The sequence below is a fragment of the Pseudophryne corroboree genome, chromosome 5 (genome assembly GCF_028390025.1).
Source record: "Pseudophryne corroboree isolate aPseCor3 chromosome 5, aPseCor3.hap2, whole genome shotgun sequence".
Lineage (NCBI taxonomy): Eukaryota > Metazoa > Chordata > Amphibia > Anura > Myobatrachidae > Pseudophryne > Pseudophryne corroboree.
Genome location: NC_086448.1, coordinates 312,064,532 through 312,208,710, shown reverse-complemented (window position 1 = coordinate 312,208,710; position 144,179 = coordinate 312,064,532).

Here is a 144,179-nt window from a genome sequence, read left to right as displayed (position 1 = left end):
GAACAGGTTGATTATCTTCAAAATAGATCAAGGAGATTGAATCTTAGAGTGCTGGGTCTCCCTGAGTCACTAAAGGCCCTGACTTGTTTTTCTTCCTGCAATCGTCTTTACTTGATTTATTACATATACAGGATGAATGCTCTGGCTAGGTCATTGAGAGGGCCCATAGACTCGCCCCCCCCCACGCTCTTCACCTATCAGCAGACCTCGTGTAGTCATATTCAAGTGTTTGAATTTTGTCCACAAAGAGGCGATTTGGACGGCATCCAGAAAGCACAGAAATTTGCAATGGGAGGGTAACCGTTTGGCCGTTTTCCAGGATTACTCCACGGAGGTCTCCCGTTCACGACGTGAATTCACCCCCCTCTGCTCGCACCTGGTCAAGGCGAATAAGAAATTTGCTTTGCTTTTTCCTGCCAGATTGCGTCTCTTTGAAGGTACATCTTTTAAGGATTTTACTAATTTGGCTCACGCGGAGGCTTACGTCTTGGAGGCTGGCGAGGCCGGTGATGACTCTTCTCTGGTTAATGACACTCCAGACCGGGATGGCTGAGTATACCTCTGAGACTCTTACTTACCTCATGCGTTGATTACAAGGCTGCTTGGTGGATTGTGGGTCATTGCGGGTGTTCGTTTTGTCAGTTGGCTACCGACCCCATGCAGCTGTTTGTTCTGCTCGATTTTTGCTGGACATTCCTTATCCCTTTTGTTATTTTTCTGATAAAATGTTATTTTCCTTACACCGCTCCTTTCTATATTGCAGGGATCATTTTCGTTGTGTTATTCTCAGAATGCTCTGTGTGCTCTGTTGTTTTCTCATTTTACTATAGTCATGTTTATATTCTTCTTCATAAGTTGCCGAGGGTGGGTACGGTCACCAGACCCCCCCCCCCCCATTCTTTTTTTTCAGAATTTCACTTTTCTTGCTGGCGCTTCAGCTGTCTAGTGAAGCTTCGGTGCTTTCTGGAACTTGTTGTTCTGATTGCTCTGAAGGTATGATTGTCCTCCGCAGGACTTTCTTCCATTGTGTTATTGTTATGTTCTCTGTCTTCTATGTGTTTTTGTTCCCCCTTTTTCTCTTTCTTCTTTCCCTCCCCCTTCTTAAGCCTGTGTGCTGACCCCCGTTTGTTCAATGGCTCTCTATACGCAGCTATGGGTGATAATGCTATTTCATATGCTCGGCGCATGTTTATACAGCAGCATATTTTCACTTACCTGGGGATTGATGTCTCCCATGTTACTATGATGTATGGCTAGTCTGTACATTGGCACGTGGAATGTGGGAGGCGACAACTCTCCTGCTAAACGCAGAAAGATTTTACTTTATCTTCAAAAACTGTGGGTTGACGTCATCTTCCTTCAAGAGTCTCACCTTATGCCTACTGAGGCGGTTAAACTAAACGCAATGGGCTGGTCTGTGGTGGTCTCTTCCTCCTTTTCTTCTAAAGCTTGGGGAGTGATTATTTTGGCTAGGCACACTGTCCCTCTTTTTGTTAACGCTGTTTTGGATGATGCCCAGGGTTGCTATGTAATTGTTGATGTCACACTGGATACTACTAGATTGTTAATGTGCAATATTTATGCTCCTAATCATTATTCCAGGTTACTCACATGTTATTACTAAATTGCTTAGCCACACTGAGATTCCTATACTTCTCGGAGATTTTAACATATTTTCTTCCACTACTATGGATAAGTCCCCTCCCCCTTGCTCTCCCCCCTTGATGCCAAGGGTTGTTATTTCCTGTATTTGTTCCCAACTTTCCTTGGTGGATGTGTGGCGCGCTTGCTACCCGTTGGAGAGGGGATTTACGCGTCTCTCAGCAGCGCATCACACATTATCAAGGATCGATTATCTGTTGCTTTCTGAATCTTTTTTCTCTGACGTCCTAGTGGATGCTGGGAACTCCGTAAGGACCATGGGGAATAGCGGCTCCGCAGGAGACTGGGCACAAAAGTAAAGCTTTAGGACTACCTGGTGTGCACTGGCTCCTCCCCCTATGACCCTCCTCCAAGCCTCAGTTAGATTTTTGTGCCCGGCCGAGAAGGGTGCATTCTAGGAGGCTCTCCTGTGTTTCTTAGTAAAAGTTTAGTTTTAGGTTTTTTATTTTCAGTGAGACCTGCTGGCAACAGGCTCACTGCATCGAGGGACTAAGGGGAGAAGAAGCGAACCTGCCTGCTTGCAGCCAGCTTGGGCTTCTTGGCTACTGGACACCATTAGCTCCAGAGGGACCGAACACAGGCCCAGCCTCGGAGTCCGGTCGCAGAGCCGCGCCGCCGGCCCCTTTACAGAGCCAGAAGCAAGAAGAGGTCCGGAAAATCGGCGGCAGAAGACATCAGTCTTCACCAAGGTAGCGCACAGCACTGCAGCTGTGCGCCATTGCTCCTCAGGCACACTTCACACTCCGGTCACTGAGGGTGCAGGGCGCTGGGGGGGGCGCCCTGAGCAGCAATAGAAACACCTTGGCTGGCGAAAATACATCACATATAACCCCCAGGGCTATATGGATGTATTTTAACCCCTGCCAGAATACAGCAAAAAGCGGGAGAAAAGTCCGCTGAGAAGGGGGCGGAGCCTATCTCCTCAGCACACAGGCGCCATTTTCCCTCACAGCTTCGCTGGAAGGACGTCTCCCTGACTCTCCCCTGCAGTCCTGCACTACAGAAAAGGGTAAAACAAGAGAGGGGGGCACTAATTAGGCGCAGTATAAATAAAACAGCAGCTATAAGGGGAAAAACACTTCTATAAGGTTATCCCTGTATATATATAGCGCTCTGGTGTGTGCTGGCATACTCTCCCTCTGTCTCCCCAAAGGGCTAGTGGGGTCCTGTCCTCTATCAGAGCATTCCCTGTGTGTGCTGTGTGTCGGTACGATTGTGTCGACATGTATGAGGAGGAAAATGGTGTGGAGGCGGAGCAATTGCCTGTAATGGAGATGTCACCCCCTAGGGAGTCGACACCTGAGTGGCTGAGCTTATGGAAGGAATTACGTGACAGTGTCAGCTCTTTACAAAAGACGGTTGATGACATGAGACAGCCGGCTACTGAGCTCGTGCCTGTCTAGGCGTCTCAAAAGCCATCAGGGGCTCTAAAACGCCCGTTACCTCAGATGGCAGATTCAGATGAAGAGACGAATGTGACTTCCAGTAGGGCCACACGTTACATGATAATATGCTATGAAAAATGTTTTACATATTTCTGATAATACAAGTACCACTAAAAAGGGTATTATGTTTGGTGAGAAAAAACTGCCTGTAGTTTTTCCTGCATCTGAGGAATTAAATGAAGTGTGTGATGAAGCGTGGGTTTCCCCCGATAAAAAACTGATAATTCCTAAAAGGTTATTAGCATCATACCCCTTCCCGCCAGAGGATAGGGCACGTTGGGAAACACCCCCTAAGGTGGATAAAGCGCTCACACGTTTGTCAAAACAGGTGGCACTACCGTCTCCTGATACGGCCGCCCTTAAGGAACCTGCTGACAGAAAGCAGGAGAATATCCTAAAATGTATATACACTCACACGGGTGTTATACTGCGACCAGCAATCGCCTCAGCCTGGATGTGCAGTGCTGGGGTGGCTTGGTCGGATTCCCTGACTGACAATATTGATACCCTAGATAGGGACAGTATATTACTGACTATAGAGCATTTGAAAGATGCATTTCTATATATGCGTGATGCACAGAGGGATATTTGCCGACTGGCATCAAGAGTAAGTGCGCTGTCCATTTCTGCCAGAAGAGGGTTATGGACGAGGCAGTGGTCAGGTGATGCTGATTCCAAAAGGCATATGGAAGTATTGCCTTACAAAGGGGAGGCGTTATTTGGGGTAGGTCTATCAGACCTGGTGGCCACGGCAACTGCTGGGAAATCCACATTTTTACCCCAGGTAGCCTCTCAACATAAGAAGACGCCGTATTATCAGGCGCAGTCCTTTCGGCCCCATAAGGGCAAGCGGGAAAAAGGCTCCTCATTTCTGCCCCGTGGCAGAGGGAGAGGAAAAAGGCTGCAGCAAACAGCCAGTTCCCAGGAACAGAAGCATTCTCCCGTTTTCTGCCAAGTCCTCAGCATGACGCTGGGGCTTTACAAGCGGATTCAGGCACTCCCCTAAAGTCTGCTTTACCGACGTCTCCCTCCGACAGGGAGGCGGTATTGGAAGCCATTCACAAGCTGTATTCCCAGCAGGTGATAATCAAGATACCCCTCCTGCAACAGGGACAGGGGTATTATTCCACGCTGTTTGTGGTACCGAAGCCGGACGGTTCGGTGAGACCTATTTTAAATCTGAAATCCTTGAACACTTACATACACAGGTTCAAATTCAAGATGGAGTCACTCAGAGCGGTGATTGCGAACTTGGAAGAAGGGGATTATATGGTGTCTTTGGACATCAAGGAGGCTTACCTCCATGTCCCAATTTACCCTTCTCACCAAGGATACCTCAGGTTTGTGGTACAGAACTGTCACTATCAGTTTCAGACGCTGCCGTTTGGTTTGTCCACGGCACCCCGGGTCTTTACCAAGGTAATGGCCGAAATGATGATACTCCTTCGAAGGAAGGGAGTTTTAGTTATCCCATACTTGGACGATCTCCTGATAAGGGCAAGATCCAGGGAACAATTGGTAGTCGGGGTAGCACTATCTCAAGTAGTGTTGCGGCAGCACGGTTGGATTCTCAATATTCCAAAATCGCAGCTGATCCCGACGACACGTCTTCTATTCCTAGGGATGATCCTGGACACAGTCCAGAAAAAGGTGTTTCTCCCGGAGGAGAAAGCCAGGGAGTTATCCGAACTAGTCAGAAACCTCCTAAAACCAGGCCAAGTGTCAGTGCATCAATGCACAAGGGTCCTGGGAAAAAAGGTGGCTTCCTACGAAGCAATCCCTTTCGGCAGATTCCACGCAAGAACTTTCCAGTGGGACCTGCTGGACAAATGGTCCGGATCGCATCTTCAGATGCATCAGCGGATAACCCTGTCACCAAAGACAAGGGTGTATCTCCTGTGGTGGTTGCAGAGTGCTCATCTTCTAGAGGGCCGCAGATTCGGCATTCAGGACTGGGTCCTGGTGACCACGGATGCCAGCCTGCAAGGCTGGAGAGCAGTCACACAGGGAAGAAATTTCCAGGGCTTGTGGTCAAGCCTGGAGACATCACTTCACATAAATATCCTGGAGCTCAGGGCCATTTACAATGCCCTAAGCCAAGCAAGACCTCTGCTTCAAGGTCAGCCGGTGCTGATCCAGTCGGACAACATCGCGGCAGTCGCCCACGTGAACAGACAGGGCGGCACAAGAAGCAGGAGGGCAATGGCAGAAGCTGCAAGGATTCTTCGCTGGGCGGAAAATCATGTGATAGCACTGTCAGCAGTGTTCATTCCGGGAGTGGACAACTGGGAAGCAGACTTCCTCAGCAGGCACGACCTCCACCCGGGAGAGTGGGGACTTCACCCAGAAGTCTTCCACATGATTGTAAACCGTTGGAAAAAACCAAAGGTGGACATGATGGCGTCCCGCCTCAACAAAAAATTGGACAGGTATTGCGCCAGGTCAAGGGACCCTCAGGCAATAGCTGTGGACGTTCTGGTAACACCATGGGTGTACCAGTCAGTGTATGTGTTTCCCTCCTCTGCCTCTCATACCCAAGGTACTGAGAATTATAAGACGGAGAGGAGTAAGAACTATACTCGTGGCTCCGGATTGGCCAAGAAGGACTTGGTACCCGGAACTTCAAGAGATGCTCACAGAGGACCCGTGGCCTCTACCTCTAAGAAGGGACCTGCTCCAGCAAGGACCCTGTCTGTTCCAAGACTTACCGCGGCTGCGTTTGACGGCATGGCGGTTGAACGCCGGATCCTGAAGGAAAAAGGCATTCCGGAAGAAGTCATTCCTACCCTGATCAAAGCCAGGAAGGATGTGACCACAAAGCATTATCACCGCATTTGGCGGAAATATGTTGCGTGGTGCGAGGCCAGGAAGGCCCCAACGGAGGAATTTCAACTGGGTCGATTCCTGCATTTCCTGCAAACAGGAGTGTCTATGGGCCTAAAATTAGGATCCATAAAGGTTCAGATTTCGGCCCTGTCGATTTTCTTCTAGAAAGAACTGGCTTCAGTTCCTGAAGTTCAGACGTTTGTCAAGGGGGTGCTGCATATACAGCCTCCTTTTGTGCCTCCAGTGGCACCTTGGGATCTCAATGTAGTTTTGGGGTTCCTAAAATCACATTGGTTTGAACCGCTTAAATCTGTGAATTTGAAATATCTCACATGGAAAGTGGTCATGCTGTTGGCCCTGGCTTCGGCCAGGCGCGTGTCAGAATTGGCGGCTTTATCTTATAAAAGCCCTTACCTGATTTTTCATACGGACAGGGCAGAATTGAGGACTCGTCCACAATTTCTCCCTAAGGTGGTTTCAGCGTTTCACCTGAACCAGCCTATTGTGGTACCTGCGGCTACTAGGGACTTGGAGGACTCCAAGTTGCTGGACGTTGTCAGGGCCCTGAAAATATATGTTTCCAGGACGGCTGGAGTCAGAAAATCTGACTCCCTGTTTGTCCTGTATGCACCCAACAAGCTGGGTGCTCCTGCTTCTAAGCAGACTATTGCTCGTTGGATTTGTAGTACAATTCAGCTTGCACATTCTGTGGCAGGCCTGCCACAGCCAAAATCTGTAAAAGCCCATTCCACAAGGAAGGTGGGCTCATCTTGGGCGGCTGCCCGAGGGGTCTCGGCTTTACAACTTTGCCGAGCAGCTACTTGGTCAGGGGCAAACACGTTTGCTAAATTCTACAAAATTGATACCCTGGCTGAGGAGGACCTGGAGTTCTCTCATTCGGTGCTGCAGAGTCATCCGCACTCTCCCGCCCGTTTGGGAGCTTTGGTATAATCCCCATGGTCCTTACGGAGTTCCCAGCATCCACTAGGACGTCAGAGAAAATAAGAATTTACTTACCGATAATTCTATTTCTCGTAGTCCATAGTGGATGCTGGGCGCCCATCCCAAGTGCGGATTGTCTGCAATACTTGCACATAGTTATTGTTAACTAAATCGGGTTATTGTTGTTGTGAGCCATCTTTCCAGAGGCTCCTCTGTTATCATGCTGTTAACTGGGTTCAGATCACAAGTTGTACGGTGTGATTGGTGTGGCTGGTATGAGTCTTACCCGGGATTCAAAATCCTTCCTTATTGTGTACGCTCGTCCGGGCACAGTATCCTAACTGAGGCTTGGAGGAGGGTCATAGGGGGAGGAGCCAGTGCACACCAGGTAGTCATAAAGCTTTACTTTTGTGCCCAGTCTCCTGCGGAGCCGCTATTCCCCATGGTCCTTACGGAGTTCCCAGCATCCACTACGGACTACGAGAAATAGAATTATCGGTAAGTAAATTCTTATTTTTTTCTAAAGTGGCTGATTCCAAGATTGAAGATATTTGTATCTCTGACCACACCTTATGCTGGATGACACTAGTACTTAAGTCTGAGAGGGCCCTTTTTTGCTCCTGGCCCTTCCCTTCCCATTTAAGTGACTCTTTGAAGTTTTGCTCCTCATTGGAAGCAGCGTGACTAGATTATCAAACCCATAATGGGGAAGCTTTACATGATAACCCCGCTTTATATTGGCAGGCATCTAAATCGGTTATCAGAGGACATGTCATGTCTTATAGTGAAAAAAGGGACTTTGACTTGAATTCACAATATTTATAAGGCCCAGTCGGCTTTTACACATTCATTTCAGGAATTTAAATCCACCCCCTCCCCTTCCTCTAGGGACCGTTACTTTACACAAAAAACATTGTTTGATACTCTAATCTCTCAGATGGAGGCCAAATATTCATTTTCAAGGGATTGTGGTATCTACAGATATGGCAATAAGTCTGGCAAACTCTTATCTCATTTGTTAAAAGGCAGACACCCTAAAGTGGTCATTCATTCTCTACTCAACCAGGATGACGACAGAGTACGCACCTCGGCTGAGATTGCTGAGGTACTACAATCCTTTTATACTGATCTTTACTCACGCCCTGCTATTAATCAAGTACATAAGTCCAATTTTTGGGTTACTACTGACCTGCCCCAAATGTTAAAGACACACTGCGCTTCATTACTCGCGCCAATAACAGTTGAGGTTTCAGCGGCGATGGCAGGGCTTAAGACTGGAAAGACTCCGGGCCCGGACGGTTTCGCCAATGATTATTATAGAATTCTATCCTCTCGACTGTGTGAGCCCCTTTCTGTGCTATTTAATTCCTTCCTGCAGGGTGACCCCTTGCCACAATATTTTAACCCTGCAGTTATAAAAGTCATCCCGAAGCCTGGACGGGACCCTGAACTTCCTAGTTCTTACCGTCCAATTTCCCTCTTGAACACTGATTATAAATTGTTCACGAAAATCCTCTCATAGGCTCAAATTTGTTGTTCCAGATATTGGGGGTAATTCCAAGTTGATCACAGCAGGACATTTTTTAGCAGATGGGCAAAACCATGTGCACTGCAGGGGGGGGGGGGGGCAGATATAACATTTGCAGAGAGAGTTAGATTTGGGTGGGTTATTTTGTTTCTGTGCAGCGTAAATACTGGCTGCTTTATTTTTACACTGCAATTTAGATTGCAGATTGAACTCACCACACCCAAATCTATCTCTCTCTGCACGTTTTATCTGCCTCCCCTGCAGTGCACATGGTTTTGCCCAACTGCTAACAAAGTTCCTGCTGCGATCAACTCAGAATTACCCCCATAGTCCATACTGATCAGACCGGATTTGTATGGGGTAGACAATCAATTAGTAATGGGGGTGATTCCGAGTTGTTCGTTCGCTAGCTGCTTTTAGCAGCATTGCACACGCTAAGCCGCCGCCCTCTGGGAGTGTATTTTAGCTTAGCAGAATTGCGAACGAAAGATTAGCAGAATTGCGAATAGAAATTTCTTAGCAGTTTCTGAGTAGCTCCAGACTTACTCAGCCATTGCGACCAGCTCAGTCCTTTTCGTTCCTGGTTTGACGTCACAAACACACCCAGCATTTGCCCAACCACTCCCCCGTTTCTCCAGCCACTCTGCGTTTTGCAACTCGAACGCCTGCGTTTTTCCGCACACTCCCATAAAACGTCCAGTTTCCTCCCAGAAACACCGACTTCCTGTCAATCACACTACGATCAGCACAGCGATGAAAAAGCTTCGTTATGCCGTGAGTAAAATACCTAACTTTTGTGTAAAATAACTAAGTGCATGCGCTCTGCGAACCTTGCGCATGCGCAGTAAGCGACTAATCGCAGTATAGCGAAAATTGGCAACGAGCGAAAAACTCGGAATGACCCCCAATATACGGAAGGTTTTGGGTGTTATGCAGGGCCTTCAGTCCTCCGGAGTCACCGACACCAATTGTTATCCCTTGATGCCGAAAAGGCATTTGACCTGGTCACATGGGACCACCTGTATGAAACACTACGGCGGTTTGGTGCCCCTGACGACTTTGTCTTGTTAATTTCCCATTTATATGAGTCCCCGTCTACTCAGGTTTTGGGGAATGGTGTCCTCTCTCCCCATTTTCTTATTCAGAGCGGTATACGGCAGGGATGTCCCTTATCGCCTCTGCTCTTTGCTTTAGCCTTGGAACCCCTTGCTGTGTTACTGAGAAACTCTGCCAGTTTTACAGGTATTCAGATTAGAGATGCTATGGTCAAATTGACGTTATACGCTGACGATGTGCTCCTCTTTATTTCACGGCCTCTCACCTCTATCCCTGAAATTGTCTCTTTAATTGAGATATTTGGTTCATTTGCGGGGTATAAAATTAATATTTCTAAATCCGAGCTTCTTCTTCTTTCAGGTGACTCCTCCCTTTTCTCTTCACACTCTGTCTTGTCCCGATTTCCGGCAGTCCAGAATATCCTTCGATATCTCAGTGTTCATATCCCCACTTCCCTTTCGGATTTGTATATGGCTAATTTGGGTACTATATTATCTCAGGTGGCTAAAATTCTCGCGGATTGGACGTCCCTGCCCTTGTCTCTAATGGGTTGTGCAGAAGTCATTAAAAGTGTAGTATTTCCCAAGACCTCTTATTTCCTCCTTATGCTCCCCATTGTCCTCCTTAGTAAAGATGTCCTTTTTCTTTGACAGTGCTTCACTAAATTTTTGTGGGCGGGTAAAAGACCAAGAGTCCCCTATGCCAGGTTGCAATTATTACGTGAGGAAGGCGGTTTGGGAATCCCGGACCCTGTTATAATAAGATTTTACTTACCGGTAAATCTATTTCTCGTAGTCCGTAGAGGATGCTGGGACTCCGTAAGGACCATGGGGAATAGACGGGCTCCGCAGGAGATAGGGCACTTTAAGAAAGCTTTGGACTCTGGGTGTGCACTGGCTCCTCCCTCTATGCCCCTCCTCCAGACCTCAGTTAGGGAAACTGTGCCCAGGGGAGATGGACAGTACGAGGAAGGATTTTTGTAAATCTAAGGGGCGAGATCCATACCAGCCACACCAATCACACCGTATAACTTGTGATAAACTTACCCAGTTAAAAGTATGAACAACAACATAGCCACGGTTCCACCGAAAAACTATAACATAACCCTTATGTAAGCAATAACTATATACAAGTCTTGCAGAAGAAGTCCGCACTTGGGACGGGCGCCCAGCATCCTCTACGGACTACGATAAATAGATTTACCGGTAAGTAAAATCTTATTTTCTCTAACGTCCTTGAGGATGCTGGGACTCCATAAGGACCATGGGGATTATACCAAAGCTCCCAAACGGGCGGGAGAGTGCGGATGACTCTGCAGCACCGATTGAGCAAACAGGATGTCCTCCTCAGCCAGGGTATCAAACTTATAGAACTTTGCAAAGGTGTTTGTCCCCGACCAAGTAGCTGCTCGGCACAACTGTAATGCCGAGACCCCTCGGGCAGCCGCCCAATAAGAGCCCACTTTCCTAGTGGAGTGGACCTTAACCGATTTCGGTAACGGCAATCCTGCCGTAGCATGCGCCTGCTGAATCGTGTTACAGATCCAGCGAGCAATAGTCTGCTTTGAAGCAGGAGCGCCAACCTTGTTGGCCGCATACAGAACGAACAAAGCTTCAGTCTTCCTGATTCTAGCCGTTCTGGTCACATAAATCTTCAAAGCCCTGACTACATCCAGGGACTCGGAATCCTCAGGCACAACAATAGGTTGGTTCACATGAAAAGATGAGACCACTTTTGGCAGAAAGTGAGGGCGAGTCCTCAACTCTGCCCTATCCACGTGAAAAACCAAGTATGGGCTTTTATGTGATAAAGCCGCCAATTCGGAAACACGCCTTGCCGAAGCTAACGCCAACAACATGACCACTTTCCACGTGAGGTATTTCAACTCTACAGTTTTGAGTGGTTCAAACCAAGGTGACTTGAGGAAACGTAACACCACGTTAAGATCCCAAGGCGCCACCGGAGGCACAAAGGGAGGCTGAATATGCAGCACTCCCTTCACAAAGGTCTGTACTTCAGGAATAGAGGCCAATTCTCTTTGAAAGAAAATGGATAAGGCCGAAATCTGGACCTTTATGGACCCTAATTTTAGGCCCAAAGTCACTCCTGTTTCAAGGAAGTGAAGTAGACGGCCCAAATGGTACTCCTCCGTAGGAGCAGCTCTGGCCTCACACCAAGAAACATATTTCCGCCATATACGGTGATAATGTTTTAACGTCACGTCTTTCCTAGCCTTGATCAGGGTAGGAATGACTTCCTCCGGAATCCCTTTTTCCGCTAGGATCCGGCATTCAACCGCCATGCCGTCAAACGCAGCCGCGGTAAGTCTTGGAACAGACAGGGCCCCTGCCGCAGCAGGTCCTGCCTTAGAGGAAGAGGCCACGGATCCCCTGCGAGCAACTCTTGCAGCTCCGGATACCAAGTCCTCCGTGGCCAATCCGGAACAATGAGTATTGTTCTGACCCTACTTCTTCGTATTATTCTTAACACCTTGGGTATGAGAGGAAGAGGAGGAAACACATAGACCGATCTGAACACCCAAGGTGTCACCAGAGCGTCTACCGCTACCGCCTGAGGGTCCCTTGACCTGGCGCAATACCGCTTTAGCTTTTTGTTGAGACGGGATGCCATCATGTCGATTTGAGGCAGTCCCCAACGATCCGTGATATGTGCGAAGACTTCTTGATGAAGTCCCCACTCTCCCGGATGCATGTCGTGCCTGCTGAGGAAGTCCGCCTCCCAGTTGTCCACCCCCGGGATGAACACCGCTGACAGCGCGCTTACATGGCCTTCCGCCCAGCGTAGAATCCTGGTCGCTTCTGCCATGGCCATTCTGCTCCTTGTTCCGCCTTGGCGGTTTATATGAGCCACTGCCGTGACATTGTCTGACTGAATCAGAACTGGTTTTCTCCGAAGCAATTCCTCCGCTTGACGCAGGGCGTTGTATATGGCCCTCAACTCCAGGACGTTGATGTGGAGACAAGACTCTAGGCTTGACCAGAGACCTTGGAAATTTGTTCCCAGTGTCACTGCTCCCCAGCCTCGGAGGCTTGCGTCTGTGGTCACCAGGACCCAGTCCTGAATGCCGAACCTGCGACCTTCTAGTAGGTGAGCACTGTTCAGCCACCACAGGAGAGATACCCTGGTCCTGGGAGACAGGGTGATCCTTTGATGCATTTGTAAATGGGACCCGGACCACTTGTCCAAGAGGTCCCATTGAAAAGTCCTCGCATGGAACCTGCCGAAAGGTATGGCCTCGTAGGAAGCCACCATCTTCCCCAGGACCCGCGTGCAATGATGCACTGAAACCTTTTTTTGTTTTAATAGGTTCCTGACTATGGCTATGAGTTCCTGAACCTTTTCGATCGGAAGAAAAACCTTTTTCTGGTCTGTGTCTAGAATCAGCCCCAAAAAGGTCAGATGCGTTGTAGGGACTAGCTGGGACTTCGGTATATTGAGAATCCAGCCGTGTATCTGCAACGTCTTCATGGACAGAGACACGCTGTCCAGCAACCTCTCCCGAGATCTCGCCTTTATGAGGAGATCGTCCAAGTATGGGATAATTGTGACCCCTTGCCTGCGCAGGAGCACCATCATTTCCGCCATTACCTTGGTGAAAATTCTCGGGGCCGTGGAAAGCCCAAACGGCAACGTCTGAAATTGGTAGTGACAGTCCTGCACTGCAAATCTCAGGAACGCCTGATGCAGGGGGAAAATCGGAACATGAAGGTAAGCATCCTTTATGTCCAGGGACACCATCCAATCCCCCCCCCTCCAGGCTGGCGATGACCGCCCTGAGTGATTCCATTTTGAACTTGAACCTCTTCAAGTACAGGTTCAGAGATTTCAGGTTTAAAATGGGTCTGACCGAACCGTCCGGTTTCGGGACCACAAACAGGGTTGAGTAATATCCCTCTCCTTGCTGGAGATGAGGAACTGTGACAATCACCTGTTGAATATACAATTTGTGGATTGCTGCCAACACTAGCTCCCTCTCTGACGGGGAAGCCGGCAGAGCCGATTTGAAAAATCGGCGAGGAGGCAAGTCTTCGAATTCCAGCCTGTATCCCTGAGAAACAATCTCTAATGCCCAGGGATCCACCTGCGAGTGAACCCAGACGTGGCTGAAAAACCGATGACGAGCCCCCACCAGATCTGCCTCCCCTTGGAAAGCCCCAGCGTCATGCGGTGGACTTTGCAGACGCAGGGGAGGACTTCTGCTCTTGGGAACTAGCTGTGTGCAGCTTTTTTCCCCTGCCTTTCCCTCTGGCAACAAAGGATGATCCACGTACCTTCTTGTTTTTATTGGAACGAAAGAACTGCATTTGATAATGAGGTGCCTTTTTTGTATGCTGCGGGGGGACATAAGGTAAGAAATTTGACTTACCAGCCGTAGCCGTAGAGACAAGATCAGAGAGGCCGTCTCCAAACAACTCCACCCCTTTGTAAGGCAAGGACTCCATATGCCGCTTTGAATCGGCATCTCCCGTCCACTGTCGGGTCCACAAGAGCCGCCTAGCAGAAATAGACATAGCATTTATTCTGGAGCTTAATAAACAAATGTCTCTCTGAGCATCCCTCATATACAAGGCAGCATCTCTGATATGCTCTATGGTCATTTGAATGGCTTCCCTATCTAAGGTGTCAATTTCCGTAGATAAGGAATCTGCCCATGCCACAACCGCACTACAAACCCAGGCCGACGCCATAGCCGGTCGAGCAATAGTACTGGAATGATTGTAAATGTGCTTTAAGGTTATTTCCTGCCTGCGATCAGCAGGTTCCTTGAGGGAAGCCGTATCCTGAGAACAGAGCCGGCCATAGGCATAGGCAAATTAGGCAATTGCCTAGGGCATTTGATATGCCTAGGGGCATCAGCAGCTTCTGCTGATTAAAATGATATGTGGCATGCCTATATTCTGTGTGTAGCATTTCATATGCAGATACAGCCACAGTCTCACACAGTATATAGGCATGCTGCATATCATTTTAATCAGCAGAAGCTGCTTGTGCATCCTAGCCACATAGCAATGCAAATAAGATGCATCTTCATTAAAATAAATGTGCCCAACGTTAGCATTGAGGCAAGATTTATGAGGACACATCTGTATCCAAGCAGAGGCAGAGGTCACAGTGTTAGTGGCAGTGTGAGTGCTGTGTGCATGTGAGTGGGTTGGTTGTTCAGTAGTGTTCGGAATATGTGTAAGGAGCATTATGTGTGTCATGTAAAAATGCATTAATAATGTGCAACATATGTGTAAAGGGCACTATGTGTTTCATTATGTGTATAAGGGCATTAATAATGTGCGGCATATGTGTAACAGGGTACTACTGTATGTGTGTCATTATGTCTATAGGGGCACTAATAATGTGCAGCAAATGTGTAGGGGGCACTATGTGTGTCATTATGTGTATAAGGGCATTAATAATGTGCAGCATATGGGACATTATGTGTAAAAGGGCATTAATAAAGGTTGTCATAATGTGTAAGGCGCATTATGTTTATAAGGACATTAATAATGTGTCTTATAGGTGTAAGGGGCATTACTGTGTTGCATTATGTGTATAAGGTGCTCTACTATGTGGCGTTGCGAATAGAAAGGGCACTACTGTGTTGTCTAATGTGAATAAAGAGCAATAGGGTGTGGTGTAATGTGAATAAGGAGCAATTCAGTGTGATGTAATGTGAATAAGGGGCTCTACTGTGAGGAGTAAAGTATATAAGGTAAAATGGTACTACTGTGTGATGTAATGTGAATAAGGGGCTCTACTGTGAGGAGTACCGTTTATAAGGTAAAGTGATACTACTGTGGGATGTAATATGAATTATGGACACTATCGCATGATCAAATGTGAATAAAGTTGCAGTGCTGTGTGGCGTAATTGGAATTGGGGTTACTATTGTGTGGCCATGCCCCTTGCCAGCAAAAACACACCCCTTTTTGGGCTGTGCGCCAAATGTGCGAACTGTTCCTATTTAAAATATAGGGGGTACAAACACCAAACTAAGGACTGCTATGGATGAGGGGTGATGGTGCTGGGAAAGAGGTCCAAGGTCAGAGGCGGAACCAGCGGCGGTGCTAGGGGGCACCAGCCAAAATCTTGCCTAGGGCATCATATTGGTTAGGGCCGGCTCTGCCTGAGAAGGCAGTGCCACCTTTTTGGACAAACGTGTCAGCGCCTTGTCAACTTTTGGCGAAGATTCCCAGCGTATCCTATCAGTTTGTGGAAAAGGATACACCATGAGAATCCTTTTGGGAATTTGTGGTCTCCTATCCGGAGATTCCCAAGCCTTTTCGCACAAGTCACTTAATTCAAATGAGGATGGAAAAGTGACTTCAGGCTTTTTCCCTTTATACATGTGTACCCTCGTGTCAGGGACAGGGGGTTCCTCAGTAATATGCAAAACCTCTTTAATGGCAATAATCATGTACCGTATACCCTTAGCCACCTTCGGCTGTAATTTTGCATCTTCATAGTCGACACTAGAGTCAGTATCTGTGTCGGTATCTGTGTCATCGATCTGGGATATGGTGCGCTTCTGAGACCCCGAAGGACCTGGCGCCCCAGGGACAGGCATGGACTGGCTACCTGACTGATCCCTAGCCTCTGCCTTGTCTAATCTTTTATGCAATAGATTGACATTTGCATTCAAGACATTCAGCATATCCACCCATTCCGGTGTCGGCGTTGCCGACGGCAACCTGACATTCAAGTACTCCCCCTCCACATTAAGCGAGCCTTCCTCGTCAAACATGTCGACACACGCGTACCGACACACTTCACACACACACAGGGATCCCCTTTCCCGAAGACAGTATCCCTGTCAAGGCCCTTTGGAGAGACAGAGAGAGAGTATGCCAGCACACACCCCAGCGCAATAACCCTGGAGACCAACACAAAATGTTTTTCCCCAGCAGCGCTGTATAATATGTAAACCGCCAATTATGTGCCCCCCCCCCCTCTCTTTTAAGCACCCTTTCACCGTATGTAAGCAGGGGAGAGTCCGGGGAGCTTCCTCTCAGCAGTGCTGTGGAGAGAAAATGGCGCTGGTGAGTGCTGAGGGAGAAGCCCCGCCCCCTCGGTGGCGGGCTTCTGTCCCGCTCAAACTTAGTAAAATATGGCGGGGGCTCTTTTATATACATGTACAGAGCCCACCTGTACATGTATTAGTGATGAGCGGGTTCGGTTCCTCGGAATCCGAACCCCCCCGAACTTCAGCCTTTTTACACAGGTCCGAGGCAGGTTCGAACCTTCCCGCCTTGCTCGGCTAACCCGAGCGCGCCCGAACGTCATCATCCCGCTGTCGGATTCTCGCGAGGCTTGAATTCTATCGCGAGACTCGGATTCTATATAAGGAGCCGCGCGTCGCCGCCATTTTCACACGTGTATTGAGATTGATAGGGAGAGGACGTGGCTGGCGTCCTCTCCGTTTATAGAGAAGAGAGTAGAGAGTTAGAGACTGCAAGGAACGGCTGAGGCCCTGGCCTATGAGGCCCTGGCCTATGTTCATGGCTAGTGGTTCAGCTTCACATGAGGATGGAAGCACTCAGCCTCTCGCTAGAAAAATGAAAAGACTCAAGCTGGCAAAAGCACAGCAAAGAACTGTGCGTTCTTCGAAATCCCAAATCCACAAGGAGAGTCCAATTGTGTCGGTTGCGATGCCTGACCTTCCCAACACTGGACGTGAAGAGCATGCGCCTTCCACCATTTGCACGCCCCCTGCAAGTGCTGGAAGGAGCACCCGCAGTCCAGTTCCTGATAGTCAGATTGAAGATGTCAGTGTTGTAGTACACCAGGATGAGGAGGATATGGGTGTTGCTGGCGCTGGGGAGGAAATTGACAAGGAGGATTCTGATGGTGAGGTGGTTTGTTTAAGTCAGGCACCCGGGGAGACACCTGTTGTCCGTGGGAGGAATAGGGCCATTGACATGCCTGGTGAAAATACCAAAAAAATCAGCTCTTCGGTGTGGAAGTATTTCAACAGAAATGCGGACAACATTTGTCAAGCCGTGTGTTGCCTTTGTCAAGCTGTAATAAGTAGGGGTAAGGATGTTAACCACCTCGGAACATCCTCCCTTATACGTCACCTGCAGCGCATTCATAATAAGTCAGTGACAAGTTCAAAAACTTTGGGCGACAGCGGAAGCAGTCCACTGACCAGTAAATCCCTTCCTCTTGTAACCAAGCTCACGCAAACCACCCCACCAACTCCCTCAGTGTCAATTTCCTCCTTCCCCAGGAATGCCAATAGTCCTGCAGGCCATGTCACTGGCAATTCTGACGAGTCCTCTCCTGCCTGGGATTCCTCCGATGCATCCTTGCGTGTAACGCCTACTGCTGCTGGCGCTGCTGTTGTTGCTGCTGGTAGTCGATGGTCATCCCAGAGGGGAAGTCGTAAGACCACTTTTACTACTTCCACCAAGCAATTGACTGTCCAACAGTCCTTTGCGAGGAAGATGAAATATCACAGCAGTCATCCTGCTGCAAAGCGGATAACTGAGGCCTTGGCATCCTGGGTGGTGAGAAACGTGGTTCCGGTATCCATCATTACTGCAGAGCCAACTAGAGACTTGTTGGAGGTACTGTGTCCCCGGTACCAAATACCATCTAGGTTCCATTTCTCTAGGCAGGCGATACCGAAAATGTACACAGACCTCAGAAAAAGACTCACCAGTGTCCTAAAAAATGCAGCTGTACCCAATGTCCACTTAACCACGGACATGTGGACAAGTGGAGCAGGGCAGGGTCAGGACTATATGACTGTGACAGCCCACTGGGTAGATGTATGGACTCCCGCCGCAAGAACAGCAGCGGCGGCACCAGTAGCAGCATCTCGCAAACGCCAACTCTTTCCTAGGCAGGCTACGCTTTGCATCACCGGTTTCCAGAATACGCACACAGCTGAAAACCTCTTACGGCAACTGAGGAAGATCATCGCGGAATGGCTTACCCCAATTGGACTCTCCTGTGGATTTGTGGCATCGGACAACGCCAGCAATATTGTGTGTGCATTAAATATGGGCAAATTCCAGCACGTCCCATGTTTTGCACATACCTTGAATTTGGTGGTGCAGAATTATTTAAAAAATGAGAGGGGCGTGCAAGAGATGCTGTCGGTGGCCAGAAGAATTGCGGGACACTTTCGGCGTACAGGCACCACGTACAGAAGACTGGAGCACCACCAAAAACGCCTGAACCTGCCCTGCCATCATCTGAAGCAAGAAGTGGTAACGAGGTGGAATTCAACCCTATATATGCTTCAGAGGTTGGAGGAGCAGCAAAAGGCCATTCAAGCCTATACAATTGAGCACGATATAGGAGGTGGAATGCACCTGTCTCAAGCGCAGTGGAGAATAATTTCAACGTTGTGCAAGGTTCTGCTGCCCTTTGAACTTGCCACACGTGAAGTCAGTTCAGACACTGCCAGCCTGAGTCAGGTCATTCCCCTAATCAGGCTTTTGCAGAAGAAGCTGGAGATATTGAAGGAGGAGCTAACACAGAGCGATTCCGCTAGGCATGTGGGACTTGTGGATGGAGCCCTTAATTCGCTTAACAAGGATTCACGGGTGGTCAATCTGTTGAAATCAGAGCACTACATTTTGGCCACCGTGCTCGATCCTAGATTTAAAACCTACCTTGGATCTCTCTTTCCGGCAGACACAAGTCTGCTGGGGTTCAAAGACCTGCTGGTGAGAAAATTGTCAAGTCAAGCGGAACGCGACCTGTCAACATCTCCTCCTTCACATTCTCCCGCAACTTGGGGTGCGAGGAAAAGGCTCAGAATTCCGAGCCCACCCGCTGGCGGTGATGCAGGGCAGTCTGGAGCGACTGCTGATGCTGACATCTGGTCCGGACTGAAGGACCTGCCAACGATTACAGACATGTCGTCTACTGGCACTGCATATGATTCTCTCCCCATTGAAAGAATGGTGGAGGATTATATGAGTGAACGCATCCAAGTAGGCACGTCAGACAGTCCGTACTTATACTGGCAGGAAAAAGAGGCAATTTGGAGGCCCTTGCACAAACTGGCTTTATTCTACCTAAGTTGCCCTCCCACAAGTGTGTACTCCGAAAGAGTGTTTAGTGCCGCCGCTCACCTTGTCAGCAATCGGCGTACGAGGTTACTTCCAGAAAATGTGGAGAAGATGATGTTCATTAAAATGAATTATAATCAATTCCTCCGTGGAGACATTGACCAGCAGCAATTGCCTCCACAAAGTACACAGGGAGCTGAGATGGTGGATTCCAGTGGGGACGAATTGATAATCTGTGAGGAGGGGGATGTACACGGTGATATATCGGAGGATGATGATGAGGTGGACATCTTGCCTCTGTAGAGCCAGTTTGTGCAAGGAGAGATTAATTGCTTCTTTTTTGGTGGGGGTCCAAACCAACCCGTCATTTCAGTCACAGTCGTGTGGCAGACCCTGTCACTGAAATGATGGGTTGGTTAAAGTGTGCATGTCCTGTTTATACAACATAAGGGTGGGTGGGAGGGCCCAAGGACAATTCCATCTTGCACCTCTTTTTTCTTTCATTTTTCTTTGCGTCATGTGCTGTTTGGGGAGTGTTTTTTGGAAGCGCCATCCTGCGTGACACTGCAGTGCCACTCCTAGATGGGCCAGGTGTTTGTGTCGGCCACTAGGGTCGCTTAGCTTACTCACACAGCTACCTCATTGCGCCTCTTTTTTTCTTTGCGTCATGTGCTGTTTGGGGAGTGTTTTTTGGAAGGGCCATCCTGCGTGACACTGCAGTGCCACTCCTAGATGGGCCAGGTGTTTGTGTCGGCCACTAGGGTCGCTTAGCTTACTCACACAGTTACCTCATTGCGCCTCTTTTTTTCTTTGCGTCATGTGCTGTTTGGGGAGTGTTTTTTGGAAGGGCCATCCTGCGTGACACTGCAGTGCCACTCCTAGATGGGCCAGGTGTTTGTGTCGGCCACTTGGGTCGCTTAGCTTAGTCATCCAGCGACCTCGGTGCAAATTTTAGGACTAAAAATAATATTGTGAGGTGTGAGGTGTTCAGAATAGACTGAAAATGAGTGGAAATTATGGTTTTTGAGGTTAATAATACTTTGGGATCAAAATGACCCCCAAATTCTATGATTTAAGCTGTTTTTTAGGGTTTTTTGAAAAAAAACACCCGAATCCAAAACACACCCGAAGCCGACAAAAAAAATTCGGTGAGGTTTTGCCAAAACGCGGTCGAACCCAAAACACGGCCGCGGAACCGAACCCAAAACCAAAACACAAAACCCGAAAAATTTCAAGTGCACATCTCTAACATGTATATAGTCTTTTTGCCATGCAGAGGTTTATATTGCTGCCCAGGGCGCCCCCCCCCCCCTGCGCCCTGCACCCTTACAGTGACCGGTGTATGTGAGGTGTATGGGAGCAATGACGCACAGCTGCAGTGCTGTGCGTTACCTCAGTGAAGCTGAAGGCTTCTGCCGCCTGACAACTTCTGTCTTCTGTACTTCTAGCTCTGTGAGGAGAACGGCGGCGCGGCTCCGGGGGTGGACGCCCAGTAAGAACCTGCGTTCACCCCCTCTGGTGCTAATGGTGTCCAGTAGCCGAGGAAGCAGAGCCTATCTTTGACAAGAAGGTCTGCTCCTCTCTCCTCAGTCCCTCGATGCAGGGAGCCTGTTGCCAGCAGTGCTCCCTGTGAAAAAGTAGTAAAAGGTAGAGAGAAAAAAAAAATCCAAACAAAAATGCTTCTAGGCAGAGAACTATGCAGAGCTCTCTGCAGTGCACCCATCTTGCTCTGGGCACAGTGTAAAACTGAGGTCTGGAGGAGGGGCATAGAGGGAGGAGCCGGTGCACACCCAGAGTCCAAAGCTTTCTTAAAGTGCCCTATCTCCTGCGGAGCCCATCTATTCCCCATGGTCCTTACGGAGTCCCAGCATCCTCAAGGATGTTAGAGAAATTTAGTAGGGCCGCGATGTACCGTTATATTACGGATTGGCTCTGGGGCAGGTCAGTGTTTATCAACTTGTCACTTGAATTTGCTATCTTCCATCCCTTCTTCCCTGCAGCACTTCTTCACACACCTAAACCCCAACTTCCAACTGAGATTAAACATAACGTCTTATTTTGGCATACATATCAAACATGGCAGGCTACCCATATTAAAGCTGGTAGGCGACCTGACACTTCTCACACTACATTTTGGGGAAACCCCTGCTTCCTCCCTGGCCTTGATAATGCACATTTTCTGATTTGGATAGAGAGGGGGATTGCTGCTATCAGAGATATCTATGACCCAGGAGGTACTTCTTTGTTGTCTTTTTCTGAGACATTTTGCTCGATCCCAGCCCTCCTCTATGCCCCCTGAGGCCACAGCAGACCCGCCAAGTACATTAATGGTGCTCACCAAAGATTGCCCTTACCGTCTAATTTACTTCAGGTCCACTTTTAGGCTCTGGGAGACGGCATTGTCTTCCTGGTCCAGGGATATCCCCAATATGGGATCTGGTGCTGACCTGCTGGATAATATTATGCCCGCTTTCAGATTTTTGTACTCAGCCTCTTTACAGGAGGTCCATTTAAAAACCCTTCAAAGAGCATATATAGCACCCAACCAGAGAGCGCACATGGTCCCAGATGACGACGGCAGTTGCATCAAATGTACTGTGCGTAGCGCCACTTTGTATTACAACTTATGGTCCTGTCAGAAAATATCTCGATTTTGGCACAATGTGGTTGCTTATCTTAACTGTAGCTTTCAACTCCAGCTAGTTAAAAATCCGATGGCTTGTTTATTTCTAGACTTTAGAGAATGGTCCTTAGGGCCCGAGGAAAGGAATATTGTTCCGGTGCTATCTGTCATTCTGACGATAACGAAGAAACAAATTCTTAATCATTGGATTAACCGTGTACCCCCTCTCTAATGGCAATTAAACATATGACCCTTAGGATTCTCTACTTCGAGAGGCGTGCCTCTCTTCCTGATATAGAATCAGGGGTTAGACGGTTTGCCAAAAAATGGGAAAGGTATATTGATACTCTGGACCCTGCAGTCCAAGAATATATTTATAAACTTAGGTGGTACCTGTATAGACAACTTGATGGTGTTTCTTAAATTACCTGTGCCTATTTATTACTATCTCTCCTGAGTCTGCTGATGCTCTTTGAGCCTTAACAATATATTATGCTCTGATCTTATAAGTATAACGAGTTTGCTCTCTTCCTGATGCCGCTTAGTATGCTCATGTACCGTCTCTAGTCAGTTGATTTTCTGGATGTCTCTAGTTGCTGCTCATTCCTGTTAGAGTTATACTGTATTTGTCTTGTCTTTCCCCTCACGTTTCCCCGCCCCCCTTGTTTCTCCCCTTCTCTGACCTTTCATGTATATTTGTATTTTCTCTGATTCTGCCGACTGATAGACCATTGTAAATGTATTGTAAATGCATTCTTTTTTTATTTGAACTGATGTTAGCAATCTGTATGACCTATCCAGGTCATCCACTTGGCTCGAGATTGATTTTTCTTGTCATAGTTACTATCAGGATATTATATTATACATTTGCTGTTTCTTTCAATGTTTCCTGACACAGCCATATATTGCCTTTTATAGATTGTACAAGTCTTTTATCAGTCGTGTATTCCTGTATCTTGAAGGTCCTTTATGTTTTTGTATTTTTCAAAAACCCAAATAAAATTGTTAATCTAAAAAGAGTAAATTATTAAATTATTGTCACACAAAGAGCAGGCAGAAAAAGGAGACAGTATAAAGGGCCTAATTCAGAGTTATATTTGGGTGGGTTATTTTGTTTCTGTGCAGAGTAAATACTGGCTGCTTTATTTTTGCAGATTGAACACATCCCACCCAAATCTAACTCTCTCTGCACATGTTATATCTGCCTCCCCTGCAGTGCACATGGTTTTGCCAACTGCTAACAAATTTGCAGCAGCGATCAGGTCTGAATTAGGCCCAAAAAACAGTATTAAAAAAAAGGTATTTTTTTCGCACAATAGAAAGATCAGAATCTTTAGAATGAGGTACATTAAGTTATATCCAGAGATTCCCCTATGCATTTTGTCCTGTGGACTTCATCACGTGGAACTTGATGAAGTACACAGGACGAAATGCGTTGGTGAATGTCTGAATTATTATTTGTTTATTACCAGTTATTTATATAGCGCACACATATTCCGCTGCACTTAACAGAGAATATTTGGCCATTCACATCAGTCCCTGCCCCAGTGGAGCTTACAATCTATATTCCCTACCACACGCGCACACATTCATACTAGGGTTAATTTTGTTGGGCTCCAATTAACCTACCAGCATATTTTTGGATTGTGCGAGGAAACCGGAGTACCCGGAGGAAACCCACGCAAGTATGGGGAGAATATACAAACTCCCTTATCTGGTTTCTAACTTACGCAGGTTCAGACAGTACTTGTTTCACTTATAGAGGTGCCTAAATAAATACAAAATAATAAATAAAAATATGTACATTGTGTATTCTAAAAAAAAAACAACCTTAATTGCAAACAAACATTATGTATTAAGGTGGGTACACACTAGTAGATATTTCTGCAGATCAATTGATCTGCAGATATATCTATGTACGGATCGGGCAGTGTGCTGTGCATACACACTGCCCGATCCGTCGGGGGACTGACGTCATGAACTGGGCGGGCGGGCGCCCTCCCAGTTCGCCTGTCAATCACCGCCGGCCGCCACAGCATGTGTACGGGCGGTCGGACGACCGCCCCGTACACACACAGCGACGCGCCAATATATCGTTAGATATATTGGCCGTCGGCTGTGCTGCACAGCCGACGCGATACGTCTGTGAACGACGGAGTTCACAGACGTATCGCCCGTACACACTGGCCGACGGTCCCGCGATGTATCGGCCGTTCAAGAGAACGGCCGATATATCGACCAGTGTGTACGGGCCTTTACATATAAAACAATTCAAGTCAAGTTATGAGTCACACTGCTGTCTCCTCAGCACAGAGCAAACACACTGACTTTATCCTGCAGCACAATAGTCCTTCTCTCTCTAAAGGTGTGTACACACGGTGAGATCTTTGCTTTGTCCAATTTTGACTATGCGATTTCCCTTGAACTCACCTAGAGCCCAGATAGCACAGATAGTACAGATTTTTACTACTGTATCTGTACTTTCTATTTTGTCTATGTATGATTTTGACTATACTTTGTACTAGATAGTACACTAGATAGTCAAGATTGACTTGCCTGCACAGTCTATCTAGCCTTGCCATACCGACCCCACGGGAGCGCGCATCGGGATCGAATCTGTATCGCAAGCTGCCTGACACCTTGAGATATGCATTAACTTTCCTTAAGATTTTGACTATATAATCAAAATCTTAAAGATTTATCTCACCGTGTGTACACACCTTCATCGGTTCTCTCTGGCCTTCCTCAGCTCGATCCCCAACTGCCTCTTTTAGTTTAACTTTCATTCTTTGGCTGTGCACATGTTGCTTACATTTGCCAGCTTCTGGTGTCCTAAATTCCTCCCATTTAGTGGCTCTATGAAAGTCATTCCAAATAATCGAGAAAAATCAGTCTCAGATAAAGAGGTTTGACAGCTTCACAAACAGAGGATTTTAGGTGCAAAAATGCTGGGACCTCACAATTAGTCCCAGTAATAGAGGTTTCCCACTAATCCAGGTCCCACATATCTGGGTTTGACTGTATATATATATATATATATATATATATACATACACAAAGAATACCCCTGAAGATGTTTATAAAATTGTGTTCCCCACCACTCTTTCTGTATATTCACCCTAGAGCTAACACCTTTAAGGTGAGGGTGATATATAATTTGGCAACTAGCGTGCGATGTGTGTACATAATTAAATCATTGTCAATTTTTAATATTTCTGTACATTTATGTTTTTAGAGGATTCTTGCTATGTCCAACATCTCTGGAACAATCAATTAAATTCTTTTACTTAATCGATCCAATCTCTGTTGGGTGATATTTTTCTTGGAGAGAGGGTATATTTTCAGGCTCAAACTGGGGAGACCCCAAAAGCTAAAGAACTTATGAAGGCTTCTGAATGAGGAATCTGAATTGGGTATTTCACAATCAGCAAACATCCATTAAGCGTATGGATATATATATATATATATTTATATATATATATATATATATACTGGAAAAACGGCTGCGGCACTCAGGGTCTTGTGAAGAAGTCAAACTGTATTGTTACATCACAAAATAGAACACCAACGTTTCGGGGTGTCTAGCCCTGTTGTCAAGATATGAGAGTATGTGTGTGAAGAAAAAGGAACTTACCTATATAGAGACAGAGCCCGCCAAACCAGGAGAGGAGTGCCGGGCTAGTCTTTTGATATATATATATATATATATATATATATATATATATACACACATTGTTAAAGTGAAAAAAAACTTTTGTGGTGTAACAACGTTTCGGGGAATTTCACCAAATCATCAGGTTAACCAGTGAACAGTGCAGAACAAACATTTATACTCACCAGGTAATCGATTCCCGCTCCTCGCCAGCCGCAGTCCCGGGACTCTGACTACCACTTCCAGATTTCGGTTGCTGACGTCACCGGAAGTGACAGTATCACAGGAGCAGCGTGGAAGGGGAAGCTGGGAATACAATGAGGACACTGAGCATTACCAAATTAACGCACAACAATACCAAATACAAAATGACAATAATGTGCAACTACAGCATGTCAGAAGATGTGAGGCATATCAGAATCAGCTTTATTGGCCAGGTATACTTGCGTATATTAGGAATTTGTCTTCGGTTTGCTATACAACAGCCAAGAAGGTAAAAGATAAGCAGGTGGGGGAGGGGGGGTCAAGAAAAGTCATACAGATAGGAATATTGCAGGGACACAAGTGAGGTACATGTACGTCTAGTCAGTCAATGTTCAGGAGTTCAGCAGGCGGACCGCCTGGGGAAACAAACTTCTGAGGCTTCTGGTGGACCTGGCGGGGACGGCCTTGTAATGCCTGCCTGAAGGAAGCAAGTTAAACATGCTGTGGCCGGGGTGTAGCTGTTCCTTTACTATTTTCGTTACCCGCTTTTTGGGAAGGTTGGCCCCGATGATCTTCTCTGCGGTTCTGGCCACCTTTTTGGATCCTGCATCTGTCCCTCACGCTGGCGGAGCTATACCATACCAGTATCGAGAAGCACAGTACCGACTCCACAATCGCGGAGTAGAAGAGGAGCAGAAGCTTCTGTGGGATGTTGAACTTCCTTAGTTGCCTGAGGAATTACAACCTCTGCTGCGTTTTCAACAGTGGCGTCAGCGTTGGAACCCCATTTAAGGTCCCGGGAGATTGTGGTCCCTAGAAACTTGAAGGAGTCCACTAGAAATACCACACTGTCAGCAATCGTTAGTGGAGGTGCACTACCTAAGTCCACTATCATCTCAACAGTTTTCTTCACAAATAGTGATATAACCACACATCTAAGTAACAAAAAACATCTTATTGCAAACAATAAAAATAAAAATAAAGTCAATAACATTGATAATAGCAGCATTATATCTTAATATAAACAGCTTAGAACTAAGGAAAAGCAAACTGACAGCAGCCAATGTAACACTGGCAATGCTGCCACCTAACTGCAAACGTATGTCTTCATGCACACTATTAGCATAGTGACAAACCTTGCACTAGTGTGTAAACTGTTTTGTCCCACTATGCTATAGCTAGTGCACATCCAAGGCTACTGCGCAACATATTTATAAATATTAAATATGTGTTTTTATATTTAACTGACATGATCCCTAATTACAGGAAAGGCTGAGGGATTAATTCAATTCTCTAGGGATCACAGTGTCAATGGTAAATATCCATCTAGCCTCAAGTTGTAAAAGTTTTTTAGAATGGTGCTCACCCTTTAGGGACTTTGGAACTTGAGTGATCATTCTGTACCACAAGGCAGACATACATCCTGGCTGTTGCAAAATGTTGCGCCACTGCCTGATCACTGGTGCCTACACTGAGTGCGGCCCGAATGGCCGTTCAAAGCTGTGCAATTCACTCCTTGAATTGTCTCTGTCTTGCCCACATAGTGTAAGTCACATGGGCAAGACAGGAGATATACCACAAACCTAGATGTGCAGGTAAGGGGAACTTTGATAACAAATTCTTTCCCTTATAAGGATGCCTGAATTTGTTGCCCGTAATAAGGGAACTGCATGTTGTGCATCCCGTACAGCGGTAACATCCCCCTTTCCTACTCAAGAAGTGTTGCTTGACAGGATCAATACCACTGATGTCAGTTTTTACTAATAGGTACCTGATATTTGAACCTCTCGTGTAACTGTGAAACAGCCGAGTGTTTCTCAATGAAGGTAATTCCGGTTAATTTTTAATAATGGACCACATCTGTTTGGCTCTTTTACTGGTCACCCTGCTCTTGACAGTAAACCTATTGACCCAAGGCAACATCTTTGTACAAGACGCAGGTGCCTTAACTTTTTCCTGGATCAAATCCTGCCTGTCAAATGTTAGCACCTTAGATTTAGCTTGTGAGAGCAAAGGACCAGGATACCCTCTCAGGAAGAATTTCTGGCTCTCTGTATATATATGTACAGTATATATAAGTGAAAATAGATTCCTACATGGCTTGATGGATCTGAACCAAACTTGGTATCCAACTTAAACTTCACTGGTGGAAACATCATTAGATCCCAGAAGACATACCAGTCGGATCTCTGGATGGTGTATGCTGGCCAAAACTTTGACCCGGGGAGCCTGTTCTGGGCCTTCCACTGGATGGATTTGAAAGAAAACTTCCCCGTATGGAAACATTGCATTACAGAAGACATCCTAGGGGGTTGGGGTTGGTCAGACCTCACAGTGGAATGCGCCAGGCAAAACCGTGACCCAAGGAGCCTGTTCTGAGCCTTCCACTGGAAGGATTTGGAAGAAATTTGCACAAAGTGGTAACACTTCACCCCAGATGGCATACTAGGGGGAAGCGGTCCTAGTCGAACCTCCCTTTGGTGTACGTAGGTCGGAACTGTGACATGGGGAGCCTGTTCTGGGGCTTCCACTGGATGGATTTGAGGAAAACTTCACAGAATATTAACATTGGATACCAGAAGACATACTAGGGCATTGTGGTCCCAGTTGGACCTCCTGCTGGTGTATGCTGGGCAGAACTTTGACACAGGGAGCCTGTTCAGGGCTTTTTACTGGATGGATTATGAAGAAAATATCACAGAATGATAATATTGGATCCCAGAAGACATTCTAGAGGGTTGGTGTCCCGGTTGGACCTCCTATTTGTGTATGCTGGGCCAGAACTTTGACCCAGGGAGCCTGTTCTGGGCCTTCCACTGGATGGATTTTGAGGAAAACTTCACAGAGTCATAACATTGGATCCCAGAAGACATACTAGAGGGTTACAATGAAATAACCATAAATTAATTAATTAAAATAACTGACAGAAATGTAGGTGGGAAGACAGAAAATGTTGTGTAATCAAAACTCTTGTAATAGCAACATTGATAACAAAAGGAAAACTTTAAACCCATCTTATAATGGAAAACTGATTATGAAATGAAACAGAAAGAAAAGCTGGGGATTAAGGCTACAGGGGACATCTTAAAAACAAAAATGACACTGAGCAGCCACCCCATGGGAGTGTTGAAAGAGCTTCTAAGCAACTAATTATCTTTAATCTGTTGACAGTTACATCCAACTCAATGATAACTTTAAAATGTAAGCAGACCCGGCCTGCGTGATTACTTGCTCATGGTGCCCTCTTCAGAGGCTTGTGACCCACGATACATGCGGCGCTCAGAGACTTTCTCGATGAAAAAACAGAGTGATTTATTGCATCTACGTTTCGGAGCTGTAACCCCATCGTCAGGATAACATTCAGTGAGAAACATACAGTTTAAGTACCTTAAGTGCATTTTAAAGACTCCCGCCGCCGCCATCCACGCTGCCCGGCTTCCTTGGGATGTTAACTGTCAAATCTAAGGATTCCTTCAATGAGGATACTACATGGAGATATTAAGCTCTTCTCGCAATAAGGCTATTAGAAATACACGTGAGGAACTACTTGTTCAGAAGCCTAGGAAAACATTAAATGGCAGGTTTCCTTGGGTTACTCAATTTAATTGTAGTATGTCAAAGTCGAAAAATATTGTAATGCATATACCCTGTACTAACCCCATGCACATGCGCGCTGCGCGTGCACTCAGTGCGCCGTGCATGCACATATCCGCAATTTGCGTAGGATCGCTCCTGCGATCATGCGCGTGGTGTGGGTATTTACGGCGGAGTTTGTGAGCGCGTAGAGGGTTATTAGAAAATTACATATTTAACCCAAATAGTGCACTTTATACACATAGCTCCCCTGCACCACATCAGCAAGTATCAACAGTTTAAACAGTTCCAGGACTAAGGGATTCGCCTTTGCATGATAGGAAGGGTCAGACAAAGGTTAGAAGGTGATGTCTAGTATCCAGCTGTAGGGTATTTTAAGGGTAACATTCCGGTGTTGGTTAGAGAAAGATTGCATGTTCCAGCGTATAGTTATGTGCAAAAGTAGAATATAGATATTAACTGTATTTACTGTATATTATATATGCGGCGGGAATCCAGAGGATACCACCCACAAGAGCAGTTGAGAAAGACATCGCCCACCTTTTCAAATCAACCTATGACCTCTCCTGTAATGCAAAGACACATCTCTGTGTCCAATGGACAATGAGATTACAGTGACCATTGTATTGTGTATGTAAGTTGTGTATAAAAAGCCCATTGTTGCCTGGCCGGTCAGAAGACTCTGAACGCTTTCTACCTGACAAGCGGAGGACCGGCCGGGTTGCGCTTGCGAACATTCTCACGTATGTACATTCTCTGTAGCCATTATTCTGTTGTAGATTTATCTTGTTAGGTCTGTAGTGTATAACTTGTACTGTTATCCCCTTTCAAATAATCCACTGTGGCCTTAGAACCCAGTGTTCAACTACATATCGGTGTTGTGTCCTCATTTCCCTGCTAGGGTTTAAAGTGTTTAACTAAATAAGGTTTAAGAGTGTATTGATAAGGTGTACGCACTGCGGGTAGTTTATACCATCAGCACTGTGTTAGGTTTAAGGTATAACATCATTGCAGTGCTTTGCTGCATAAAGGTTTAAAGTGCAACCATATCATTGCATTTATCACTAACAAGGTTTAAAGTTTATCAACTGATTGTGTGCGCGCTGTGTGTACTTTGTACCCCCGGCGCAGCGTTTTGTACGCTAAGTACGTATGCGGTACGGGACTCTGTATGCAAATAGCGTACAAAGTGCGTAGCGTGTGTATTCAGATTAAAGTGTATCTAGAGGTATAGCTTTATGGTTTAAGATAATATCGACATTATCAATTGGGGGCATCGTCCTGTTTTTCCTTATACCCACAGCCTAGCAGGGTATAGCAGACTTTATCTATCATCAAAGGGCGGACAGGTATCCATGTAAGCCTTCTCCTGGTTGGTGGATACTCTGGTAAACTCTTTCTCAAGTGCTGATAAGATAAGCGTCTCCTCTGCATGGTTTGTAGGGATGCTGGAGGGATCCGTAAGGTAAGAACGCAAAGCTATTTTTTTAAATCTATGAAATTTCTGTTTTGGCGCCAAATGCGCACACAACACACACATACACCTGTATTTTGTACTTTGCATATCTACCCGCATTATTGCCATAAGTAGCGATTATTAGATTAATTTTGACCTGTACTGAGAAAATTGTTGCTATTTAGTTAAAATATAGAGTTAATATTTAAGGAAGTAAGTGTAAGACGCACACGCAGCCTGGCCTAGTTGTAAAGGTTTATACAGAAGAAACTGTGTGTTGTGTTAAGTGAGCGATTATAGTTAAATATCGCTTACATTTATAGAAGTGTGGGATTTGTAGTACTGCGGACGTATGGCCTTTGTACACGTGTCTCGGACAAAGTACGGGACTGTGTACGCAACGTAAAGGCATACACACGTGGCATGTTTACGCAACGTGCGTAAAAGTACGACCGCTAAATACAAATCACACAATTGCATTGTTTTAGTTTAGGCGCGAGACGGTAGCCACGCGATAATAGCACAAATTGATCAGTTTCCAATATTTAGTTTAAAAACCTTTTTTACTGCATTACCTCTGGTACTAAGGCTGTTCACCTGAATGAAAGTAAATTTTCTGTACAGAAAAACCAAAGTGTATATGAGTGAACAAGCGTGAGTGTGCAAACAATAAAGGTTTTGTGGACCCAGGGAATTCGGGATCCCGTAGGAGACCACACCAGGTGAGTGGACACTTGGTGGCGTGAGAGTGGCTTGCTCACGTTAACATTGATTAAAGTACAAAGGAGCAAAGTAGTAGATATCGCAGACCAAAGGTCAGCAAAGGTATAGAGTACCGCAGACCAAAGGTCAGCAAGGTTTTTGTTTAGAGAGCGCAGCCCAGGTGGTTGGCGTAGAACCCATATAGGCCCGTTCAGATACGCTCCGGCTGAGGTTTCGCAGCCTGAAAAACGATTCCATTGGTCATACGGCGGATAAGTAACAGTTACCTATACGCTGTGCGATTGGACCGCGCGTTCGTGGGTGCAATACTTAGCTCAACGAGATACCCTTTTTACGAGCTTTGCGTAAAATCGCGGAATCATTAGCGCTGGGTGTAGCATACGCAAGCGTGATTTGTGTAAAAAAATGTTTTTGTTTTAAGGGAGTTTCGCTGGTCACTCAGGAAATCTCCAACAACCAATATTTACTGGGAAGGGTAAGTCACTCCCATATACTTTCAGTAAATAGAGGTTACACAGGGGCCCGAGGTTGGGTACATTGCCTGTGCTATCAACAGTGTATGGTAGTATTGGCCAATGGTGGCGTGAGTGGGTGAAAGCACTCGTTGAACTTTCACCGTTGCCTTATATTGAGTATTTTGTTTTTTTGTAGGAATTAGCTGAGAAGGCAATACCTGCAAAATATGGGGGCCAGTTGCTCAAGTAAGGGACGTTCAACCAGGTTTCAGGTTGATGTTCCGCGGCCCATAGAGTCAGCGAGGTACATAATGTGTGAGAAGTACGGATCACACACAGAGGTTTTATGCAATGAATGGGAACGTATGACTGCGGAAGATAGGGAACCATTCCCTAGGGTAGGCAGTTTTGAACCAGAGGTGTTGCAAAATTTAAGGGTTAGGATATGTCTGATAAAGTCCCAAAAGAAAAGGGTCAGACACACAAACTGTTTAAATTTATGGCAGCAAGAGGGCGATATGCAAGGGAAATTAACATATGCACTATGCAGCCGGTTCCAAACCTAGTGGGAATGAGAACACAAACACACCATTGTCGACACAGGTCGAAGGGGAACAGAAGGCTACAGTCAATGATACATCCGTAAATGATAGTAATATGAAAGAGCAATGTATTAACCCTAACTTTTGCTAAATGTATCCTGTTTTGAAGTCTCTCCAAGGTTTTAGGTCACAGGAAGATGAAGGATTCAGCCAAATCGCAGCTCTCCTCCAAGCAGTCATGTTGCAGGAAACTCAGGTGGGACCTGTCCAACCAGGTAGTGCAGTAACAATATTCCCCAATGAAAGAACGGGTGAGGTCACAGCTACCGGTAAGTATGAGACAGTTCATTGCACAGAAACAACAACACCACACAGTAAACAGATTAGGAACGGAATGGTAGGATTACACCCTGTCTTGGAAATAGTAACTCCCAATGGGGGAACCGATAGACAGGAAGTAGTCCTCACCAGGAATAATGCAATGTATTGCCCGTGGCCCAGAGATGAGCTGCAATCAATAATTTCAGAATTCCCCGACCCTCAGAAGCATTTAGCCAGATGTCAGAAATTTATCAGAGATCTGGGTAATGTGTATGAACCGACAAACCAACATTGGCGGACATTTTTGAAAGCCTGCCTACCCCCTAATATTGACACCCTAAAATTAATCACTGATTGTAGATTAGAATTGGATAGTCCTATGACTGACAGAAACAATCAGGAAAATATAGAACAAATTAACAGACAACTAGAGTTGTATTTCCCCACAACTGCTAAATGGAGGAAAATGTTCTCCTTAAAGCAGAGGGAAAATGAAATGGCATCTGAATATTTCCATCGGGCCCTACACATAATGGATAGATACATAGGGGTATCGGATGCAGGGAATGATGAAAATTACAGAGAGGTGGTTGTCTCTGCGCTGATGGACGGACTCGATAAAACAGTGAGGGACAGAGTACAAACATCTTTGCCTAATTGGAGAGGGTCACAGTAGCTTGCCTTAGAGAGTGCGCAACTGAACACCATAGGAATATTGCTAGGCGTAGAAAACTGCGAGAGGAGAGGTTGAGGATTGAAAGTATGCAGGCTCTTACACCAAAGTCTCATCGGCCCAAACCCCAAAACCCTAGTAGTAACAAAAGACCGATAATATGTTACATTTGTAAAAATGAAGGACATTTTGCTTGAAATTGTATTAGTAGTAGAGCACATAGCCAATATAGACCCCTAGACAGAATAAATAAGCCACGTTATTAAACACATAGACGGGATCAAGGGACATATAGTAAGGAATCACGAGCAGTATAGAAAAACACAGATTCGGTTAATGGGAAGAACAGAATAAACGCAACTTTACCCTTTTGACAGAACTTACGGAAATTAGGAGGAGGCTTCTAAACTTCTGCTTCTCTCTCTCTCTAGCAGAAGTGACCTCTAAGTAATTTAACAGGAGTTTTGTTGGAGATGGTATACATATAGAGTGCTCCCACCCAGGAAGCACAAAATATGTTAAAATACCCACGAAGACTAATATTGCATTTCACTGTTTTAGAAGCATGTCCATCACAGGTAGAGGAAATTATCTCAAAGATACCGGGTTCCCTATGAACTTAGAATGGACAAGACACTGGATTGAGGGCTGGGATAGTCCCAGTAGAGATATAACACACATAGAATTTTTTTTAAGGGAACAGACTGATTAGGGAATCATTCCCCGTAGTGCCCAATCCAGATGTCAAACTTTGTAAAATCTTCTTTGTTACTAAACTCTGTGATCTGTCTTCAAAGTTTCCTCTTCATCTCTGACATTCACCGACAGAATTACAGCTCAAACGTCACATGTCTACTCGGTCTTTTCAGAGGTCTGGCCAAACCCAGTATATCTCACCAGCATCACTGTGCCTGGCCATGCACAAAGGGTGGAGAGTGGAAAATAAGATTTTACTCACCGGTAAATCTATTTCTCGTAGTCCGTAGTGGATGCTGGGACTCCGTAAGGACCATGGGGAATAGCGGCTCCGCAGGAGACTGGGCACAACTAAAGAAAGCTTTAGGACTACCTGGTGTGCACTGGCTCCTCCCACTATGACCCTCCTCCAGACCTCAGTTAGGATACTGTGCCCGGAAGAGCTGACACAATAAGGAAGGATTTTGAATCCCGGGTAAGACTCATACCAGCCACACCAATCACACCGTATAACTCGTGATACTATACCCAGTTAACAGTATGAAATATAACTGAGCCTCTCAACAGATGGCTCAACAATAACCCTTTAGTTAAGCAATAACTATAAACAAGTATTGCAGACAATCCGCACTTGGGATGGGCGCCCAGCATCCACTACGGACTACGAGAAATAGATTTACCGGTGAGTAAAATCTTATTTTCTCTGACGTCCTAAGTGGATGCTCGGACTCCGTAAGGACCATGGGGATTATACCAAAGCTCCCAAATGGGCGGGAGAGTGCGGATGACTCTGCAGCACCGAATGAGCAACCACTAAGTCCTCCTCAGCCAGGGTATCAAACTTGCAGACTCTTGCAAAAATGTTTGAACCCGACCAAGTAACAGCTCGGCAAAGTTGTAAAGCCGAGACCCCTCTGGCAGCCGCCCAAGAAGAGCCCACTTTCCTCGTGGAATGGGCTTTTACAGATTTAGGGTGCGGCAGTCCAGCCGCAGCATGTGCAAGTTGAATCGTGCTACAGATCCAGCGAGCAATAGTCTGCTTAGAAGCAGGAGCACCCAGCTTGTTGGGTGCATACAGGATAAATAGCGAGTCAGTTTTCCTGACTCCAGCCGTCCTGGAAACATATACTTTTCAGGGCCCTGACTACGTCCAGTAACTTGGAATCCTCCAAGTCCCAAGTAGCCGCAGGCACCACAACAGGTTGGTTCACATGAAAAACTGATACCACCTTAGGAAGGAATTGGGAACGAGTCCTCAATTACGCCTTATCCATATAAAATACAGATAAGGGCTTTTATATGACAAAGCCGCCAATTCTGATACACGCCTGGCCGACGCCAAGGCCCACAGCATGACCACTTTCCACGTGAGGTATTGTAGCTCCACGGATTAAGTGGCTCAACCCAATGCGACTTCAGGAAATCCAACACCACGTTGAGATCCCACGGTGCCACTTGAGGCACAAACGGGGGCTGACTATGCAGCACTCCCTTAACAAAAGTCTGAACTTCAGGCAGTGAAGCCAGTTCTATTTTGGAAGAAAATCGATAGAGCCGAAATCTGGACCTTAGTGGAACCCAATTTTAGGCCCATAGTCACCTCTGACTGTAGGAAGTGCAGAAATCGACCTAGCTGAAATTTCTCCTTTGGGGCCTTCCTGGCCTCACAGCACGCAACATATTTCCGCCATATGCGGTGATAATGGTTTGCGTTTACTTCTGTCCTAGCTTTAAATAGCGTAGGGATAACTTCCTCCGGAATGCCCTTTTCCTTCAGGATCCGGCGTTCAATCGCCAGGCCGTCAAACGCAGCTGCGGTACGTCTTGGAACAGACAGGCCCCCTGCTGCCGCAGGTCCTGTCTGAGCGGCAGAGGCCATGGGTCCTCTGAGATCATTTCTTGGAGTTCTGGGTACCAAGCTCTTCTTGGCCAACCCGGAACAATGAGTATAGTTCTTACTCCTCTCCTTCTTATTATTCTCATTACCCTGTGTAAGAGAGGCAGAGAAGGGAACACATACACCGACTGGTACACCCACGGTGTTACCAGAGCGTCCACAGCTATCGCCTGAGGGTCCCTTGACCTGGCGCAATATCTTTGTAGCTGTTTGTTGAGGTGGGACGCCATTATGTCCACCTGTGGCCTTTCCCAACAGTGTACAATCATTTGGAAGACTTCTGGATGAAGTCCCCACTCTCCCGGGTGGAGGTCGTGTCTTCTGAGAAAGTCTGCTTCTCAGTTGTCCACTCCGGGAATGAACACTGACAGTGCTAACACATGATTTTCCGCCCATCGGAGAATCCTTGTGGCTTCTGCCATCGCCATCCTGCTTCTTGTGCCGCCCTGTCGGTTTACATGAGCGACCGCCGTGATGTTGTCTGACTGGATCAGCACCGGCCGGTGTTGAAGCAGGGGTCTAGCCTGACTTAGGGCATTGTAAATGGCCCTTAGTTCCAGAATATTTATGTGTAGGGAAGTCTCCTGACTTTTCCATAGCCTTGGAAGTTTCTTCCCTGTGTGACTGCCCCCCAGCCTCGAAGGCTGGCATCCGTGGTCACCAGTCCTGTATGCCGAATCTGCGGCCCCCTAGAAGATGAGCACTCTGCAGCCACCACAACAGCGACACCCTGGCCCTTGGAGACAGGGTTATCCGCCGATGCATCTGAAGATGCGACCCGGACCACTTGTCCCACAGATCCCACTGGAAGATCCTTGCATGGGACCTGGCGAATGGAATTTCTTCGTAAGAAGCTACCATCTTTCCCAGGGCTCGCGTGCATTGATGCACCGACACCTGTATTTGTATTAGGAGGTCTCTGTCTAGAGACGACAACTCCTTGGACTTCTCCTCCGGGAGAAACCCTTTTTATCCTGTTCTGTGTCCAGAACCATACCCAGGAACAGTAGACGCGTCGTAGGAACCAGCTGCGACTTTGGAATATTCAGAAACCAGCCATGCTGTTGTAGCACTTCCCGAGATAGTGCTACTCCGACGAACAACTGCTCCCTGGACCTCGCCTTTATAAGGAGATCGTCCAAGTACGGGATAATTATTTCGGCCATTACCTTGGTAAATACCTCGGTGCCGTGGACAGACCAACGGCAACGTCTGGAAATGGTAATGACAATCCTGTACCACCATTTTGAGGTACCCCAGGGAAAGAGGGTAAATAGGGACATGCAGGTAAGTATCCTTGATGTCCAGTGATACCATGAAATTCTCCAGGCTTGCAATAATCGCCCTGAGCGATTCCATTTTGAACTTGAACCTTCGTATATAAGTGTTCAAGGATTTCAATTTTAGAATGGGTCTCACCGAACCGTCTGGTTTCGGTACCACAACATTTTGGAATAGTAACCCCGGCCTTGTTGAAGGAGGGGTACCTTGATTTCACCTGCTGGAAGTACAGCTTGTGAATTGCCACCAGTACTACCTTCCGAGGGCAGCAGGCAAGGCTGATGTGAGGTAACGGCGAGGGGGAGTCGCCTCGAACTCCAGCCTGTATCCCTGTGATACTACTTGCAGAACCTAGGGATCCACCTGTGGGCAAGCCCACTGGTCCCTGAAGTTCCCGAGACGCGCCCCCACCGCACCTGTCTCCACCTGTGGAGCCCCAGCGTCATGCGGTGGACTCAGAGGAAGCGGGGGAAGATTTTTGATCCTGGGAACTGGCTGTCTGGTACAGCTTTTTCCTTCTTCCCTTGCCTCTGTGCAGAAAGGAAGCACCTTTGACCCGCTTGCTTTTCTGAAGCCGAAAGGACTGTACCTGAAAATACGGTGCTTTCTTAGGCTGTGAGGAAACCTGAGGTAAAAAAATTTCTTCCCAGCTGTTGCTGTGGATACGAGGTCCCAGAGACCCTCCCCAAACAATTTCTCACCCTTATAAGGCAGAATCTCCATGTGCCTTTTAAAGGCAGCATCACCTGTCCACTGCCGGGTTTCTAATACCCTCCTGGCAGAATGGACATTGCATTAATTCTGGATGCCAGCCGGCAAATATCCCTCTGTGCATCCTTCATATATAAGACGACGTCTTTAATATGCTCTATGTTAGCAAAATATTATCCCTGTCTAGGGTATTAATATTATCTGACAGGGTATCAGACCACGCTGTAGCAGCACTATTTATGCTGAGGCAATTGCAGGTCTCAGTATAGAACCTGAGTGTGTATATACAGACTTCAGGATAGCCTCCTGCTTTTTATCAGCAGGCTCCTTCAAGGTGGCCGTATCCTAAGACGGCAGTGCCACCTTTTTTGACAAACGTGTGAGCGCCTTATCCACCCTAGGGGATATTTCCCAACGTGACCTATCCTCTGGCGGGAAAGGGTACGCCATCAGTAACTTTTTAGAAATTACCAGTTTCTTATCGGGGGAACCCACGCTTCTTTACACACTTCATTCATTCATCTGATGGGGGAACAAAACACTGGCTGCTTTTTCTCCCCAAAAATAAAACCCCTTTTATGTGGTACTTGGGTTCATGTCAGAAATGTGTAACACATTTTTCATTGCCGAGATCATGTAACGGATGTTCCTAGTGGATTGTGTATATATCTCAACCTCGTCGACACTGGAGTCAGACTCCGTGTCGACATCTATGTCTGCCATCTGAGGTAACGGGCGTTTTTTGAGCCCCTGATGGCCTTTGAGACGCCTGGGCAGGCGCGGGCTGAGAAGCTGGCTGTCCCACAGCTGTTACGTCATCCAGCCTTTTATGTAAGGAGTTGACATTGTCGGTTAATACCTTCCACCTATCCATCCACTCTGGTGTCGGCCCCACAGGGGGCGACATCCCATTTATTGGCCTCTGCTCCGCCTCCACGTAACCTTCCTCATCCCGCATGTCGACACAGCCGTACCGACACACCGCACACACAGGGAATGCTCTGACTGAGGACAGGACCCCACAAAGTCCTTTGGGGAGACAGAGAGAGAGTATGCCAGCACACACCAGAGCGCTATATAATGCAGGGATTAACACTATAACTGAGTGATTTTTCCTCCAATAGCTGCTTGTATACATATATTGCGCCTAAATTTAGTGCCCACCCCCCCTCTCTTTTTAACCCTTTGAGCCTGAAAACTACAGGGGAGAGCCTGGGGAGCTGTCTTCCAGCTGCACTGTGAAGAAAAAATGGCGCCAGTGTGCTGAGGGAGATAGCCCCGCCCCTTTTTCGGCTGACTTTTCTCCCGCTTTTTTATGGATTCTGGCAGGGGTAATTTATCACATATATAGCCCTGGGACTATATATTGTGATGATTTGCCAGCCAAGGTGTCTTATATTGCCCTCAGGGCGCCCCCCCCCCCCCCAGCACCCTGCACCCATCAGTGACCGGAGTGTGAGGTGTGCATGAGGAGCAATGGCGCACAGCTGCAGTGCTGTGCGCTACCTTGTTGAAGACAGAAGTCTTCTGCCGCCGATTTTCCGGAACACTTCTTGCTTCTGGCTCTGTAAGGGGGCCGGCGGCGCGGCTCCGGGAACGAACACCAAGGTCGGGTCCTGCGGTCGATCCCTCTGGAGCTAATGGTGTCCAGTAGACTAAGAAGCCCAAACTACCACCTGTTAGGTAGGTTCGCTTCTTCTCCCCTTAGTCCCTCGCTGCAGTGAGTCTGTTGCCAGCAGATCTCACTGTAAAATAAAAAACCTAAATATACTTTCTTTCTAGGAGCTCAGGAGAGCCCCTAGTGTGCATCCAGCTCAGCCGGGCACAAGATTCTAACAGAGGTCTGGAGGAGGGTCATAGTGGGAGGAGCCAGTGCACACCAGGAAGTCCTAAAGCTTTCTTTAGTTGTGCCCAGTCTCCTGCGGAGCCGCTATTCCCCATGGTCCTTATGGAGTCCCAGCATCCACTTAGGACGTCAGAGAAAAACTGGTGAAGGGAGACTGTGCATAGATACCGATAGACATGATGATGTGACAGCCTGATGGTGAACGCAAATCTGACAAATTTTCTTTTTATTATTCTCTCTCTCTCTTTTTCATTTTCCACGGATGGTTTACTTCACACAACTGATAATATACAACAGTTAAACACAATGTAATGCAAGATTTATGTTCCCTATAGAAAGGCCGCTGACTCGGAGAGAACATCGTATCACTGGAGTATCTGTTCCGGGAAGGCTGAGAGGCAGGACTGTTGTCACGGCACCTGAGCGCGGAGAACAACAAGACCAGAGGCGGTTGTCGCACCAGTTTTCTTTTTCCTTTTTATTATTTTCTCCATCTCCCATTTCCTCCCCCTTCTTGTTCCCTTTCTCTCCCCCTAACAAGATGGACTTACCCCAAGAGACTGCATTCCGGGTTTTCCTGTTAATCCTGTTGTTGACGAGAACAGTCTGTTTCGGTGAGAGTACCAGAGAGGTCGAGAAAGGATCTGGAATGGGTTCTGATGGCAAGGACGGATTTGTAGAATTCCAAGAGCAACACACCCATCGAGCAAAGGCGAATATCAGAAAACGATCTGGTAGTCAAGAAACTAGGAGGCATTGTGAAGGGTTATTGGCTGAGGAAAATTGTATTTGTAGAAACTGTGAAAACATAGTTGAGGACGGGTGCATCCTGAGATGTCAGTCCAGCCTTAATATCAACATGGACCGCCATCCATTGAGTGACTACCACTCATTAGTGGGTAAGGTTTTAAACCAAATAGAATGCTGGGTGTGCTCACAAGTACCTCAAGCTCAGAGCAAGTCAGGACTAGTGCCGTATCCCTTAACAATAGATGAGGTACTTGAATCACGGGGTGGGACACCGGTGGACAAGAAATTTAATATTTCTAGGCCCCCTAGTTTGAAGCTCCACCAATATCATGTGGATAGGTCCTTAGTATGTTTCAACATTTCCAATTCCCGAAAGCCGGGAAATTGGGAAGTGACATGGAATAACCAAACCATGGCATTTTCACACAGAGCTGACAGAATGCCCGTAGACTCTGAACTTATACGCCAAATAGCCAACGGTGGAAGGTATTTTCGGTATAGGTATACTCTAGGAAGTAAGACCATGCGGGTTGGAGAAGTATCACCAGGGTACTGTGCGCATATCATACTGATGCGTGTACTGAACAGATGAGAGAGATAGTGATAGGATTTTTCACTTGGAAAGTTTGCAATATGGTAATGTCATATTCTGTCCCATATGTTCTCCCCGATGATGCCTATTTCATATGCGGGAGGAAGGCGTATAAGTGGCTTGCCCCAAACTCAGAGGGATTGTGTTACATTGGAAGAGTGTTGCCAGAGGTTATGACCATAACCCATGAAAAGATGAAAGACGTTCACCGCAGTGCTCAAGCTCCTTACACTCATACTCACTATGAACACATTGTTAAGAGACACCTTATAGATAGGACAGAGCACGCAGCCTCTGATTTGATCCACGAATCCACCGGGATTCAATTCCTACTCGCGTTAGACATCACCCGTACCGCCAGAGGAATTATAAATTATAGGTATATCCATGCGCTAGCGAACCTGATAGATAATATCACCGAGATGTATGATGACATCTTTAGGTATACAGGGAGGGAGTTGCAAGCTTACAAAAAACGGAACTGATCCAGCACAGGATGGTCCTCAATTATATCACCGCGGTGACAGGCGGGTACTGTGTCACGTTGGCAACTCAGTATGGTGTGAAGTGCTGCACGTATATTACAAACAGAACTGATGACCCGACCGAGGTCATAGATCAAAAGATGGATGATATCTTGCAGTTGAAGTGGGAGTTCCGAAGGAGACACAACCTTACCCTTACTGCTGTGAGTAATGAACTGACCGGCTGGGTCTCATGGTTGAACCCACGCAATTGGTTCTCAGGTTTAGGAGAATGGGCTCAAAATGTTATCGTGAGTGTAGGAAAGTTTCTCCTTTGTATCCTGGGAGTTGTCATAATTATTGGTTTGATATTTAGGTGTGTTCGAATTCTAACGCGGCGCAAGCACGGCACAAAAGTGATGAGTTTAAGGAGCGGGGGCATTGCTACAGCAACTGATTTAATTTATGACCCATCAATAGAGACAATGTTGTGATAAGACGTGATTCCACGGTCCGTTTCTTTCACCCGTTTCTCCTTTGTTTTCCCTCAAGCAAAAATACATCCATCTGGAAAAGACTTCGATCGACAACTCTCAGCAAAAATACACCCATCCAGACAAGACTTCGATCAACACCCAAGAATGATTACGCAAATGTTATGTGAATGTATTTGTGATACGTGTCTTATCTTCATATCTACAACCTTCAGGTAGTGACACACATAGTCGACAGGTGATACCCACATATTAGCATTCACATGTGTTCCCCCTCCATGTATCATCAACTAAATGTGCACCCCATTTGTTGGAACAAGAAGCCGAAAAGAGCTCGGTAGTGTTTGTTGGCCCACTTACAGACCCTTAATACGGGATGAGAAGGATTTAATGTATACTTCGCAATACCTCAAAGCTTATCTAGAACATATACGGCACGATGATACATGCCCCTCAGACATGGATTTCATACACACATGCTTTTACTGTCCCACTAGGTCATACATTTCCTGCCTACACCTCTCCTCCTACCATCCAACCATCTATGGATAATGCATTGTATATTTTTATTCAATCATCTGTAGATATTGTATTGTATATTTTTCTGTTTAATGTTTAGATAGTGGCAGTTATTGTTGACTGCCAAAGGGTGGACTGTCAAAGTCGAAAATATTGTAATGCATATACCCTGTACTAACCCAATGCACATGCCCGCTGTGCGTGCACTCAGTCCGCATTGCGTGCACATATCCGCAATTTGCGTAGGATCGCTCCTGCGATCATGCGCGTGGTGTGGGTATTTACGGCGGAGTTTGTGAGTGCGTAGAGGGTTATTAGAACATTATATATTTAACCCAAATAGTGCACTTTATACACATAGCTCCCCTGCACCACATCAGCAAGTATCAACAGTTTAAACAGTTCCAGGACTAAGGGATTCGCCTTTGCATGATAGGAAGGGTCAGACAAAGGTTAGAAGGTGATGTCTAGTATCCAGCTGTAGGGTATTTTAAGGGTAACATTCCGGTGTTGGTTAGAGAAAGATCGCATGTTCCAGCGTATAGTTATGTGCAAAAGTAGAATATAGATATTAACTGTATTTACTGTATATTATGTATGCGGCGGGAATCCAGAGGATACCACCCACAAGAGCAGTTGAGAAAGACATAGCCCACCTTTTCAAATCAACCTATGACCTCTCCTGTAATGCAAAGACACATCTCTGTGTCCAATGGACAATGAGATTACAGTGACCATTGTATTGTGTATGTAAGTTGTGTATAAAAAGCCCATTGTTGCCTGGCCGGTCAGAAGACTCTGAATGCTTTCTACCTGACAAGCGGAGGACCGGCCGGATTGCGCTTGCGAACATTCTCAAGTATGTACATTTTCTGTAGCCATTATTCTGTTGTAGATTTATCTTGTTAGGTCTGTAGTGTATAACTTGTACTGTTATCCCCTTTCAAATAATCCACTGTGGCCTTAGAACCCAGTGTTCAACTACATATCGGTGTTGTGTCCTCATTTCCCTGCTAGGGTTTAAAGTGTTTAACTAAATAAGGTTTAAGAGTGTATTGATAAGGTGTACGCACTGCGGGTACTTTATACCGTCAGCACTGTGTAAGGTTTAAGGTATAACATCATTGCAGTGCTTTGCTGCATAAAGGTTTAAAGTGCAACCATATCATTGCATTGTATCACTAACAAGGTTTAAAGTTTATCAACTGATTGTGTGCGCGCTGTGTGTACTTTGTTCTCCCGGCGCAGCGTTTTGTACGCTAAGTACGTACGCGGTACGGGACTCTGTACGCAAATAGCGTACAAAGTGCGTAGCGCGTGTATTCAGGTAAAAGTATATCTAGAGGTATAGCTTTATGGTTTAAGATAATATCGACATTATCAAGTAGTTCTCATCTCACCAAAAGGGCTAAACAATTATGGCCTATAGTATCATCAGACAGGGACCTGGGTGAGGTATATCAGAGTAGACTTAAGCCTAGCTATTCCAGGAATAAAAGCATTCGAGATTATGTTGCTCGAACTGACATTTCCAAGTTTAGCACTTCTAAATAGAGATGAGCGCCGGAAATTTTTCGGGTTTTGTGTTTTGGTTTTGGGTTCGGTTCTGCGGCCGTGTTTTGGGTTCGACCGCGTTTTGGCAAAACCTCACCGAATTTTTTTTGTCGGATTCGGGTGTGTTTTGGATTCGGGTGTTTTTTTCAAAAAACCCTAAAAAACAGCTTAAATCATAGAATTTGGGGGTCATTTTGATCCCAAAGTATTATTAACCTCAAAAACCATAATTTACACTCATTTTCAGTCTATTCTGAATACCTCACACCTCACAATATTATTTTTAGTCCTAAAATTTGCAGCGAGGTCGCTGTGTGAGTAAGATAAGCGACCCTAGTGGCCGACACAAACACCGGGCCCATCTAGGAGTGGCACTGCAGTGTCACGCAGGATGTCCCTTCCAAAAAACCCTCCCCAAACAGCACATGACGCAAAGAAAAAAAGAGGCGCAATGAGGTAGCTGACTGTGTGAGTAAGATAAGCGACCCTAGTGGCCGACACAAACACCGGGCCCATCTAGGAGTGGCACTGCAGTGTCACGCAGGATGTCCCTTCCAAAAAACCCTCCCCAAACAGCACATGACGCAAAGAAAAAAAGAGGCGCAATGAGGTAGCTGACTGTGTGAGTAAGATAAGCGACCCTAGTGGCCGACACAAACACCGGGCCCATCTAGGAGTGGCACTGCAGTGTCACGCAGGATGGCCCTTCCAAAAAACCCTCCCCAAACAGCACATGACGCAAAGAAAAAAAGAGGCGCAATGAGGTAGCTGACTGTGTGAGTAAGATAAGCGACCCTAGTGGCCGACACAAACACCGGGCCCATCTAGGAGTGGCACTGCAGTGTCACGCAGGATAGCCCTTCCAAAAAACCCTCCCCAAACAGCACATGACGCAAAGAAAAATAAAAGAAAAAAGAGGTGCAAGATGGAATTGTCCTTGGGCCCTCCCACAAACCCTTATGTTGTATAAACAGGACATGCACACTTTAACCAACCCATCATTTCAGTGACAGGGTCTGCCACACGACTGTGACTGATATGACGGGTTGGTTTGGACCCCCCCCAAAAAAGAAGCAATTAATCTCTCCTTGCACAAACTGGCTCTACAGAGGCAAGATGTCCACCTCATCATCATCCTCCGATATATCACCGTGTACATCCCCCTCCTCACAGATTATCAATTCGTCCCCACTGGAATCCACCATCTCAGCTCCCTGTGTACTTTGTGGAGGCAATTGCTGCTGGTCAATGTCTCCGCGGAGGAATTGATTATAATTCATTTTAATGAACATCATCTTCTCCACATTTTCTGGATGTAACCTCGTACGCCGATTGCTGACAAGGTGAGCGGCGGCACTAAACACTCTTTCGGAGTACACACTTGTGGGAGGGCAACTTAGGTAGAATAAAGCCAGTTTGTGCAAGGGCCTCCAAATTGCCTCTTTTTCCTGCCAGTATAAGTACGGACTGTGTGACGTGCCTACTTGGATGCGGTCACTCATATAATCCTCCACCATTCTTTCAATGTTGAGAGAATCATATGCAGTGACAGTAGACGACATGTCCGTAATCGTTGTCAGGTCCTTCAGTCCGGACCAGATGTCAGCATCAGCAGTCGCTCCAGACTGCCCTGCATCACCGCCAGCGGGTGGGCTCGGAATTCTGAGCCTTTTCCTCGCACCCCCAGTTGCGGGAGAATGTGAAGGAGGAGATGTTGACAGGTCGCGTTCCGCTTGACTTGACAATTTTCTCACCAGCAGGTCTTTCAACCCCAGCAGACTTGTGTCTGCCGGAAAGAGAGATCCAAGGTAGGTTTTAAATCTAGGATCGAGCACGGTGGCCAAAATGTAGTGCTCTGATTTCAACAGATTGACCACCCGTGAATCCTTGTTAAGCGAATTAAGGGCTCCATCCACAAGTCCCACATGCCTAGCGGAATCGCTCCGTGTTAGCTCCTCCTTCAATGTCTCCAGCTTCTTCTGCAAAAGCCTGATGAGGGGAATGACCTGACTCAGGCTGGCAGTGTCTGAACTGACTTCACGTGTGGCAAGTTCAAAGGGCATCAGAACCTTGCACAACGTTGAAATCATTCTCCACTGCACTTGAGACAGGTGCATTCCACCACCTATATCATGCTCAATTGTATAGGCTTGAATGGCCTTTTGCTGCTCCTCCAACCTCTGAAGCATATAGAGGGTTGAATTCCACCTCGTTACCACTTCTTGCTTCAGATGATGGCAGGGCAGGTTCAGTAGTTTTTGGTGGTGCTCCAGTCTTCTGTACGTGGTGCCTGTACGCCGAAAGTGTCCCGCAATTCTTCTGGCCACCGACAGCATCTCTTGCACGCCCCTGTCATTTTTTAAAAAATTCTGCACCACCAAATTCAAGGTATGTGCAAAACATGGGACGTGCTGGAATTTGCCCATATTTAATGCACACACAATATTGCTGGCGTTGTCCGATGCCACAAATCCACAGGAGAGTCCAATTGGGGTAAGCCATTCTGCGATGATCTTCCTCAGTTGCCGTAAGAGGTTTTTAGCTGTGTGCGTATTCTGGAAAGCGGTGATACAAAGCGTAGCCTGCCTAGGAAAGAGTTGGCGTTTGCGAGATGCTGCTACTGGTGCCGCCGCTGCTGTTCTTGCGGCGGGAGTCCATACATCTACCCAGTGGGCTGTCACAGTCATATAGTCCTGACCCTGCCCTGCTCCACTTGTCCACATGTCCGTGGTTAAGTGGACATTGGGTACAACTGCATTTTTTAGGACACTGGTGAGTCTTTTTCTGACGTCCGTGTACATTCTCGGTATCGCCTGCCTACAGAAGTGGAACCTAGATGGTATTTGGTAACGGGGGCACACTGCCTCAATAAATTGTCTAGTTCCCTGTGAACTAACGGCGGATACCGGACGCACGTCTAACACCAACATAGTTGTCAAGGCCTCAGTTATCCGCTTTGCAGCAGGATGACTGCTGTGATATTTCATCTTCCTCGCAAAGGACTGTTGGACAGTCAATTGCTTACTGGAAGTAGTACAAGTGGGCTTACGACTTCCCCTCTGGGATGACCATCGACTCCCAGCAGCAACAACAGCAGCGCCAGCAGCAGTAGGCGTTACACGCAAGGATGCATCGGAGGAATCCCAGGCAGGAGAGGACTTGTCAGAATTGCCAGTGACATGGCCTGCAGGACTATTGGCATTCCTGGGGAAGGAGGAAATTGACACTGAGGGAGTTGGTGGGGTGGTTTGCGTGAGCTTGGTTACAAGAGGAAGGGATTTACTGGTCAGTGAACTGCTTCCGCTGTCGCCCAAAGTTTTTGAACTTGTCACTGACTTATTATGAATGTGCTGCAGGTGACGTATAAGGGAGGATGTTCCGAGGTGGTTAACGTCCTTACCCCTACTTATTACAGCTTGACAAAGGGAACACACGGCTTGACAAATGTTGTCCGCATTTCTGGTGAAATACTTCCACACCGAAGAGCTGATTTTTTTGGTATTTTCACCAGGCATGTCAACGGCCATATTCCTCCCACGGACAACAGGTGTCTCCCCGGGTGCCTGACTTAAACAAACCACCTCACCATCAGAATCCTCCTGGTCAATTTCCTCCCCAGCGCCAGCAACACCCATATCCTCCTCATCCTGGTGTACTTCAACACTGACATCTTCAATCTGACTATCAGGAACTGGACTGCGGGTGATCCTTCCAGCACTTGCAGGGGGCGTGCAAATGGTGGAAGGCGCATGCTCTTCACGTCCAGTGTTGGGAAGGTCAGGCATCGCAACCGACACAATTGGACTCTCCTTGTGGATTTGGGATTTCGAAGAACGCACAGTTCTTTGCGGTGCTTTTGCCAGCTTGAGTATTTTCAGTTTTCTAGCGAGAGGCTGAGTGCTTCCATCCTCATGTGAAGCTGAACCACTAGCCATGAACATAGGCCAGGGCCTCAGCCGTTCCTTGCCACTCCGTGTGGTAAATGGCATATTGGCAAGTTTACGCTTCTCCTCCGACAATTTTATTTTAGGTTTTGGAGTCCTTTTTTTACTGATATTTGGTGTTTTGGATTTGACATGCTCTGTACTATGACATTGGGCATCGGCCTTGGCAGACGACGTTGCTGGCATTTCATCGTCTCAGCCATGACTAGTGGCAGCAGCTTCAGCACGAGGTGGAAGTGGATCTTGATCTTTCCCTAATTTTGGAACCTCAACATTTTTGTTCTCCATATTTTAATAGGCACAACTAAAAGGCACCTCAGGTAAACAATGGAGATGGATGGATACTAGTATACAATTATGGATGGACTGCCGAGTGCCGACACAGAGGTAGCTACAGCCGTGGACTATTGTACTGTACTGTGTCTGCTGCTAATATAGCCTGGATGATAATGAGATGTAGTATGTATGTATAAAGAAGAAAGAAAAAAAAACCACGGGTAGGTGGTATACAATTATGGATGGACTGCCGAGTGCCGACACAGAGGTAGCTACAGCCGTGGACTACCGTACTGTGTCTGCTGCTAATATAGACTGGTTGATAATGAGATGTAGTATGTATAAAGAAGAAAGAAAAAGAAAAACCACGGGTAGGTGGTATACAATTATGGACGGACTGCCGAGTGCCGACACAGAGGTAGCTACAGCCGTGGACTACCGTACTGTGTCTGCTGCTAATATAGACTGGTTGATAATGAGATGTAGTATGTATAAAGAAGAAAGAGAAAAAAAACCACGGGTAGGTGGTATACAATTATAGACGGACTGCCGAGTGCCGACACAGAGGTAGCTACAGCCGTGGACTACCGTACTGTACTGTGTCTGCTGCTAATATAGACGGGATGATAATGAGATGTAGTATGTATAAAGAAGAAAGAAAAAAAAAAACACGGGTAGGTGGTATACAATTATGGACGGACTGCCGAGTGCCGACACAGAGGTAGCTACAGCCGTGGACTACCGTACTGTACTGTGTCTGCTGCTAATATAGACTGGTTGATAAAGAGATGTAGTATGTATGTATAAAGAAGAAAGAAAAAAAACCACGGGTAGGTGGTATACAATTATGGATGGACTGCCGAGTGCCGACACAGAGGTAGCTACAGCCGTGGACTACTGTACTGTGTCTGCTGCTAATATAGACTGGTTGATAAAGAGATGTAGTATGTATGTATAAAGAAGAAAGAAAAAAAAACCACGGGTAGGTGGTATACAATTATAGACGGACTGCCGAGTGCCGACACAGAGGTAGCTACAGCCGTGGACTACCGTACTGTACTGTGTCTGCTGCTAATATAGACTGGTTGATAAAGAGATGTAGTATGTATGTATAAAGAAGAAAGAAAAAAAAACCACGGGTAGGTGGTATACAATTATGGATGGACTGCCGAGTGCCGACACAGAGGTAGCTACAGCCGTGGACTACTGTACTGTGTCTGCTGCTAATATAGACTGGTTGATAAAGAGATGTAGTATGTATGTATAAAGAAGAAAGAAAAAAAAACCACGGGTAGGTGGTATACAATTATGGATGGACTGCCGAGTGCCGACACAGAGGTAGCTACAGCCGTGAACTACCGTACTGTGTCTGCTGCGACTGGATGATAAATAATGATATAAAAAATATATATATATCACTACTGCAGCCGGACAGGTATATATTATATAATGACGGACCTGCTGGACACTGTCTGTCAGCAGAATGAGTTTTTTATAGAATAAAAAAAAAAACACCACACAAGTCACACGACGAGTGTTTAACTTTTTCAGGCAATCACAATATAGTATACTACTAACTATACTGGTGGTCAGTGTGGTCAGGTCACTGGTCAGTCACACTGGCAGTGGCACTCCTGCAGCAAAAGTGTGCACTGTTTAATTTTAATAATATGTACTCCTGGCTCCTGCTATAACCTATAACTGGCACTGCTCCCCAGTCTCCCCCACAATTATAAGCTGTGTGAGCACAGTCAGATATATACATAGATGATGCAGCACACTGGGCTGAGCAGTGCACACAGATATGGTATGTGACTGAGTCACTGTGTATCGTTTTTTTCAGGCAGAGAACGGATTATATTAAATAAAACTGCACTGTCTGGTGGTCACTGTGGTCAGTCACTACTAAACTCTGCACTCTCTACAGTACTCCTAAGCTCCAGTAAATCAAGTGTCTCTGTCTCAAATCAATCTCACTCTCTCTCTTCTAATCTAAATGGAGAGGACGCCAGCCACGTCCTCTCCCTATCAATCTCAATGCACGTGTGAAAATGGCGGCGACGCGCGGCTCCTTATATAGAATCCGAGTCTCGCGAGAATCCGACAGCGTCATGATGACGTTCGGGCGCGCTCGGGTTAACCGAGCAAGGCGGGAAGATCCGAGTCGCTCGGACCCGTGAAAAAAAACATGAAGTTCGGGCGGGTTCGGATTCCGAGGAACCGAACCCGCTCATCTCTACTTCTAAACCGCATTTTTTACAATGCAGGAATTGCTGCTTTAGATGTAGTGGTTGTGTGACGTGCAGCTACTGTATATGATACCGGGGGATACATTTCCACATCCACATATGGGAAAGAAATATACCATCAAGTACCCCCTTTCCTGTGATTCACATTTTGTCATTTATTTGCTTAATTGCCCCTGCGGTCTTGCCTATATTGGCAAGACCGATTGCCAATTTAAGATAAGAATGGCACGGCATAGATATGCGATTAGGGAGGCCATTAAGTCAGGCACCAGCGAACAGCCGGTAGCCAGACACTTCGCACATGCTAAACATGGCATGGCAACACTGAGGTATCAGATTATAGAACAGGTGCCCCCCTCATTGCAAGGTGAAGACAGGTCTAAAAAATTGTTACAGTTAGAAACTAAGTGGATCCATATGCTTGATACAATACATCCAAGGGGGTTGAATGAATCCCTTAATCAAAGATGTTTTTTGTAAATTTAGATATGTCAGTTTGGATGCTCTATAGGCCTGTTTGAACATCTTGGTTTGATCAGCCAAGGTTGAAAGTGTTTCTATTGCATTATTCCATCATCTTCAGTACGTGAGTTATTGTCATGGTAACGCATTGTTTTTTTATACAAATGTTTTGTTATGTTAGTAATAATTTTTGTTAAACACTATGATAGCTAGCCTCTGTATTATGTGGCTCATTTGATTACAATACTTGACACGATTTATATAAGGGGTTAATGTTTTGTAGTTTGACACTTTTTTCTGATGTTATATGTTGTCATTGTTATTTTCTACCAGCCCCCTCACGTTTGCTGGACGGGCCGAGACTCTGTCACTTCCGGAAGCGCGGGACGTGACGTACCCAGAAGCTGGGCAGCGTGGATGGCAGCGGCGGGAGTCTTTTATGCACTTAAGGTACTTAAACTGTATGTTTCTCACTGAATGTTATCATGACGATGGGGTTACGGACCCGAAATGTAGATGCAATAAATCACTCTGTTTTTTCATCGTTCCACGGTATTTTAGTATACATCACTTCCGGCTTCCGCGGGAAGACGCGGCCAGAGAGTGACGTAGGTACTTCAGTGCGTGGGATGCCTTCTATGCGTTCCACTGGCGGTGGAACGCATGCCACTTCCGGGTGCGTGGTTTGACGTGACCTGTGGATTTAATATTGTCCTGTTGGCTGTATTGGAAGTACTTTGGACCTATATAAACATTTATTAACATCTATATGCAGCTAGTGTTTAATGCCAGTACGGGTGACAGGGATCTGTTGCCTGTTTGGGCATTCTTTCCACTGTAAGTGGTTGGTTAATTGAATGGGTGTGGTTTGTAAATTATCTCTGCTATATAAGTGCTTCCAGGGCAGTGTGTATTATGGGCTGCTGGGTGATGACAGAGTTGTCTCTCTTGACAAAGGTCCCCAAGAGTACCAAAACGTCGACACATGGCTACTATGCTGCTATTTTTGATTGCTGCTAAACCCTCTCCCGTGTGATGCACCTGTAAGGTACAATAAACTAGACATTTGGAATACAGTGGTGAGTGCCTGTACTATTGGTTTTTGATATGTATATATAGTATTTATTAATAAAGTAAAAATAGGATTTTAATACCTACCGATCAGAGGCGTAATGAGGGTATTTGGAGCCCAGGGCACGATTATGAATGGCACCCCCCCCCCAAAATAAATAAATAAATAAAATAAAATTGTCAAAGCAAACAATGTGCACGCGTCGCAGGAGCGCGCCCAAAAAATGGGTGTGATCACGTACCAGAGGGGGCTTGGTCATGCTCCGGAGGGGGCATGGCCGCTTAAAATGGGGAGTGCTGACATGACACGCCACCTGTTTTGCGTCACAAATGGAAACATTATTTTCAATTGCACACGCACCTTACCTGTATGATGGTTTCTCGCAATGTGGAACCTCTGAAGAAATGTATTCTCTGAGGCAGACGGCGTCTTCAGTCGGTATTCACTATTCATATAGGAGATCCCATCGTCCAGAAGATGCCTGTTTGTATAGGAATATTAACAAGGTCACCATCATACAACAGCGGTTCAAGAAGACTCACATCCTACCCGCTGCATCTCTTAGCCACACCATCACCAATCCCGTGTCGGCACACAGCACACCATCACCTACCCCCTGTGTCGTCACTCAGCACACCATCACATACCCCCTGTGTCGTCATTCAGCACACCATCACCTATCCCGTGTCATCACTCAGCACACCATCACCTATCACGTGTCATCACTCAGCACACCATCACCTATCCCGTGTCGTCACTCAGCACATCATCACCTACACCCTGTGTCGTCACTCAGCACACCATCACCTACCCCTTGTGTCGTCATTCAGCACACCATCACCTACCCCTTGTGTCGTCACTCAGCATACCATCACATTCCCCGTGTCATCATTCAGCACACCATCACCTATCCCGTGTCGTCACTCAGCACACCTTCACCTATCCTGTGTCGTCACTCAGCACACCATCACCTATCCGGTGTCGTCACTCAGCACACCATCATATACCCCCTGTGTTGTCACTCAGCACACCATCACCTCCCCCTGCGTCGTCATTCAGCACACCATCACCTATCCCGTGTCGTCACTCAGCACACCATCACCTATCCCGTGTCATCACTCAGCACACCATCACCTATCCCGTGTCGTCACTCAGCACACCATCACCTATCCCGTGTTGTCACTCAGCACACCATCACATACCCCCTGTGTCGTCACTCAGCACACCAACACCTCCCCCTGCGTCGTCATTCAGCACACCATCACCTCGACCTGTCTCGTCTCTCAGCACACCCTCACCTATCCCGTGTCGTCACTCAGCACACCATCACCTATCCTGTGTCGTTACTCAGCACACCATTACCTACCCCCTGTGTCGTCAGTCACTCAGCATGCCATGACCTACCCCGTGTCATCACTCAGCACATCACCGCCACCCTACACACACACACACACACACACACACACACACACACAGGTCAGGGCCACCCTGTACACACACATACATCGGTAATTGCCAGCCTACAGTTACACAGGGGCCAATTCCAGACTACGCACACACATACACACACTCACCTTGGGACCAGACACTCCTCCTCCAACCACCCCCAAGTTAAATCTTCCTGCCAGAGCTCTCCTTGTCTGGCCCGTTCTTCTATCACTCCCTAGTCCTTCGCAGATATCTCAGTGCCCGTTGCTTCAAATGTGCAGGGGCGGGAAGAGGGGAAGGGGGGGGGGGAGAACTGCTTCTTCTGCAGGGGGGGGGGAGGGGTTACAGCGCCGCTACCGCTGAGAGAGAGAGGGGGGAGAACCGCTGCTGCTGTAGCCTCTGAGAGAGGGGGGGGGAGAAGAACCGCTACTGTGGCTTGCCGCTGGGAAGGGAGGGGGAACCGCTGCTGCTGTGGCCGCTGAGAGGGGGGAGAACCGCTACTGCCGCTGGGAAGGGGGGGAACCGCTGCTGCTGTGGCCGCTGAGGGGGGGGGGGGGGAAACCCTACTGCCGCTGGAAGGGAGGGGGAACTGCTGCTGCTGTGGCCGCTGAGAGGGGGGGGGGGGACCGCTGCTGCTACTGCCGCTGGGAAGGAGGGAAACGGCTGCTGCTGTGGCCACTGAGAGGGGGGGGGGGGAACCGCTGCTGCTGTGGCTGCTGAGAGGGGGGGAGGAACCACTGCTGCTGCCGCCGATGGGGACAGGTCGGATCGGGACCCGAATTTAACATGGGTCAGGGGGATCGGAGGCACTTACTGGGACAGACTGGCCAGGGAAACTGGAGGCGGGAGTGTCGGGACGTATGTAGCGGGGGGCGAGTGAGCATTATGCCCTGGCCGGCGGCGCCCCCCTCTGCTGGACGTGCCACGGCGCCCAGGGCACGTGCCCTGCTCATCCCCCCTGCTACCGGTAAATCCTTTTCTCTTAGTCCGTAGAGGATGCTGGGGACACTTCAAGAACCTTGGGGTATAGACGGGATCCACAGGAGACATGGGCACTTTAAGACTTTCAAATGGTGTGACCTGGCTCCTCCCTCTATGCCCCTCCTCCAGACTCCAGTTTAAGGAACTGTGCCCAGGGAGACGGACATTTCGAGGAAAGGATTTATTGTTAAACCACAGTGAGCATTTTACCAGCTCACACCTTAAGCATGCCGCAGAACGTGGCATTCAACAGAACACAAGCCAACGGCATGAAGACTATGCAGCAATATGCTGACAAAAATCGTAACACAACCTGTGTGTAACCACAACCAATAACTGCAGATAAAGTACGCACTGGGACGGGCGCCCAGCATCCTCTACGGACTAAGAGAAAAGGATTTACCGGTAGGTATTAAAATCCTATTTTCTCATACGTCCTAGGGGATGCTGGGGACAATTCAAGAACCATGGGGTTATACCAAAGCTCTAAAACGGGCGGGAGAGTGCGGATGATTCTTCAGTACCGAATGACCAACGTGAGGTCAACCTCGGCCAAGGTATTAAAACTGTAAAACTTAGCCCAATTGTTTGCTAAATAGCTGCTCAGCAAACATGCAATGCCGAAACTCTCCGGTAAACCGCCACGGACGAGCCCACCTTTCTAGCAGAATGGGCCTTCACCTATTTCGGTAACGGCAAACCTGGCGTGAGATGAGCATGCTGAATTGTATGACAGATCCAGCGCGCAACGGTCTGCTTGGAAGCAGGACCCCCACTCTTGCTGGGAGCAAACCGGACAAACAGAGCCTGTGTTCCTAAACAGAGCTGTCCTGGCGACATAAAGTTTCAAAAACTCTGACCACATGCAGAGACATTGATTCAGCGAAGACATCCGTAGCCACAGGCACCCAATAGGTTGGTACATGTGGAAAGAAGGAACCACCTTCGGTAGAAATTGTTGACGAGTTTCCAACTCGGCTCTATCTTCATGGAAGATCAAATAAGATCTCTAGTGAGACCAGACCGCTAACTCAGACACTTGCCTTGCATATGCCAAGGGCAACCTGACGACCCCTGAACAAGTGAGGAATTTCACTCCGCCTTACGTAAAGGTTCAAACCCATGTGATTGAAGGAACTGTAACACCCCATTAAGATTCCCTGGTGCCACTGGGGTACAAAGGAGGTTGGATGTGCAACACTCCCTTCACGACAGTCTGAACTTCTGACAAGGAGTCCAATTGATTCTGAAATAAAACCGATAAGGCCGATTTTAATAGTTGAAAACTCTGCCGTAGGAGTCTTCTTGGATTCACACCAAGAAACTTATTTCCTCCAAAAACGGTAGTAATGTTTAGACATTACCCCTTTTCTAGTCCGAATAAGTGTGGGAACTACTTCCCTGGGAATACCCTTACGGACTAGGATCTGGCGTTCAATCGCCATGTCGTCAAACGTAGCTGTGGTAAGTCCTAATACACGCATGGCTCCTGTCGCAACAGATCCTCGCGCAAAGGAAAAGGCCAGGGATCTCCTATGAGTAATTCCTGAGCTCTGGATACCAAGCTCCCCTTGGCCAGTCTGGGACCATGAGGCTCGGCCGAATTTCCTTTGTATGAACCCAGAACTTTTGGAACGAGAGAAAACGTAGGGAATACAGATACCGACTGAAAACACCCACGGTGTCACCAGTGTATTCACTGTTCCTGTTTGAGGGTCCCTTGACCTGGAACTCTGAAGCTTCTTGTTGAGACAAGATGCCATAATTCCTACTTGAGGAAATCCCAACGACATGTCACCCCTTCGAAGACTACTTGAAGGAGGTCTCCCCAGTCCTGAATGGAGACCGTCTGCTGAGGAGGTCTGCTTCTCAGTCATCCACTCCTGGAACGAACATCGCTGACAAAGCGCTTGTATGTTTCTCCGTCAAGCGGAAAATCCTTGTGGCTTTTGCCATTGCTGTTCTGCTTTTCGTTTGTAGAAAATCATTGTAAACGGCTCTTAATTCTAGACCGGTTATGTGGTGACAAGTTTCCTAACTTTACCATCTTCCTTGGAAGTTTTCCCCCTGAGTGACCGCCCCCCAGCCTCGGGGGCTTGCATCCGTGGTCACTAGGATCCAGTCCTGGATCTCGAACCTGCGCCCCTCTAGGAGGTGAGAACTGCGCAGCCACCACAGGAGTGAGATTCTGGTCTTGGAAGACAGGATTATCCTCCGGTGTATGTGTCGGTGGGAACCGGACCACTTGTCCAACAGGTCCCTCTGGAACACCCTGGCATGGAAACTATCAAATCGAGTGGCCTCGTAGGCTGCGACCATCTTTTTCAGCAACCAAATGTATTGATGAAATGACACTCTTGCTGGACTCGGAATTTGTTTGACCAGACTCTGGATCTCCAGAGCCTTTTCCACTGGAAGAAAAAAACTCTTTGTAGTTCTGTGTCTAGTATTATTCCCAAAACAGACAACCGCGTCGTTGGGACCAACAGTGATTCTGGCAAGTTCAGGAGCTAACCCTGTCGTTGAAGAACTGACAGGGAGAGTGCAATGTTTTGCACCAACTGGTTCCTTGAACTCGCCGTTATCAGGGGATCGTCCCAGTATGGGATAATTGTGACTCCGTACTAGCGACTGAGAACCATCATTACCACTATCACCCTGGTGAAAATCCTTGGAGCCATGGACAGACCAACGGCAACGTCTGAAATTGGTAATGACACCCCTGAATTGCAAACTTCAGGCAAGCCTAATGCGGAGGAAAATGTAATTAGGCCTTCTTTGTGTCTACTGAGACCATGAAAAAAACTCCTTTTTCCAGATTGAAGATCACTGCCCTGAGAGATTCCATCTTGGATTTGAATTTCTTTAAGTAGAAAATGAGGGATTTCAGATTTAGGATTGGCCTGACCGAGCCGTCTGGCTTCGGGACCACGAAGAGGCTTAAATAAAAAACTTCTCCCTGTTGTGCCAGGGGAAAAACCAGGTCAATGACCTGATCCTGATACAACCTTTGTATTGAGGGGAAACATCTGGAAACTCCAGTATGCACCCTTGCAGGGCCGGATTAACAATGGGGCGGATGGAGCTGCAGCTCCAAGCCCCCCATTGAAAATAGGCCCACAGGATCGGCAGTGCTACCAGCCAGTGATGACAGGAGAAATACTTTACTCCTGTCATCACTCATCAACAGCATTTGCCTCCCAGTCCCTCCCTCCCGCCCCGACCAAGGGTCCGCCCCCATCCCCTCGTGTTACCTGAAGCACTGCCTCAGACCCAGGGTCGTACCAAGCTCTGCCCCCTGGGTGGCCTGCAGTGCAGATGTGCTGTCTCACACTCTCGAAGCTCTGCGCTCCCACGTGTACCAAGGCTCTGTCCCCGGATCGTAATAAGCTCCGCCCCCAGATCGTAATAAGCTCCGCCCCTTCTTCATTTCTTCCACACTGATCCTGGAGCCACCTCCCTTTTCCCCAGGAAGCCTGCAGATCCACCCACAGGTAGGATTAGCTCCGCCCCCCTAGACAGTGAACTGAGTCAGCAGCACAGCTTTCTCCCCTCGGGTCGTGTGAAATCCGGCCAATTCAGCTGCTGTCAGTACTGCCGTTCCAGCGATTTAAATATTTCGGAAAACAGTATTTGGAGCTGAATTAAGGGCCTTGAGCACTTACACAAGGGAGCTCCTATCGCTTAAAATTTGCATATATATATATATATATATATATATATATATATATATACACAGAGAGGTCCCCTGGGTAGGAGTGTGGCAATCCCCCCAATAGCAAACCAGGAACCAGGCGGCACTCTTTGGATTTGATTAAAAGAAATAGATATTCAAAGTGGCAAAAAGCATGATAGAAAACCGACGTTTCAACGCCACGCAGGGCGTTTTTCTCAAGGTGACATGCTGTGAACACCTTGAGAAAAACGCCCTGCATGGCGTTGAAACGTCGGTTTTCTATCATGCTTCTTGCCACTTTGAATATCTAATTTTTTTTAATCAAATCCAAAGAGTGCCTCCTGGTTTTCTATTGGGGGGATTGCCACACTCCCACCCAGGGGACCTCTTCATGTGTATTCAACCTGAGGATGGCATCGTGGTTATTATCACCTATATTGCAGGGCCTATATATATATATATATATATATATATATATATAAGGCAGGACTGTAACTAGCAGGGCGTCTGGGGGTGGAACTGGCAGCCTCTGCCACAATGTCTATTTTGCTGGGCCCACAACCAGGGAGTGGGGAGCAGCACAGCATCTCCATGCACTCCTGATGTCCATTGGAACCCACGAAGCAGGGGAAGTAAGGAGTGATCAGCTGGAAAGCAGGTACTCTAATCAAATAGACGACATCAGTCACACAGGAGTGCAGTTACTACTGTACTGGGAGCTGCAGCACCAGAGTCTGCTCGCTGGCTCCAGGCAGTGCTGCTTGCAGAAAGCTTTCCTGTATTGAGCATCATTTCCAATTCTGAACCCCACAAGGGGGCCTCCCAATTAACCAGACCAGGGATAAACTATACAGAAGTCAGGAGAATCTGTTACTGTCCCCCATCTCCTGCTGTTACCTTCACTACTGCCCCCATCATCCCCTCCTGCCCCCTGCACTACTACCCCCATCTCCTGCTGTTCCCATCACTACTGCCCCCTTCATCCCCTCCTATCCCCTGCACTACTACCCCCATCTCCTGCTGTTCCCATCACTACTGCCCCCTTCATCCCCTCCTGCACCCTGCACTACTACCCCCTTCATCCCCTCCTGTCCCCTGCACTACTACCCCTATCTCCTGCTGTTCCCATCACTACTGCCACCACATGCCTTCCTATCCCCTGCACTACTACCCCCATCTCCTGCTGTTCCCATCACCACTGCCCCCTTCATCCCCTCCTATCCCCTGCACTACTACCCCATCTCCTGCTGTTCCCATCACTACTGCCCTCTTCATCCCCTCCTGCCCACTGCACTACTACCCCCATCTCCTGCTGTTCCCATCACTACTGCCCCCTTCATCCCCTCCTGTCCCCTGCACTACTACCCCTATCTCCTGCTGTTCCCATCACTACTGCCCCCACATGCCTTCCTATACCCTGCACTACTACCCCCATATCCTGCTGTTCCCATCACCACTGCCCCCTTCATCCCCTCCTATCCCCTGCACTACTACCCCATCTCCTGCTGTTCCCATCACTACTGACCCCTTCATTCCCTCCTGCCCCCTGCACTACTACCCCCATCTCCTGCTGTTCCCATCACTACTGCCCCCTTCATCCCCTCCTGTCCCCTGCACTACTACCACTATCTCCTGCTGTTCCCATCACTACTGCCCCCACATGCCTTCCTATCCCCTGCTCTACTACCCCCATCTCCTGCTGTTCCCATCAATACTGCTCCCTTCATCCCCTCCTGCCCCCTGCACTACTACCCCCATCTCCTACTGTTCCCATCACTACTGCCCCCTTCATCCCCTCCTGTCCCCTGCACTACTACCCCTATCTCCTGCTGTTCCCATCACTACTGCCCCCACATGCCTTCCTATCTTCTGCACTACTACCCCCATCTCCTGCTGTTCCCATCACCACTGCCCCCTTCATCCCCTCCTATCCCCTGCACTACTACCCCATCTGCTGTTCCCATCACTACTGACCCCTTCATTCCCTCCTGCCCCCTGCACTACTACCCCCATCTCCTGCTGTTCCCATCACTACTGCCCCCTTCATCCCTTCCTGTCCCCTGCACTACTACCCCTATCTCCTGCTGTTCCCATCACTACTGCCCCCACATGCCTTCCTATCCCCTGCACTACTACCCCCATCTCCTGCTGTTCCCATCACCACTGCCCCCTTCATCCCCTCCTATCCCCTGCACTACTACCCCATCTCCTGCTGTTCCCATCACTACTGACCCCTTCATTCCCTCCTGCCCCCAGCACTACTACCCCCATCTCCTGCTGTTCCCATCACTACTGCCCCCTTCATCCCCTCCTGTCCCCTGCACTACTACCACTATCGCCTGCTATTCCCATCACTACTGCCCCCACATGCCTTCCTATCCCCTGCACTACTACCCCCATCTCCTGCTGTTCCCATCACTACTGTCCCCTTCATCCCCTCCTGTCCCCTGCACTACTACCCCCATCTCCTACTGTTCCCATCACTACTGCCCCCACATGCCTTCCTATCCCCTGCACTACTACCCCTATCTCCTGCTGTTCCCATCACTACTGCACCCACATGCCTTCCTATCCCTTACACTACTACCCCCATCTCCTGCTGTTCCCATCACCACTGCCCCTTCATCCCCTCCTATCCCCTGCACTACTACCCCATCTCCTGCTGTTCCCATCACTACTGCCCCCTTCATCCCCTCCTGCCCCCTGCACTACTACCCCATCTCCTGCTGTTCCCATCACTACTGCCCCCTTCATCCCCTCCTGTCCCCTGCACTACTACCCCTATCTCCTGCTGTTCCCATCACTACTGCACCCACATGCCTTCCTATCCCCTGCACTACTACCCCCATCTCCTGCTGTTCCCATCACTACTGCCCCCTTCATCCCCTCCTGTCCCCTGCACTACTACCCCTATCTCCTGCTGTTCCCATCACTACTGCCCCCACATGCCTTCCTATCCCCTGCACTACAACCCCCATCTCCTGCTGTTCCCATCACTACTGCTCCCTTCATCCCCTCCTGCCCCCTGCACTACTACCCCCATCTCCTGCTGTTCCCATCACTACTGCCCCCTTCATCCCCTCCTGCCCCCTGCAATACTACCCCCATCTCCTGTTGTTCCCATCACTACTGCCCCCTTCATCCTCTCCTATCCCCTGCACTACTACCCCATCTCCTGCTGTTCCCATCACTACTGCCCCCACATCCCCTCCTGCCCCCTGCACTACTACCCCTATCTCCTGCTGTTCCCATCACTACTGCCCCCACATGCCTTCCTATCCCCTGCACTACTACCCCCATCTCCTGCTGTTCCCATCACCACTGCCCCCTTCATGCCCTCCTGTACCCTGCACTACTACCCCTATCTCCTGCTGTTCCCATCACCACTGCCCCCACATGCCTTCCTATCACCTGCACTACTACCCCCATCTCCTGCTGTTCCCATCACTACTGCCCCCTTCATCACCTCCTGTCCCCTGCACTACTACCCCTATCTCCTGCTGTTCCCATCACCACTGCCCCCTTCATCCCCTCCTGTCCCCTGCACTACTACCCCTATCTCCTGCTGTTCCCATCACTACTGCACCCACATGCCTTCCTATCCCCTGCACTACTACCCCCATCTCCTGCTGTTCCCATCACTACTGCCCCCACATCCCCTGCTGTGTGTTTGTTTATACTGTGCCCGCCACCTAGGTCCATCTCTCTCTACCAATTCACCATTGTTGTGTGACACTGTGCCAGTGTCTACAAAGGGTACTACTATGTGGTGTGTAATGTTTATAAGGGTCTCTGCTGAGCAGTGGAATGTGAATAAGGTTGCACTGTTGTGTTTATTGTTACTATTGTGTGACCACGCCCCTTTTTTGGGTAGACGTGCACTGTCCCTAGTAATGTGAGGGGCATCAGTGCCCCTGGCACAGAACGACAAAATGTCTAGTTTGGGCTCTGTGGGATGTTATCGGGATCCTGGTGGTTAGGATGCCGGCTGTCAGAATACCAACAACAACATCCCAACGCACAGAATCCCGCCACTTGCTAGGTTCTAACCCTCACCCTCTACCCCCTAAACTCTCCCTCCCCACAGCCTAACTCTCACTCCCTGCAACCTAATCCTAAACCCCTCCTGCAGCCTAACTCTCCCACCTTAGTGCCTAACCCTACCACCCAACAACCTAACCCTTACCCACCCTGTAGTGCCTAAACCTAACCCCCCTACAGCCTAACCCTCCCTGGCATACAATCGGGATTCCGGCAGTCAGGATTCCGGTGCCGGCATTGTGATCGATGTTGGGATCCTGGTGTTGGTCTTCTGACCAGTGTCGGGATTCCGGCATCGGGATTCCAACTGTCGGCTTTCCGAATGCTGGTATGCTGACCAAGTTATATATTTGGTCAACTGTCAGCATATTACAACAGTGCCCATGGAATTAATTGCACTAGATCTAGCCTACCCGAAAATGCAACTCATGCAGTAAACTGTGGGGGCGCATAGCAACTCCGGGTGCTGTCTGTGAGCTCCCATGTGTGACTGTGATGGGCGTAACACAGCAAGCAGTCCTGCTCTCCCCCTCCTCTGAATGGTACACATTGCAGCCATCAGTGCTTTTATAAAAAAACAAAAACCCAATATAGTAGCACACTGCTAAGATGGGCAGGCGCCTGGACATTTGTTTCCCTCCATGGGCCGCGGCGGCCCTGTAAACATAGCCGTGTAGGGCTGAAACAGACTGTGCTATGAGCTGGGTGTTGCCTAGGGAGGAGGGTCAAGGAGGGGGCCGGCAGTGGCAAACACAGGATTTTGAGAGGGAGGTTTCCAAATGCAATCCACAGTCCCCCACTCTACGGAATATGGAATACAGTATTAATATTTAACTCTATAGTATAGGCTGTATCAAACATATTTAAATAATATAAATAAGTGGTCAGGAAAAGGTTAAATATACTATAAAAAAATAAAAAAAGACATAAATTTAGTAGAACCAGTACTGCACTTTCTAAGCACACATTCTCCCACCTCATGGTAAGGCTCCTGTCTCTTCTTCCTGATAGCTACGCTCTGGTCCAGTGCACTGATCCAGGACTCACATGCAGCAAACTTGGTAGAAGAAGCTGCTACCACTGGGCATGTGCAGCAGCTCTGCTCTGTCCCTTACACTGCATGATATGGCGGCAGCTCTAGTCATCATATTATATACCATTGCTATTGCCATCATTTGAACCACTTGCTAAGAGTAGGGGGGTTTCCGGGCAACCGGAAACCCCCCCCTGCGTTTGCCTATGGCCGGGTCTCATTAGCAACTATAGTTACTCCCGTGGGTGCGGTACCCTTCAGCGTCTGTCTAAACTCCAATGCTTTTTTCCCATTTAATTATAAAACAAACATACTGCATTGCTGTTGGTGGTGGATGGCAGGGGCATGGGGATGCCCTGTGATAGAGGAGCCTGGGGGAATGTACCCCCTGTACCCGCCCCCCCTCCCCTCCCCCTTAATCCAGCTCTGGTGGTGTGAACTCTGTGAAGTGTTCTGCAGTTGCTGTCAATGGCTGCTGTGGCCTAGGCCCTAGAAAGTGGTGCCTGATGTCAACATCTAGTAGTACTATTGAGGCACTGTTAGAGGGGAGCAGAACATTAGGACAGGAAAGATATTTCTTTTATGGGCCACACTTATGGAATGCAGTGGAGTGTGCAACTATAACAGGCACATCTGGGAAAAAGTTATGTGTAGTTGTGCACATCTTTTGTGGGTCATAAATTACGCAAATAAAGGTAGTATCTAGAGGTCTCTGTGTGTTACAGTTAACACTGCTACTTGATATCTCTTCATATATATAGATCAGGATGCAATCAATTTGTCGGCTGACGGGACCCCGGCGGTCAGGATACCAACGCCAAAATCCAACAGCCGGAATCCCAACAGCTGGAAAACGCCGGGGCACAGGAGCTATTCCCATTCGTGGGTGTCCACGACACCGAGTGAGAACAGAAACTGCGCGAGCCACCAAGCCCACAGCGTTGTGAGTGCAGTGAACCCGCAAGGGGACTAATTGTGTTCGTTCTGCTGCCGGCATTCTGGCGGTCGGGATGCCACCAGGATCTTGACAGTATGTAACTTTATAGCTCTACCTGCAACTTGCTATCTGATTTATCCCAATCAAGGGGCCAGGCATAGTTTTTTGCTGTGATGACATGCTTTTTTTGTGGTGATCGTTGGAGTTCTTTGTATCATATGCTCTCTGTATTATATGGCACTCACTGTGATGCACTCTGTATTACATGGTGGTCACTGATATTTTTTGTAATTTGTAGCTGACCACACATTGCAGGTTTCACGGGAGTTGGGGAGGGAGGGTTAGACAGAGAGTAACGCCGAATCCTTTACTAGCCGAGTCTTGGGTGTCAAACAGCGGCTATGAGACACGCTGAACTGCCAAGCCCTAGGGGAACCATCCAGCACATTTATTACATACACCATAAAATGGATGTTTATATGTGCTAAGTCACCCTCCCCCCCCCATCCCCTCCGCACTATGTGTTTAGTGCTGCAGCTGCCGCTGGTGGTCAATAATGCTCTCTGTATTGTTGCTTTCCTTATTATATGGCAGTCACGGTAATACTGTGTATTATATGGTGGCCACTAAGATGCTGTCTATTATATGTATTATACTAAACATTTAATCATAAAAAGGTTGAAAAGTAATAACATTTTCAGAGAGTGTGATTTCACAGTACAAGGTTTAGATTTTTCAAAGGCATACTGGTTCTTTTCTATAAACATAAAAGGTACTGTAATACAACATTTTTTTTAAGCTATCTCTAATAATAATAATAATAATAATATACACAAAAGTCTCCATAAAAGTTACCACTGGGAACTGATAACTACTACGCTATATGTGAAGGCTGCCCACATTCTTTGCATAGGGAAGCCTATTTAACTAGTATTGTAATGGTACATGCACTGCCAAATGACCTGTTTTATTACAGCTATCTGAGGATGGCAATGACAGTTTACATTTTTTTAATAGATATATTTTTAGATTTAAAAACTTTTTTGAGATTTTTTTTAATCATCTTAAATAGTTTTTATTTAAAATGTCATTTGTATTTTTAATTAAAAAGTAAAACTGAGAGCCCAAACCGGCTCACGCATGCACATCTGCAATGCAGGAAGCTAAACCTTACTGCACTTGTCCAGTATTTCCATTGCAGCTCTTTATTTTTCTAAAAAGACAGCAGCTAAGACGACAGTTAACTTATTAATTTAATACAGTCGCTAAAGCTCCGCAATAAAGTAGTTGAATGCTTGCACCAGCTATGCCCTCCATAGAGATAGCCACAGCACAGACCACATCCTCTGTAGACCACACACCCCCAGTACTGGTCACACTCCCACATCAGTCATTTTGCCACAGCAATTGTCCCACCCCCTGTAGCGGCATACAATAGGCCCTTCATAAATTTCAGCTCCAGGCCCATGTCAACATTAATCTGGCACTGCACCCTTGGGACACTATTCGTAAAACCCACGGGTCCAGGTCCATTCCAGGACTGACTGAAGAGTTTTTAGATGTGGTCCCACTGGTGTGGGCTCCCGCAAGAGAGTCCCAGCGTCAAGCGGTGGATGTGACAGAACAGAGGATGATGTCTGCTCCTGTGATCTTGAAGAGGCTGCTGACCTCTTCCCTTTCCTTCTTCCTCTACCTGCAAAGAAAAGGTGGATCTGTATCTATTATGCCGAAATGACTGCATCCGACAATGATGCGTCATCATCCGTTGTGAGGGAACATATTGCAAGAAGGTAGACTTACCAGCAGCATCTGCCGAGATCAAACTAACAAGGCCGTCATCAAACCAGGCTTTACCTTCATAGGAAAGAAAACTTCATTTCTTCTCGGAGTCAGCACCAGCATTCCATTGGTGAATCCACAACACTCTCCTAGCCGAGACCGCCATGGAATTGGCCTGTGAACCCAAGAGTCCTATATCCCTTGTAGTCGCACGGAAATATGCTGCAGTGTCCTAGATATGACCCAACTTAAGGAGTATCCCATCTCTCCCCAGGGTATCTATATCGGATGACCAGGTAACCGACCATTTCTGACTACTACTACTCCCCCATGCACATGCAATAGCAGGTATAATTAACATACGCGTGGACACATAACCAGAATATAACGTAGCTTCCTGCATACGATCCTTTGTGACAGGGCCCCGTGCAGAACAGGGGGTAACACCCACTTTATCCTCTCCGTGGTGGGAAAAGAATAAACACACAGAAATTTCTTGAAGATTTGAAACCATCTTGTCAGCGCTGACCCCGACTTTTTTCAACAGAGCGCTCAGCACCTGAGAAAGAGGAACTTTACCTCAGCATTCATTATAAATTTCTATAAATATATATATATATATATATATATATATATATCCATACCCATACACACATATACATATATCTATATACACATATACACACACACACATATATATATATATATATATATATATCATATATATATATAACTTTTGTCAGGAACAGCAGGGTCCCTAGTGACGTTAATACGTTCTTAATGTGTATGAAACATGTACTGAATGTTGTATATTATTTTGTGGATCTAATCAGGAAACATTACGGTCGACAGAAGAACAGTATTCGTGTTGATATCCGGGAGTAGTAACTGGGAAAAATAACCATTTTTGCGACCCCAAGGGGTCTGAGGGAAATACAGTATATTCTATGAATATGACACCCTCCATAAGTATTACTACGTCTGTGTCTGGGCCACAGCTTTATGCAACCTTACTATACATATATACATATAGGTATAGCCCTTTCTTTTTTTTTTTGTCAGATATTGGTGGTGCCGACAGGGTCACCCACACACTTCTGTGTCCCCATATAGTTTTCTCTTGGGAAAAACATCTACCGACATGTTGACACTTTTTTTCATGTACCATGTACCATCAGGAACGGCGGTGCCGACAGGGTCACTCCCACAGCCGTTTGTGGCAGAGCACTCAGCCTCAGACATGCCGACACACATGTAGGAAACACCCACCGACATTACACTGGCTATAAGGGAAGGACCCCAGTAAATTCTGTCAGGGAACACCGAAGGAGTTTACCAGCTCACCACCCAGCGCTCAATCCCTTATATATTGTGCTTTATTATTAACTTATCTTGTACCAATCAATTGTGCCCCCCCCCCCCTTCGTTTTTCACCCTGTTATGTATAGTAGTGTTTTGGAAGGACCAGCGTCTCTGTGGAGAGAAAATGGCGCTGATGTGAGCTGTGAGGGCTAAGCCCCGCCCCCTCAATGGCGCGCTTCAGCCCCGCTATTTCTTTAATATATTTATACTGGAAGGAGTTGGATATAGTGCCTAGGCACTCATATTAGTGTTTGACAGTCTTTATTTGAGGATTTTTATGCTGCCCAGGGCGCCCCCCCCCCCACCGCGCGCCCTGCACCCTACAGTGCCGCTGTGTGTGGGAGCATGGCGCGCAGCGCGGCCGCTGTGCGGTACCTCAAAAGCCATCACTGAAGTCTTCTGATCTTCTTCTACTCACCTGTCTTCTGACTTCTGGCTCTGCAAGGGGGGTGACGGCGGGCTCTGGGAGTGAACCCCTAGGCGTACCTAGTGTTCCAAACCCTCAGGAGCTAATGGTGTCCTGTAGCCAAGAAGCAGAGCCTTTAAACTCATCAGAAGTAGGTCTGACTTCTCTCCCCTAAGTACCACGATGCAGGGAGACTGTTGCCAGCAGTTCTCCCTGAAAATAACAAACCTAACATAAGTCTTTTCCGAGAAACTCAGTAGAGCTCCTCAGTGTGCATCCAGTCTGCCTGGAGTCTGGAGGAGGGGCATAGAGGGAGGAGCCAGGTCACACCATTTGAAAGTCTTAAAGTGCCCATGTCTCCTGCGGATCCCGTCTATACCTCATGGTTCTTGAAGTGTCCCCAGCATCCTCTAGAACGTATGAGAAATTAGATATAAACTAAATTAAAAATGCCTAAACCCATACCAGAAGTTGAGAGACCATGTATTATATGATTTCCTGAACATACAATAATTTATGAACAACATTTGGCCTATACTTTATCCAGCAATATAGCATTTATAGCAATATAGCAATATAGCATTTAATACAGCAATGGTTTTCCCAGATTGGAGCAAACTGAATTGTCCTAAACATATTATATTGTTTTTTTTGTGTTCAAACTGGGTTCAAGCACAGTATCCATTAAAGCCATTCTACTATGCGAACATCCTTACCTGTTACATGAGTTCAACAAAAACTTTTATTTAACAGGTAAACTATAGTTGATAAAACCTTAAATATTCCATGTCTCGGGTCCACTTAGATCTTGAACTCTGAGCCACAACTTTATACATTTAAATTACCCTCCCTAGGGTGCCAGTCATGGGGAAGAAGCCTTTGCCCGTACTGGCAGAAGTGCGACTCTTTGGCTCTGGAATAAATGACTAGCACAATATGCTAATGAGTTTTACATTTTTCATACAGCGCGAACACTGTAAAAAAATAAAAATGGTTGATAATCTGTGTTTATTATTGTTTAAAATGTTATTTCACTTCAAGAAATGTTACAATTTTAATCAGTCAATTCCATTCTGTAAATAAGTAGTTACTATACATGAGTAAGCAGATTTTTGCACTCAAGCCATTTAATTGTAGTATTTTAACCATTATGAAAACTCCATTGAGGCTTAATTATTTTTTATGGTTAACATGTTTCAGTTGTAGATACAGCGCAAACTGCAGAGCTGCATCTGTAGTGTGCAGATTACATTGAGCATTAGTAAGTATAAGATCTATATCCAGCACCACATCAAACAGCGCAGACACTTGATGCTTATTACCAAGGAATATTGTGGTTACAATGATTTAACACTTGTTGCTATAATGTGCAACCACATCACAGTGATCATTAATGTTGAATAATACATTGTGAAATATGTTTTTTTCCACCAACTGTTTGAAAAGCCATATGCTGTGGAATACTTAGACATGTATTATAAAGGAACTTTACTCCGGGGTGTCTACTAGAAAATCAGATGTAAAGTTGTCGGAGAGAATAATCTGTTTAAAAATCTTTCTTCGGGTTTCATTTCAAGTGTACGCATTTATATGTGCTCTATTGGGAGGATGTCGAGTTCTAATGTCACTCAGAAGGGCATTTAAATAAATTACTATAGCAGTCAGTTTGAAGATTGGTTTGCATCCCAGCTAGTTTTCCATCCTCCCTCTGTTGTAATAGATCAGGCCCCTCTGGGCAGTACAGGTCTGGAAGACACTGAGTAAATCATAGCAACATGAAAGTTACAGATTTTTACACGAGCTGTGCGGATTGAATTAGTCTCCATTCCTTGCTTCCCAATTTTACAACAAGAAGGCTGAGGAAACACTACGTAACTTCTAGCTCAATTCCTGAGCCAAGAAATTAACTGTCTTTCATCCTGAGAATGGTTTCATTGTGAATGGAAGAGAAACCAAATATACTCTGTTACTATTAAAATACACAAGACTGGTCTACTATAAAGTAGCAGCAGCCAGATGCTTCATTTCACTTAGATAAAGACAAGTAGCACCTTCAACCCAGCTCCATTGGCATAAGTGAATAAAAATATGTAATGCCGGGTAAACACTAGACGATTATTTTAACGATGTGGCTGATTCCGACGTATCGGAACGATACACATCTTTAAAATCATCCAGTGTGTATGCACTATGTTGCTGACAACGGGCGCTCCTGCTTGTCATCAGCGTCATCCTGCATCCTCGGACCTACATGTGACATCATCGGCGAGGGCCAGCATGCCCCCCACTTCCCCCACCGTTGCTTTGTCGCTGCCGGCATTAGTGTGTATGCCAGTGACATACGGTGGGGTGAGGCATAGCCTTTTCTATCATACTGCCTGAGTTTTTACTATATAAAGTACTGTATATGAAAAATACAAATAATTTTTTTATAATATCTTCTTTGCATTATTCTAATTATTTTTATAGCCAAAACACTGGAGTAAAAAGTCTATGGTAGGTGAGGCAGTGCCTCCTGTGCCTATTTTTTCCGCACATCTCTGATCAAAACTCACGAAATTTCCAGGAGTTTATACTGCTAAACCTTTGTATAATACCCAGATGTACCATTTGCATCATATATTGCGTGTACATCTCGCTCTGGTGCAAGCCATTGCCTCCTGAGCCATTTAGCTCACCGCACGTCCCTGGCTATGCATTCGCCAATGCTGGCAGCCCCAGCGGGTCCCATCACCACCGATGTTGTGCTGGGTACACATCATTTAGTGTGTACCTAGCATAAGGAGCTAGACTGCAAGATTAAATAATAGACAATATTGTACTATTGAGATTATTACAAGGTAGTTTTATAATGGTTTGGGTCGCTTATTCATTTTAGAGCTGTGCTTATTTTGTTCTCCTTTTGATTTTTTATCACAGGAGAATCTCTTATCACTAAAAATTTTTTAATGCACTCCTACTCAATCCTGTATTGTGTTGTTCATTTAATGCCAATATTTAACTCATGAGATCATGGAGGGTGTTGTTCTGAAGGATGTTGTTCTCTTTCTACAATTAGATATATGTATTTCAGTGTTTTCTATTATTTATTCTTTATTCATTTGTAACATTTTTAAAAAGTAAAAAATAATTAATAAAAAAGCTTAAAATATTTTTGATTAAGGTCTTCTCATTCAAAGTTGGATCGGTATCCAAACCTAACCTAAAAAAACCTATAAATAAAGGATTACTATTTCTCTTATATTCCCTTTCATTTTTTTCATGTTCGCGACAAGCCCTGCAGTCTTACTTTACCAGTATTTATTCTAACATTTATTGGTGCCTGAAGATCAATGACATACTGTAAATAATAACATAAAATAAGAATTTACTTACCGATAATTCTATTTCTCATAGTCCGTAGTGGATGCTGGGAACTCCGTAAGGACCATGGGGAATAGCGGCTCCGCAGGAGACTGGGCACAAAAGTAAAGCTTTAGGATTACCTGGTGTGCACTGGCTCCTCCCCCTATGACCCTCCTCCAAGCCTCAGTTAGGATACTGTGCCCGGACGAGCGTACACAATAAGGAAGGATTTATGAATCCCGGGTAAGACTCATACCAGCCACACCAATCACACCGTACAACCTGTGATCTGAACCCAGTTAACAGCATGATAACAGAGGAGCCTCTGGAAAGATGGCTCACAACCACAATAACCCGATTTTTGTAACAATAACTATGTACAAGTATTGCAGACAATCCGCACTTGGGATGGGCGCCCAGCATCCACTACGGACTATGAGAAATAGAATTATCGGTAAGTAAATTCTTATTTTCTCTGACGTCCTAGTGGATGCTGGGAACTCCGTAAGGACCATGGGGATTATACCAAAGCTCCCAAACGGGCGGGAGAGTGCGGATGACTCTGCAGCACCGAATGAGAGAACTCCAGGTCCTCCTCAGCCAGGGTATCAAATTTGTAGAATTTAGCAAACGTGTTTGCCCCTGACCAAGTAGCTGCTCGGCAAAGTTGTAAAGCCGAGACCCCTCGGGCAGCCGCCCAAGATGAGCCCACTTTCCGTGTGGAATGGGCTTTTACAGATTTTGGCTGTGGCAGGCCTGCCACAGAATGTGCAAGCTGAATTGTACTACAAGTCCAACAAGCAATAGTCTGCTTAGAAGCAGGAGCACCCAGCTTGTTGGGTGCATACAGGATAAACAGCGAGTCAGATTTTCTGACTCCAGCCGTCCTGGAAACATATATTTTCAGGGCCCTGACTACGTCCAGCAACTTGGAGTCCTCCAAGTCCCTAGTAGCCGCAGGTACCACAATAGGCTGGTTCAAGTGAAACGCTGAAACCACCTTAGGGAGAAATTGAGGATGAGTCCTCAAATCCGCCCTGTCTGAATGGAAGATCAGATAAGGGCCTTTACAGGATAAAGCCCGCCAATTCTGACACGCGCCTGGCCGAGGCCAGGGCCAACAACATGACCACTTTCCATGTGAGATATTTTAACTCCACAGATTCAAGTGGTTCAAACCAATGTGACTTTAGGAACCCCAAAACTACATTGAGATCCCAAGGTGCCACTGGAGGCACAAAAGGAGGCTGTATATGCAGTACCCCTTTTACAAACGTCTGAACTTCAGGAACTGAAGCTAGTTCTTTCTGGAAGAAAATTGACAGGGCCGAAATTTGAACCTTAATGGACCCCAATTTTAGGCCCATAGACACTCCTGTTTACAGGAAATGCAGGAATCGACCTAGTTGAAAATTCCTCCATCGGGGCCTTACTGGCCTCGCACCCCGCAACATATTTTCGCCAAATGCGGTGATAATGCTTTGCGGTTACATCCTTCCTGGCTTGATCAGGGTAGGGATGACTTCATCCGGAATGCCTTTTTCCTTCAGGATCCGGCGTTCAACCGCCCTGCCGTTAAACGCAGCCGCGGTAAGTCTTGGAATAGACAGGGTCCTTGCTGGAGCAGGTCCCTTCTTAGAGGTAGAGGCCACGGGTCCTCCGTGAGCATCTCTTGAAGTTCCGGGTACCAAGTCCTTCTTGGCCAATCCGGAGCCACGATTATAGTTCTTACTCCCCTCCGTCTTATAATTCTCAGTACTTTTGGTATGAGAGGAAGAGGAGGGAACACATACACTGACTGGTACACCCACGGTGTTACCAGAGCGTCCACAGCTATTGCCTGAGGGTCCCTTGACCTGGCACAATACCTGTCCAATTTTTTGTTTAGGCGGGACGCCATCATGTCCACCTTTGGTTTTTCCCAATGGTTTACAATCATGTGGAAGACTTCTGGGTGAAGTCCCCACTCTCCCGGGTGGAGGCCGTGCCTGCTGAGGAAGTCTGCTTCCCAGTTGTCCACTCCCGGAATGAATACTGCTGACAGTGCTATCACATGATTTTCCGCCCAGCGAAGAATCCTTGCAGCTTCTGCCATTGACTGCTTCTTGTGCCACCCTGTCTGTTTACGTGGGTGACTGCCGTGATGTTGTCCGACTGGATCAACACCGGCTGACCTTGAAGCAGAGGTCTTGCTAAGCTGAGAGCATTGTAAATGGCCCTTAGCTCCAGGATATTTATGTGAAATGATGTCTCCAGGCTTGACCATAAGCCCTGGAAATTTCTTCCCTGTGTGACTGCTCCCCAGCCTCGCAGGCTGGCATCCGTGGTCACCAGGACCCAGTCCTGAATGCCGAATCTGCGGCCCTCTAGAAGATGAGCACACTGCAACCACCACAGGAGGGACACCCTTGTCCTTGGTGACCGGGTTATCCGCTGATGCATCTTAAGATGCGACCCGGACCATTTGTCCAGCAGGTCCCACTGGAAAGTTCTTGCGTGGAATATGCCGAATGGCTTTGCTTCGTAGGAAGCCACCATTTTTCCCAGAACCCTTGTGCATTGATGCACTGAGACTTGGCTCGGTTTTAGGAGGTTCCTGACTAGCTCGGATAACTCCCTGGCTCTCTCCTCCGGGAGAAACACCTTTTTCTGAACTGTGTCCAGAATCATCCCTAGGAACAGAAGACGAGTCGTCGGAACCAGCTGCAATTTTGGAATATTGAGAATCCAACCGTGCTGTCGCAACACTACCTGAGATAGTGCTACACCAACCTCCAACTGTTCCCTGGATCTTACCCTTATCAGGAGATCGTCCAAGTAAGGGATAACTAAAACTCCCTTCCTTCGAAGGAGTATCATCATTTCGGCCATTACCTTGGTAAAGACCCGGGGTGCCGTGGACCATCCAAACGGCAGCGTCTGAAACTGATAGTGACAGTTCTGTACCACAAACCTGAGGTACCCTTGGTGAGAAGGGTAAATTTGGACATGAAGGTAAGCATCCTTGATGTCCAGAGACACCATGTAGTCCCCTTCTCTTGAATTTGAACCTCTGTATGTAAGTGTTCAAAGATTTTAGATTTAAAATCGGTCTCACCGAGCCGTCCGGCTTCGGTACCACAACAGTGTGGAGTAATACCCCTTTCCCTGTTGCAGGAGGGGTACCTTGATTATCACCTGCTGGGAATACAGCTTGTGAATGGCTTCCAAAACTGCCTCCCTGTCTGCTTGTAAAGCCCCAGCGTCATGCTGAGGGCTTGGCAGAGGCGGGAGAGGGCTTCTGTTCCTGGGAACTGGCTGATTTCTGCAGCCTTTTTCCTCTCCCTCTGTCACGGGGCAGAAATGAGGAACCTTTTGCCCACTTGCCCTTATGGGAACGAAAGGACTGCGCCTGATAATACGGCGTCTTCTTATGTTGAGAGGCGACCTGGGGTAAAAACGTGGATTTCCCAGCTGTTGCCGTGGCCACCAGGTCTGAAAGACCGACCCCAAATAACTCCTCCCCTTTATAAGGCAATACTTCCATATGCCATTTGGAATCCGCATCACCTGACCACTGTCGTGTCCATAACCCTCTTCTGGCAGAAATGGACAGCGCACTTACTCTTGATGCCAGTCGGCAAATATCCCGCTGTGCATCACACATATATAGAAATGCATCTTTTAAATGCTCTACAGGCAATAATATACTGTCCCTATCTAGGGTATCAATATTTTCAGTCAGGGAATCCGACCACGCCAACCCAGCACTGCACATCCAGGCTGAGGCGATTGCTGGTCGCAGTATAACACCAGTATGTGTGTAAATACATTTTAGGATACCCTCCTGCTTTCTATCAGCAGGATCCTTAAGGGCGGCCATCTCAGGAGAGGGTAGAGCCCTTGTTTTGACAAGCGTGTGAGCGCTTTATCCACCCTAGGGGGTGTTTCCCAACGCACCCTAACCTCTGGCGGGAAAGGATATAATGCCAATAACTTTTTAGAAATTATCAGTTTTTTATCGGGGGAAACCCACGCTTCATCACACCTCATTTAATTTCTCAGATTCAGGAAAACTACAGGTAGTTTTTCCTCACTGAACATAATACCCCTATTGGTGGTACTCGTATTATCAGAAATGTGTAAAACATTTTTCATTGCCTCAATCATGTAACGTGTGGCCCTACTGGAAGTCATATTTGTCTCTTCACCGTCGACACTGGAGTCAGTATCCGTGTCGGCGTCTGTATCTGCCATCTGAGGTAACGGGCGCTTTAGAGCCCCTGACGGCCTATGAGACGTCTGGACAGGCACAAGCTGAGTAGCCGGCTGTCTCATGTCAATCATTGTCTTTTTTAAAGAGCTGACACTGTCACGTAATTCCTTCCAACAGTTCATCCACTCAGGTGTCGACCCCCTAGGGGGTGACATCCCTATTACAGGCAATTTGCTCCGCCTCCACATCATTTTCCTCCTCATACATGTCGACACAAACGTATCGACACACAGCACACACACCGGGAATGCTCTGATAGAGGACAGGACCCCACTAGCCCTTTGGGGAGACAGAGGGAGAGTTTGCCAGCACACACCAGAGCGCTATATATATACAGGGATAACCTTATATAAGTGTTTTTCCCCTTATAGCTGCTGTATTGTTAATACTGCGCCTAATTAGTGCCCCCCTCTCTTTTTTAACCCTTTCTGTAGTGTAGTGACTGCAGGGGAGAGCCAGGGAGCTTCCCTCCAACGGAGCTGTGAGGGAAAATGGCGCCAGTGTGCTGAGGAGATAGGCTCCGCCCCCTTCTCGGCGGCCTTTTCTCCCGTTTTTCAGTGTAATCTGGCAGGGGTTAAAATTCATCCATATAGCCCTAGGGGCTATATGTGATGTATTTTCGCCAGCCAAGGTGTTTTTATTGCTGCTCAGGCCCCCTAGCGCCCTGCACCCTCAGTGACCGAAGTGTGAAGTGTGCTGAGGAGCAATGGCGCACAGCTGCAGTGCTGTGCGCTACCTTGGTGAAGACAGGATGTCTTCTGCCGCCGATTTTCCGGACCTCTTCTTGCTTCTGGCTCTGTAAGGGGGCCGGCGGCGCGGCTCTGGGACCGGACTCCATGGCTGGGCCTGTGTTCGATCCCTCTGGAGCTAATGGTGTCCAGTAGCCTAAGAAGCCCAATCCACTCTGCACGCAGGTGAGTTCGCTTCTTCTCCCCTTAGTCCCTCGATGCAGTGAGCCTGTTGCCAGCAGGTCTCACTGAAAATAAAAAAACCTAAAACTAAACTTTTTACTAAGCAGCTCAGGAGAGCCACCTAGTGTGCACCCTTCTCGTTCGGGCACAAAAATCTAACTGAGGCTTGGAGGAGGGTCATAGGGGAGGAGCCAGTGCACACCAGGTAGTCCTAAAGCTTTACTTTTGTGCCCAGTCTCCTGCGGAGCCGCTATTCCCCATGGTCCTTACGGAGTTCCCAGCATCCACTAGGACGTCAGAGAAATAAACATAATAACTATTGACAGGTCGTGTTATGCAACTGATACACCATAAAACAGAATTTTAGTAAATATAGCATCATAGCAGTAAATGTGATGTGGTATATAAATTAGCATATAGTAATAATAATAATAATTTTATTAATATAGCGCTCTTTCTCTAAATAGTAATATGGAGCTGCCACTTTGATTGCATGTCTGTACTTTAATGCTTTACCCAGGGCCTTTAAGAGCAGCGACCAGTCTGGATACTATGGCATGGCAAAATCAGGTAGGTGTGAACATGCCCCATTCCCAATTTCTATTAAAAAAGTACTAAGAATGGCACTGGAAAGAGGGGTGCTGTCAAATAGTGCGACACCCCCCAACCCCCCCCCCCCCCCCCATCCCCACACACACACTGTAAAACTTGCAGGGGGAAAAGGAGGAGACTGTTGCTGCTCGGTGGCATCCTCTACAGCTCACCACACAGCAACTTGGCTGAGACTGAAGAAAGAGGGTCTCCTCTCTCTCTCTGTCTGACGTACTACTGGCCCAGGCACCTGCCAGGACCCTCCAGTTTTCCTGGGCCCGGGTAAGTAGTACTCCCTCCCTCTACTCCCCCTCTTGGCTCCCCTGGTTTTATCATGGATTGCCACCAGACTGTGCCCCATACTTGCCTACTTTCCAGGAATGTCCGGGAGGCTCCTCAAAAGTCGGGTGGCACTCCTGGCCCCCTGGGAAAGTGGGCAAGTTTCTCAAAGCAGCATGTACACCCCGCTGCCCCGTCACCGAGCCGCCCACTTACTGAGTAAAGTGGGTGACCATCGTAGCCATGCCCCCAGTTGTAAAATGCAGTAATCTTGACATTGTTCGGCAAGGGGTGTGGCTGTGATGATGCAAACACGCAGCCACACCCCCACTTAGTGCCTCTTTTTACCCAAAATTATAAGCCACGCCCCTGTATCGCCCACCAGTATGCTGACCTGGCTGCCCCCGTCATAAAGTAGGCAATTATGGGTAGATAGGAGGTGTTTTCATCCAGACTGCTATGGGGGGGAAAGTGTTTGTTTCTTTCTTTCTTTCCACCTTCATGTTAAAAGCAGCATGTTCGAGGTTCAGCATGTGTTTGATCCTGTTTGTACAGAAATAAAGAGTTCCTACTTGATTAGACTTTCTGCTGCTCCTACTGCATATAGCACATCTACTAACAGGTTCTGATTAAGTGACAATCTGTAACGCAGTGATCTGGTTGGTTATCACCTATGTTCAATCTTAACTAAAGATCTTAGTAAAAATAACCCAAAGATGTTAGTGGGGTCAGAACTGACAGATGCTGACTTTGTGGACCTTTGCACTTATCTATACAAATCCCCAGTTTAGCAGTTCATTTTGATAGGAGGTAGTTCCTTCCAAATGATGAATTGTGCAAGGGTCAAGGTTCAGGTCTTGGGATAGAATTCAATGTCTAGAGCTCTATTTGAGATGTATAGTCTTTCAACAGGAACAACATTAGGCCACTGTGAACAAGGAATAATTGCCCACAAAATAGGCAACAGAAGCCCTTTATTACTATTTGTTTATTAGGAAATTTACATTGGTTGCTGATCATGCACTAAACACAACACAGGGGTGAGTATCTACTGCGCCCACAGACAGCTGCGGTGAAGGCGTCCAAGGAGATGTCACTCTCTCTCCGAAAAGAACAATCACAAACAATACAATGGTTCGCCTTCTACTGCGCTATCCGCCAGTTTTAGAATGTAAAATAATGGTCACTTTTCACACGGCTGTAATAAAGTCCCAAACACAAGGAGAAATAGCCTCCAACAGTTCAAATGATTCAGGCAGAGTGGTGTATTAGAGTCTATATGGATGGTAATTGATAGATGTAGGTCATATACAGGTACGCACCGTACTCACATGTGCGGTGTGCATGAACTGTTCATAAAGGTATCTTTCTCCTCCTTACGTGTCGTGGATTCCCTCACTCTTCTTTCCTTTTTCAATCGCCGCTCATAAAACAGAGAAGGGCAGAGAAAGGGGGAGCAAAAACCCCGATGGTGTAATACGTTCAATATACGATTATCAGGATGATATGTGTAAAGCTAAGAAATCGATATTATATCAGGAACATACCCAACTTACATCAAAATAAGCGGGTTGCTCGTATAAAGGTATCTTTTCACAAGTACTGATGAAAAAAGAGGGTCATGCGTACCCCAAACTCACGTTCTGTATATATCACATAGGCACATCAAGGTTTCTTTAGCGGATTATTTCCTATTCACCCCCTTCCGTGCTATTGTCGAGGCCACAGGATTCTCGGACCCTCACAAAATAGAAGAGCAAGGGGGTACAGAGACCCCAATAGTGTAATACGTTCGATATATGGCTACCAGAAAGGTGTGCAGGAAATGAGGAGGTGATACAAGATCCAGAACGTACCAAACTTACATAGACATAAGACAAGATAATCTTATAAAGGTATCTTTCAGAAGTATTAGTAGTGTGGGGGTGATGCGTACCCCAAACTCACGTTCTACAGATGTTATGCAGGCACGTCAAGGTTTTCTTTAATGGATCCCTTCCTATTTTCCTCTTCTATACTGTCGCTGAGGCCACAGGATACACAAACCCTCACAAAGGAGAAGGTTTCATGATAATGTGTCCATTTATTGTAAATAATAAAAAAAAACATTTCTAAAAAGTCCTCATAAAATAATCAAAATATCAGATTTATATTATGAGTCACCATGTACATAACAGAGGAAAACAACCCAATATTGGGAGGTAGTTATAGAGAAAAACACAGACCAGGGGTGTGGTAACTCCGGGCTCCCACACTCCAAAGGGCTGATCTCCTGGATATTGGGGTGTCCCTCCTTTACCACCAATGCGTTTCAACTAAACAGTCTTTGTCACCTTATCTTATGTCTATGTAAGTTTGGTACGTTCTGGATCTTGTATCACCTCCTCATTTCCTGCACACCTTTCTGGTAGCCATATATCGAACGTATTACACTATTGGGGTCTCTGTACCCCCTTGCTCCTCTGTTTTGTGAGGGTCCGAGAATCCTGTGGCCTCGACAATAGCACGGAAGGGGGTGAATAGGAAATAATCCGCTAAAGAAACCTTGATGTGCCTATGTGATATATACAGAACGTGAGTTTGGGGTACGCATGACCCTCTTTTTTCATCAGTACTTGTGAAAAGATACCTTTATACGAGCAACCCGCTTATTTTGATGTAAGTTGGGTATGTTCCTGATATAATATCGATTTCTTAGCTTTACACATATCATCCTGATAATCGTATATTGAACGTATTACACCATCGGGGTTTTTGCACCCCCTTTCACTGCCCTTCTCTGTTTTATGAGTGGCGATTGAAAAAGGAAAGAAGAGTGAGGGAATCCACGACACGTAAGGAGGAGAAAGATACCTTTATGAACAGTTCATGCACACTGCACATGTGAGTACGGTGCGTACCTGTATACGACCTACATCTATCAATTACCATCCATATAGACTCTAATACACCACTCTGCCTGAATCATTTGAACTGTTGGAAGCTATTTCTCCTTGTGTTTGGGACTTTATTACAGCCGTGTGAAAAGTGACCATTATTTTACATTCTAAAACTGGCGGATAGCGCAGTAGAAGGCGAACCATTGTATTGTTTGTGGCTGATCATGCACTGTTGGTGTAAAACAGCCATGAAAAAAATGTAAAAGTCGCCATTTTGATTTTTTTATTATTATTTATTAGCAGCTATGAGTCCCTGTCCCAGTGAAACTTGCAATCAATATTCCTACCACATGTACATGCACACACAATGAACCTACCAATATAGTTTTGGATTTTGGGAGGAAACTGGAGTACCCAGAGGAAACCCACGCAAGCACGGGGAGAATATACAAGCTCCACACAGATAGGGCCATGGTGGGAATCGAATGCATGATCTCAGTGCTGTGAGGCAGTAATGCTAACCAATACACCATCTGTGATTTGCAACTAAGCATACCACACACCTCTGCAGATGCTCAGTCTCTTTTGGAAATATGTTTCCAAAACTGAAATCCTTATATACAGGACAGTAACAGATGTGAAGGGAATACGCAACATCCAGTAAAATGCTCATATTACATCATCTGTTCTTCAAAGTGTATATGATACTTTATCTGTAAACATTTCCAAAACAATATTTCTGCAAAATATTAGCTATCATAATATGAGAGTAGGTTCAAAACTGATCCAACATATTCCAATATTTTTTGATTGGAAATATATGAGGGATGTTTAAATTTCACCTGAACTCTATTTTCTTCAAAATCTACATTTAACACAGTTTGTTATGATGGTGTAATGTAGACTTCATAAGGCAAATGTTGCTTGGCTGCATTTGTGTTAGGAGAAAACAAGCATGGTTTGTATCACAGTATTGTTACATATAGAAAGTTATGATATACAGTATGAAACTCTTGTCTGTCATGGTCTTCAGACAAATACATTTTAACTTTGTTAGCAATGTTTATCGTTTTAAAATGCTTTCTTGTAAGCTGCATTTTAACCTTGTCAGCATAGTGCCGCTGGTATACACTGTCGATCTCCTATTTGCCTTTATACAACAAATTGGATCATGGTAACCCTTTATGCGCTTTAGTCAGCCAATGGAAGAAAGACCCTTTAAAGGAGTTCCCTCCACTTGCCTAACTGGCAATAGCCTAATTCTATGCCCTTCCGAGTGTGAATACTGTAAATCCTTAAGTGAGGGCTTTAGGTAGAGAGAGTTATACAGAAATATCATTGCCAGGCAGCAGTCAATGATAGAAATTGTATAGGATGTTTATCCCAGAGTAAAAAAAAGATTAATTGTACATACTGTAAATTAGCTTTGAAATGTAACATAAGAATAGTGTTGGCAAAATAGTCACTAATAATGATGACATGATACAGCAATGGTACAATACTTCATAATAATATAGTCTACTACACATTACTGATACATGATGATTGGGAAAAATATGGTGTAGGGTTTAGAAATTGTATACCCCTTTCAAACTGAGCCTCTGACCATCGATATTGCCAGGACAACCTAGGTCCTTGCTTGGTGTGAAAGGGTCTACCCAGGTCGTAGGTCCCAGTTGACACACACAGGGGTCAAACCTAGGTAGCCTGCAGTGTAAATGCATGATTCAAGTTACCAGGTTACCCTAAAAGTAGCAGAGAGCTGGATCATCAGTGCTTGGAGATGATGTCATCTCCAAATGCCAACAAAGGGACAACACAGCAATAACCCGAGTCTAGCCTGTAGTGTGAACACACGGCGTCAAGAAGAAGTCATGAGACTGCATGAAACTATGTTCAATAACCCAGGTTGGACCCAGGTGTTTTGTTTAAATAGGGAATCACTGCACTACTCTCCATTCTTTATAAGTCCTGACTAGTTGCTCTGTAACTTCTATCTAGTCTTAAAGAACACAGGGGGAAAAAACAACAACAGATGAAATGTAATTAAATTGAAATTAGGTAAATAAATGTGGTACTGATTTTATCATCAGAATCTACTGGAAGCTCTTTAACTAATAAAGATTCCTATTCTTAAAGAAGAATAAAACATATACAGTATATGGCAAAATAAAATATGGCAAAAATAACTCTGTTTCCTCACATGAAATAAAACCAAATATTTTTTAAACACATACAGTATTCGGAATTTACCTTCCAAGAATCCTCATTAAATAATTGGGGCTACAGTATGAAGTAAAAACTTCTGCAGCAGAAAAAGCACCTTTGGCTTCAGATCCTTTCCCTGTATATTGAAATCAAAATGCACATTTGTTTCAATACTTTACAAAAAGAAACTCCCAACATTTTGTTTGGACAGAATAAAGAAAATGGAATTGAAAAAGATTCTGATATAAAATTTGAAAATGGATGTGTTTATTGATGTACAAACTAGCTACAAATATTAAAGTGATATACAAGCACAGTTGATTAACTAAAGGTAAAAAAAAATTGATACAGAATTTTCTATAGTGGTAAAGTAATGGTTAGTAGAGTTCTGGAACTTTGGAATGTATTTTATTTGAATCTGTCAACCCTTTTGTTGCTGAGTCTATTGTTGCACTTACACATTAATATCAGCAATTATGTATACATTGTTTTTTTTTGGTTTTTTTTCAGAAGACAATGAATTGTCAGAAAACAGCCTTAAGGAATGTACTGCTTTAAGCGGTTATATATGAATGCAGAGGTGGATTTAGACCTCATGGGGCCCTAAGCAAGACACCGATTTGGCCCCCCCCCCTTCCTCAAACAATCCTCAGTGAACCCCCCCGCGCCCCCTCCCCCCCTCCCCCCACATTAATTGTAGCATACAGGTCCCAGCTCATTATGCTGCCCTCCAGTCAGTGTATGCCCCCCAATCTGCCCCCTGGTGATTACAGTGGGCGGATGGTAGTTGTACTAGTGTACTGATTATTATTTATTACTAACGCAGTGCTTTACAGAGGACATTTGGCCATTCACATCAGTCCCTTCCACAGTGGAGCTTACAATCTATATTCCCTACCATATGTACACATTCACACTAGGATACATTTTGTTGGGAGCCAATTAACCTATCAGTATATTTTTGGATTGTGGGAGAAAACTGGAGCACCCGGGGGAAATACAAACTCCACAAAGTTAGGTCCATGGTGGATATTGAATTCCTGAGTGCTGTTAGGCAGTAATGCTAACCATTACACCATCCGTATGACGCTTAAAATCACACCTGGCAGCTATCTAGTCCCTGACAGCCTGCCGGGAGTATTCAGCTAGCTCACCACCTGTACATTTTGTTGGAAATCAGAAATGCCCTCCAGACTCCATGATCTGTCGGCGAGCACCATGGGACCCGCCGGGCTCTTGCAGCTGCTTTGGTTGCCTAGTAATAAATCCGCTACTGCACAGTGGCAAGTTCGCTAACTTAATTGTCAGACCTCATATAATGGAGTCACACTAAAGGCACTGATGTATAATCAATACAGTCACTGACTGAGGGGTGCAATAATGGATATTATAAGGGATGGGGGACATGCTACAATCAGTGTATGGGAGGCACTGATATATAATGCAGGCACCCATACTTTATAATACTTATTATTACACCTAATTACTTCAGTGTTGACTGCATTATATATGAGTGCCTCTCCCTCTCTCATTCAGTGTGACTGTATTGATTATATATCAGTGCCCCACTGATTGTAGCAGGCATCTCCAATACATGGTAGCACTTAAAATAGAGTATTATATCATATTGATATATCACCAGTCAGCGTGTGCCTCCTCCCCAGCCATGATTGTAGCAGGTGGGTGTTATGCACTGTACTTAAAATAACACTGTCCACCCCTCACTCCCACCTGATTGGAATTTGAAGTAGGTGGATGTTTTATAAAATAAAAAAAATACTCTACTATAGTACACTATAAGCATCTGACATCAAACACAAGTGTGTCATGACTGTTCATACTAGAGATGAGCGGGTTCGGTTTCTCTGAAACCGAACCCGCACGAACTTCATGTTTTTTTCACGGGTCCGAGCAGACTCGGATCCTCCCGCCTTGCTCGGTTAACCCGAGCGCGCCCGAACGTCATCATGACGCTGTCGGATTCTCGCGAGACTCGGATTCTATATAAGGAGCCGCGCGTCGCCGCCATTTTCACACGTGCATTGAGATTGATAGGGAGAGGACGTGGCTGGCGTCCTCTCCATTAGAAATTAGATTAGAAGAGAGAGAGAGATTGTGCAGAGTCAGACAGAGTTTACCACAGTGACCAGTGCAGTTGTTGTTAGTTAACTTTTATTTATTTTAATATAATATATCCGTTCTCTGCTATATCCGTTCTCTGCCTGAAAAAAAACGATACACAGCAGCAGCCAGTCACACAGTGTGACTCAGTCTGTGTGCACTCAGCTCAGCCCAGTGTGCTGCACATCAATGTATAAAAGGCAAAGCTTATAATAATTGTGGGGGAGACTGGGGAGCACTGCAGGTTGTTATAGCAGGAGCCCCCAGGAGTACATAATATTATATTAATTTAAAATTAAACAGTGCACACTTTTGCTGCAGGAGTGCCACTGCCAGTGTGACTAGTGGTGACCAGTGCCTGACCACCAGTATAGTAGTATATTGTTGTATGTATTGTATACTATCTCTTTATCAACCAGTCTATATTAGCAGCAGACACAGTACAGTGCGGTAGTTCACGGCTGTGGCTACCTCTGTGTCGGCAGTCGGAACTCGGCAGGCAGTCCGTCCATCCATAATTGTATTACAATATATACCACCTAACCGTGGTATTTTTTTTTCTTTCTTTATACCGTCGTCATAGTGTCATACTAGTTGTTACGAGTATACTACTATCTCTTTATCAACCAGTGTACAGTGCGGTAGTTCACGGCTGTGGCTACCTCTGTGTCGGCAGTCGGCAGGCAGTCCGTCCATCCATAATTGTATTATTATTATAATATATACCACCTAACCGTGTTTTTTTTTTCATTCTTTATACCGTCGTCATAGTGTCATACTAGTTGTTACGAGTATACTACTATCTCTTTATCAACCAGTGTACAGTGCGGTAGTTCACGGCTGTGGCTACCTCTGTGTCGGCAGTCGGCAGGCAGTCCGTCCATCCATAATTGTATTATTATTATAATATATACCACCTAACCGTGGTTTTTTTTTCATTCTTTATACCGTCGTCATAGTGTCATACTAGTTGTTACGAGTATACTACTATCTCTTTATCAACCAGTGTACAGTGCGGTAGTTCACGGCTGTGGCTACCTCTGTGTCGGCAGTCGGCAGGCAGTCCGTCCATCCATAATTGTATTATTATTATAATATATACCACCTAACCGTGGTTTTTTTTTCATTCTTTATACCGTCGTCATAGTGTCATACTAGTTGTTACGAGTATACTACTATCTCTTTATCAACCAGTGTACAGTGCGGTAGTTCACGGCTGTGGCTACCTCTGTGTCGGCAGTCGGCAGGCAGTCCGTCCATCCATAATTGTATTATTATTATAATATATACCACCTAACTGTGGTATTTTTTTTTCTTTCTTTATACCGTCGTCATAGTGTCATACTAGTTGTTACGAGTATACTACTATCTCTTTATCAACCAGTGTACAGTGCGGTAGTTCACGGCTGTGGCTACCTCTGTGTCGGCAGTCGGCAGGCAGTCCGTCCATCCATAATTGTATTATTATTATAATATATACCACCTAACCGTGGTTTTTTTTTCATTCTTTATACCGTCATAGTGTCATACTAGTTGTTACGAGTATACTACTATCTCTTTATCAACCAGTGTACAGTGCGGTAGTTCACGGCTGTGGCTACCTCTGTGTCGGCAGTCGGCAGGCAGTCCGTCCATCCATAATTGTATTATTATTATAATATATACCACCTAACCGTGGTTTTTTTTTCATTCTTTATACCGTCGTCATAGTGTCATACTAGTTGTTACGAGTATACTACTATCTCTTTATCAACCAGTGTACAGTGCGGTAGTTCACGGCTGTGGCTACCTCTGTGTCGGCAGTCGGCAGGCAGTCCGTCCATCCATAATTGTATTATTATTATAATATATACCACCTAACCGTGGTTTTTTTTTTCATTCTTTATACCGTCGTCATAGTGTCATACTAGTTGTTACGAGTATACTACTATCTCTTTATCAACCAGTGTACAGTGCGGTAGTTCACGGCTGTGGCTACCTCTGTGTCGGCAGTCGGCAGGCAGTCCGTCCATCCATAATTGTATTATTATTATAATATATACCACCTAACTGTGGTATTTTTTTTTCTTTCTTTATACCGTCGTCATAGTGTCATACTAGTTGTTACGAGTATACTACTATCTCTTTATCAACCAGTGTACAGTGCGGTAGTTCACGGCTGAGGCTACCTCTGTGTCGGCAGTCGGCAGGCAGTCCGTCCATCCATAATTGTATTATTATTATAATATATACCACCTAACCGTGGTTTTTTTTTCATTCTTTATACCGTCATAGTGTCATACTAGTTGTTACGAGTATACTACTATCTCTTTATCAACCAGTGTACAGTGCGGTAGTTCACGGCTGTGGCTACCTCTGTGTCGGCAGTCGGCAGGCAGTCCGTCCATCCATAATTGTATTATTATTATAATATATACCACCTAACCGTGGTTTTTTTTTCATTCTTTATACCGTCGTCATAGTGTCATACTAGTTGTTACGAGTATACTACTATCTCTTTATCAACCAGTGTACAGTGCGGTAGTTCACGGCTGTGGCTACCTCTGTGTCGGCAGTCGGCAGGCAGTCCGTCCATCCATAATTGTATTATTATTATAATATATACCACCTAACCGTGGTTTTTTTTTCATTCTTTATACCGTCGTCATAGTGTCATACTAGTTGTTACGAGTATACTACTATCTCTTTATCAACCAGTGTACAGTGCGGTAGTTCACGGCTGTGGCTACCTCTGTGTCGGCAGTCGGCAGGCAGTCCGTCCATCCATAATTGTATTATTATTATAATATATACCACCTAACTGTGGTATTTTTTTTTCTTTCTTTATACCGTCGTCATAGTGTCATACTAGTTGTTACGAGTATACTACTATCTCTTTATCAACCAGTGTACAGTGCGGTAGTTCACGGCTGTGGCTACCTCTGTGTCGGCAGTCGGCAGGCAGTCCGTCCATCCATAATTGTATTATTATTATAATATATACCACCTAACCGTGGTATTTTTTTTTCTTTCTTTATACCGTCGTCATAGTGTCATACTAGTTGTTACGAGTATACTACTATCTCTTTATCAACCAGTGTACAGTGCGGTAGTTCACGGCTGTGGCTACCTCTGTGTCGGCAGTCGGCAGGCAGTCCGTCCATCCATAATTGTATTATTATTATAATATATACCACCTAACCGTGGTTTTTTTATACCACCTAACCGTGGCAGTCCGTCCATAATTGTATACTAGTATCCAATCCATCCATCTCCATTGTTTACCTGAGGTGCCTTTTAGTTCTGCCTATAAAATATGGAGAACAAAAAAGTTGAGGTTCCAAAATTAGGGAAAGATCAAGATCCACTTCCACCTCGTGCTGAAGCTGCTGCCACTAGTCATGGCCGAGACGATGAAATGCCAGCAACGTCGTCTGCCAAGGCCGATGCCCAATGTCATAGTACAGAGCATGTCAAATCCAAAACACCAAATATCAGAAAAAAAAGGACTCCAAAACCTAAACTAAAATTGTCGGAGGAGAAGCGTAAACTTGCCAATATGCCATTTACCACACGGAGTGGCAAGGAACGGCTGAGGCCCTGGCCTATGTTCATGGCTAGTGGTTCAGCTTCACATGAGGATGGAAGCACTCAGCCTCTCGCTAGAAAAATGAAACGACTCAAGCTGGCAAAAGCACAGCAAAGAACTGTGCGTTCTTCGAAATCCCAAATCCACAAGGAGAGTCCAATTGTGTCGGTTGCGATGCCTGACCTTCCCAACACTGGATGTGAAGAGCATGCGCCTTCCACCATTTGCACGCCCCCTGCAAGTGCTGGAAGGAGCACCCGCAGTCCAGTTCCTGATAGTGAGATTGAAGATGTCAGTGTTGAAGTCCACCAGGATGAGGAGGATATGGGTGTTGCTGGCGCTGGGGAGGAAATTGACAAGGAGGATTCTGATGGTGAGGTGGTTTGTTTAAGTCAGGCACCCGGGGAGACACCTGTTGTCCGTGGGACAAATATGGCCGTTGACATGCCAGGTGAAAATACCAAAAAAATCAGCTCTTCGGTGTGGAGGTATTTCACCAGAAATGCGGACAACAGGTGTCAAGCCGTGTGTTCCCTTTGTCAAGCTGTAATAAGTAGGGGTAAGGACGTTAACCACCTCGGAACATCCTCCCTTATACGTCACCTGCAGCGCATTCATAATAAGTCAGTGACAAGTTCAAAAACTTTGGGTGACAGCGGAAGCACTCCACTGACCAGTAAATCCCTTCCTCTTGTAACCAAGCTCACGCAAACCACCCCACCAACTCCCTCAGTGTCAATTTCCTCCTTCCCCAGGAATGCCAATAGTCCTGCAGGCCATGTCACTGGCAATTCTGACGATTCCTCTCCTGCCTGGGATTCCTCCGATGCATCCTTGCGTGTAACGCCTACTGCTGCTGGCGCTGCTGTTGTTGCTGCTGGGAGTCGATGGTCATCCCAGAGAGGAAGTCGTAAGACCACTTTTACTACTTCCACCAAGCAATTGACTGTCCAACAGTCATTTGCGAGGAAGATTAAATATCACAGCAGTCATCCTACTGCAAAGCGGATAACTGAGGCCTTGACATCCTGGGTGGTGAGAAACGTGGTTCCGGTATCCATCATTACTGCAGAGCCAACTAAAGACTTGTTGGAGGTACTGTGTCCCCGGTACCAAATACCATCTAGGTTCCATTTCTCTAGGGTTGCGATACCGAAAATGTACACAGACCTCAGAAAAAGAGTCACCAGTGTCCTAAAAAATGCAGCTGTACCCAATGTCCACTTAACCACGGACATGTGGACAAGTGGAGCAGGGCAGGGTCAGGACTATATGACTGTGACAGCCCACTGGGTAGATGTATGGACTCCCGCCGCAAGAACAGCAGCGGCGGCACCAGTAGCAGCATCTCGCAAACGCCAACTCGTTCCTAGGCAGGCTACGCTTTGTATCACCGGTTTCCAGAATACGCACACAGCTGAAAACCTCTTACGGCAACTGAGGAAGATCATCGCGGAATGGCTTACCCCAATTGGACTCTCCTGTGGATTTGTGGCATCGGACAACGCCAGCAATATTGTGCGTGCATTACATCTGGGCAAATTCCAGCACGTCCCATGTTTTGCACATACCTTGAATTTGGTGGTGCAGAATTTTTTAAAAAACGACAGGGGCGTGCAAGAGATGCTGTCGGTGGCCAGAAAAATTGCGGGACACTTTCGGCGTACAGGCAGCACGTACAGAAGACTGGAGCACCACCAAAAACGCCTGAACCTGCCCTGCCATCATCTGAAGCAGGAGGTGGTAACGAGGTGGAATTCAACCCTCTATATGCTTCAGAGGTTGGAGGAGCAGCAAAAGGCCATTCAAGCCTATACAACTGACCACGATATAGGAGGTGGAATGCACCTGTCTCAAGCGCAGTGGAGAATGATTTCAACGTTGTGCAAGGTTCTGCAACCTTTTGAACTTGCCACACGTGAAGTCAGTTCAGACACTGCCAGCCTGAGTCAGGTCATTCCCCTCATCAGGCTTTTGCAGAAGAAGCTGGAGACATTGAAGGAGGAGCTAAGACAGAGCGATTCCGCTAGGCATGTGGGACTTGTGGATGGAGCCCTTAATTCGCTTAACAAGGATTCACGGGTGGTCAATCTGTTGAAATCAGAGCACTACATTTTGGCCACCGTGCTCGATCCTAGATTTAAAACCTACCTTGGATCTCTCTTTCCGGCGCACACAAGTCTGCTGGGTTTCAAAGACCTGCTGGTGAGAAAATTGTCAAGTCAAGCGGAACGCGACCTGTCAACATCTCCTCCTTCACATTCTCCCGCAACTGGGGCTGCGAGGAAAAGGCTCAGAATTCCGAGCCCACCCGCTGGCGGTGATGCAGGGCAGTCTGGAGCGACTGCTGATGCTGACATCTGGTCCGGACTGAAGGACCTGACAACCATTACGGACATGTCGTCTACTGTCACTGCATATGATTCTATCACCATTGATAGAATGGTGGAGGATTATATGAGTGACCGCATCCAAGTAGGCACGTCACACAGTCCGTACTTATACTGGCAGGAAAAAGAGGCAATTTGGAGGCCCTTGCACAAACTGGCTTTATTCTACCTAAGTTGCCCTCCCACAAGTGTGTACTCCGAAAGAGTGTTTAGTGCCGCCGCTCACCTTGTCAGCAATCGGCGTACGAGGTTACATCCAGAAAATGTGGAGAAGATGATGTTCATTAAAATGAATTATAATCAATTCCTCCGCGGAGACATTGACCAGCAGCAATTGCCTCCACAAAGTACACAGGGAGCTGACATGGTGGATTCCAGTGGGGACGAATTGATAATCTGTGAGGAGGGGGATGTACACGGTGATATATCGGAGGATGATGATGAGGTGGACATCTTGCCTCTGTAGAGCCAGTTTGTGCAAGGAGAGATTAATTGCTTCTTTTTTGGTGGGGGTCCAAACCAACCCGTCATTTCAGTCACAGTCGTGTGGCAGACCCTGTCACTGAAATGATGGGTTGGTTAAAGTGTGCATGTCCTGTTTTGTTTATACAACATAAGGGTGGGTGGGAAGGGCCCAAGGACAATTCCATCTTGCACCTCTTTTTTCTTTTATTTTTCTTTGCGTCATGTGCTGTTTGGGGAGGGTTTTTTGGAAGGGACATCCTGCGTGACACTGCAGTGCCACTCCTAGATGGGCCCGGTGTTTGTGTCGGCCACTAGGGTCGCTTATCTTTCTCACACAGCTACCTCATTGCGCCTCTTTTTTTCTTTGCGTCATGTGCTGTTTGGGGAGGGTTTTTTGGAAGGGACATCCTGCGTGACACTGCAGTGCCACTCCTAGATGGGCCCGGTGTTTGTGTCGGCCACTAGGGTCGCTTATCTTTCTCACACAGTCAGCTACCTCATTGCGCCTCTTTTTTTCTTTGCGTCATGTGCTGTTTGGGGAGGGTTTTTTGGAAGGGACATCCTGCGTGACACTGCAGTGCCACTCCTAGATGGGCCCGGTGTTTGTGTCGGCCACTAGGGTCGCTAATCTTACTCACACAGCTACCTCATTGCGCCTCTTTTTTTCTTTGCGTCATGTGCTGTTTGGGGAGGGTTTTTTGGAAGGGACATCCTGCGTGACACTGCAGTGCCACTCCTAGATGGGCCCGGTGTTTGTGTCGGCCACTAGGGTCGCTTATCTTTCTCACACAGTCAGCTACCTCATTGCGCCTCTTTTTTTCTTTGCGTCATGTGCTGTTTGGGGAGGGTTTTTTGGAAGGGACATCCTGCGTGACACTGCAGTGCCACTCCTAGATGGGCCCGGTGTTTGTGTCGGCCACTAGGGTCGCTTATCTTTCTCACACAGTCAGCTACCTCATTGCGCCTCTTTTTTTCTTTGCGTCATGTGCTGTTTGGGGAGGGTTTTTTGGAAGGGACATCCTGCGTGACACTGCAGTGCCACTCCTAGATGGGCCCGGTGTTTGTGTCGGCCACTAGGGTCGCTAATCTTACTCACACAGCTACCTCATTGCGCCTCTTTTTTTCTTTGCGTCATGTGCTGTTTGGGGAGGGTTTTTTGGAAGGGACATCCTGCGTGACACTGCAGTGCCACTCCTAGATGGGCCCGGTGTTTGTGTCGGCCACTAGGGTCGCTTATCTTACTCACACAGCGACCTCGGTGCAAATTTTAGGACTAAAAATAATATTGTGAGGTGTGATGTGTTCAGAATAGGCTGAAAATGAGTGTAAATTATGTTTTTTGAGGTTAATAATACTTTGGGATCAAAATTACCCCCAAATTCTATGATTTAAGCTGTTTTTTAGGGTTTTTTGAAAAAAACACCCGAATCCAAAACACCCCCGAATCCGACAAAAAAAATTCGGTGAGGTTTTGCCAAAACGCAGTCGAACCCAAAACACGGCCGCGGAACCGAACCCAAAACCAAAACACAAAACCCGAAAAATTTCCGGCGCTCATCTCTAGTTCATACGCACAGTACTGCAGGACAGGAGACAGAGGCATGCGCTGGAGCCGACACCCAACAGCTGTGTAATCACTGACAGCCTTCTGGGAGTATTCAGCCAGCCCAGCTCTTGGACAATTTCGATGAAGCTTGTGGTCCACCAGAAATGCCCTTTATACAGCCTTGTCAGCGGGCCCCCTGGGACCAGCAGGGCCCCCTGAGACCAACAGGGCCCTAAGCAGCTGCTTTGGTTGCCTTGTGGTAAATCCTCCTATGTATCGATGGCTAATTGATCTAAAGTGACAGACTGCCTGGCTTTGGCCGTGTAAAAAGGCTAAATCCGACCAAAGTACTGGGTGAGTGCCATTTGACTGCACAAATGGGTCACTTCTCACTCATTTCATCTTACTATTTCAGCATGGGGGGCTGTGAGCTGAAATGCCGGTGCCGGCAGATGTTCACATCTGAATGGAGCAACAATTGAATTGCTCCATTGGGTGCCGTCTAGCTGATACTGGCAGAAAAACAATTGAATTCCACCCAATGGGCGTCAGGCGAACTCGGACTCCATTACATCCTGCCCAATATGTTGTTGATGCAACACAACCAGGAAGTTATTATTTAGAAAAAGATCATTTAGAGATGCAGAGGTAGTAGAGACACATAGAGAAAATATCCCAGTTTCATGTCCAATAACAATTTACATGCTCGATATTAGAAATGAAATATTTTCATGCACCCAGATTAATAAATTATAATTTTTCCTTTCACAATATTAAACAAATTGTGGAAACCAGTTCCATACATTAAACAAATTGTGGAAACCTGTTCCATAAAAAATAATTTTGCAGAGAACTAAACAAATTGTGGAAACCTGTTCCATAAAAAATAATTTTGCAGAGAACTTTCAAAACTGCTCAGAAACATTAAGAAAATCCACCATCAGTTGATGTACTTTGGCCCAGATTTATAAAGACTTGTTGGGGGTCTATTCATGAAGCAGTGAAGTGTGGAGAAGTGAACCAGTGGAGAAGTTGCCTATGGCAACCAATCAGCTGCTTCATATAATTTTATAGAATTAATTTTATAAATGTTACCTCAACACTGATTGGTTGCCATGGGCAACTTCTCCACTGGCTCACTTCTCCTCTCTTTTCACTACTTCATGAATAGAGCCCTTTGGAGACTGATAACTTGCACGGTGATAAAGTGTCAACCAACCAGCTCCTAACTGATATTTTTCAAGCACAGCCTGTAACATGACAGAAGCTGATTGGCTGGTACATGACCTCTCTCCAAGCTTTGATAAATATCCCCCTAAATGTTGACAGTTGACAGTTTTTTCCCCACACATACTTAAGTAAAATAACACCAGGTGGACATGATATGAGCTGTTATATTCACTGGTATGCAATACTGTACTGTACATGTGTACTGTATATCACTTATTACTAACTGGGCTTCATCATTAGAATCAATGATTTGTGGTTCTATAGTTGCTACATATGAAAATATATTTCTGTATATTACTGCTTATACTGTGGATATCCCAGTTTCATGTCCAATAACACCTTAAATGTTTATTATTAACAATGAGATATTGTCATATGCTCCAAGTACATGAATTATGTAACAAACTTCATTTTTCTTTTCAAAATGCAGAACACAATTCAAATTGTAGAAACTTGTTCCATAAAAATAATTTTGCTGAGAACCTCCCAAACTGCTGGGAAACATATTATGAGAATTCAGCATCAGTTGATATATGTTCTAAAGCAAATTTAATTTCAACTGTATTTCCTGTATAAATCAGCTTATTCTAATCAAATTGTTCCTAAGGAGAAATGTCATGAATTTATATGAATGAGGAAAATAATTATGCTGTGTTGGTTCTTTCCAATTCTAAGGATACAAACAGCTGTGTCTGGATGTATCAATAGTGGATGATTACTTCAGCTTGTCCAGGTGATGGGAAATAACTAAGTGCTAAATGAAGGACAGTGAACTGTCTCACACAACCACTTCTATACAGTTCATTAGGAGAAGTGAGCAAAGCTGGAAATTTTAGTGCAAGTCGGACTTTGTGACAGAAGTTATTTAGAGGTGTGAAGTTTATGCAGTGCAATCTTTGAGTTATACTTTTGTTTCCCCATTATACAGCATAGTATTGTGTGCTGTTTGGGTAAATTCCTCATCAGAGCCGTAACTATGTGTGTGCCAGGTGTGCCTGGCACACAGCACAGTCGCCCTGAGGGTGCACGGCCTGCAACTATGTCAGCGGCTTATAATGAGTAAAATTGACTCATTACAAGCCGCCTGTGCTGTGTGCTCCAACGGAGGAGAAGAGGAGAGGAGCAGCGTCAGGGGTGGACCCGGAGGAGGAGGAGGGAGGGGGACTGGAGCCGCAGCAGCGCTATGTAATTGGTAGCGGCACCTCTGCAGCAGTCCCTCTCCTTCCGCATTGGCTGGTCGACGCTGCTGTGAATGCTGGGATGCGCTCCCCTCATCCCAGAATTCACAGCGGCGGCGGACAGCCAATGCGGAAGCAGAGGGACAGCTGCAGCAGCGCCTCTACCAATTACATAGCGCTGCTGTGGCACCAGTCCCTCTCCCTCCTCCTCCTTCTCCCCTGCCCGGGATCTGCCAGCACCGAGGAGCCTGACTGCCTGAGCCAGCAGGGAGAGATGGTAAGTATCTATCTATCTATCTATCTATCTATCTATCTATCTATCGCTATCTATTTATTCTGTCTGCCGTAATGTGTAAAAAGGGGGGCGCTGTCTGCTGTAATGTGTAAAAAGGGGGACGCTGTCTGTCGTAATATGTAAAAAAGGGGACGCTGTCTGCCGTAATGTGTGAAATGTCTGCCGTAATGTGTGAAAAGGGGGACACTGTCTGCCGCAATGTGTAAAAAATGGGACACTGTCTGCCGTAATGTGTGAAAAGGGGGACGATGTCGGCCGTAATGTGTGAAAAGGGGGACACTGTCTGCCGTAATGTGTAAAAAGGGGGACGCTGTCTGCGTAATATGTAAAAAGGGGGGCGCTGTCTTCCGTAATGTGTAAAAAGGGGACGCTGTCTGCCATAATATGTAATAAGGGGACGCTGTCTGCTGCAATGTGTAAAAAGGGAGATGCTGTCTGCCGTAATGTGCAAAAAGTGGGATGCTGGCTGCTATAATGTGTAAAAAGGGGGACTGTATGCCGTAATGTGTAAAAGGGGCTCTACCTGGTGTAGTGGCGCTACTGTGCAGCGTAATTTGAATAATGGAGACTACTGTGCACCGTAGTATGAATTGGTATTATTTTGTGGCCACACCCCTTTCCCATGAAGCCATGCCCCTATTTTTTGTGCACGCCTGTGGCGCGCACTGCCCGGATTCTACATAATGGTGGGGGGTGGGGGAGGGGTGCCGATGCTGTTTCTTGAACACAGCGCTAAAATGCCTAGTTACAGCACTGTTCCTCATCATGCATTTTGTGGAATGCATAATCAGGGCTATGGGGCTGCTTTAGCAATGGATACTAATGGCACAGCCGCTGTGTCTTTGTATACAGCAGCTGTTCTAAAATAAGCAAAAGCCGCAGGAGTCATCAAGACGCTCACTGCAGGCTTCTGTGATCTTGTGCTGCAAACAAAGACGAGGTTACTCAGTATGTCCTGTGAAATCTCGGTGCTGGAGCCTGTAAAGCTGCACCCAAGAACACAGCTACTGGCTTTGGTACGCCCAGAAATCCTAGCCAACAACACATTTTCTGAAACACTCTCAGTCACCACTCCCAATCGCCAGCAGAATCATGCTGTGGCTTTGGAGCACTGCAACTGACATCATAGGACCAGAGCTGTATATGGGCAGAGTGACTCCTGCGCATGCACAGATCTGAAAATCTGAAAGTTACGTGAATATTGAATTTATGTAAATCTCAGAGTCAGGCCATAAGAGAACAGGGTGTTGTTGATTCTGCTCTTTGGAGTGATCACAGTAGAAGACCAAGTGACATTAACTCTATAGTTTAAATTCAGTCAGCGAACCTGTGAAATTCTATTCCCAAATATGGAAAGAGGAGAATATTCCATTGGACTCTTTTTCAAATGTCTCTCCTAATGCTATTAATATCTCTAGTTTGTTGTCAATATACCTTAGTTTGCAGCATTTTGCTTTGAAATTGAGTTGCCACTAGACTTATTAGACACATCAGTAGAGATTCTAGAATTTATTTCAAAGTTATCCTTGGACCAATTCATCAATTTGGATTTAAAGTTTGAAAAGTCACAAAACATTCTCAAATTATATATTTTAGCTAAATTTGAAAATGGGGGTGTGGCACAAGAACAGTGAGGCCACTCCCCTTCCAGAAGGCCACTATCCCTAATCCCTACCCCTACCCATCTCCCTAGTATCTACCTCTCCTCACAGCCTAACTCTAACCTCTCCCAGCATCCTAAACCTAACCCACCCGCAGCTTAACCTAATGTCGATATTCTGGTTATGCCGACACATTGCCTATCAACAGTTTAACAATGTTGACATCATAAGTGTGGATATTGTTACTGTCTACATTTTGACTACATTTCTGGTTAGCATTGCTGACTCACGGACCTGGGCCCTTTTCAGATATTAGCCAAGTTGGCCCCTGGAAACTATACACAGCAAAATACAATAGCTACAGTAGCCTCATGAAGCTGAACTTATTCTGAAAGAACAATTTATGTTGTAATACATCTGGCTCTGTGGTGAAAGTGTTTGTGTTAATTCTTCCAAATGTAGATAATCTATTTCTCTGAAACATATTCTACTTGTGGGTGGTTTTGTAGCTTACAATTCCGTAGCTGATCAGAATTGGAGTCGACTCAGCTATGATTTGTGACCAGTCATAGTGATTACAGTCTTAGCCATCACTGGCCTATTTAGTTTAGATGTATTGGCTGGGATAGCCAGGTGCAAAAACATTGCTTGTTTCCTAAGCCAAGCATATAATCGGAAAGGACTGTTCCCATTAAATCAATATGTAGGTCTCATCCGGCCATATTTATCACTCATTTTATAAAATGAGCTTGAAAGTAGTTGTTTCTTGATAAACTGACAGAGTAAAGAGAAAAAAACATATGTTTAAAAAATCTTGGAGTTCTGTCATCAAATCCACATAGAGTAAGCAGCCTACAGCTTTATTTTTATATTAGTGATTTACAGTGACTAAATGAAAAGTTGTATATTTTCGTAATCATAACACCTCTGAAATTTGGGACTTTTTAGGATGAGGATTTGCAATACTTCATTGTTACTCATGGAAAGAGGAAAAACCCCACACAAATAAAACAGGTAAATCATCTGCAACATCATCCCAAATACGTTTCAGTGCTTATATAATGGTATGGGATTATTGTAAATCATAGTTACTGTGCGTCATATTGACCATCTCTAAAAACTATTTGCACTGACATTTCAACATGTCATATACAATACACATAGATGTGCTGATATCTGCCTTGAACTATGTTTCTAGGAAAAGGTATAGAAGTACAGGTTGAATATCCCATATCCAAATATTCTGAAATACGGAATTTCTTGAGTGAGACTGAGATAGTGAAACCTTTGTTTTCTGATGGCTCAATGGTGGTCATTCCGAGTTGATCGCACGTAGCAACTTTTTGCTGCTCGTGCAATCAACTTGACGCCACCTGTAGGGGAGTGTATTTTAGCATAGCGGGGCTGTGATCACTTGTGCAGCCCTGCTATGCTAAAAAAGTTTCCTGCAAAACTAGACCAGGGCCCTGTGCGACGGATCCAGCGACATAGGTCCCGGGATTGAGGTCAGACATCTGCCCTCCAAACGCCTGGACACGCCTGTGTTCGGATCTCCACGCCCGGAAAACGGTGAGTAGACGCCCCGGAACACCTCCTCCCTGTCAATCTTCTTGCGATCGCACTAGCGATCACTTTCTTCTTCTGGCCGCTGCCCGGCAACGGGCAATGACGCGCGTGCGCAATGCGCCCGCCACACATGCGCTGTTTCAACCCGTTCGCACCGCAGCGAAGAACTGGGTCGGAATGACCCCCAATATACACAAACTTTGTTTAATACACAAAAATATAAAAAATATTGTATTAAATGACCTTTAGGCTGTGAGTATAGGCTGTATATGGAACATAAATTAACTGTGTGTATGTACACAAACTTTGTTTAATGCACAAAGTATTAAAAATATTAGCTAAATTTACCTTCATGCTGTGTGTATAAGGTATATATGAAACATAAATGCATTCTGTGCTTAGACTTGGGTCCCATCGCCATGATATCTCATTATGGTATGCAATTATTCAAAAATACGTAAAAATACGATATCCAAAATATTTCTGGTCCCAAGCATTTTGGATATGGGATTCTCAACCTGTACCAGTGCAGTAAGGATTTATACAGAGTGTTAAGCTTGCTTGCACAGAAATTCCATAATGTATGTGACTACTGCTGTTAGGGAAACCTCAGGATATTTATCATATGCAAATTTACATTTTAGTTTAATATCACATGTGCTAAAACATCATAGCATGTTTATAAATAATTAAATCTGCCCCTCATAGATATATGCATGTTTTACAACACCCTGTGTTAATACATGAACTCTTTCTTACTCCCCACTAAACATGTTCTCAAACTTAAAATGTATTGATGTTCCAGTGGGGATAAGGGGAGCATGAGAATGAATGTAGTCTTGTCTATGAGTCTGTCTGTTCAATCATTGAGACCTACAGTATCTCTCAGTTTTTTTGTAAGGTCCTGTATGTCTGTATTTCCTGTCCTTTCAGTTTGTCAGTCTGTCTCTCTGTACAAGCTATGTTGCTTTTAATGCGGCAGTCCATGATTAAGTATGGGTACAGTTATATGAGGTCTTTTGAGATGACAAACTTTGTTTCACATTCTAAGAGCTGGAACTAAATGCCTGAGACGTGTGGCTTCTGGTATTAGTATAGGTGAACATAGACTAGGGAATGGAGAAGTTGGGACATTTAGAACACTGCAGACCTCCTTTGCAGAGAAATTAGGTATATCAGAAATTAAATGTAAACAAGCCTGTGACTACTCACAGGGGTTTCACCATGAGTATAATGAAAAAGCAGTAACCCGATGTGACAGTCATCCTCAAAGGGATAATAAAAATTACCATCTATGATTGTCCATTACTCAGGGGCAGGCAGTTGAGGAAAATATTTTACAACCAAACACTAAGTCCAAATCTACCGAAGGTACAAAAAGATAAATTCATAAAGGGAATGCTACATCGCTCTAAGGCCCAGATTTATCAAGCCTTAGAGAGTGGTAAATTGCATGGTGATAAAGTACCAACCAATCAGCTCCTTACTGCCATTTTTCATACCCAGTCGGTAACATGGCAGTTGGGAGCTGATTGGCTGGTACTTTATCACTGTGCAATTTATCACTCCCCAAGGCTTGATAAATCTGGGCTTAAATAACTGTATGTTGTACAAGAAAAGATTAATGCTAGTACCAGTGGTAGTGAAGCAAGGTAAGTCACACTGATCAATCCTCATCCTCATGCTGAGTGTCATGAATGGAGAACATTTGTCCCTTGTGTGCAAGCAATATACAGTATACTTACAGACTGTACAGTAGCCTTCTAAAATAAAATAACTTTAGACAACCTATATTCAGATACTACTTGCAAAGATGTACCAAGCAATGATGACAAAGAGGAAACAGTCCCACAACTAAATGCAGCTGCCAGACAGCAGGCATATGAAGAGCTGTACCTCCAAGTGCATCTAAGAAGCACAATGCCTCCATACCGTCCCAACCCAAAAATCGTTATATTGTGTACATTATCTAGATTGAACTGATAATGAAGTATCAGAAAGTGCTATAGCTGTTAGTTCTCCATTGCGCAATGCCTTGCAAAAGAGTGCAAGAAAGTATCCAGTTCTAGAAACAGAAAAGGACAGTGTGCATAACGGATAACATGGTATTTGTCAGGTGCGTGTTAGGATTCTGTTCAGTATGTATCTGGTGTCAGCTGATCCATATGTGTTCTGTTCTTTGGCTCTGTGTACATGCAGCTCAGCAGGTGCACAGGGTTTGTAATTACTAGTGAACACTCCCAGCCTGGCTTTGTTCATTGGTTAGTGTGGCTGTTAAAGGCCAGCTAGCTGAGTTCTCAGACGCCGGTGATATTATACTACTTTCCTGCCTGAACTACCTGCATTGCCTGGTGTCTTCGTCCTAGCTCCTGTTCATGCCGAGAAGCCTGGTTTTCCAGTTCATGTAATCCTGCCACAACCATTCTTGCCAGCTCATGTTCATGCCAGAACTATTTAGTTAAGTATCATGGACTTTCACTGTGCTCTGTGGATTCTCTAGTATTCACTACTCGTGTTATATGTTACTATGGACTTTCTCTATGCCTGCATGCTGTTATGCTTTATAATACAAATCCTGCAATCAGTTCCGTGGATTATATTACTCTGATTCTTTATTCAACTGTCTCATTACTCTGCTGCAATTCTCAGTCTGCAAACCCATTTACTCTTAGCTCATATTGTACCCTGGATTGTTACTGTGATTCCTCTGCCATACCTCATTATACCACTGCTATAATAAATACTTAGTATTCCTGCACTTCTGTGGACATTCATTTCCTGCAACAGTGATTGTTATACATTCTAGTCCTGTAATCAAGTCCTGGCTCTTAGCTGTTATACTCACCTGCTGTCCATAATCAGTATAAAGTGTGCTGCTGCACATTTCAGTATTAAAGGGAGAGTCCATAGTCTGCTAACCTTTAATTCTGCTACAACGTGCTCAAGTTATTACTGTATTCCCCAGTCAAGTCTGGTTAACCATTTCTATGTCACACTGCATCTGCCTGCACCTCCAGTAGTAACTCTCTCCTTGTAATTCACCTGCCAAACATTAGAGGCAGGTGAATCGTAACATTATCACCGGCCATAAAACACACTACTGGAGTCGTTTCAAGTCCAGTTCAGATCTCAGCCGGTCAGACTCATGTTGCAGATCCAGTTACGGGTCTTCTGAGCAAGCTGCAGAACTTTGAGAGTACACAGACCCTGCTGTTACAAGCCTTTTTAGGAATATCTTCTAGTGTGGATCTGCTGCAGCAGCAGAGTATTCCAACCTCTCAAAGTGTCCTGGAGGCAGTTAATCCTTGCCATAATCAGCCTGGTGAGGACAATTTTGTTGGTACATTTTCTTGCAACTGTTCCAGGTCCTCTCTGTCCCATGGTGGAGTGAATACTGAGCGACTGAGTAATTTGTTCATGAAAATTGAGCAGTTACAAACATTTTTTACTGGTATAACTCAATTGATACCAGAAATTTTTGGGAGTTTTCTGGACCTTTTCAAAGCTTACTCTCAGGTTTCTGAGACCAATGTGACTACAGACTCTTGCTTCCCCACTACTGAAATTCCCTCGTCAGGTTGGGGTGAAGGGAGATTTCGGAGTTACCTGCGACCCAGGCTTTCTGAAGCTGAACGCCAGCGGCGTATTGAGAATGGTCTCTGTCTCTATTGTGGGAGTGCTGTTCATTATGCAGGTTCAGAAATAGTGATAAACTTCAGCCTTCCAGGGTTCAAGCTGATAAATCACTCAATGTTCTTCCAGACCCTATTTCTCCCAAAGAGCTTGCCCAAAAGAAAACTCTTATTTACAATTGGAGTCCTGTGACGAGGGGCTCAGAACTTAAATTTGGGAACCAGCAGGAGACTATTAAGTCTCTTATCAGCAGTGAGGTGTTCACCGTCTGTGCCCCAGGAGGGGTCTCGAGTGGCTGTGCCCCAGGAGGGGACTCGTGTGCCAAAGCCCCAGGAGGGGACTCGTGTGCCAAAGCCCCAGAAGGGGTTCCCACTGCCCTTGCCTCACGGCATGAGGACCCGTCTGCCCTTGCCTCACGGCATGAGGACCCGTCTGCCCTTGCCTCACGGCATGAGGACCCGTCTGCCCTTGCCTCACGGCATGAGGACCCGTCTGCCCTTGCCTCACGGCATGAGGACCCGTCTGCCCTTGCCTCACGGCATGAGGACCCGTCTGCCCTTGCCTCACGGCATGAGGACCCGTCTGCCCTTGCCTCACGGCATGAGGACGCTGTTTTCCCTTCCATCGGGCAAGCGAGGACTGCCGTGTCAACGGTCAGTCCAAATGTTGTCTTGTCTTTCAGGGTCACTCAGTCATCCAAGTCTGCCTTTCCAGAGGTCCGTGAGGTGCTTGCCTTTCCAGAGGTCCGTGAGGTGCTTGCCTTTCCAGAGGTCCGTGAAGTGCTTGCCTTGCCAGAGGTCCGTGAAGTGCTTGCCTTGCCAGAGGTCCGAGAGGTGCCCGCCTTGCCAGAGGTCCGAGAGGTGCCCGCCTTGCCAGAGGTCCGAGAGGTGCCCGCCTTGCCAGAGGTCCGAGAGGTGCCCGCCTTGCCAGAGGTCATGCCAAGGCCTGTCCAGCCCCAGGAGGGGGTTCTGCCTGTCCAGCCCCAGGAGGGGGTTCTGCCTGTCCAGCCCCAGGAGGGGGTTCTGCCTGTCCAGCCCCAGGAGGGGGTTCTGCCTGTCCAGCCCCAGGAGGGGGTTCTGCCTGTCACCAAAAGGGTCATCAAACCCTGAAGTCCCAGGATGGGTTCCAGTTTTTGTGTCCAGTTCTGAAGCCCTAGAAAGGGCATCTGATTCAAGTTCTAGTGTTAAACATTGTGCCTCAGAGTTGATTTCCAGTGTGAACACAGCTTTCTCAGACTGTATCCAAAATGCCTCCAAACACTATCATGTCGCATCTGTTAGCTTTAGTTCCAAGAAAGATCTCCATTGTAATACTCCAGGGAATATTGTCTTTGAAGGAGATCTTGCCCAATTCCGTGCCCTGGCTCGTCAGTATCTCGTATACATCGAATCAGACTCGTCAATCAGCATCACTCCTGCCAATGCAGTTAATTATTTCCTCAGATCCTTCAGAGGGAAAGCTTTGGACTGGGCCAAACCCTTCATCAAGTCCAAAAATCCATTGCTCACTGATCTTCCTGCCTTCATTAAAGCGGTACAACAAAGATTCACCCCAAAATCAGACTGTTCAAAGTTGTCCATAGATTCAAATTCTGTCGTATCTATTTCCAGTCAAAGTCTACCTGTTCCGGTCAGTAAAGTTAAGGTAACTGCTTCTGCTAATGAGTCTCCATGTCTTGCTGATCCTAAAGAGAAATTTCCTGCCCTACCGGTTCCCGGGAAGAACCTTAAGTTTCGTAAGTCTCAAGTAGAGGCTTCATGTCCTGTTGGTCCTGAGAAAGTTCTTCCTTCTGTCAAGCCTGAAATGAAAGTCCAGTCTGTTGATCCTGCTAAAGACTCTCATTCTGTTGGTCCTGACCAAGACCCAGACCCTATTATCTTTAATGGAAGGTTGGAGCAATTTCGAGATCTGTCACTTCAAGTTCGGGAATTCGGTCCATGCCTTTCCTCTGATGCTGAGATAATTCTATTCTTGGGCATGGCCTTCAAGGGGGAGGCTCTGAAATGGCTTAAACCACTCATCTCTTCCAACGATCCTGTTCTTCGAGACTTGAAAGCCTTCAGTAATGCTGTAACTAAAAGATTTAGTGGTCCTGAAATTGTTTTTTCTGAATGTTCTGGGAGTCCTGCCTTGTCCACAAAAGAATCTTCTATTACTGAAGTCGGATCTCCTTTGAGGAACCAGCGCACGAATGACTCTTCATCTCACAAAGACTGCAGGCTTCCAAAATCTTCAAAACAACAAACCAAGTACATAACTTCTGGCTGTATGTCATTCTCCTCCCCATACAATTTGGTCTTCTGAAAATTCCTGTCATTTGAACTCATCATCTGCTCAGTCTGTCAAGTTTTTATCTCCTGCTAAGAAAGCTGTGGTTTTGCCTTGTGACGTTGACTCCAATTCGGATTATGACTCAGTAGCTGAAGAAGCTTTGTTACTTGAGTCAACTGTAAGCTATGACAATGTCTTTATGCTTCCAGTGGTAAAACCAAAACGGTCCCGTAAGAAGAAGCATCGTCTGAGATCTTGAATTTATGATTTATCTCTAAGACTTTTTGTTTCCCTTAGTCCTGTTCGGGTGTCCGGAGTCCACCCTGAAGGGGGGGGGGGGGGGTAATGTTAGGATTCTGTTCAGTATGTATCTGGTGTCAGCTGATCCATATGTTTTCTGTTCTTTGGCTCTGTGTACATGCAGCTCAGCAGGTGCACAGGGTTTGTAATTACTAGTGAACACTCCCAGCCTGGCTTTGTTCATTGGTTAGTGTGGCTGTTAAAGGCCAGCTAGCTGAGTTCTCAGACGCCGGTGATATTATACTACTTTCCTGCCTGAACTACCTGCATTGCCTGGTGTCTTCGTCCTAGCTCCTGTTCATGCCGAGAAGCCTGGTTTTCCAGTTCATGTAATCCTGCCACAACCATTCTTGCCAGCTCATGTTCATGCCAGAACTATTTAGTTAAGTATCATGGACTTTCACTGTGCTCTGTGGATTCTCTAGTATTCACTACTCGTGTTATATGTTACTATGGACTTTCTCTATGCCTGCATGCTGTTATGCTTTATAATACAAATCCTGCAATCAGTTCCGTGGATTATATTACTCTGATTCTTTATTCAACTGTCTCATTACTCTGCTGCAATTCTCAGTCTGCAAACCCATTTACTCTTAGCTCATATTGTACCCTGGATTGTTACTGTGATTCCTCTGCCATACCTCATTATACCACTGCTATAATAAATACTTAGTATTCCTGCACTTCTGTGGACATTCATTTCCTGCAACAGTGATTGTTATACATTCTAGTCCTGTAATCAAGTCCTGGCTCTTAGCTGTTATACTCACCTGCTGTCCATAATCAGTATAAAGTGTGCTGCTGCACATTTCAGTATTAAAGGGAGAGTCCATAGTCTGCTAACCTTTAATTCTGCTACAACGTGCTCAAGTTATTACTGTATTCCCCAGTCAAGTCTGGTTAACCATTTCTATGTCACACTGCATCTGCCTGCACCTCCAGTAGTAACTCTCTCCTTGTAATTCACCTGCCAAACATTAGAGGCAGGTGAATCGTAACAGTGCGTACAGTAACATGTGCACAAAGGGTTAGTGTAGGTCACTAGGAACAAAGTTCAGAATGTTCACCCTGATACAACACATTGAAACCCATCAGCCTCCCATGGGGGAAACATGCAGGACCTGACCAGCCTGATGCTATTGATCATATAAACAAATTAACATTTTAACAGTACATCACGGGGTATTTTTACTAAAAGTCGATTTTGGTTCTATTTAATATCAACCAGTATAGAACCAACATCCCCACAAAATCAACTACAGTGGTTCTATTCCAAATAGTTCATTTACTCAAAGTCGATTTTGAGTTCCTTTAAAAAATTGTTGTGTGATGTGAGTTCTATTTTGAATTTCTAAAAGTGTTCTATTCATCAAAAATGGACCAATAATCGACAAAATTTGATATCATTGATCAAGAGTCGATCCAAAATCTACAATAGCAATTCTGTTGGTCAGAACATGTCACATGCACTGTATTACCCACAAACGCCTACATTCCTGGGCAAATTTGCATATCCACATTTTTTTTTTTAAATCATTGCCATGCCTTTCAATGTCGTGATTTATGCAGCCAGAGTGCCTCACATTCTTCTCTATCATGTTTTTTACACTCAAATTGAAGTTATAGACAATTCTAACTGAAACAAGAATCAGATAGAACTATTTCTGATGGTTCTATTGAAAATGGTGATTTTGGGTCGAATTTCAAATCGACTATTTGTATATATGGGTTAGGAATTGAACTCTTTGTTAAAGTATAAAAGCTTCTATTGTAGATATATATCAGTGTAAAGTTCTATTTCAGTTTGGGTCAATTTGGACTTTAGTAAATAGCTGTCACTCAAAATCAACTGAAAATCGACAAACACAAAATCGACATTTAGTAAATATACGCCTAAGTGTTTTTTTTCAGGGACTGACTGGAAGACTGATGTACATTTTTACTGTGTCCAGTGATGTTTACGGGGGTGAACCACTTTCCACAGTAGGAGACTGTGAAAAGTGGTTCACTCGGCTGTAAAACAGCCCGACGGACAGCACCGGCTAGTGATGATGCAGGAGTGCGCATCAGCGCTCACTGCTCATCGCCTGGCCATACACACTGGCCAAGTTTGAGCTCAAAGTAGCTCAAAATGTGAAAAGTAAGCTACTTTGAGCTCAAAATCGGCTAGCGTGTATGGGCTTTTAGTAATACTAGACAAGAACCATTTTCTTTAGCAGGACCTACAGTATAGGATCTGATACAGTGTTGGATGCATGTTTCTTTGTACAGTTCTCTTGTGTATTTTCACACTGTGCATGGTCCGAAACTGTGTGTTCTATTCATTTCACACACATCTATGGCTAAGGAGGTGTAACTTTGCTGTAGCAAAGGTCTTCACGTAGACAAAGTCCAGTGAGGTTGTGTCAATGGATTTGTGCAGAGTTGGAGATAGTGTATATCTAAATCTGGAATTTTCAGGGATATCTTTTACGGTATCCGGATACTAGGTGGACATATATAAGGTCAACAGTCAATAGGTCGATCACTAATGACCAACAGGCATTAGGTTGACATGGTTAAAAGGTCGACATGGACAAAAGGCCAACATGTCAACAATTGTTGACACATCTTTTTGGGCTTTTTTCATACTTTACGATCCACGTGGACTGCGAATGGATATAGTAACCTATGCCGAATGCAGCAGTAGGGGAGCAAAGCACCTTGCCCAAAGCATGGCAAGCGAAGTAAGCCATGCGAGGGGACGCGGTGCACTAAAAGGGGTTTCCGGACACTTTACGGAGTGATTGACTAAAAAAAAAAACTAAAAGTCTTGTGTCCACGTTTCTGTCATGTTTTACTTTTTTGGGTGTCGACCTTGTGACTGTCAACCTTTTGGGGTTGACCTAGACACTGTCGACCTTTTCCAGGTCGACTTAGCCATACCCAACTTTTACACCTACTATAGGCTGCTGCAGGTGTGAACTGATGGTTAACCTAGCTTACCAATAGGGGGCGAATGTGTCGCGAAATACCTTGAACTCTGCATACGGGTAAATAGATGCATGTTTTTACTGCATGTTTTTTCCATCCAACTCCATAGCAGCCTACTATATAATGTACATTTAAGATTTGACATTCCGTATTCCCAGAGCTCATAGCACATCACACTGTAGAGTATTCTATTGCAGAGAATTATGTTTACTTCGGCTGAAAACGACTTTATTGCACTGAATGGTGCACCATAACTCAGAATTGTTACTGCAATTAAAACAAATTATATTTTTAGAAGCACACATTCTTCACTTGACTATGGGGGTCATTCCGAGTTGATCGCTCGCTAGCAGTTTTTAGGAGCCATGCAAACGCATAGTCGCCGCCCACAAGGGAGTGTATTTTTGCTTTGCAGGAGTGCGCACGCCTGTGCAGCAGAGTGCCTGCAAACACATTTTGAGCAAAACAAGACCAGCCCTGTAGTTACTTATCCTGTGCGATGATTGCTGCGACGAGTGACACGGTAATGATGTCAGATACCCGCCCAGCAAACGCCCGGCCATGCCTGCATTTTTCCAAACACTCCCAGAAAACGGTCAGTTGACACCTATGAATGCCCTCTTTCTGTCAATCTCCTTGCGTTCATCTGTCCGATTGGAATCGACGCTAGAACCAGTGCAAAACCACAATGGACTTCGTACCCGTACGATGCACGTGCGCATTGCGGTGCATGCGGAGATTCGCCGTTTTTTTTCACTGATCGGTATGCAGCGCACAACGGCAGCTAGCGATCAACTTGGAATGACCCCCTATAGCGTGTGCTGCTAATCACTGCATTCAGTTATAATAATTACCAAAAAAATAAATACTAATGCAGGTTGAGTATCCCTTATCCAAAATTCAAAATCCCACATTTTTGGGTCCCTTACTGAGATAATGACATATATATTATATATTATGTGTATATATAGATCATTTATATAGATATATAATATAATATATATATATATATATGTATATGTGTCATTGTCTCAGTAAAGGAACCAAAAATGTGTGATTTTGAATTTTGGATAAGGGATACTCAATCTGTAGTAGTAATGACGATATCAGTAATACTATAGAATACATTTATTATGTAGGAGATTGCTTGGTAAAGTTAAAAATTCCTCTACATGTTTTCACTCACATTATTGTGAGTGAGGATTATTTCCATCCCCTATCCGTGGTCCTGATAAGGAGATTAGCACAGGCACAGGGGTCCACAGCTGAGTGTACAGTGACATACTTTGTGCCCTTCTGTAACTTAGCTTTATACTCAGAGATCGCATTTGTCTTTTCTAAGTTGGATTAACCTGAGGTTTAGCTCTTCTGTATCAGTGAAAGCTATGTTACTAAAATGCAAGGAAATATAATAAAATCGCAACGAGGAGATACACTCGGACTCCTAGTACCTTCTATATATGTTGTACTCTATTTGTTGCTTTCCATTTGAGACTTATAGTGAATTTACAGTGCTTAAATGGAAACCAACCACTTCGGAATGTGGTCAATTTACTTGCAATCAAAATCCCGACAGTCAGAGCCAGCCCTAACCAATATGATGCCCTAGGCAAGATTTTGGCTGGTGCCCCCTAGCACCACCGCTGGTTCCGCCTCTGACCTTGCACCTCTTTCCCAGCACCATCACCCCTCACCCATAGCAGTCCTTATTTTGGTGTTTGTACCCCCTATATTTTAAATAGGAACAGTTCACACATTTGGCGCACAGCCCAAAAAGGGGTGTCTTTTAGCTGGCAAGGGTTATGGCCACACAATACTAACCCCAAATCCAATTACGCCACACAGTACTGCAACTTTATTCACATTTGATCATGCGATAGTGTCCATAATAGAGATGTGCACTTGAAATTTTTCGGGTTTTGTGTTTTGATTTTGGGTTCGGTTCCGCGGCCGTGTTTTGGGTTCGACCGCGTTTTGGCAAAACCTCACCGAATTTTTTTTGTCGGATTCGGGTGTGTTTTGGATTCGGGTGTTTTTTTCAAAAAACACTAAAAAACAGCTTAAATCATAGAATTTGGGGGTCATTTTGATCCCAAAGTATTATTAACCTCAAAAACCATAATTTCCACTCATTTTCAGTCTATTCTGAATACCTCACACCTCACAATATTATTTTTAGTCCTAAAATTTGCACCGAGGTCGCTGGATGACTAAGCTAAGCAACCCTAGTGGCCGACACAAACACCGGGCCCATCTAGGAGTGGCACTGCAGTGTCACGCAGGATGGCCCTTCCAAAAAACACTCCCCAAACAGCACATGACGCAAAGAAAAAAAGAGGCGCAATGAGGTAGCTGTGTGAGTAAGATAAGCGACCCTAGTGGCCGGCACAAACACCGGGCCCATCTAGGAGTGGCACTGCAGTGTCACGCAGGATGGCCCTTCCAAAAAACACTCCCCAAACAGCACATGACGCAAAGAAAAAAAAGAGGCGCAATGAGGTAGCTGTGTGAGTAAGATAAGCGACCCTAGTGGCCGACACAAACACCGGGCCCATCTAGGAGTGGCACTGCAGTGTCACGCAGGATGGCCCTTCCAAAAAACACTCCCCAAACAGCACATGACGCAAAGAAAAATGAAAGAAAAAAGAGGTGCAAGATGGAATTGTCCTTGGGCCCTCCCACCCACCCTTATGTTGTATAAACAGGACATGCACACTTTAACCAACCCATCATTTCAGTGACAGGGTCTGCCACACGACTGTGACTGAAATGACAGGTTGGTTTGGACCCCCACCAAAAAAGAAGCAATTAATCTCTCCTTGCACAAACTGGCTCTACAGAGGCATGATGTCCACCTCATCATCATCCTCTGATATATCACCGTGTACATCCCCCTCCTCACAGATTATCAATTCGTCCCCACTGGATTCCACCATCTCAGCTCCCTGTGTACTTTGTGGAGGCAATTGCTGCTGGTCAATGTCTCCACGGAGGAATTGATTATAATTCATTTTAATGAACATCATCTTCTCCACATTTTCTGGAAGTAACCTCGTACGCCGATTGCTGACAAGGTGAGCGGCGGCACTAAACACTCTTTCGGAGTACACACTTGTGGGAGGGCAACTTAGGTAGAATAAAGCCAGTTTGTGCAAGGGCCTCCAAATTGCCTCTTTTTCCTGCCAGTATAAGTACGGACTGTGTGACGTGCCTACTTGGATGCGGTCACTCATATAATCCTCCACCATTCTTTCAATGGGGAGAGAATCATATGCAGTGACAGTAGACGACATATCCATAATCGTTGACAGGTCCTTCAGTCCGGACCAGATGTCAGCATCAGCAGTCGCTCCAGACTGCCCTGCATCACCGCCAGCGGGTGGGCTCGGAATTCTGAGCCTTTTCCTCGCACCCCCAGTTGCGGGAGAATGTGAAGGAGGAGATGTTGACAGGTCGCGTTCCGCTTGACTTGACAATTTTCTAACCAGCAGGTCTTTGAACCCCAGCAGACTTGTGTCTGCCGGAAAGAGAGATCCAAGGTAGATTTTAAATCTAGGATCGAGCACGGTGGCCAAAATGTAGTGCTCTGATTTCAACAGATTGACCACCCGTGAATCCTTGTTAAGCGAATTAAGGGCTCCATCCACAAGTCCCACATGCCTAGCGGAATCGCTCCGTGTTAGCTCCTCCTTCAATGTCTCCAGCTTCTTCTGCAAAAGCCTGATGAGGGGAATGACCTGACTCAGGCTGGCAGTGTCTGAACTAACTTCACGTGTGGCAAGTTCAAAGGGCAGCAGAACCTTGCACAACGTTGAAATCATTCTCCACTGCGCTTAAGACAGGTGCATTCCACCTCCTATATCGTGCTCAATTGTATAGGCTTGAATGGCCTTTTGCTGCTCCTCCAACCTCTGAAGCATATATAGGGTTGAATTCCACCTCGTTACCACTTCTTGCTTCAGATGATGGCAGGGCAGGTTCAGGCGTTTTTGGTGTTGCTCCAGTCTTCTGTACGTGGTGCCTGTACGCCGAAAGTGTCCCGCAATTCTTCTGGCCACCGACAGCATCTCTTGCACGCCCCTGTCGTTTTTAAAAAAATTCTGCACCACCAAATTCAAGGTATGTGCAAAACATGGGACGTGCTGGAATTTGCCCAGATTTAATGCACACACAATATTGCTGGCGTTGTCCGATGCCACAAATCCACAGGAGAGTCCAATTGGGGTAAGCCATTCCGCGATGATCTTCCTCAGTTGCCGTAAGAGGTTTTCAGCTGTGTGCGTATTCTGGAAACCAGTGATACAAAGCGTAGCCTGCCTAGGAAAGAGTTGGCGTTTGCGAGATGCTGCTACTGGTGCCACCGCTGCTGTTCTTGCGGCGGGAGTCCATACATCTACCCAGTGGGCTGTCACAGTCATATAGTCCTGACCCTGCCCTGCTCCACTTGTCCACATGTCCGTGGTTAAGTGGACATTGGGTACAGCTGCATTTTTTAGGACACTGGTGACTCTTTTTCTGAGGTCTGTGTACATTTTCGGTATCGCCTGCCTAGAGAAATGGAACCTAGATGGTATTTGGTACCGGGGACACAGTACCTCCAACAAGTCTCTAGTTGGCTCTGCAGTAATGATGGATACCGGAACCACGTTTCTCACCACCCAGGATGCCAAGGCCTCAGTTATCCGCTTTGCAGCAGGATGACTGCTGTGATATTTCATCTTCCTCGCAAAGGACTGTTGGACAGTCAATTGCTTGGTGGAAGTAGTAAAAGTGGTCTTACGATTTCCCCTCTGGGATGACCATCGACTCCCAGCAGCAACAACAGCAGCGCCAGCAGCAGTAGGCGTTACACGCAAGGATGCATCGGAGGAATCCCAGGCAGGAGAGGAATCGTCAGAATTGCCAGCGACATGGCCTGCAGGACTATTGGCATTCCTGGGGAAGGAGGAAATTGACACTGAGGGAGTTGGTGGGGTGGTTTGCGTGAGCTTGGTTACAAGAGGAAGGGATTTACTGGTCAGTGGTCTGCTTCCGCTGTCGCCCAAAGTTTTTGAACTTGTCACTGACTTATTATGAATGCGCTGCAGGTGACGTATAAGGGAGGATGTTCCGAGGTGGTTAACGTCCTTACCCCTACTTATTACAGCTTGACAAAGGCAACACACGGCTTGACAAATGTTGTCCGCATTTCTGTTGAAATACTTCCACACTGAAGAGCTGATTTTTTTGGTATTTTCACCAGGCATGTCAGTGGCCATATTCCTCCCACGGACAACAGGTGTCTCCCCGGGTGCCTGACTTAAACAAACCACTTCACCATTGGAATCCTCCTTGTCAATTTCCTCCCCAGCGCCAGCAACACCCATATCCTCCTCATCCTGGTGTACTTCAACACTGACATCTTCAATCTGACTATCAGGAACTGGACTGCGGGTGCTCCTTCCAGCACTTGCAGGGGGCGTGCAAATGGTGGAAGGCGCATGCTCTTCACGTCCAGTGTTGGGAAGGTCAGGCATCGCAACCGACACAATTGGACTCTCCTTGTGGATTTGGGATTTCGAAGAACGCACAGTTCTTTGCGGTGCTTTTGCCAGCTTGAGTCTTTTCATTTTTCTAGCGAGAGGCTGAGTGCTTCCATCCTCATGTGAAGCTGAACCACTAGCCATGAACATAGGCCAGGGCCTCAGCCGTTCCTTGCCACTCCGTGTGGTAAATGGCATATTGGCAAGTTTACGCTTCTCCTCCGACAATTTTATTTTAGATTTTGGAGTCCTTTATTTACTGATATTTGGTGTTTTGGATTTTACATGCTCTGTACTATGACATTGGGCATCGGCCTTGGCAGACGACGTTGCTGGCATTTCATCGTCTCGGCCATGACTAGTGGCAGCAGCTTCAGCACGAGGTGGAAGTGGATCTTGATCTTTCCCTAATTTTGGAACCTCAACATTTTTGTTCTCCACATTTTAATAGGCACAACTAAAAGGCACCTCAGGTAAACAATGGAGATGGATGGATACTAGTATACTTATGGATGGATGAGCGACTGCCGACACAGAGGTAGCTACAGCCGTGGACTACCGTACTGTGTCTGCTGCTAATATAGACTGGATGATAATGAGATGAAATCAATATATATATATATATAATATCACACTAGTACTGCAGCCGGACAGGTAGATATATTTATTATGTAATGACTGATGACGGACCTGCTGGACACTGTCAGCTCAGCAGCACCGCAGACTGCTACAGTAAGCTACTATAGTAGTATGTATAAAGAAGAAAGAAAAAAAAAAACCACGGGTAGGTGGTATACAATTATGGATGGACGAGCGACTGCCGACACAGAGGTAGCTACAGCCGTGGACTACCGTACTGTGTCTGCTGCTAATATAGACTGGATGATAATGAGATGAAATCAATATATATATATATATATATATATAATATCACACTAGTACTGCAGCCGGACAGGTAGATATATTTATTATGTAATGACTGATGACGGACCTGCTGGACACTGTCAGCTCAGCAGCACCGCAGACTGCTACAGTAAGCTACTATAGTAGTATGTATAAAGAAGAAAGAAAAGAAAAAACACGGGTAGGTGGTATACAATTATGGATGGACGAGCGACTGCCGACACAGAGGTAGCTACAGCCGTGGACTACCGTACTGTGTCTGCTGCTAATATAGACTGGATGATAATGAGATGAAATCAATATATATATATATATATATATATATATATAATATCACTAGTACTGCAGCCGGACAGGTAGATATATTTATTATGTAATGACTGATGACGGACCTGCTGGACACTGTCAGCTCAGCAGCACCGCAGACTGCTACAGTAAGCTACTATAGTAGTATGTATAAAGAAGAAAGAAAAAAAAAAAACCACGGGTAGGTGGTATACAATTATGGATGGACGAGCGACTGCCGACACAGAGGTAGCTACAGCCGTGGACTACCGTACTGTGTCTGCTGCTAATATAGACTGGATGATAATGAGATGAAATCAATATATATATATATATATATATATATATAATATCACTAGTACTGCAGCCGGACAGGTATATATATTTATTATGTAATGACTGATGACGGACCTGCTGGACACTGTCAGCTCAGCAGCACCGCAGACTGCTACAGTAAGCTACTATAGTAGTATGTATAAAGAAGAAAAAAAAAAAAAAACGGGTAGGTGGTATACAATATTATATATATATTATATACAATTATATATATATATATATATATATATATTAAACTGGTGGTGATTATTAAACTGGTGGTCAGGTCACTGGTCACACTATCAGCAACTTGCAAGTAGTACTCCTAAGCAGACAATCACAATATATATTATACTGGTGGTCAGTGTAGTCACAATGGCAGTGTGGCACTCTGGCAGCAAAAGTGTGCACTGTACGTTATATGTACTCCTGAGTCCTGCTCTCAGACTCTAACTGCTCCCCACTGTCAGTGTCTCCCCCACAAGTCAGATATACATTATACAGTCACACTATCTATCTATCACTTCAGCAAGTAGTAGTACTCCTCCTAATGCTCCCCAAAATTACTACTGTGTCTCTCTCTACTCTAGTCTCACTCTCTTCTCTATAAACGGAGAGGACGCCAGCCACGTCCTCTCCCTATGAATCTCAATGCACGTGTGAAAATGGCGGCGACGCGCGGCTCCTTATATAGAATCCGAGCCTCGCGAGAATCCGACAGCGGGATGATGACGTTCGGGCGCGCTCGGGTTAACCGAGCAAGGCGGGAAGATCCGAGTCGCTCGGCCCCGTGTAAAAAAAAAATGAAGTTCGGGCGGGTTCGGATTCCGAGGAACCGAACCCGCTCATCTCTAGTCCATAATTCATATTACATCCCACAGTAGTATCTCTTTACCTTATAAACGTTACTCCTCACAGTAGAGCCCCTTATTCATATTACACCACACTGAATTGCTCCTTATTCACATTACACCACACCCTATTGCTCTTTATTCACATTAGACGACACAGTAGTGCCCTTTCTATATGCAACGCCACATAGTAGAGCACCTTATACACATAATGCCACGCATTAGTAATGCATTTATACACCTAATTCCACACTGTAATGCCCCTTACACATATGAGACACCTTATTAATGTCCTTATAAACATACTGCACCTTACACATTATGACAACCTTTATTAATGCTCTTTTACACATAATGTCCCTTACACATATGCCGCACACAATTAATGCCCTTATACACATAATGACACACATAGTGCCCCCTACACATTTGCTGCACATTATTAGTGCCCCTATACACATAATGACACACATACAGTAGTACCCTGTTACACGTATGCCGCACATTATTAATGCCCTTATACACATAATGACACACATAGTGCCCCTTACACATATGTTGCACATTATTAATGCATTTTTACATGACACACATAATGCTCCTTACACATATTCCGAACACTACTGCACAACCAACCCACTCACACTGCCACTAACACTGTGACCTCTGCCTCTGCCTGGATACAGATGTGTACTCATAAATCTTGCCTTAATGCTAACGTCGGGCACCTTTTTTTAATGAAAATGCATCTTATTTGCATTGCTATGTGGCTAGGATGCACAAGCCGCTTCTGCTGATTAAAATGATATGCGGCATGCCTATATACTGTGTGAGACTGTGGCTGTATCTGCATATGAAATGCTACACACAGAATATAGGCATGCTGCATATCATTTTAATCAGCAGAAGCTGCTGATGCCCCTAGGCATATCAAATGCCCTAGGCAATTGCATAGTTTGCCTATGCCTATGGCCGGCTCTGCCGACAGTCAAAATCCAAACAACCATTGACCGGTGGTCAAAATCCCGACAAGGTCAAAATCCCGACCTGGTCAAAATACCGACAAGGTCAAAACACCGACATTTAAAATGTCAACAGGTCAAAAAGTCGACATGAATTTTTCTTGATTTTTGCATTGAAACCAACTTGTTCATACTTTACCATCTCGGGGGGGATATAATAGTGTGCCAAGCGCAGAAAGGCACCGTGCCCGAAGCATGGCGAGACAGCTAGCCATGCGAGGGGACATGGTACACTTATATTGTGTCCATGTCGACCTATGTCGACATTCATTCCAAAAATGTTGACTTTTTGACCTGTCGACAGTTCAGGTGTCGGTATTTTGACCTTGTCGGTATTTTAAATAGAGATGAGCGCCTGAAATTTTTCGGGTTTTGTGTTTTGGTTTTGGGTTCGGTTCCGCGGCCGTGTTTTGGGTTCGAACGCGTTTTGGCAAAACCTCACCGAATTATTTTTGTCGGATTCGGGTGTGTTTTGGATTCGGGTGTTTTTTTCAAAAAACCCTAAAAAACAGCTTAAATCATAGAATTTGGGGGTAATTTTGATCCCAAAGTATTATTAACCTCAAAAAACATAATTTACACTCATTTTCAGCCTATTCTGAACACATCACACCTCACAATATTATTTTTAGTCCTAAAATTTGCACCGAGGTCGCTGTGTGAGTAAGATAAGCGACCCTAGTGGCCGACACAAACACCGGGCCCATCTAGGAGTGGCACTGCAGTGTCACGCAGGATGTCCCTTCCAAAAAACCCTCCCCAAACAGCACATGACGCAAAGAAAAAAAGAGGCGCAATGAGGTAGCTGTGTGAGTAAGATTAGCGACCCTAGTGGCCGACACAAACACCGGGCCCATCTAGGAGTGGCACTGCAGTGTCACGCAGGATGGCCCTTCCAAAAAACCCTCCCCAAACAGCACATGACGCAAAGAAAAAAAGAGGCGCAATGAGGTAGCTGTGTGAGTAAGATTAGCGACCCTAGTGGCCGACACAAACACCGGGCACATCTAGGAGTGGCACTGCAGTGTCACGCAGGATGTCCCTTCCAAAAAACCCTCCCCAAACAGCACATGACGCAAAGAAAAAAAGAGGCGCAATGAGGTAGCTGTGTGAGTAAGATTAGCGACCCTAGTGGCCGACACAAACACCGGGCCCATCTAGGAGTGGCACTGCAGTGTCACGCAGGATGTCCCTTCCAAAAAACCCTCCCCAATCAGCACATGATGCAAAGAAAAAGAAAAGAAAAAAGAGGTGCAAGATGGAATTATCCTTGGGCCCTCCCACCCACCCTTATGTTGTATAAACAAAACAGGACATGCACACTTTAACCAACCCATCATTTCAGTGACAGGGTCTGCCACACGACTGTGACTGATATGACGGGTTGGTTTGGACCCCCCCCAAAAAAAGAAGCAATTAATCTCTCCTTGCACAAACTGGCTCTACAGAGGCAAGATGTCCACCTCATCTTCACCCTCCGATATATCACCGTGTACATCCCCCTCCTCACAGATTATCAATTCGTCCCCACTGGAATCCACCATCTCAGCTCCCTGTGTACTTTGTGGAGGCAATTGCTGCTGGTCAATGTCTCCGCGGAGGAATTGATTATAATTCATTATAATGAACATCATCTTCTCCACATTTTCTGGATGTAACCTCGTACGCCGATTGCTGACAAGGTGAGCGGCGGCACTAAACACTCTTTCGGAGTACACACTTGTGGGAGGGCAACTTAGGTAGAATAAAGCCAGTTTGTGCAAGGGCCTCCAAATTGCCTCTTTTTCCTGCCAGTATAAGTACGGACTGTGTGACGTGCCTACTTGGATGCGGTCACTCATATAATCCTCCACCATTCTATCAATGTTGAGAGAATCATATGCAGTGACAGTAGACGACATGTCCGTAATCGTTGTCAGGTCCTTCAGTCCGGACCAGATGTCAGCATCAGCAGTCGCTCCAGACTGCCCTGCATCACCGCCAGCGGGTGGGCTCGGAATTCTGAGCCTTTTCCTCGCACCCCCAGTTGCGGGAGAATGTGAAGGAGGAGATGTTGACAGGTCGCGTTCCGCTTGACTTGACAATTTTGTCACCAGCAGGTCTTTCAACCCCAGCAGACCTGTGTCTGCCGGAAAGAGAGATCCAAGGTAGGCTTTAAATCTAGGATCGAGCACGGTGGCCAAAATGTAGTGCTCTGATTTCAACAGATTGACCACCCGTGAATCCTTGTTAAGCGAATTAAGGGCTGCATCCACAAGTCCCACATGCCTAGCGGAATCGCTCCGTGTTAGCTCCTTCTTCAATGCCTCCAGCTTCTTCTGCAAAAGCCTGATGAGGGGAATGACCTGACTCAGGCTGGCAGTGTCTGAACTGACTTCACGTGTGGCAAGTTCAAAGGGCATCAGAACCTTGCACAACGTTGAAATCATTCTCCACTGCACTTGAGACAGGTGCATTCCATCTCCTATATCGTGCTCAATTGTATAGGCTTGAATGGCCTTTTGCTGCTCCTCCAACCTCTGAAGCATATAGAGGGTTGAATTCCACCTCGTTACCACTTCTTGCTTCAGATGATGGCAGGGCAGGTTCAGTAGTTTTTGGTGGTGCTCCAGTCTTCTGTACGTGGTGCCTGTACGCCGAAAGTGTCCCGCAATTTTTCTGGCCACCGACAGCATCTCTTGCACGCCCCTGTCGTTTTTTAAAAAATTCTGCACCACCAAATTCAAGGTATGTGCAAAACATGGGACGTGCTGGAATTTGCCCATATTTAATGCACACACAATATTGCTGGCGTTGTCCGATGCCACAAATCCACAGGAGAGTCCAATTGGGGTAAGCCATTCCGCGATGATCTTCCTCAGTTGCCGTAAGAGGTTTTCAGCTGTGTGCGTATTCTGGAAAGCGGTGATACAAAGCGTAGCCTGCCTAGGAAAGAGTTGGCGTTTGCGAGATGCTGCTACTGGTGCCGCCGCTGCTGTTCTTGCGGCGGGAGTCCATACATCTACCCAGTGGGCTGTCACAGTCATATAGTCCTGACCCTGCCCTGCTCCACTTGTCCACATGTCCGTGGTTAAGTGGACATTGGGTACAACTGCATTTTTTAGGACACTGGTGAGTCTTTTTCTGACGTCCGTGTACATTCTCGGTATCGCCTGCCTAGAGAAGTGGAACCTAGATGGTATTTGGTAACGGGGGCACACTGCCTCAATAAATTGTCTAGTTCCCTGTGAACTAACGGCGGATACCGGACGCACGTCTAACACCAACATAGTTGTCAAGGACTCAGTTATCCGCTTTGCAGTAGGATGACTGCTGTGATATTTCATCTTCCTCGCAAAGGACTGTTGAACAGTCAATTGCTTACTGGAAGTAGTACAAGTGGGCTTACGACTTCCCCTCTGGGATGACCATCGACTCCCAGCGGCAACAACAGCAGCGCCAGCAGCAGTAGGCGTTACACGCAAGGATGCATCGGAGGAATCCCAGGCAGGAAAGGACTCGTCAGACTTGCCAGTGACATGGCCTGCAGGACTATTGGCATTCCTGGGGAAGGAGGAAATTGACACTGAGGGAGTTGGTGGGGTGGTTTGCGTGAGCTTGGTTACAAGAGGAAGGGATTTACTGGTCAGTGGACTGCTTCCGCTGTCACCCAAAGTTTTTGAACTTGTCACTGACTTATTATGAATGCGCTGCAGGTGACGTATAAGGGAGGATGTTCCGAGGTGGTTAACGTCCTTACCCCTACTTATTACAGCTTGACAAAGGGAACACACGGCTTGACACCTGTTGTCCGCATTTCTGGTGAAATACCTCCACACCGAAGAGCTGATTTTTTTGGTATTTTCACCTGGCATGTCAACGGCCATATTCCTCCCACGGACAACAGGTGTCTCCCCGGGTGCCTGACTTAAACAAACCACCTCACCATCAGAATCCTCCTGGTCAATTTCCTCCCCAGCGCCAGCAACACCCATATCCTCCTCATCCTGGTGTACTTCAACACTGACATCTTCAATCTGACTATCAGGAACTGGACTGCGGGTGCTCCTTCCAGCACTTGCAGGGGGCATGCAAATAGTGGAAGGCGCATGCTCTTCACGTCCAGTGTTGGGAAGGTCAGGCATCGCAAACGACACAATTGGACTCTCCTTGTGGATTTGGGATTTCAAAGAACGCACAGTTCTTTGCGGTGCTTTTGCCAGCTTGAGTCTTTTCAGTTTTCTAGCGAGAGGCTGAGTGCTTCCATCCTCATGTGAAGCTGAACCACTAGCCATGAACATAGGCCAGGGCCTCAGCCGTTCCTTGCCACTCCGTGTGGTAAATGGCATATTGGCAAGTTTACGCTTCTCCTCCGACAATTTTATTTTAGGTTTTGGAGTCCTTTTTTTTCTGACATTTGGTGTTTTGGATTTGACATGCTCTGTACTATGACATTGGGCATCGGCCTTGGCAGACGACGTTGCTGGCATTTCATCGTCTCGGCCATGACTAGTGGCAGCAGCTTCAGCACGAGGTGGAAGTGGATCTTGATCTTTCCCTAATTTTGGAACCTCAACTTTTTTGTTCTCCATATTTTATAGGCAGAACTAAAAGGCACCTCAGGTAAACAATGGAGATGGATGGATTGGATAGTTTACTAGTATACAATTATGGACGGACTGCCACGGTTAGGTGGTATAAAAAAACCACGGTTAGGTGGTATATATTATAATAATAATACAATTATGGATGGACGGACTGCCTGCCGACTGCCGACACAGAGGTAGCCACAGCCGTGAACTACCGCACTGTACACTGGTTGATAAAGAGATAGTAGTATACTCGTAACAACTAGTATGACACTATGACGACGGTATAAAGAATGGAAAAAAAACCACGGTTAGGTGGTATATATTATAATAATAATACAATTATGGATGGACGGACTGCCTGCCGACTGCCGACACAGAGGTAGCCACAGCCGTGAACTACCGCACTGTACACTGGTTGATAAAGAGATAGTAGTATACTCGTAACAACTAGTATGACACTATGACGACGGTATAAAGAATGGAAAAAAAAACACGGTTAGGTGGTATATATTATAATAATAATACAATTATGGATGGACGGACTGCCTGCCGACTGCCGACACAGAGGTAGCCACAGCCGTGAACTACCGCACTGTACACTGGTTGATAAAGAGATAGTAGTATACTCGTAACAACTAGTATGACACTATGACGACGGTATAAAGAATGGAAAAAAAACCACGGTTAGGTGGTATATATTATAATAATAATACAATTATGGATGGACGGACTGCCTGCCGACTGCCGACACAGAGGTAGCCACAGCCGTGAACTACCGCACTGTACACTGGTTGATAAAGAGATAGTAGTATACTCGTAACAACTAGTATGACACTATGACGACGGTATAAAGAATGGAAAAAAAACCACGGTTAGGTGGTATATATTATAATAATAATACAATTATGGATGGACGGACTGCCTGCCGACTGCCGACACAGAGGTAGCCACAGCCGTGAACTACCGCACTGTACACTGGTTGATAAAGAGATAGTAGTATACTCGTAACAACTAGTATGACACTATGACGACGGTATAAAGAATGGAAAAAAAACCACGGTTAGGTGGTATATATTATAATAATAATACAATTATGGATGGACGGACTGCCTGCCGACTGCCGACACAGAGGTAGCCACAGCCGTGAACTACCGCACTGTACACTGGTTGATAAAGAGATAGTAGTATACTCGTAACAACTAGTATGACACTATGACGGTATAAAGAAAGAAAAAAAAATACCACGGTTAGGTGGTATATATTGTAATACAATTATGGATGGACGGACTGCCTGCCGAGTTCCGACTGCCGACACAGAGGTAGCCACAGCCGTGAACTACCGCACTGTACTGTGTCTGCTGCTAATATAGACTGGTTGATAAAGAGATAGTATACAATACATACAACAATGAATATACTACTATACTGGTGGTCAGGCACTGGTCACCACTAGTCACACTGGCAGTGGCACTCCTGCAGCAAAAGTGTGCACTGTTTAATTTTAAATTAATATAATATTATGTACTCCTGGGGGCTCCTGCTATAACAACCTGCAGTGCTCCCCAGTCTCCCCCACAATTATTATAAGCTTTGCCTTTTATACATTGATGTGCAGCACACTGGGCTGAGCTGAGTGCACACAGACTGAGTCACACTGTGTGACTGGCTGCTGCTGTGTATCGTTTTTTTTCAGGCAGAGAACGGATATAGCAGAGAACGGATATATATTAAAATAAATAAAAGTTAACTAACAACAACTGCACTGGTCACTGTGGTAAACTCTGTCTGACTCTGCACAATCTCTCTCTCTCTTCTAATCTAATTTCTAATGGAGAGGACGCCAGCCACGTCCTCTCCCTATCAATCTCAATGCACGTGTGAAAATGGCGGCGACGCGCGGCTCCTTATATAGAATCCGAGTCTCGCGAGAATCCGACAGCGTCATGATGACGTTCGGGCGCGCTCGGGTTAACCGAGCAAGGCGGGAGGATCCGAGTCTGCTCGGACCCGTGAAAAAAACATGAAGTTCGTGCGGGTTCGGTTTCAGAGAAACCGAACCCGCTCATCTCTAATTTTAAATGTCAGTATTTTGACCTTGTCGATATTTGACCTTTTGGGATTTTGACCGTCGGTCAATTGTTGTCGGGATTGTGACCATTGGGATTTTGATTGTAGGTATTTTATACTAAACCCATAAACTTCTTCGTTGGATCCCACCAGCGCTCTCACGGAACTGGTTACTAATATATATGTTAGAGGCCTAAGGCCATTTGTGCGCTATTATCTTGCAATGTTACTGAAATACAGTACCTCATAGATGGTCTCAGGTATTCTGGTTAAATCCACAAGAACTAAATAGCACCAAATAAAATAAAAAATACATAACTATAAACATTTATTCTATACGTGATCTATTTTTCGATTGCCACTCTCACTTTATACTCAGAGCCGGATTAAAGGGGAAGGCCAAGGGGGTCAGTACCCCGGGCCCCCCGTCGTAAGAGGCCCCCCTGCCGGAGCTGCTCTGCCACGCTGATACAGGCATCAATCTCCAGCCTCCGCCGCCAGCAGCAGCTCTCCTGGCAACAGTGGAGGCTGGAGATTGCTGCCTATATCAGTCCCTGACCCTGCTGCCCATGAGGAGAGAGCCGCACACACAGCCGCGAGCGAGACATTACACACCCGCTGGCAGTGCGGAATTCTCCCTCCCCGGCAGCCAGGAGTCTTTCTCCTCCCTGCTACAGCATGAACCTTTCCCCCAACAGCTCCTGTTGCCGGTGGCTGGCCTTGTGTGAGTGGGCCTTGTGTGAGTGGTGGTGGTGGGGTGGTTCAAATGTTTTTTTTTAATGGCCGTGGTCCTGCGGCCAGCATTCGTAGCCCCGCCCTCTCCTGGCTGTATGCCGCAATTCGCGGGGCGGAGCTAATATGAGAATTCTTATAGAATCATGTCATAGTGGTGAACTGTGCCCCTGGCTTCCATTAATATGTCCTGCAGCATCCTAACCCCTTTCCTCAGGGTAGGCTCCAGTGAGTGTAAGTGTGCACACAGTTTGTGTTCTATATGTGTGTGTGTTTGTGTGTATATGTATTTGTGTATATGTTCTATTCGTGTATATGTATGTGTGTATATTTTCTATATGTGCATATGTGTGTTATGTGTATGTACTGAATTTGTGTGTATGTGGGTGATAGATAAAAAGACGGGGGCGCCAATAGTGCATTAAAAGTGTCATCATTTTTTTCCAGCAGAATAAAAGCAGGTACAAACCCGTACCAAGAATGGCGGGTAGACCACCGCTTGTATAACAGATGTAATTGTTTACCCAATGGTAAATGATCCAACGTCCTCAGATCGGGATCAGATTCCTTGCGTCAAGCCACGCCCATACGTGTTTCGTCATCAGACTTCATCAGTTTTTTGCATGTTGTTCCATCTCTAGACACAGTCAGCTGGGAAAAGGTGCCAGTGGGGAGTAGCACTGGATGTATGTTATCATCTTGAACAATTTTCATACTGAGATTATGATCCTCTGCTCATCAGTTCACCTGATACTGTAGATAGATAAATATGTCCCCCCTCATCTTAACCGTGAATTGGCCATGCATGCATACTAGCAGATCTTTATATACAACCAACCCAAAAACACCTTATATATCTCCAGGATGTGTTTCGCATCCGGCTCTCGGGATGCCGGAAGTGATGTGACCAACGCTGGAATCCAGACACCACTCAGGAGACCGACGCCGGATCACCGACAGCCAACACTCTGAAGGTTAGTATCTATCGGGGTGGGGGGTAGGCACTGGCATATTTACAATGGGTGCAGTATGTGCGGTGCCCATGGGGCCCCAGGGACCAGGGGGGCCCATACTGCACAACCTGCAACCATTTTTTATATAGTCACCTCTCTGGAGTCCCCTGCCGGCGGTAGCATCTACAAGTACATCTCTATTAAACGGCACAGTAGCCATTTTTCCAGAGATTTGCGCATGCGCAGTAAGGAAATCTCTGGGAAAATGGCTGCTGTGCCATTTTCCCGGAGATCTGCGCATGCGCACTAGACTCTGGCACAGCGCTACGGTTCCCTAGTGACCCTAGTGCCCAGAGTCTAGTGCGCTGTTGGCTAGATAGGAAGGGGCCCAGACAGAGTCTGCACACAGGCCTCCTGCTCTCTAGTAGCACCCCTTGGGTTAGGGTTAGGGCTCGGAGGGGTGGGTTAGGGTTAGGCACTAAAGAAGGTTAACCCTAGCTGCCACCCCCTCCCCCCAAGAGTTAGCCCTAGCTGACACCCCCAGAGGGTTAACCCTAGCCACCACCCCCCAAGGGTTCAGGTAGGGGACGGGGGACAGGGGTGAAAATACTTACCCCTTCAATGTCTGGATCTTCAATGTTGTGACTGCCAGCATTCCAATAACTGGTATATAGTATGTATTCCATACCTCCATGCCCACCCAAAGCCCACACTTCCAGGCTTTTATAACACATAGACAACCCCCTCATTCTCTTACTTCCACCCAGGACTACTGAGTGGCTACTGCAGCTGCCTGCCTGCCTGCTCAGTACAGCTACTCTCTTATCTGGTACTAATGGAAGCCAGGGATGGATGGTGGATGACACTCGTGTCAGTCACAAATGTGGGATGATGCCATCTGATGCAGTCCAACACAGTCAGTGGAGTAGAGATAGAGGTGAAATCAGTCTCTATGCTAATTTTCTTGTATTCAAACCTTTTGGCCAATGCATGTTTTTGATTTTAAAAAATGTTTAAAAAATGGGGAATATCACTTCTGGTGTATGCCTGAAGTAAACCTTTCACATATGCTAATGGTGCAGATCTGCACTCATCTTGCTTTTTGCATAATTGCAATTACCCGGAATTTCAGTGCTGGGCATTTTTGCCGGCTCTGTCTGACCCCACCTTTCACACAGAGAAGCAAATTATCGGGTCAAGAATTTCGACCCGGTAATTTGCTGATCAACATGGGTATTTTGTCTGCGTGAAAAGGTCAACCGGGTCAAAATTCCTGTGTCTCCAACCCTGGTAAATTCCTGGGTCGAAGTCCGGTAATTTCCACAGTGAAAGGATCTGAGTTTTTTGTGAAATTACCGGGTACAACTGCTTCACCCAGTAATTTAATTTTCTGTGTGAAAGGGGTATGATTTTATGTATTTTTTTCATCAGCCCTTCTGTTTTAGGTCCCTCCTAAATGTAGGCTTGCACTGTGGTAGCACTGGTCCTGTGCCAAGATAGATAGCTGTAGAAAGGATTTACAAGTTCATTATTTATGGGAATCTCTCATTATAAGTTGCCTTTACACCATTACTGTTTATGTACTGCATGCTGTATGTGGATAGCAAAAGTTGCATCATTGTCATCCACTTTATCACACAGGCAGGAAGTGTTTGTTATACTGGAAGTGCCTCTGCTGCCATTGTTCAGCATGATTGTAGTGAGTAAAGACACACTTCTGCAGCTGTCCAGAGGCTTGTGGTGATTTGCACATAAACCACTATACAGAGGCTCTCAAACGCGGTCCTCAAGGCACCCCCAACGGTCCAGGTTTTATGTTTATCCATGCTTGGCCACAGGTGACTTACAGTAATTAGCACATCAGTCAGTTTGATTTAATCATCTGTGCTGAGCCATGGATATAACTAAAACCTGGACCGCTTGGGTACCTTCACTGCCTTGAGTACTGCGTTTGAGAACCTCTGCACTATACAATGACTGGCAAAGCTGTACATGTATAAAAACTTCATGTAAATGAAAGGAAAACAGGTGATAAAACATTTCTCTGACGTCCTAGTGGATGCTGGGAACTCCATAAGGACCATGGGGAATAGACGGGCTCCGCAGGAGACTGGGCACTCTAAAAGAAAGATTAGGTACTATCTGGTGTGCACTGGCTCCTCCCTCTATGCCCCTCCTCCAGACCTCAGTTAGATTTCTGTGCCCGGCCCGAGCTGGTTGCACACTAGGGGCTCTCCTGAGCTCCTAGAAAGAAAGTATATGTTAGGTTTTTTATTTTACAGTGAGACCTGCTGGCAACAGGCTCACTGCAACGAGGGACTAAGGGGAGAAGAAGCGAACCTACCTGCTTGCAGCTAGCTTGGGCTTCTTAGGCTACTGGACACCATTAGCTCCAGAGGGATCGACCGCAGGACCCGTCCTTGGTGTTCGTTCCCGGAGCCGCGCCGCCGTCTCCCTTACAGAGCCAGAAGCATGAAGATGGTCCGGAAAATCGGCGGCAGAAGACTTCAGTCTTCACCAAGGTAGCGCACAGCACTGCAGCTGTGCGCCATTGCTCCTCATACACACTTCACACTCCGGTCACTGAGGGTGCAGGGCGCTGGGGGGGGGGGCGCCCTGAGCAGCAATAAAAACACCTTGGCTGGCAAAATAATCACAATATATAGCCCCAGAGGCTATATATGTGATAATTACCCCTGCCAGAATCCATAAAAAAGCGGGAGAAAAGTCCGCGAAAAAGGGGCGGAGCTATCTCCCTCGGCACACTGGCGCCATTTTCTCTTCACAGTGTAGCTGGAAGACAGCTCCCCAGGCTCTCCCCTGTAGTTTTCAGGCTCAAAGGGTTAAAAAGAGAGGGGGGGCACTAAATTTAGGCGCAATATTGTTTATACAGGCAGCTATTGGGGAAAATTCACTCAGTGATAGTGTTTATCCCTACATTATATAGCGCTCTGGTGTGTGCTGGCATACTCTCTCTCTGTCTCCCCAAAGGGCTGTGTGGGGTCCTGTCCTCAGTCAGAGCATTCCCTGTGTGTGTGCGGTGTGTCGGTATGGCTGTGTCGACATGTTTGATGAGGAGGCTTATGTGGAGGCGGAGCAGATGCCGATAAATGGGATGTCGCCCCCTGTGGGCCGACACCAGAGTGGATGGATAGGTGGACTCCTTACATAAAAGGCTGGATGACGTAACAGCTATGGGACAGCCGGCTTCTCAGCCCGCGCCTGCCCAGGCGTCTCAAAGGCCATCAGGGGCTCAAAAACGCCCGCTCCCTCAGATGGCAGACACAGATGTCGACACGGAGTCTGACTCCAGTGTCGACGAGGTTGAGACATATACACAATCCACTAGGAACATCCGTTACATGATCCCGGCAATAAAAAATGTGTTACACATTTCTGACATTAACCCAAGTACCACTAAAAAAGGGTTTTATGTGTGGGGAGAAAAAGCAGGCAGTGTTTTGTTCCCCCATCAAATGAGTGAATGAAGTGTGAAAAAGCGTGGGTTCCCTCGATAAGAAACTGGTAATTTCTAAAAAGTTACTGATGGCGTACCCTTTCCCGCCAGAGGATAAGTTACGCTGGGAGATATCCCCTAGGGTGGATAAGGCGCTCACACGTTTGTCAAAAAAGGTGGCACTGCCGTCTTAGGATACGGCCACTTTGAAGGTACCTGCTGATAAATAGCAGGAGGCTATCCTGAAGTCTGTATTTACACACTCAGGTACTAGACTGAGACCTGCAGATAGTGCTGCTGCAGCGTGGTCTGTAACCCTGTCAAACAGGGATACTATTTTGCGAACATAAGACGTTGTCTTATATATGAGGGATGCACAGAGGGATATTTTGCCGGCTGGCATCCAGAATTAATGCAATGTCCATTCTGTCAGGAGGGTATGAGAGACCCGACACTGGACAGGTGATGCTGACTTTAAAAGGCACATAGAGCCTTATAAGGGTGAGGAATTGTTTGGGGATGGTCTCTGGGACCGCGTATCCACAGCAACAGCTGGGAAGAAATTTTTTTACCTCAGGTTTCCTCACAGCCTAAGAAAAGCACTGTATTATCAGGTACAGTCCTTTCGGCTTCAGAAAAGCAAGCGGGTCAAAGGCGCTTCCTTTCTACACAGAGACGAGGGAAGAGGGAAAAAGCTGCACCAGTCAGCCAGTTCCCAGAATCAAAATTCTTCCCCCGCTTCCTTTGAGTCCACCGCATGACGCGGGGGCTCCACAGGCGTAGCCAGGTACGGTGGGGGGCCGCCTCAAAAATTTCAGCGATCAGTGGGCTCGCTCACAGGTGGATCCCTGGATCCTTCAAGTAGTATCTCAGGGGTACAAGCTGGAATTCGAGGCGTCTCCCCCCCGCCGTTTCCTCAAATCTGCCTTGCCGACAACTCCCTCAGGCAGGGAGGCTGTGCTAGAGGCAATTCACAAGCTGTATTCCCAGCAGGTGATAGTCAAGGTGCCCCTACTTCAACAAGGACGGGGTTACTATTCCACACTGTTTGTGGTACCGAAACCGGACGGTTCGGTGAGACCCATTTTAAATTTGAAATCCTTGAACACATACATAAAAAAATTCAAGTTCAAGATGGAATCGCTCAGGGCGGTTATTGCAAGCCTGGAGGAGGGGGATTACATGGTATCCCTGGACATCAAGGATGCTTACCTACATGTCCCCATTTACCATCCTCACCAGGTGTACCTCAGATTTGTGGTACAGGATTGCCATTACCAATTCCAAACACTGCCGTTTGGACTGTCCACGGCACCGAGGGTCTTTACCAAGGTAATGGCAGAAATGATGATACTCCTTCGAAAAAAGGGAGTTTTAATTATCCCGTACTTGGACGATCTCCTTATAAAGGCGAGGTCCAAGGAGCAGTTGTTGGTCGGAGTAGCACTATCTCGGGAAGTGCTACAACAGCACGGATGGATTCTATACATTCCAAAGTCACAGCTGGTTCCTACCACACGCCTACTGTTCCTGGGGATGGTTCTGGACACAGAACAGAAAAAAAGTGTTTCTCCTGCAGGAGAAAGCCAAGGAGCTGTCATCTCTAGTCAGAGACCTCCTGAAAACAAAAACAGGTATCGGTGCATCACTGCACACGAGTCCTGGGAAAAATGGTAGCTTCTTACGAAGCAAAATTCCATTCGGCAGGTTCCATACAAGAACCTTTTAGTGGGACCTCTTGGACAAGTGGTTGGGATCGCATCTTCAGATGCATCGGCTGATAACCCTGTCTCCAAGGACCAGGGTATCTCTACTGTGGTGGCTGCAGAGTGCTCATCTTCAAGAGGGCCGCAGATTCGGCATACAGGACTGGGTCCTGGTAACCACGGATGCCAGCCTTCGAGGCTGGGGGGCAGTCACACAGGGAAGAAATTTCCAAGGACTTTGGTCAAGTCAGGAGTCGTCCCAACACATAAATATTCTGGAACTGAGGGCCATTTACAATGCCCTAAGTCAGGCAAGGCCTCTGCTTCAAAACCAGCCGGTACTGATCCAATCAGACAACATCACGGCAGTCGCCCATGTAAACCGACAGGGCGGCACAAGAAGCAGGATGGCGATGGCAGAAGCCACAAGGATTCTCCGATGGGCGGAAAATCACGTCTTAGCACTGTCAGCAGTGTTCATTCCGGGAGTGGACAACTGGGAAGCAGACTTCCTCAGCAGACACGACCGACACCCGGGAGAGTGGGGACTTCATCCAGAAGTCTTCCAACTGTTGGTAAACCGTTGGGAAAGGCCACAGGTGGACATGATGGCGTCCCGCCTAAACAAAAAACTAGATATTGCGCCAGGTCAAGGGACCCTCAGGCAATAGCTGTGGACGCTCTAGTGACACCGTGGGTGTACCAGTCGGTTTATGTATTCCCTCCTCTGCCTCTCATACCAAAGGTACTGAGAATAATAAGAAAACGAGGAGTAAGAACGATACTCGTGGTTCCGGATGGGCCAAGAAGAGCTTGGTACCCAGAACTTACAGAAATAATATCAGAGGACCCATGGCCTCTACCGCTCAGACAGGATATGCTACAGCAGGGGCCCTGTCTGTTCCAAGACTTACCGCGGCTGCGTTGGACGGCATGGCGGTTGAATTCCGGATCCTAAAGCAAAAGGGCATTCCGGAGGAAGTCATTCCTACGCTGATAAAAGCCAGGAAAGAAGTAACCGCAAACCATTATCACCGTATTTGGCGAAAATATGTTGCGTGGTGTGAGGCCAGGAAGGCCCCAACAGAGGAATTTCAGCTGGGTCGTTTTCTGCACTTCCTACAGTTGGGAGTGACTATGGGCCTAAAATTGGGTTCCATTAAGGTCCAGATTTCGGCTCTGTCGATTTTCTTCCAGAAAGAACTGGCTTCACTGCCTGAAGTTCAGACTTTTGTAAAGGGAGTGCTACATATTCAGCCCCCCTTTTGTGCCTCCTGTGGCACCGTGGGATCTCAACATGGTTGAGTTTTCCTGAAATCACATTGGTTTGAGCCACTTAAAACTGTGGATCTGAAATATCTCACGTGGAAAGTGGTCATGTTATTGGCCTTGGCTTCGGCCAGGCGTGTGTCAGAATTGGCGGCTTTGTCATGTAAAAGCCCTTATCTGATTTTCCATATGGATAGGGCAGAATTGAGTACTCGTCCCCAGTTTCTCCCTAAGGTGGTATCAGCTTTTCACTTGAACCAACCTATTGTAGTGCCTGCGGCTACTAGGGACTTGGAAGATTCCAAGTTACTGGACGTAGTCAGGGCCTTAAAAATGTATATTTCCAGGACGGCTGGAGTCAGGAAAACCGACTCGCTTTTTATCCTGTATGCACCCAACAAAATAGGTGCTCCTGCTTCTAAGCAGACTATTGCTCGCTGGATTTGTAGCACAATTCAGCTGGCGCATTCTGCGGCTGGATTGCTGCATCCTAAATCAGTAAAAGCCCATTCCACAAGGAAGGTGGGCTCATCTTGGGCGGCTGCCCGAGGGGTCTCGGCTTTACAACTTTGCCGAGCTGCAACTTGGTCAGGGGCAAACACGTTTGCAAAATTCTACAAATTTGATACCCTGGCTGAGGAGGACCTTGAGTTCTCTCATTCGGTGCTGCAGAGTCATCCGCACTCTCCCGCCCGTTTGGGAGCTTTGGTATATAATCCCCATGGTCCTTACGGAGTTCCCAGCATCCACTAGGACGTCAGAGAAAATAAGATTTTACTCACCGGTAAATCTATTTCTCGTAGTCCGTAGTGGATGCTGGGCGCCCATCCCAAGTGCGGATTGTCTGCAATACTTGTTTATAGTTATTGCCTAACTAAAGGGTTATTGTTGAGCCATCTGTTGAGAGGCTCAGTTATATTTCATACTGTTAACTGGGTATAGTATCACAAGTTATACGGTGTGATTGGTGTGGCTGGTATGAGTCTTACCCGGGATTCAAAATCCTTCCTTATTGTGTCAGCTCTTCCGGGCACAGTATCCTAACTGAGGTCTGGAGGAGGGGCTTAGAGGGAGGAGCCAGTGCACACCAGATAGTACCTAATCTTTCTTTTAGAGTGCCCAGTCACCTGCGGATCCCGTCTATTCCCCATGGTCCTTACGGAGTTCCCAGCATCCACTACGGACTACGAGAAATAGATTTACCGGTGAGTAAAATCTTATTTTCTCTGACGTCCTAAGTGGATGCTGGGGACTCCGTCAGGACCATGGGGAATAGCGGCTCCGCAGGAGACAGGGCACAAAACTAAAGCTTTAGGATCAGGTGGTGTGTACTGGCTCCTCCCCCTATGACCCTCCTCCAAGCCTCAGTTAGGTTTTTGTGCCCGTCCGAGCAGGGTGCAATCTAGGTGGCTCTCTTAAGGAGCTGCTTAGAAAAAGTTTTTAGGTTTTTTATTTTCAGTGAGTCCTGCTGGCAACAGGCTCACTGCATCGAGGGACTTAGGGGAGAGAAGTTCCACTCACCTGCGTGCAGGATGGATTGGCTTCTTAGGCTACTGGACACCATTAGCTCCAGAGGGAGTCGGAACACAGGTCTCACCCTGGGGTTCGTCCCGGAGCCGCGCCGCCGACCCCCCTTGCAGATGCTGAAGATTGAAGGTCCAGAAACCGGCGGCAGAAGGCTCTTCAGTCTTCTTGAAGGTAGCGCACAGCACTGCAGCTGTGCGCCATTGTTTGTCACACACTTCTCACCAACGGTCACGGAGGGTGCAGGGCGCTGCTGGGGGCGCCCTGGGCAGCAATGTAAATACCTTTTATGGCTAAAAAATACATCACATATAGCCCTTGAGGCTATATGGATGTATTTAACCCCTGCCAGATATTACAAACTACGGGAGAAAAGCCCGCCGGAATAGGGGGCGGGGCTTATTCTCCTCAGCACACAGCGCCATTTTCCTGCTCAGCTCCGCTGTGAGGAAGGCTCCCAGGACTCTCCCCTGCACTGCACTACAGAAACAGGGTAAAACAGAGAGGGGGGGCACTTTTTTTGGCGATATTTTATATATTTAAGCTGCTATAAGGATACAACACTTATATAAGGTTGTTCCCATATATATTATAGCGCTTGGGTGTGTGCTGGCAAACTCTCCCTCTGTCTCCCCAAAGGGCTAGTGGGGTCCTGTCTTCGATAAGAGCATTCCCTGTGTGTCTGCTGTGTGTCGGTACGTGTGTGTCGACATGTATGAGGACGATGTTGGTGTGGAGGCAGAGCAATTGCCGGTAATGGTGATGTCACCCCCCAGGGAGTCGACACCGGAATGGATGGCTTTGTTTATGGAATTACGTGATAATGTCAGCACATTACAAAAATCAGTTGACGACATGAGACGGCCGGAAAACCAGTTGGTACCTGCCCAGGCGTCTCAGACACCGTCAGGGGCTGTAAAACGCCCTTTACCTCAGTCGGTCGACACAGACCCAGACACGGACACTGAATCTAGTGTCGACGGTGAAGAAACAAACGTATTTTCAAGTAGAGCCACACGTTATATGATCACGGCAATGAAGGAGGCTTTGCATATCTCTGATACTGCAAGTACCACAAAAAGGGGTATTATGTGGGGGGTGAAAAAACTACCTGTAGTTTTTCCTGAATCAGAGGAATTGAATGATGTATGTGATGAAGCGTGGGTTAACCCAGATAGAAAAGTGCTAATTTCAAAAAAGTTATTGGCATTATACCCTTTCCCGCCAGAGGTTAGGGCGCGCTGGGAAACACCCCCTAGGGTGGATAAGGCGCTCACACGCTTATCAAAACAAGTGGCGTTACCGTCTCCTGATACGGCCGCCCTCAAGGATCCAGCTGATAGGAGGCTGGAAACTACCCTAAAGAGTATATACACACATACTGGTGTTATACTGCGACCAGCCATCGCCTCAGCCTGGATGTGCAGTGCTGGGGTGGTCTGGTCGGATTCCCTGACTGAAAATATTGATACCCTGGATAGGGACAGTATTTTATTGACTATAGAGCAATTAAAGGATGCTTTTCTTTATATGCGAGATGCTCAGAGGGATATTTGCACTCTGGCATCGAGAGTAAGTGCGATGTCCATATCTGCCAGAAGAAGTTTATGGACGCGACAGTGGTCAGGTGATGCGGATTCCAAACGACATATGGAAGTATTGCCGTATAAAGGGGAGGAATTATTTGGCGTAGGTCTATCGGATCTGGTGGCCACGGCAACTGCCGGAAAATCCACCTTTTTACCTCAGACCCCCTCCCAACAGAAAAAGACACCGTCTTTTCAGCCGCAGTCCTTTCGGTCCTATAAGAACAAGAGGGCAAAAGGACAGTCATATCTGCCCCGGGGCAGAGTAAGGGGTAAGAGAGGGCAGCAAGCAGCCCCTGCCCAGGAACAGAAGCCCTCCCAGGGTTCTGCAAAGCCCTCAGTATGACGCTGGGGCTGTACAAGCGGACTCAGGAGCGGTGGGGGGTCGACTCAGGAATTTCAGCGCACAGTGGGCTTGCTCACAGGTGGACCCTTGGATCCTGCAGGTAGTATCTCAGGGTTACAGGTTGGAATTCGAGAAGTCTCCCCCTCGCCGGTTCCTAAAGTCTGCTTTGCCAACGTCTCCCTCAGACAGGGCGACGGTATTGGAAGCCATTCACAAGCTGTTTTCTCAGCAGGTGATAGTCAAGGTACCCCTCCTACAACAGGGAAAGGGGTATTACTCCACGCTATTTGTGGTACCGAAGCCGGACGGCTCGGTAAGACCTATTCTAAATCTGAAATCTTTGAACCTGTACATACAAAAATTCAAGTTCAAGATGGAATCACTCAGAGCAGTGATAGCGAATCTGGAAGAAGGGGACTTTATGGTGTCCCTGGACATAAAGGATGCTTACCTGCATGTCCCAATTTGCCCTTCACATCAAGGGTACCTCAGGTTCGTGGTGCAAAACTGTCATTATCAGTTTCAGACGCTGCCATTTGGATTGTCCACGGCACCTCGGGTCTTTACCAAGGTAATGGCCGAAATGATGATTCTTCTGCGAAGAAGAGGCGTATTAATTATCCCTTACTTGGACGATCTCCTGATAAGGGCAAGGTCCAGAGAACAGCTGGAGGACGGAGTAGCACTAACCCAAGTAGTGCTGCAACAACACGGGTGGATTCTGAATTTTACAAAATCTCAGTTGACCCCGACAACACGTCTGCTGTTCCTGGGAATGATTCTGGACACGGTTCAGAAAAAGGTGTTTCTTCCGGAGGAGAAAGCCAAGGAGTTATCCGAACTTGTCAGGAAACTCCTAAAACCAGGAAAATTTCTGTGCATCAATGCACAAGAGTCCTGGGAAAGATGGTGGCTTCTTACGAAGCAATTCCATTCGGCAGATTCCACGCACAAACTTTTCAGTGGGATCTGTTGGACAAATGGTCCGGATCGCATCTGCAGATGCATCAGCGGATAACCTTATCGCCACGGACAAGGGTGTCTCTTCTGTGGTGGTTGCAGAGTGCTCATCTGTTAAGAGGGCCGCAGATTCGGCATACAGGACTGGGTCCTGGTGACCACGGATGCCAGTCTGAGAGGCTGGGGAGCGGTCACACAGGGAAGAAACTTCCAGGGAGTATGGTCAAGCCTGGAGATGTCTCTTCATATAAATATACTGGAGCTAAGAGAAATTTACAATGCTCTAAGCCTGGCAAAACCCCTGCTTCAGGGTCAGCCGGTGTTGATCCAGTCGGACAACATCACGGCAGTCGCCCACGTAAACAGACAGGGCGGCACAAGAAGCAGGAGAGCAATGGCAGAAGCTGCAAGGATTCTTCGCTGGGCGGAAGATCATGTGATAGCACTGTCAGCAGTGTTCATTCCGGGAGTAGACAACTGGGAAGCAGACTTCCTCAGCAGACACGATCTACACCCGGGAGAGTGGGGACTTCATCCAGAAGTCTTCCACATGATTGTGAACCGTTGGGAAAAACCAAAGGTGGATATGATGGCGTCTCGCCTCAACAAAAAACTGGACAGGTATTGCGCCAGGTCAAGAGACCCTCAGGCAATAGCTGTGGACGCTCTGGTAACACCGTGGGTGTACCAGTCAGTGTATGTATTTCCTCCTCTGCCTCTCATACCCAAAGTACTGAGAATTATACGGCAAAGGGGAGTAAGAACGATACTCGTGGCTCCGGATTGGCCAAGAAGAACTTGGTACCCGGAACTTCAGGAGATGCTCACGGAAAATCCGTGGCCTCTACCTCTAAGACGGGACCTGATTCAGCAGGGACCGTGTCTATTCCAAGACTTACTGCGGCTGCGTTTGACGGCATGGCGGTTGAACGCCGAATTCTAAAGGAAAAGGCATTCCAGAAGAGGTCATTCCTACACTGGTTAAAGCCAGGAAGGAGGTGACTGCACAACATTATCACCGCATTTGGAGAAAATATGTTGCGTGGTGTGAGGCCAGGAAGGCCCCCACGGAGGAATTTCAACTGGGTCGATTCCTACATTTCCTGCAAACAGGATTGTCTATGGGCCTCAAATTGGGGTCCATTAAGGTTCAAATTTCGGCCCTGTCGATTTTCTTCCAGAAAGAATTGGCTTCAGTTCCTGAAGTCCAGACTTTTGTAAAAGGAGTACTACACAGCCCCCGGTTGTGCCCCCAGTGGCTCCGTGGGACCTGAATGTAGTTTTGGATTTTCTCAAATCCCATTGGTTTGAGCCACTCAAATCGGTGGATTTGAAATATCTTACATGGAAAGTAACCATGCTACTGGCCCTGGCTTCAGCCAGGAGAGTATCAGAATTGGCGGCTTTATCGTATAAGAGCCCATATCTGATTTTCCATTCGGACAGGGCAGAACTGCGGACGCGTCCTCAGTTTCTGCCTAAGGTGGTGTCAGCGTTTCACCTGAACCAGCCTATTGTGGTGCCTGCGGCTACTAGCGATTTGGAAGATTCCAAGTTGCTGGACGTTGTCAGGGCATTGAAAATATACATTTCAAGGACGGCTGGAGTCAGAAAATCTGACTCGCTGTTTATACTGTATGCACCCAACAAGCTGGGTGCTCCTGCTTCTAAGCAGACGATTGCTCGTTGGATTTGTAGCACAATTCAACTTGCACATTCTGTGGCAGGCCTGCCACAGCCTAAATCTGTCAAGGCCCATTCCACAAGGAAGGTGGGCTCATCCTGGGCGGCTGCCCGAGGGGTCTCGGCATTACAACTCTGCCGAGCAGCTACGTGGTCGGGGGAGAACACGTTTGTAAAATTCTACAAATTTGATACCCTGGCTAAAGAGGACCTGGAGTTCTCTCATTCGGTGCTGCAGAGTCATCCGCACTCTCCCGCCCGTTTGGGAGCTTTGGTATAATCCCCATGGTCCTGACGGAGTCCCCAACATCCACTTAGGACGTCAGAGAAAATAAGATTTTACTTACCGATAAATCTATTTCTCGTAGTCCGTAGTGGATGCTGGGCGCCCATCCCAAGTGCGGATTGTCTGCAATACTTGTACATAGTTATTGTTACAAAAAAATCGGGTTGTTATTTGTTGTGAGCCGTCTGTTCAGAGGCTCCTACGTTTGTCATACTGTTAACTGGGTTTAGATCACAAGTTATACGGTGTGATTGGTGTGGCTGGTATGAGTCTTACCCGGGATTCAATATCCTTCCTTATTGTGTACGCTCGTCCGGGCACAGTATCCTAACTGAGGCTTGGAGGAGGGTCATAGGGGGAGGAGCCAGTACACACCACCTGATCCTAAAGCTTTAGTTTTGTGCCCTGTCTCCTGCGGAGCCGCTATTCCCCATGGTCCTGACGGAGTCCCCAGCATCCACTACGGACTACGAGAAATAGATTTATCGGTAAGTAAAATCTTATTATTATTGCTGCAAAATAACTGGTGAAGACAGTGTGTTAGGAAAATATTATATTTTTATGTAACTTCTCCATAATGCCAACAGAATAAGCCACATCTATTTTGTATTAGAGTGGATCAGTGATATGTGTTTCCTAGGAGAGACATGAAGCCTTGTACATCTGTATCACAGTATAATGCAATGTTTATGTTCATTGTATCCTCTGACAACACAGCTCACACTGACCAGTGAGATTAAATAGTTCAACCTTCCTGTGACCCATCGAAAACTAACTAGCTCCATGTGTGATAGCAAAGGTGAAAAATAATATTTATAGATCTCCAGCTGTCACTGTTGGGCAAAAGTTTGATGCATTATTCCCACTTGATAGGTAAAGTTTATCCAGCACAAATGAGGAAGTCTCAAGAAACATCTGAACAACTTACTGTTCATCTAGTTTATGGAGATTCTATTATTTCCATTAAATCACATCATAAATTAAATTCTATTTTTGTCCACTCAGCCTTAAAACGTAAGAGTCTCCCATGCATAACTCTTCTTTTACACCTGGATAGTAAGCAATTATTTTAAATCAACTATTTTTGTGATTTGTGTCTGTTCAGGAAGAATATTTTAAAGTATGACATGTCAAGAAGCACAGCAAGAGGAAAGAGCTAATGTTTATGGTCACCTGGAATCGGACACGCAGCGTTGTGCGCACACATCGGTCCTTTAGGATATGTGTATTCATTCATATGTGTGTATTGGATAGAAACTCAGAATTTAGAATACAAACTATTCTAAAAATGCAATATTATACACATCAGCAAACACCACAGAGAACTAAGATAAAATAGCTTATAGGCACGGATAAAGATTCACATGCATATAGATATGTATGGTATATATGAGATATACAGTATGAACATATATATATATATATATACAGATTACCGTGGCTCCTTCTGTGCCTATTGTCGCCTCTTGACTAGAATGGGAGCGTCTTTGTGCACTCCCGTGGCGGGGTTAGGCGCTAGACCACTTAGTCCCGCCGGGAGTGCACGCCTGCAATGGAGCCGCACTAGATGAGTGTCGCTCCATCTGTATATATATATATATATATATATAGTGCAGTGTAGGGTGGCACTCCATGGAATTATACAGATAACCACATGGCACCATCTCTTAAGGCCCGTACACACTGGCCGATATATCGGCCGTTCTATCGAATGCCTGATTTATCGTGGGTCCGTCGGCCAGTGTATACGGGCGATATGTCTGTGAACTCCGTCGTTCACAGACATATCGCGTCGGCCCTGCAGCACTGCCGAAGGCCAATATATCTACCGATATATTGGTGCATCGCTGTGTGAGTATTGGCGATCAGCTGACCGCCTGTACACATGCTGCGGCAGTTGATGGTGACTGACAGTTCATGATGTCAGTCCCCGATGGATTGGGCAGTGTGTATGCACACTGCCCGATCCGTCCATAGATATATCTGCAGATCAATTGATCTGCAGATATATCTATCAGTGTGTACCCAGCGTTTCAGGCAACTTTATTGTCTTTTGTCAGGGATACAAAATACAATATACAGCCTTACCTAAAATAACCTCTACCGGGCTAAGGGGGAATGCTTTCAGGATTTCAGGGGGCGCAGAGACCTTGATCTGGCTACCTCAGCCAGGTGCTCCTCCTCCCCATGCCCAGCACTGGACTCAGAGTTAGTGGCGGTTCCATGCAAGCACTTTGTCCTCTCACAGCAGTGCACTCCATTCCTCCAGACCGTGGCAGACTTTACAATCAATCTATAATCCTCACAGCACAGCACTGCTTGAAAATCAGGATTTTAAATTGATTGCATAGTCTGCCACAGTCTGAATGTATCAAGTTCAGAACAAAGCACATGATCCTATAGGGGTAGTGGATTGTTGTGTGCAGAAAGTTTCTCCTGGATTCTGCCTGGTACTGTTAGTGTCAGCAGAGTGCTGTGACTGGTGGCAGCCTGCATCTTCATCAGTGATGTAGTGGGTAGTAAGTTGTAACTGGTAAGGATATGTTTAGTTTAATTGTCATTCCAAGCCTTGGCTTGCATGCTCTCTATCCCTCCCCTCTCTCTCCCCCTCTCTCCCACACTACTCTCCCATCTCTCTCTCCCTCTCCTCTCTCCCTCACCCCTCTCTCTCCTCTGTCTCCCATCTCTTTCTCACCCCCCCCCCCCCTTCCACTTCCCCCATGGTCCCATATTTTGAACTGGAGTCAAAGGGCATTACTACTATGTAGCATTCAGGAGCGGTTCTAGGCACGGGCAAGTAGGGGCGGGTGCAGTCACCCCGCAGGTGCCCGCCACCCACCCTTACCCTGCATCCCGCTGTGTGGGCGCCTGCTGCAGCCAGCGCCACTGTCACACGCTAGAGGCCATAATTGACCTCTAGTGTCTGTTCGGCGCTGCTATGGGAGAGACATTATGAAGTCTCTCCCATAGAGAGGAGGGGGCGCCCAGAGATGGAGGGCAGCGCAGCAGCGGTCGGGAAGCAGGAGCGGGGCTGGTAAGTATTGTGGGGTTTTTTGTGTGTGTGTGTGTGTGTGTGTGTGTGTTGTAAGCGGCGCTACTGGGGGCACAACTACAGGGGTCACAGCTACATGGGGCACAGCTACAGGGGGCACGACTACACAGGGCACAGTTATAGGGGGCACAACTACAGGGGGCACAACTACTGGGGGCACAGCTACTAGGGGCACAACTACAGGGGGCACAGCTACAGGAGGCACAACTACTGGGGGGCAAATATACTGGGGGCACAACTACGGGGGCAAATCTACTGGGGGCATAACTACTGAGGGAACATCTACTGGGGGCACAGCTACTGGGGGCACAAGTACTGGGGCAAATCTACTGGGGGCATAACTACTGGGGCAAATCTACTGGGGGCACAACTACAGGGGCCATAACTGTGGCCATGCCCCTATTTTTGGGTGCACCAACTCTGTTTTACCTGTCGGGGGGGGGGGGGGGCAAAGGAAACTTTCGCCCTGGGCTCCGCAAGGTCTAGAACCGGCCCTGGGAACATTATGTATATAAGGTGCATAAGTAGCATAAGGTGTATAAGGGATACTAATGTGTGAAATAATGAGCAATGGACCATTTTGTGTGAAATATTGTGTGGTGAAATTTAAAAAAAAAATTGTGTGTGTGTGGGTGTCAAATTACTGCCTTGCCCCGGGTGCTGAACGTCCTAGTTTCGGTCCTGCCCTGAATGTTCCCAATCCTACCCCAAAAATAAGACACAGCAAAAGGAACTGACTATTTTTGTCCCATCTCTGTTCATAGACTACTGTAGGGATTCTGTGAAATATGTACAGTATTTATAAGTGCAGAATGGCATTGTGAGGAAAGGTGAAACATAAGCAGAATAGGAAGATTGTATACTGGAATTTTGCACCTCTACAAAATGACCTGTTTTATGATGAAACTCAATTTCTCTGCGATTGCAGTCACTCATTTCTATGTCAGGACAAAATATGATGGGGCATATGTTATACAGGTTGAGTATCCCTAATCCAAATATTCCAAAATACGATATATTCCGAAATACAATTTTTTTGAGTGAGATAGTGAAAAATTTGTTTTTTGATAGCTCAATGTACACAAACTTTGTTTAATACACAAAGTTATTCAAAATATTGTATTAAATGAGCTTCAGGCTGTGTGTATAAGGTGTATATGAAACATAAATGAATTGCGTGAATGTACACACACTTTGTTTAATGCACAAATTTATTAAAATGATTTGCTAAAATTACCTTCATGCTGTGTGTATAAGGTGTATATGAAACATAAATGCACTCTGGTGCTTAGACTTAGGTCCCATAGCCATGATTCATTATGGTCTGCAATTATTCCAAAATATGGAAAAATCCAATATCCAAAATACCTCTGGTCCCAAGCATTTTGGATAAGGGATACTGAACCTGTACTGTCCAAGTTTGCCAGAGGTGCTGGATGCCGGACGATCTCTGAGTTGTTTTTTTAAAGCAGCAATCGTTTACAAGCATGATTTTGCCCTGTAAATAATTGACGCTTTTTAAAAAAAGTTTGAGATCGTCCGACATCCCGCACCTCCAACAAACTTGGACCTTATTACATATGCCCCAATGTCATTATGTAGTATTTTGCATTAGTCTTATACCAGAACATATATGTACTATTTTAACTTTTTGCTATGTGGTAGTTTTTTGTTTATTTATATTTGTCAATCAACTTCTGTTATTGTTTTTTCATTTACATTCATTTTATTTATTTATTTATTTATGTATGAATTAATTAATTTATCATGGTTACTATTTTTGTATTGTTATTTATTTCCAGAAAGATATTCAAGTGACATTTATATACTATTAAACATATTGGAAGATTTATTTTAAAGATAAAGGTGGATGAATTTGGAATATTTAACAAATATGTAAAATATTACTTTCAAACATATTAGTAGTAATTCTATAAAACTGGAAGAACCAAAAAGTGGAGGTAAACTATATCTAAAATGGAAGTAAATGCATGTCAACAATTGTATATAAACTAAAAGTAAATGTGACACTATTTTTATACAATATGACAAAGTTTCCCAAACTCGACCATTACAGTCCAGGTTTTAAGTATATCCATGGTTTAGCACCGGTGACTTTATTAATACCTCAGTCAATTTGATTGACCCATCTGGATATCCTTAAAACATGGGGCGGGATGTAATGCTGACTGAGTTTGGCGACCATGCGTATACAAGGACTGTAATGGCGGAGTTTTGGAAAGTCTGTAATATGGAATTAATTTCACACCATTGTTAAGACAATTTATGTCCAAGTTCAATAACTTTAAAGTATTTCCCCCATTGTTCTTTTGGAATTTTGTTGAAGTATAATTCTCTCCAAGTCCTTCTGCAATAACTACATTTGAATCTATAGGTCTATAGTCTGTGATACTTTTATTTCTATTTATTTCTATACTAAACAGCATTAATAAAACGTATAAAATCTCTGAGATTTAGCACCATATTTTTCTTTAACAAACTCTTGTACATTTATGTAAGCAATGCACATTCTGCTAGAAACCATTGTGGCTCTAGAAAGAATAGATTCAATATGAATGAGTTTAATTGTTTCCTTAAATCGCAGTTTATCACAATAGTTGATCTTTTCAAGAACCTTAACTGAAATATTAGAAGTTTAGATAACAAATATAACCCCAGGTTATGTAGTCTCCTTGAGAACGCTCTCCTCTACCTATCCCATTACTGCCATCAGTTACTATCTTTCAATAAAGAAATGGAATAGCTACATTGATAACAGTTAGGAAATACATCCTAATACTACTAGCTAGGGTGTCATTTACATCAGGTCTAATTATTCTCCTGCCTTACTCTCCTAAAATGTAATGACAAACATGATTATTTATATTAAAAGCTTATGGGCTATACTAAATCTGTGTAAGCAACAAATGTGTACACCATAAAGATGGACATCTATTTGTGTAGCTAAATAGAAAAATTGAGGGGGAGATGTATGACACAGTGAAAACAGTGAAGTGTGCCAGTGGAGATGTTGCCTATAGTAACTAATCAGCTGCTACCTGTAATTTTATAGAATGACCTTGATAAATGTTGTTTCAAAGCTAACTGGTTGCAATGGGCAACTTCTCCACTGGCACACTTCTCCACTTTTTTCACTACTTCATACATCTCCCGCTGAGTGCCCATTTGCAGAGTAATATTCCTACCCACTCAATACTATTCAACTACATTGCTATTATAGGCAAATGATGTGAGAGACGACATGTATGACAATTTCTGTGTTGAGCACATC